A 117,275-nucleotide genomic window follows, 5' to 3' on the forward strand; every position below is an offset into this window, starting at 1 on the left:
ATCTGGGCGAGGCGTAGACCGCTTTCATCCATTGCATACTGAGCTTCTGCAATGGCCATCCCCATGCCGGTTATCATTTCACCAAAAGGGACATCACTTAGTTCACGTCCAATGCTTCTACGAGGCATAATCTGTTGCTCCTATTTTAGTTTGACATTAGGTTTCATCGGATGGATTGTCATTTTCAAGTAATGCTCGAACCCGTTCTTCAAACATTGCCGGTGCTGGAATCGGAACTAAGTTACAGCGTAATAAGCTGGCCCCTTCAGCACTGTAGTTATATTTGCTTGAGTAGGTGGCATCGACAGTGGTTGTTCCTACTTTTGTTTTGCTGCCAAATAAACGGCCAAAGAAGCTTGAGCTTCGTTTGTAGTTGTCGCGGGTGCTATTGGTTGTGGTTGTACGTTCAATTTCACGAGACATTTTTATCGCAATTTTCACTTCAATAATGTTATTAGTGAATTGGTAGAACGTAGGTGAAAAGCCTAATTCCATCATGCTGAGCTTTTGTGATTTTCCCTCTTCATCTTTACCAAAATATACCCGTGTATCTTCAGTACCAGTGATATTGCCGCTGTCATCGAGTATAGGTAATCGCCCGCCCATCATTTGGGCTACATGTACACTGGCTTGGTCCAATTCATATTGGGCGTCGGCGATAGCAAACGCCATCTCTCGGATCATCTCCCCCATGGGGACATTTAGTAGATCTCTTCCTATGTTTGACATGAGTTAACTCCTGTAAATATTGCTAATTTATTCGTTAGTATCGTTATTATTGGTTGAGGTTGGTTGCCGACTGGCGAGCCAGTTTTGAAAAGCATTAGGGGGTGGAATGGATGAAATTCTGGCTGTTATTGAGCTGCTCGCTTCAGATGAGAAACTATATTTACTACTGAAAGATGCGCTGACCGTCGCGGCAAACATAACGAAGTAGGCGGTGCCGCCAGCCATGACTGAGGTGCCAAAACTGGCTTCTCTGCTGGTTGAGGACGATAAGGAGACTTTTAGATCGATGGTTGCTTCTGTGAAGTGATAAAAAACAGGCGCAAATCCAAGGCTAATTAGCGATTGTTTTTCACCATCCCCTACATCGACTCCATGCCCTTCCGCATCACCGAGCTGCATCGCCATATTGATAGAGTTGATATCGAGCTCACGTTGCGCTGAGGCAATGGCGGTACCCAGCTGATTAAGAAGCCCTGGCAGTGGGGATTGCTCTAAACTTGCCATCACTTTGTTATGTGACATTTTAGTGCTCCAGGTTAGCCGTCGCTGTCCGTATCGCCATTGTCGGTCGGTGTGTCGTTATCCGCAGGCGTGTCAATGTTGATAGGATCTGCAGGTGTATCAACTAATGGTGCGGGATTTGGATCGGAAGCAATGCGCCCGCCGCCGTTCGCTGCATGGGTCTTTATAGCATCTAAAAATGCTTGCGGTGGTGGAACTGATCGCATAGTGGTTTTGATACGGGAGACGGCTTCCATATCAAACTCATATTTGTGGTGTAGGTCGAAAGAGATACTGCCAGCAAATGCGACAGGAAAGTTTGAGTTTTCTGGTGTTCCGGCTTCTAGTTCACCGCCAATATCTATGCCTGATTCAACCCGTACGGAAATGGTAACTTTGAACTCCATCTCCGTTTCAGTAAAGTGATAGAACTGTGGGATAAAACCAAGTTCAAGTAAGCTCCTATCTCGAGGTACGCCTTGCGCATCGTTGAAGGTTACTTGTGTCTCACTGAGTAGCGTAGCTGCACGCACTGAGGTCGCATCGAGTTCATATTGTGCGGAGGCGATTGCTTTCGCGGTGTTTTCGATAAGCTTAGGGATGGGCACATCCATGAGTGCCTGACCCGGTGTCATTCCGGCGACTTCGTTATCAAAATTCATCATACTCTCCCTTTGTTGATTAGCCTGAGCTAATCGGTTGACCTATGCACAGATCTATTGCGTTTATTACTGCACTTATGCAGTAAGAGAATTCCTTTCTACAGCAATGTATAAATTTGTATTGGCGCTCAGTTTTAAGCTAAGCCAATGGCTTTAGCGCCCTCTCGAACAAGTCGGTCAGATAGATGAAATAACCCTAAGCCTTGTTGTTCTTGAGTTAAGCGGCCAGATGAAGCGCTGCTATACCTATTTATACGGTTTAATATGGGTTGCAATGTTGCTTGTTGTTGGGCTGTACAGAGTGAAATGAGGTGTTTGTTCTGAGCGACGAGTTGATCGCGCATATCAAGTTTGACTAACAAACAGAGCTTTCTCATCTCTAGTGTGATCTGATCTTTTTTCGCTTCTGTCGATAAACTGTCTGCAGCTTCTGCATATTGTTCGAGGCTGTGTTCGCAAATATCGAGTGCTGTATTAAGCTGTCCGCATAACTCTAAGCATTCCATGCTTAACTCGGCTAAATAGCGCTGTAATATCAGTTGAATATTTTGTCGCATAGCTGCCTGACTTAGCACGTGGATAGCTTGAACTGCTGGTTCATATTGTCGCCGTTTTAGAAGGGAAGCGATCTCTTCTAAGGCGCCGCCAAAACTGATTGGTTCAGCATCCATGACTTTATTGGCCTTTTGATTCGGTTGTTGGAATTAAGCGTGTGAGCAATCCAGCTTTCTTTGCTTCGTGTGTAATCCATAATGCTTGATGGATATTAGCGGCTAAAGGGGTTGTGCTTATGCCATCTTTAGGTGTTGGTAGCAGTATTGTTCTTCCCATAATACTGTTAAGCAGGTTACTTAGAGCTTGTTGGGTGTTTGGGGTTATGTTTTTGAATTCGATATTATATTTCTCTCCCGCTACTGATATTGCACTCCCTTGGCAACCCAATTCATACATTACAGCTAGATGTTTTTGGGCATCCTCAAGTGGAATAGAGCGTTCTAATACAATGGGTAGGGAGTTGATTAGTTTCCTATGGATCTTTTCGGGTATTGAGAATTGCTCAGTTAACCAGTTTGAAAAAGAGTCGAAATCTAATTCTGAAGGTACAGTGTCAAGGGCGAGGTTAAACCTGAAATAATCATGATTCTGGATAATTACAGGAAGATGAAGTGATGTTGCTTTTTGCCATATGTCTTGTGCTGCGCTGTAACTTAAGTTGTTAGCTGACCACTGTTTACAGGTGACTTCATTAGTATTGGGTTTAAGGCCTAGGCTAATGTATTGGCTTCGGATTGATTCATTATAACTAGGCATAAATGCCATTACAGTATAAAGCGCAGTTGCCGGTGCTGAGGCAACTAACTCTATACCAGGTTTACTAAAGCGTCTGATAAGGTCTGCGGCAACCGTTTTGGATAAGCGCCCTAAAAGTATGGCGGGAACTTGGGTCAGACTTTTGATAATTTCTTCGCCGGTCTGCCCTGTAAATGCTGCAATTTCAGCAGCAAATTCGGCTGCGTGATCAAATCTTTTTATGTGAGCGGCTAGTTCGTATTGTGTCGTATCGGTATCTATAACAACATCATTGCCAACAATTTCACAAGGTAGCTTGAAGTCGCTGAGCGCAGCTTTCAATTGTGACGCTCGCTCTTGGCTGAGATTAGACTGAAGTATAGAAGGCGAGGTAAGTATTCGTTGAACACACTCTTGTTTAGAAAGCCCGAAATGTTGATGAGCTGCACTAATAGTCAATGCATTTGCGTCACCTATGCTGTTGACTTGTAACTGATATCCCTGTGACTGCACGTTATTCTCCCTGAACGCCCTGCTGCATAAAACACGCTGTGATGTGCTTTTTGGAGTAAACTATTGCACTAGAAATGATCAAAATCAAGAGGTGAAAACGTATATTTTAAACGCTTGTTTATCTGAGGATAAAATAGGGTGTTAAGGGAATTACCTGAGTACTTAATAAGTTGTTGATTCTACGAATGGTTGTTAATTTTTACGTTGCAGCGCAGCGTGATTAAAGTTCATTTAATTGAGCGATGACATGAGAAAACATATTCAAGGGGGGAGGGCGACACTTAGGCAAGTGTCGCTGCTCAATTTATCTAGCTGCCATTAAACGCTGTTTTTGTAGTGCCCAGTCTTTATCTTTATCAGCAGCACGTTTGTCATGCTGTTTTTTACCTTTGGCTAAGGCTATTTCACATTTAATGTGATTACCTTTCCAATAGAGCGAAAGTGGGACGCAGGTAAGACCTTTAGCATTGATCGCGCTAATGATTTTAACTAGCTCTCGATGATTTAAGAGTAGTTTTCTTTGACGTGTAGGGTCTGCGACCACGTGGGTGCAGGCTGTCTTTAATGGTGTGAAATGGGCGCCCACAAGCCACGCTTCTCCCTTATGAATATTCACATAAGATTCAACGAGCTGTGCGCGACCTTCGCGTAAACTTTTTACTTCCCATCCGGTCAGCACTAAGCCCGCCTCGAATTTATCCTCAATAAGGAACTCGTGACGTGCTTTTTTGTTTTGACAGATGGTGTTGCCTGATGGGGCTTTTTTCTTTTTAGCCATGGCGGGCGATTATATAGTGCAGATCAAAGCAAAGAAAGCAGTTCTAATAATATTTACCGTTGTGTGAAATGGCGTTGCCGTACTTTTTTAATGGTTGGAAAGTGATTATTTTTCGTTGTGCTTTTGAAGTATAGATGAAAGAATTTCGCTATCTGTTGATCATAAGAATAAATAGAGAGCTATCAGCTTATGCAAGACAAAACATCTATTCATGGTGCTTGGACATCGCGTTGGATCTTTATATTAGCGGCTACAGGATCAGCTGTAGGCTTAGGTAATATCTGGAAGTTTCCCTATATAACGGGTGAAAACGGGGGAGGGGCGTTTGTCTTGGTATACCTCTGCTGCATTTTACTTGTAGGGGTGCCGATCATGATGGCCGAAGTACTCATCGGGCGTCGGGGCCGTCAAAGTCCTATTAATGCGATGAAAAGTGTGGCGCTTGAAGCAGGGCGCTCTCAGTACTGGTCGCTTGTCGGTTGGACGGGCGTTCTTGCAGGGTTTATGATTTTTTCTTTCTACTCAGTTGTCGCGGGTTGGGTGTTGTTTTATATCGCGGGAATGGGGGTTGGCGACTTTATTGCTATAGGCAGTGCGGACGCAGGTGCTGTGTTTAATAACCTATTAGATGACCCGCAGACATTGATTATCTGGCACTCGATTTTTGTCATGATGGTCATGCTAGTTATTGTTGGCGGCGTTAAAAAGGGATTGGAAAATGCGGTTAAATTTCTTATGCCCGCATTGTTTCTCTTATTGCTTGTTATGTTGGGATACTCTTCGCAAACGGAAGGGTTTACGGCGGGCTGGGATTTTTTGTTTCATTATGACCCATCTGAATTAAGTTGGGATTCTGTTCTAGTGGCTTTAGGACATTCATTCTTTACTTTATCTTTGGGGATGGGAGCAATTATGGCCTATGGGTCATATATGCCGAAGAAAACGTCTATCGGTGGTGCGGTTATTTGGATCGCAATCATGGATACCTTGGTTGCCCTGATTGCTGGGTTGGTTATTTTTCCTATCGTTTTTTCTAATGGCATGGATCCAGGAGCGGGGCCTGGTTTGATGTTTGTGACTCTGCCTGTTGCGTTTGGTCAGATGCCTGGCGGACAGGTTTTTGGTTTTGTGTTCTTCTTGCTGGTGGGTATCGCCGCTTGGACTTCGGCGATATCTCTAATGGAACCAGCGGCTGCTTGGTTAGTCGAAAAGTTTAATTGGCATCGTATTCCCGCCTGTATTGTTTTGGGTTTGATTGTTTGGGGTATGGGAGTTGCCGCCTTAGGTTCGTTCAACTTTATCTCTGATGTGAAATTACTTGGATTTAATGTATTCGATTTCCTCGATTTCATGACGGCTAATATAATGTTGCCGCTGGGTGGTTTGTTTATTGCTATCTTTGCAGGCTGGATTATCACGCGGGATATGGTGGCCAATGAGTTGGCAATCTCTTCCCCTCTGCTGTTTAATGCATGGTATATTGCGTTGCGTGTTATTGCGCCTATAGGCGTGTCAGTGATTTTTGTTCTCAATTTAATTGAGAAGCTTAAGTAGGGGCATTTTTTTGGTATGGCTCAGGTAGATCGCAGTGCATTGGTGTTGCACACTGCAGAACAGATGTTTGATCTTATTAATGATGTAGAGCGTTATCCTGAGTTTTTGCCTTGGTGCTCTAAAACTGAAGTTGTTAGCCGTTCGGATCAGGAGTTGATCGCAACTCTGTATTTGTCTAAAGCAGGTCTAAAATACAGTTTTACTACACGTAATGACTTAAAACGTCCTAACCAAATGATGCTTGAATTAGTAGAGGGTCCTTTTTCCTCTTTAGCTGGTATTTGGGATTTTAAAATTCTCAGTGATGAGGCATGCAAAGTGAGCCTTAATCTTAAGTTTGAGTTTTCTGGTAAAATTGCATCCCTTGCGATGAGTAAAGTATTTAACCAAGTCGCGACGACTTTAGTTGATGCTTTCGTAAGTCGCGCTGATGAAATTTATGATTAAGAGCACGATATGATTGTCGAAGTTGCGTTTGCATTACCCACAGAACAGAAAATCATTTCATTGAATGTACCAGATGAATGTACAGCTTATGAAGCCGTGATCAAATCTGGTATCGTCGAGATCTTTCCGGAAATTGATCCAGAAACAGCACCCATGGGGATTTTTTCTAAAGCGATTAAAAACCCTAAGGAAACAGTTTTGCGTGAAGGTCAGAGAGTAGAGATCTATCGACCTTTGATCGCAGACCCTAAAGAGGTTAGAGCAAAGCGCGCAGCTAAAATGAAAGCAAAAAAAGAAGCTGAAGCTGCTGCGCGCTAACAGGTTTAATTGTCGCTTTTACCACCGCCTGGACGGAAATCGCCATTTAGGCCGGATAGCTTGCCGTCTTTAAAGTAGAGGGATATGCGCTCGCGAATATAACCTTCATCGTTTTCTGACCCGCTTTTCTTGCTATATAGATAGTCCCAGCGGCCTTCATGGAAGGTATCGGTTATTAGTGGGCTGCCCATAATGAAACGGACTTGGTTTTCCGTCATTCCTGGACGTAATTGGTCAACCATCTCTTGGTTAACTACATTGCCTTGTGGAATATCAATTTTATAAACCCCAGGAAAACCGGAACAACCAGACAGTGCTATAGTGAGTACTGCGATAATAAGTAGTTTTTGCATCTGTTTTTGCTTCCACAATTGTGCGTAAATGCGGATAATAAAGATTCGTACGCATTAAATTTTACCACGGCAAGATTGAGCACCGTGAGTAATATTATTAAGGCTCGTTAAGAGTTAAGTACGATTTGATTATATTTGTGGATTAAATTAGTTATGGATGGTAAACAAGAGTCCAAAAATAAAAAAGCCAAGCGCGGGATCGTAAACAGGCGAGACAAGATGATAGCCAAATTCATGCAATGATGAATTCTACAGTCCAATCTGTTCAGGGTGCTACTGAGAAATGCAAGAAGACTAATGCTCAGAATATATTGAAAAGTTTAGAAACCGTAAGGAAAATTCAGTCTGATATTATTGCAATGAAAGAATTAATTACCACACTGAACGGCATATTAAGTTTGACAGTTGATCGGGTGAATAGTTTAGAAAATAAACAGGCTATATGTGATGCTGCTGTACAGCTATTAGTTGGTGAGTTGGTATCCGAAAAGGCAAAAATGAATCTAATGGAAAAGAAAGTACTAGGCTATGACAAAGAAATGAAGCCTTTGGATAATCAACACCTTTTGGATGAAAATAGGCCAAATTTGTATAGTTTCATTTTTTGGGGTCTTAATAATATTAAAGCATCTAATTCCCTGAATTTATTTCGTAATGTCTTGCTGATGGATTATCTGTGAATGATTTAGGCCCGTCGGACTTTGTTGGGGTATCCTGCATGCCGAAGTTTGGTAAGATGAAAGTAAGTGATTTTCAGACGCGATTGATGATATTAAAAATATTGGTGCTTGTAGCTCGATATTTATTAGCAATGATGATTCCCCTCGTGTCCGCCAAATACGAAAAGAATTGTTGGGGATAAGGTGCCTTCTAGTTGATAGGCAAAGAATACTGTATGCCTCAAGTAGTACCCCCAATCCTTTATGTTAAACATGATAATAATGTCCTTAAAGTTGCATGGTATGAAGCAAATCGTTAATATATGTTTAAGAGCTTTAGATATTATATAGTGAGATATTTTTTTATTATAGTTGTTTTAGGTTTGTTAGGTCGTTATTTACACGAGGCTGTTGTTAAGTTCATTTGCTATAGTTATGAAAATCATGCAGAGGCTGAAGTTGAAGATGTGTTCCCAACTTCAAAACAGTGATTACGCTATTCGAGATTGGAGTCTGTTTTTTCGGGTTTGGTTTGTGTTTGAATATATCTTTTTGTGTTTGTGGAAAATAACTAAGAAGGGAGTTTATTCAAATGATGCTTATGAAAGCGCTAATTTATTTACCTTGCTGCCACTGATTACGATAAGCAAGAATGGTTAGTGCTTCTGATGATCATTGATGCTCGGCTCCTTCCTTTACTTGAAGAATTGGAACATAGGCTAACTAAGTTTGGGGAGAAGTTTAGAAATTATTTAGGGTGGCATAACGTGACGAATGATGAGTGTTTTTTTTAGAGAATCCGAAGCATTGTTCCTCAGTTGATTTAGATAATTTGTACCATTGGGAAATGATATCTTTTATCCCATGGTTGCCTTTCTTAATTGCGATTTCATTGTCTGTTACTACATTGTTTTTACATAGGTAGTAGTTTTGGCATGTAGATACAATATGGCTTATGACATTACTACAGCATTACGCCTTTCTGAAATCCTTTCTTTAATTTGAACACTAACACCAGAACGGTACTGATACAATTGATCAATAAGTAACGTGTTAGAGAAGCACTAGCAATAAAAGCACCCTCGTCGTCAACTATTAGTTTTAGGCCCAAAATAAGTTTTATTTTTATTATTATTATTAGGAAGGATGGACCAATTATCAGTGGGTCGAGGTTCAGGCTTCAAGGCCCATTACATCCACACCCCAAAAACTATGCTCCCTTTATGGTTTGGGGGGGGGGACCGACGATGGGTTCGGCCTCTTGACCCTTAGCATACATCTTCCCAGCTGTCGGACTTCTTCCCTTACTATGTCTTCCACATTAACAATAATATTATGAAATATCTCAAGCCGGTGTCTAATCCTAGCTGGACATTTTTCTACCAGATGCCACGTTGTTTCAAAAGCGGTGATCTCGTATTTTTGGCATAATGGGGATTCACCCTTCACTATTCGGGAAAGATGTTTCCCAAAATTGATGATGTTTCCCAATTCCTGTTATGACTTATGTAACCATTCTCGCTTCAAACCTTTTCAGTCGTAGAAAATGCTTAGTCAGGGTGAGGTTGAACTTCAGGATTAATTCCTTCGTTTCCTTGAACCCCACTTTTCTACCCCAATTTGGTTCCACTCTTTCATTGCTCCAACTCCTCACTGCTGCCTTCCAGCAACTCTGAGAAATTAAGATGAAAGGTTCTGGACGTTAATATCTCCGTGATGTCCCAGCCTTAGATGATTCATCTGCCATCTCATTACTCTCTATTTCAGTGTCCTGGGACCCACATCAGCGTAATTTGGTTTTCTTAGGATGCCAAGCTATTCAGGGCTTCGTAGCATTCCAATTCTCTATTTTGCCTGCTCTTTACATTCTGAAGAGCCTTTTGGTATCCTTCATAGTCAGTTCACATAAATATATCTTCTTGTACTTCCTATTTCCAACAGTCTTCCAGCTGCCCGTTCTATTCCGAATATTTCGGCCTGAAAAATTGCAGCAAATTTCGAGATGATAACAGATTACCTCCTTGTAGATATCAGGAGTATTCCGATATATTATTAATACTGTCCCCGATTTTCCATCAAACCATGAACCATCTGTACAACAGATTACTGCGTTACTTTGGTGGAGCAGCTCTATCTCCGGCTCCACTTCCTTACTGTCCTTCATGACAATTTGGAATTGCCTCTTCGAATCCAATATTGGGATAGTATTATCTTTAGGCATCTGCAGCCCCTTGCACTGAAGCAACGAGCTACAGATGCCAACATGGTCTTTACTTTTCCCATTTCGTATCTGCTGTCTTTGTGTCCTTCGACCGTTATCTGTGGTCTGACAGTACTTTTTAAACCCAAGTCTAATGGTCCATTTACATACTGCGGAAATCCGTCCGTATCTTTTCGAACGATGGCCCAGAAAACGCTACGCTTTAAGGCAAAGTTTTTAAATAAATACATCAGCATGACCTCTGAAATACTGATGAGCAATAGAGAACCAAATGACACCATTTTTCTTGGTTTTCTCATAGCCTGGGTGAAGTATCATACAAGCTGGGGTAGCCTTGAACCAACATTAAAAGATCATGAAGTTTTTGATGATCCATAGTCATGGTTTTATTCATTCAAAAACCTGCCGAGAATCCGTCCTGATTTGGCCAAATCGTTGCGGAAAGCTAGTTTTTCAAGCACGAAAACGGACCGAATTTCCACACGGATTGCTAAATCCGGACGAATTTCTGCAATGTGTAAATGCACTTAAGTCTAAAACGTAACCATTTTAGAAGGAGTAATTGAAACAGTTGTCCGTCTAAAACACCCCCGATCCTCTTAGATAAGTTTTCACGATTTTAGAAATACCTAGGGGGGGGGGGAGGATTAAAATCGTTTTCACGATTTTAAGAATTTATTATTTATTGCAAAGTGATAATTTCATAGATGAACTTACTTTTGCTTGAAACGTATCAGCATCAGTATCTCAGTATCAGCAGTCCTTTCATATTTCATTTGAGTGTCAAAAGGTACTTAAAGTTGGCTGGCATAAATTTTAAGCACCAAGGACATTGAAATAGTCAACCCCCCAAACCTATCTTAGATCTTTTTTATTCATATCGGAAAACCGGCATTTTTCTTTTGGTTGCTAGAAAATAAGAGTTATACAAATTTCCGTCAGCATTGCCACGCTGAAAATTAAAGCCGAAACTAATTGTAAGAATGTCGGTGAAAATGAAAAGCCAAAACTAATTAGTTGAATTGGAGTCAACTTCTTAAGCTGTTCAGTATTTTTTTTTTTCTTTGATGTTGTTTCTCCCAAGTTCTTTTTTTGTTTTATTACCCACTACAACTGAAAACTGCATAACTTTTTTGGAAGTATTTTTCATTAAAAGTGGAATTCCCAATTTGATATATTTGGCCGTGTAATTTTTCAATTGACCAGTTAGAACAATCAAATTCCATTTTCACTGTTACATTACGTATGTAGGTTACGTACGCACCTCGGTACGTTAACGAACAAAATAGGAATGGACCAGACTGGCAAATGCAACAGAGACCAGCACCCAAAAATATTCTCACGTATGATAAGATCTAATAAATCTGATCACCTATCAGATCGGATATAATCTGATAGATGATCATATAAAATATGATCACGTATTTATAATGATATTGGTCGGCTACGTGTGATTTTCTTAAATAAAACATTATTTTTGAAAATTGTAACTTGTATATTTGGAATCTGGCAGCAACACTGAACAACAATAGTTAGAATAACTGAGATCTAACCCCCCCCCCCTCATCCACTAATCTATTTAAATGTTTGCAAAAAATATATATATAGATATATATATAAACATAGAAAACAAGCTACATGTCTTTAAGGCATAGTCTACGAATAGTTGTCATGAACAGAGTAATACAAACATAATCAAAGCAAGTCACTTTAAAACCGAAAACTGCCAACTATCCAAAAAAGTGAAAACTGTGCCTCAAGGAAAAGGGTTTCGGCCAACCAAACTAATTATCCAACCTCTCCTAAATACAATTTTTTCAGATGCCAAGCCTTTTCCACTGACGAGCCAAATTCTTGAAACGAAATACAAAATTGTTAGAGGGTCAATCCAGGGGGGGCGGGTTCAGGGTTTTACCCCCACCCCCCCCCACCTCTTCCCCCCGAAATCATTGTCCGACTCGTGAAACGTACAAAAATGCATATACACAATTTTTTGATAGTTTTTTTTTGTAACCCCCTCCCCCAAACAAAAATCCTAGATACGCCCTTGATGAGTAACATGTTACAATCTGGTCTAATGGTGGAAAAGGCCCATAATCTTAGAAAATAAATAAAAAGTTCTTTTTGACAAAGGGTTGCAATCTTCAAGAATAAACTCAGACAGAATTAAACTGTTCTCTCGGCGTATAAAATAATTATAAAGAAAGATGGCATTCAGGATTACAATGATTGAATATTGGAACTCGGAATGAAATATAGGACTAAAAGCAATTAATGATATACCATAGAATCAACTGATAAAGCAGCAATGATTTTGGGAGTAAAATGATCGAGGGAGGGGGAGGGATCAGGAAGTTTGGACAGCCATATAATAGATATATTTATTGAGTAGGGATGTTTGTGAAGCGTTATTTCTATACAAGGGCGTATCCAGGATATGGTTCGGGGGAGGGGGGGGGTTTGGTTACGGAAAATCTTTAAGACACGTGCAATTTTTTTATTGCATTTTGTCATATTTTACGAGATGGACAAAAAAAAGTTAACTCCTCCCCCCCCTGGATACGGCCTTGTTTCTATATGATTTAAAGTTGCATTATTTTTAATTGTCGGGCTTAAGAGTCATATAGTTATGTCTTGCATTTTGTTAATTCCATTAGATTTTTTAATCAACAAATTTATGATAGTTAATAACAGAATAAGGGTCAGCAGAATGCAAAAGCGGAGAGGAAAAACGCCCAACCAGGTTGTTGCTTTTTTTTTTTTTTTTTTTTTTTTTTTTTACTAAAAGTCATCGCTAATGTTTCTATGGTAGCATTAGGAGACATAACGGTAACCAACGGTATAAATGTTTCAGCAGTAACTATTTTTACTCTCCGTTGGGTTTGAACGTACCGTAAAGAAGAAAGGCAACAACATTATTTTTGTTATAGTACTTCTGCGATTACTATTTCGCGAAATTAGTCCAAATAGTCCGAAAGTAGGGGGAGAGGGTAGTAGATTTTACCCGAACACAGTAAAATTCAAAACAACGTTCAACTTAAGCCAAGGGCGAGGTACGGTTTAGTCAGGCTTTCTGGAACCACTTCATCCCAAGAAATACATTTCATAACCTGAACAAATAAAACTGACATATTTAAAGACATTTTTTTTCAAATTTCTAAGAAGGAATAGAATTTATTTAGGTTTTAATTGCAACTATGATCGACTTGATTACTTAATCAATTAATTACCATCCAAAATTTAAAAAACATGAAATATAGTAACTGTTGCAAATTCCATTAGATAAAAATTAATATACGATTTATTAGAAAATATACTAATTACAAGAACTAAACATATTAATAAACTTACAAGGAGTAAAATCGTAGCCATTTTTACTCATGGGTAGGTAAAATATCATTAAGCTCATGTCCTCGCATAGTCAGTAGCTTCAATTCAAAGGGGGGGGGGGTGTACCATCCAAATTTGTATCCTCCAACCACTAGATTGTGAGAAATACCTTTTTAGAGGGTATCTTCATTGAGAAATGCCTGTTTTTTGGTATTTTCATCGAAAAAACTAAAAGAACAAGAAATTTGGAAACAACCCAAAGATTTAGATAAATATCTTTTGCCCCCCCCCCCCCTGAATATTCAAAAATTGACGCCACTGCACAGTTTTCCGCAGCTGAATTTCCGCTGACAAATAACAGCCAAGGTCGTAGGATATTTAACTGCTTAACGAATCATATTCAGGATATTACAATTTCCGAAATACTTAGTATATTTCCTTAGCAAGGCCGTCGCAAGGAGGTTAAGGGGTTCGGATTTTATCCTCTCACTATAATGTGAGAAATGGCACAAAAACACCTGTTTTCGAGTATGAAACGGTATTTCCGAGAAATTCTATGTTAAAGCTATTATCTATGGTTGACCCCCTCCCTATCCCCCGATCATAAACAAGTGTATCTGATCTGTAGACTCGTTTTGCAAACTTGATGTTTATAGAAGCGGAATAGGTTACAGAATTTCCGAAATACTGATATGCACTTTGAACAACCAACCTAGGCCTCCTGATAAAAACCCTTAGTGGTCATTATAACAAGGCCCATATCCAAGAGGAGGGTTACCGCCCGGATTTAACCCCCCCCCCTCCGAAATTTTTGTCCGACTTGTAAAGAAGTAACAAAAATGCTTGTAAACAAATTTTGATGCATTTTGTAAGCCCCCCCCCCCCAAAAAAAAAAAAAAATCTTGGAAACGGCCATGATTATATCCCTTTATTTTTATAAGATGATTATTATCATTACTATTGAAAAAACAAGGACACAATTTTATGTTATCAACTTATTAATAGTTAGTATGTAGTTATACATTATTTGCAGGTAATAAAAAACTGTTAACATGGATTAAACTGTGTAAGGACTGGGCATTAGAAATGTAGAAATTAACAAGCACCTAAATAAATTAAAAACAAATTGATCAAATTACCCGATTTTAAACGCTATATTGCCAGGACATTATTAATAGAATCAAAATTGTCAATAACATATACAGAGATTGTATTCTAAGATTATTCACTAGACTTGCCATCAAATGCAGAAAAGACAGGACGAGGGGAAAACGGCCCCTTTCAGCCCATACCCCCCCGTAAAGGGTTCAAATAGGGCTTATTTCAGACAAATATACATTGCATTTGTCTTAAAAATCCTAACGGGCCGGAAACCATTATAGCCAACCCCACACCCCCCGTCATGGCTCTCGATGGCCTGTATACTTAAGTGTTACATTGGGACCCCCTCCCCAAAAAAAAACACGGATATTATGACTTTTCTTTCGTTTAAAACAAAAGTAAAAGCAATTTGTTCAGTTTTCAGCTGTTCAAACAAGTATCGAGCTGGATTAAAAGGAACAGAAGAACTTCGTTGAAAGAGATGGGAAGATGATACAAGAAATAGATTGAGAAGAAATTAGACCTTCGTGGGAGGAAGCTAAGCTCTAAATAGCAGAGTGAATTAGTGCTCAGATGAGCCGATTGAAAAAAAACTTAGGATTATATACATACAGATAAAATCAATTCAGAGGAATAAATTAATTTTCAAAAATACTCATTAATTAACGGTTTGAGAAGACGACTTGTCTCCTCTGTGAAATATAATCAAATAGACCAATAAGTCCACAAATTTAATAATGATAATCGCGGCTAAAAGATGCTTTGTCATGTAGAGAACTTTTGAAAAACAAAATAGATATTTATTTTCCACATCAAGCATTGCAAGGTATCTTATTTCAAGATACCTCCAATTTGAATCTAAGTTTACTTATAAAGGGCTGTTCGCAGCTTTCGTGTTCCAGTGTAAAGCTGATGGCATAAATCATGCCCTTGTCATAGTTGTCATTTTATGTCTAAATTTTTCTACGGTGGTGAACCCTTTTGACCAATCTTGGTGGGAGGGAATTCCCTTGTGTGTAACTACGACAGCAGAGGGCGTTTTGACATTCGGTGGTCGAACTACGCCATTAAGTGATGAATCAAATAGATGACACGTTTCCGAGTTTTATTTCTGGGCGATTTTCTATTTGGAAGCTTTTTGGAACTGGTCTTGGAGTAATTAATATAAGAAAAATGGTTTTAAAAAAAAATAAGAAAATTCGATCTAGCATTATAACTGCCCCTTCTAATATAGATTTGCCCCCAATTTCTGAAACCTGACAATGTCTTGCTTTAGCAATTGCAAAATGACATAGGAGTTGTGTACGAATTCCAGGACTAAGCAAATTATGAGGGATTTTGCCGCTCTGGTTGAGTTAATCGAAGTCGTACAATTTGTTGCAGTACATTTTACAATTGTTTCAATTCCAAATCATTAAGTTTCAGAATAATTTCATTTCATTCAAATGAAATTCCATTTAAAATATTGCCAGAACCACGTTTTCCGTTTTAAGGTTTAAGTTGGCTTCTAGGAATTATTGAGTACGCACTTTCTACCGCTAGTCCATCCTTTACTGAGCCAAAAACTAGATTTGAGATTACTTGTGCAAACATATTGTCTCTATCACGTCCAAAGACCATATCTGGCACTTAAGAACTTCTAATAATAGTTTGTTATGCTGTTTCCCAAAATTAGAATAAGCAGTGTAATGTAGGTTAAATCCTCCTGATCTTCATTACCCTCCCTTTGAGAGCAGCTTAGTAAACTTTTTTTTTACAATTATCTCATGAATAAAAAAAAATATGTCAGATACAGCCTTTAGAAATGACAGTGACAGTGACTCATATCTGGCACTTAAGAACTTCTGAGATGCTTGCTAATAATAGTTTGTTATGCTGTTTCCCAAAATTAGAATAAGCAGTGTAATGTAGGTTAAATCCTCCTGATCTTCATTACCCTCCCTTTGAGAGCAGCTTAGTAAACTTTTTTTTTACAATTATCTCATGAATAAAAAAAAATATGTCAGATACAGACTTTAGAAATGACAGTGACTAAAGCTTTTGATGCTTTAACTTGTGGGTTTTAACCTTGGCGAAAAATCACAGATTCAGACACTAGTATTGCTTTAAGGGTTAGAACTGAATTTGAGAATTTTATAATCAAAAATGTCCACTGAAGAATAGACGAAACTTAGGCTTGAATGTCAAGGGGGGGGGGGGGAATTCACTTAAGAATGGAAGAGACCCAGGCAAAAAAACTCCCAACCTACTGTGAACATAGAAGATGGCGTTGGGTAACAAAAATTATCATTCTGGCTGAAAATAAGTAGGGGTAACTAACTTATTGTCATTAATGTGAATTTAGTCGCCTTTGCTTAAGGCTATATAAATTTATTGGGTTTTAAATACATTTTTAAAGTTCTATTAAAAAAGCATAAAAAAGGAGCTGCTCTTTGAGGAGCATAGTTACAAGTAGCACAATACTAACAAAAATGTCACAATATGTCAGAAGAATGTCACAAAAAAGGAACTAAAACAGGCTTAAGACTGCACTACGGAATAAATGAGAACCCTAAAATCCAACAGATGGCATGAAGAGTCACACTTAACTATTCACTTATATACATAAATTTCTGATTTCACTTGAAATTTCACCATTCACCAAAATTGTTTGACCTATTAATAAAATTTGATACATATTCTCCAACAGAAGACTGAAGTTGTGGAATTTATAAATAAATTTAAAAGAAAATGTACCTCCAAATTACCATTGTGTAATAAATCGAAAAAAACTATTAAATATTACAAATCTGGTGTTTCTTTGTTAATTTTATTCTTCAACTTTTTGTCGTTTAGCAGATGGTGCTTCTTCTGCAGTCGCGGCTGGAACGTCTGAACTTTCTTCACCTGGAATAATATTTTGAACTAAAAATATATGAAAATAAAATATTTGAACTTTAAGGAAGAGAAAAAAAACGAATGAAGTAACAGTGGTGGCATGAATAAAAGAAAAGAGGATAGTAACCAAGCACATTAAACGACACTGGTAAAAATTAGAAAAAGTACACTTTATTCGGGAAAAGCGTAGATTTAGGGAGGCAAAAAAAAAAAAAAAAAAAAAAAAAAAAAACTGTGGAAATCACATGAGATAAATTTTTCAACCGGCTGTCCATGGGTTCTCATGTCAATTTTTCAGGACGATGAAGTCAAGCAATTACTTCAACGGAGAGGGGTTTCGTGCATTTGCACTCCTAGATTCCCCCTCCACAGACTTCGAGAATAACATTATTTTTTTTTTTTTTAAGTCGAAAGAACTAAATTACCCTTCCTTCTAGATTCTAAAAAATACGTTTTGCCTGCCCCATCAACGTTTTCGTGAATTGTCACCACTGCACACCACCCTGTAATTTAAACCACCCAAGGATTTGGGATAAACAACATTGGTAAAAACAAGAAACAATCAAATTTTTTTTAGGAAAAGCGCACACTTTAGGGGGGGGGGTATAAATTCTTTAAATACCAAAAATGGGCAAATCATATGATTTGTCAAGTGTAGAGCCGGCATGCCCATAAGTCTTAACGGCACATTATCACGAAGGTAAGGCAGAGCAAATGTTTCAAATGGTACTTACTGCCAAAAACATGTTGCATTATCCTTTGTATTGCGAATTTTTACCACTTCAACAACCCAGAGATTTGGGGAGGGGGTTGTAGGGGTACAGTTTGCCCCAATCAAAAGAGCATTAGGACACAAATTATACACTTTTAATTAAGGGGGATCTTCGGACCCACTTTAAGTGGGGGCCTACTTCCGTACGCCAAACCCAGGAAGTTCAGATTTTACATTTTTCAAGATTTAAGAGTCAATGCACTTGATGGAATCGTAACCAAATTTGTTTGAAACTAAATCAACTAACTACGACTATACACATTCTCAAAGTCTAATACATCAGAAAACATTGAAACACACCATAAATGGTGTATCAAAATAAAAGCCAACAAAGCATCTTCATCAATTTTATCTGTTGTACACGCTATTTGGCTTACGAACGTCTCATTTTACCGTATTCAATACTTAGGCATATGGTGATCTGAGGGGAAAATTGGTTCATTAATACACAAGTAAAGATTGTCTTCTGTGTATGCGCCTGACGTAAGCGGATAGGCCAAAATTTTAAGAATTATTATTATGCTTATTCTTGGAAATAGGATCAACTTCAAAATAGGATCAACTTAGAATATTTTAACGACTTTTTGAAAAATCTAGGGTGTTTCAGATAATCCCCATGTACAATGGCTTGTCTTAATTGGCACATAAAAGTAATAAGAATCTTTCATTTTTGTACAATAATGCCAAGAAATGTAATGACAATAATGCTCAGTTTTTTCTGTTTTTCCTAAAATCGCAATTTTTTTACTTTTTTTCTTTCACTTATAAAATATTGTAGCTATATTGGATGGCAAAAACCGCAATCAAATTACTAATAAGACCATTTATTTGCAATAATACCAAGGAGGCATTATAAGTATACTTTAGATCCCAATGAAAACTTGCCTTTTTTGTTTTTTATTTAGTATTGCCGAAAAGGCAAATATCACTGAAGTAGAATACCGCTCAATTATTTTCTTACTCATCTAACATTGAAATAATACCTAGTAACATATTCGGCATGGATGTTGGTTTGAAGAAGCCTAAGGCCCGGTTACTTTTAATTGTCTTGAATGACGTGAATAAGGAGGAGGGCCTTTGGGTCCACCCCCTTCCAATCCCAAATTTCTAGGTCTTTCTTATTCAAATTATCAATTACTTGTTTTTACTGTCCCCCCGCCCTGATTTTTTTTTTCATGCGTAAAAGTATGTTGTCCTATGTCTACAAATAAGAAAATTACTACAGGAGACGAAGGCGTGGTCTCTTTTAATCCTCTAACAATGAGGAGAACCATTATATGACTTATATTGACCAGTTCAAGGGTTTTGCAGCACTCAGCCGTAGCCTATCATATTCTCCATACCCCGGCACTTCGTATCGACGGAGTTTGTCATAGAAACTTCGAAAAGGACTCATTCGATTGGAAATTGGAGTCGTTAGTGTCCTTTTTAATAGTCAAAAGTGATTGAAGGGCAACTAACCCCCCCCCCCCCCGCCAATCATTCCCCCAAACACATCCAATCAAAATTTTGAGATAGCCATTTTGTTCAGCGTAGTTAATTTCTAGATAGAACACATGTTTTTGAGGAGGACACTCCCCCACAACCCTCGGGGCAAGGGTTTTAAGTTACGCCCTAAGGGCATATAAGAACGATGCTGGCACTATGTATTATTTATTTTTTTTTTTTCCTTTAGAGCAGGGCACTTCGTATCGAAGAAGCTGTTGTAGAAACTTAGAAAAGGGCTGATTCAATTGGAAATTGGAGTGGCTTGTGCCATTTTTATAAGTCAAAAGTGATTAAAAGGCAACTAACACCCCTCCCACGCCCACCATTTCCCAAAACACATCCAATCAAAATTGGGAGATAGCCATTTTGTTCAGCGTAGTTTATTTCCACATAGAAATTATGTTTTTGAGGAGGACACTCCCCCACAGCCTCCAGGGCAAGGGTTGTAAGTTATGCCCTGGGTGCATATAAGATTTTTATAGAAAGCGTGGTCGTAGAAACATCAAAAAAGACTCATTCGATTGGAAATTCAAAGGGCTAGTGCCCTTTTTAATAGTCGAAAGTGATTGGAGGGCAACTAGCCCCCCCCACGCACATCAAACCCCAAACACATCCAATCAAAATTTTGAGATGACCATTTTGTTCAATATAGTTTTAAGTTCTGTTAATTAGGTCTTTGAGGAGGACACTCCCCCACAACCCTCAGGGCAAGGGTTTTAAGTTTTGCCCTGGGGACATATAAGATTTTTATTGAAATCTTTGTCGTAGAAACTTGAAAAAGGGCTCATTCGATTGGAAACTCAAAGGGCTAGTGCCGTTTTTAATAGTCAAAAGTGATTTGAGGGCAACTAACCCCCCTCTCCTGCCCACCTTTTCCCCAAACACATCCAATCAAAATTTTTAGATAGCCATTTTATTCAACGTAGCTGATTACCAGATAGAAATTATTTTTTTGAGGAGGGAACTCCCCCACAGCCCTCAGGGCAAGGGTTGTAAGTTATGCCCTGGGGGCATATAAGGTTTTTATAGAACGCGTTGTCGTAGAAACTTCAAAAAGGGCCCATTCGATTAGAAATTGAAATGGCTAGTGCCATTTTTAATAGTCAAAAGTAATTGGAAGGCATCTAACACCCCTTTTACCCCTACCATTTCCCCAAACATATTCAATCAAAATTTTGAGACAGCCATTTTGTTCCACGCAGTTTAAAGTTCAGGAAATTATACATTTGAGCAGGACACTCTCCCAGAGTCTCCAGGCAAGGGTTATAAGTTATGTCCTGGGGGCATAGAAGGTTTTTATTGAAGTCTGTGTCGTAGAAATTTGAAAAGGGGCTCATACGATAGGAAATTCAAAGGGCTAGTGCCCATTTTAATAGTTGAATGTGATTTGAGGGCAACTAACCCCCTCTCACGCACACCTTTTCCCCAACACATGGAATCAAACTTTTTAGATAGCCATTTTGTTTCACGCAGTTTAAACTTCAGGAAAATATATCTTTGAGCATGACACTCCCCCCACAGTCTTCAGGGCGAGGGTTACAAGTTATGCCCTGGGGGCACATAAATTTTTATTGAAATCTTTGTCGTAGGAACTTGAAAAAAAGATCATTCGGTTGGAAATTCTAAGGGCTAGTACCCTTTTTAGTAGTCGAAAGTGATTTGAGGGCAACTAAACCCGCTCTCACCCCAACTTTTCCCCAAACACATCCAATCAAAATTTTTAGATAGCCATTTTGTTTCACGCAGTTTAAAGTTCAGGAAATTATAGCTTTCAACGGGACACTCTCCCCAGAGTCTTCAGGGCAAGGGTTATAAGTTATGCCCTGGGGGCATATAAGGTTTTTATTGAAATCTTTGTCGTACAAATTTGAAAAAGAAATCTTTCGATTTGAAATTCAAAGGGCTAGTACCCTTTTTAATAGTCGAAAGTGATTTGAGGGCAACTAACCCCCTCTCACGCCTGATTTGTGGTAGTTTCACGCTTGGTAGATTATTTGATTTTATTTTTGCTAATTTTTGGTTTAATGGAGTTCTTTACTTTTCTTTGAAAAACTTATTTTGTGGAAAGTTTTTATAATTAATTCAAAAAAAAGATGGGGCGAAATAGAAAAACTTTTTACCTGTCTTACTAAGAGGGCTTCCATTAGCTGTGCTTCCGTTTTCTTCTGACACTGCAGGAGGATTACTTGTCTCGTCAAAACCACCAGGAGGGTTGCTGCTTTCCTCTCCTACAAAGATAAGAGGAATTGAATTGTTGCACAAAAAGGAATATAGGACCATTAGCAAAACCTAAACCTTGTAATTGACTTTGACCTTGGTAACCTTGTTATTGAAAAACATTGGTGAAAGTGGACATGTATAGCTCGGAATCAAGTAAATACTTCGAACTTCTACTATCATTTCCCAATACTCGTGGTATAGCACTTGATCTCCCCCCCCCCCCCATTTCAGTGGACTCTGTGAATTCTAAAAAGTCTTCGTTGTAGTACATATTAACATATTCATAGGTACGCATATGAATAATCCTAAAGAGGAACATATGATGATCTTCGAAATATTAAGCATTAAGGATATAAGTTTATATTGTCATTTAAGGATATAACTTATCCAAGACAGCAACGGGGAGGGGGATATAAAATGGCTGAATGTTATTTGAGCGCTAGCTTGTGCGAAAATTTAGACGATTTTTCACATATTCTCCTTGACGGTTTCAAGAAAACCATGTTCCATATAAAATCAATTAGTCAAGTAAAGTCAAAATACGAGCATAGAAAAACGACAACGCATAAAAATTAATTCTTGTATTTTTGCAAGTTGCAAAAATATCTATATTTTCTATCTACAGTGTTTGATAGAAATTTCCTTTATATTAATCTCTCCCTTAAGAGGGAGTTGGGCCCAAACTAAAGAGAAATCATTATCTTTCACACATTCAGACAAAAATATTGCTTAGTGTAGTTTTCACAAAAACAATATTATTTTCCTAATAGAGGTAAACCACACTGTCATAAATTAAAAGAAAACGAAAGTGTTTTCACTCATTGTACCAACAATATAAATGGTAAGTTTAGGCAAGCTGAAAAAAACGGTATAATACGCCGACGCTATAAGGATGGGATCAGTGACTTCAATTCATGAAAAGCTGGAGGGGGGGGGGCAAAATCTATTTTTCAAAATCTAGGAGAGTAGCTTTGTTTTTTTGTTGTTGTTTTTTTCAATGAAAAAAAAACATCTTTCAGCATACAAATAATGCACATTTTTTTCGTCCAAAAATATGGAGCCTCAAAATATATCAAACATCAGCATATCGAATCCCACAATGAATCTTTTATCATCCATTCCCGGTGAACTAACCAAAATTAACGCTCGTGTTAATTTTGCCCCAAAGAGCAAGTACTTCTCTCAAAGTGTTCATAGAAAATTGCACATACTGTGGAAATTTCCAAAAACTCATAAATATCAAAATAGAGTTTCTTCCTCCCGGATTTCATTCCTGGATACAGCCATTAGAACAAAAATAATAACAAACGTTTTAGGGAAGAAGCTGTACGTCCCTTCTTTTGTGGCAGCGAAGATATTAGCCCTAAAAAAATAAACTTGCTTGATGACTGAATGACTCCAAAGACCTGTAAAAATATAACAAGACACCAAATAAAGTCTGTCTTAAAGTGATTTTATTAGTGATTTAGTGAATATTTAGTGATTATTAGTGATTTTATTAAAGTGATTTTATAAAGTGATTTTATCCAAATTAAAAGGATGAAGAAAGAGTCAAGTTTGACTCCGACTCGAACAAGTCGAAGTCCAACCAATTCACTCGACAGCAGTGACAAAATTCCTCAGCGATGGAGGGATGCTGCAAAACCCTTCGTTGCTGAAGAGCTTATTCGAGAGGATTTCCACCTTTATTGACGACCTTGCTACATGTACTGAACTAAGCAATATAAGCGTTTCCACAAGAGCGGGTGTCTGCAAACGAGGACGCCGATGTCGAGGCACCGGACCCAAACAGCACATTCGGAGATGCGCTATGTACCATAAAACCCTAAGGAGATTTCTTTAAAGGAAGAACAACATTAATGCTCAGGTTATGTAACCCATTGCAACCCATTGGTAAGTCAACAACAGCAACCGTACAAGAAAATCGAAATATATTTTCTTGATTATTATCGCTTCTAATCAGTAGTTGTACCAAACCTATCCTGCTCAAGTCATCCTCAGGGCTATACTGTGGTGTTTATCCTTCCCATAGTATAGTGCAGATGGTTTGATATCATCTATTTTCCCTTCTTATTTTAGTTTCATATTTGTGTTTAAAGCTTTTTCCAATAGGCAATGTTCAGAAGTCCTCCAAAAAAAAACATCCCCCCAGATCCCAAATCAAATTCCATAGTGAAAGATACCCATCCTGGCTGGTCAAGCACATTATCTGAAAGTTCTAATGATAGCTCCAATTCGGAGAATAGGACAATGATAACTGTAGGTCCTAATGCAACCATAAATGATGATAATGGGTTTCAAGAGGTCCTCTCTAGAAGCTCTAAAAAAAGGAAAAAAATCTCCCCAATTAAAAGAATTTCCCCTCTCCCTGCCCAAGATTCTCCCTCCAAAAACTTAGGAATTTACCTTAAAATTACTCCCACTACCCCCTTTGAAATAAAAATGATCACTGCAATAAGAGTTGCAATTTTTAAATTGCTAAAATCAATGTTCTCTCTTAACATTAACCGTGATGGATCTCTGCTTATAGCTGTAGAAGATCAAAACTCAGCAGATACAATAATTAACCTTAAATCCCTTCTGAATATCCCAATTATTGCATCTAATTGGAACCCAAAACAATCACCAACAAAAATTGTAGTTTACAATGTTCCCCCAGAGATATCTACTCAGGAGTTAAAAGAAGGCCTCTCAGATAGGGCTGGAAACACAATCCCAGTTGAGGATGTTACCCAACTTGGAAAACCTAATTCTACTGGCCTAAAAACTAGTAGATCCTTCTTATTCACACTAAAGGATAAAATTGATATCCCAGAAAAATTAGTCCTATTTGGGCAAATCAAACCACACAAGGAATACAAACCTAAGCCTATTCAGTGTCAGAAGTGTTTCAAACTGGGAAACACGACAAACAAATGCAATGAAATTCTCCAAGAGTGTAGTAATTGTAAATCTTTCCATCCTAAAGAGCTGACAACTTGCAAAAACACCCAGCCTACATGCATCAATTGCAAAGGTCCACATGAATCTACAAATAAATCATTATGCCCTGCATACAAGAAAAGAGCTCTAACACTCCAAATATCAACAGAGAAGGCCATCCCATACCCCTTTGCAGCAATGGAAGCAAATGCTGCCCAACAATACCAAATCAAGCCTGTAATGAAACCAACCAAACCCCCCAAGTCAAATGCCCCAAATGCATCAAGCACCCCATATAAAACAACATCTTCTAAGCCCCCTAGCTCAAATCTCTATCAGAAGGAATCACCAAGCCAGCAAGCCTTGTTTTCCGGTGAGATGAGGCCAGCCTGGCCCTCCCTCCCAAGAAGAAACAAACCAGAAACACTACCTGGAATCAATCCCTTAACCAACAAACAGGATGCACTACCAAAAATGCAATCCCCAAATATATGCTTATTCATTCTAAACTCTAACGCAGTTCAGGCCATGAACTTACATCAACTACAGAAAATAAAAATTATTGCAGAATTGGCAAAAATCTACATCCCAAATGATATGCTCATTCAAGCAAAAAAAGATCTTGCTTTACTTTTAACAAAGCTGAACATTGATACACAGTCATATGAAGAATAAATCAACGACACAACATTTATCAATACTCCAATGGAACGTAAGATCACTCACAGAAAATAAGCTAAATGAACTAATATCATTTATGAATAATAATTCCATTAATATTGCTTGCCTCCAGGAAACTCATTTAACCCAAAATCAACAAATTAAGTCTCTGGGATACACTATCCTGAGAAAGGATAGATCTTCAGAGAGAAAAGGAGGTGGTGTAGCTTTATTAGTTAATAATAATATAAAATTTTGTGGCATCAATTTTCCAGATTTTGAAAATGATGTTGATGTAATTGGTATAAGTGTTTGGCTGAATAATTTAAAAACCTACATAATAAGCTTTTATAACCCTAATGGCCAAACTTCAGATGCCAAGGATTTCTTTAATTATATAAATAATTCTAATATGATAAAAAACATCATTATTTGTGGTGATTTCAATGCCCACAGCCTTTTGTGGGGGAATAAACCAGCAAATAAAGCTGGTAAATTTATTGAGCATATGATTTCAAATAATAATGAATTAGCTGTTGCTACCCCTCCAAACCTAATTACATATTTTAACCCCAAAAGTGCCAAATTCTCCACAATTGACCTACAAATTGTGTCTTTAAATTTTTTGAACAAAATTTACATAAATAAAATTGATAGTCTGTGTACAGACCACTTTGCTATAGTTTGCTCCCTAAATGAACCTGCTGAAACTTCTTCTCATACTTCCAAATATATCAACACTAAAGCAAATTGGTCTATTTTCCAAAATAAGCTAAATGATGAAATTACAAGTTTCACCCAAAGTTCATGCATTTCTAACACAACAGTTGACACACATGCTGAAGCCTTGACATCTTTACTAATAAATACAGCTAATCATGCTATCCCCAGGACAACACCTAAGAAAACATTCCCTAAACAAATTCCTAAAGCATGGTGGACAAATGAGTGCCTAAATAAATGTAAGATAAAAAAGGCAGCTAGGACAGAATTCATAAAAAAACCAACACCTACTACATATTTAAAAAAATTACAAGCAGAATCTAATCTAAAAAGGACTATAATAGATGCTAAATATAAATACAGGAATAATTTTGCAAATAATCTCTCCAGAGAAACGCATGAGCCAATTATACATAAAGTCATAAGCCACATATGTGGGAAAAAGACTTCTTCCAACCCACTCCTGTATGAGCTTTTGCATAATAATACCCATTATGACAACGATATTGAAAAGGCTAACCTATTTGCAACTCTTTTTGTTAATAAGCTAACATCAAACAATCAAAGCAATCTGTCCACAATTCCTATGAACCCTAGTTACCAACCACGCCCAGGATCCGAGTACATAACTAATCCATTTTCAATCCAGGAATTGAATAATGCAATACATCATATTAGGTCCAAAACTAGCAGCAGCTATGACAATATACACCCTACATGGATAAAGAATCTCACACCTTCATACAAACAAGAACTGCTAAATTGTTATAATCACGCTTGGGCATCCTCTAGGTTCCCCAATATATGGAAATGTTCGTCCCTCCTACCAATCCTAAAGAAAAATAAACCAAAAGATAACCCTGAGTCTTATAGGCCCATAATGATTACACCTGTGATGGGGAAAATAATGGAGAAAATGATTTATCACAGACTCCTCTGGTTTGTTGAGAAAAATAACATGATCCCACACACTCAAACTGGATTCAGGAAATACCACTCCTCAACAGATGCTTTCATTTTGCTAACAAATGCAATAAATGAATCTTTCTCAAAAAATAATATCCTAGTGGCAGCTTTCCTTGATTTTGAAGGAGCATATGACAATGTGAACAACCAAATACTTTTAAATAAACTTGCAAACCTTGGAGTACCTCCCAAGCTAGTATCCTTTATTAAATCCTTCATAGAAGTGCGAAGTTTCATTGTTTGTGTTGGTTCAGCCTCTTCACCCCAAAAGTCAATATCCAAAGGCCTACCTCAGGGAGCAGTCCTCAGTTGCCTCCTATTTGCCCTATATCTCTGGGACATGAACCTACCCCACACGAATCTACAATATGCTGATGATCTGGTGCTATGGTCATCTGGCAACACCTTTCAGATAGCACAGTCAAATCTGCAAAAGTCACTTTTCCAGTTTGAAAAATTCTCTCAACATTCAGATTTACCCATTGCACCCACCAAGTCAAAAATAATCCAATTTCACAGGAAGCGAAACCATGTTAATGCAAAACTAACTCTAAATAAAACCACTATTCCAGAAGATAATAATATTAATTACCTAGGTCTCATGCTTGACCAAAAACTTAATTTCCACCTCCACATTTCAAACACAATAAAAAAATGTTATAGAAAAGGAAATATACTAAAAAGACTTCTTTCCACACCCTGGGGTTGTAAGGAGAAAACCTTACTCCAGTTTTATAAATCACATATAAGACCCCATATTGACTATGGGCTCATTGTCTATGGTGCATGTGCAAAGACCCAGATGCAAAAAATTGAAACAACACAAAATGATATAATACGTCTCATATTTGGTCTTAGGAAACCCACAAGCACCAAGTTTCTGCTTATGGAGAGTGGATTAACAACCATAAGGGAGAGACGTAGCTTTCTCTTGACAAAACATCTTACACAAATTGAATCAAATAGCTCACACACATTACATAATTGGTTAAGAAATCCAGCCATGTATAGAGGTATTGCAGATGAGTATGCCAATATTCAAAAGAAGTTCCCTGTACCAGCAAAGTCTATTGCACCTACTTTCCCCCAATCCCCTCCATGGAATTGGTCATTTCCCATAATAAATACTGAATTTTCAAAATGGAATAAAGATTTAACCCCCATTGCTTTTGTTCAGAAAAAATTTGCAGAACTTAATACAATTACCTATAAAAATCACTTCCAAATATTTGTTGATGGGTAAAAAATGAATGAGAAGGTTGCAAGTGGTGTTTTCCTTCCTCACATGAAAATTGCAATGGGCGATAGATTATTTAATAATTTATCTATAATGTCTGCTGAGTTAAATGCCATAATCATGGCATTAGAACACCTTAAGCAAAACCAATCTTTGATTGAAAATTCGAATAATATTATCATTTATTCCGACTCTTTATCAAGCCTTGAGTTGCTGGCCTCAGCTCCTCAATATAAGTTGGACATTGACACTTATCATTGTCTCAGTATTATTGATAATCTTGCTTCAAGTGGCATAAAAACTTACTTTCAGTACATTCCTAGCCACTCTGGCATAAGTGGTAATCATCAGGTTGATGAAATAGCAAAAAATGCTATAAATATTGACCAGCCAAGTGGGAGACCAATCCCAATTAGAGATATTTACCGATGGAGGCTATCAGATATTAATTTTAATAAGATTAATCCTATCCTTTCCCCCTTTCCCAATAAGTATCTTTCTAAAATTTATCATAGAATTCGTTCTGGAACAAATGGACTAAATTTCCTTGCATTCTCATATAAGCTTTCTAATTCAAGTGGTTCAATTCCCCTGTCCCCTCTTTGCAGGCATTGTAATATGAATAATGAAACAATTGACCATTGCCTATTTGAATGTAATATGCTGACGTCTGCACAACATACCTTGCTTTCTAAACTGTTAAAATACTTCAAACACCACAAAATCCCACTATCAGCCAAGAGCCTAGCCAACTATACCTGCACACAGAGTATAGAAATCGACATCTATCATCTTATATTTGAACTCCTAGAGTCGAAAGATCTGCTGAAAGATATCTGAATATATCTAATAAATATGAGGCAATCAAGCCAGTAGCTCTGTAGCCCACAGAGTGAAGCAAAAGGAAAAGGGCTAAATAGTGTTACTGAAAAGCCCGCCTGCTGTAAAATAGAAGAAGAAGAAATTGCACTTTAGACGATGCATTGGATAAAATGGTATCTCCAGGGAAACACTACTCTTTTCGAAGATACATTTAATTTGATACATTGCCTAAATTTACTAATGCAAAATAGGTTTTCTTTTCCTATAAATATACTCAATATGTATTAATCTGGCAGTATATGCAATTTCATTCAATAAGATACAATTTATATAATTCCAATGCATGCATTTATTTTAATTAGAGCCACTAAAGCCAATAAGTCAGAAATCACTTCGATACATCGAACTTTGATGCATCAAAATCCTCGACGATTCCAAGTTTTGGTTTGATTTATCAAGAGTTTCACTATTTGTCGATTTAAAGTCTAAATAGATACAAGTAGACCGCTTCGCGGTAAATAGATATATATAAATAGATACAAGTAAGCGCCTCGCGCGTGATATGTTGACGTGACGCGTTGCGCTTAACGCGAAATTTGAATAATTAAAATGAAAATTGAAATAAATAAAACACGCAATTATATTGAAATGAAATAAATACACGTCAATTTTAATGAAAAAAAAACAAAAAAAATGAAAAAAAAAACATTTTTTGCGTTTTGGCGCCACCTTTTTGACTAAGCATCAGAATATCCTTTGGGTTGCACCATTAGACAGACCTTTAAACTGCATTAGGAAGAAACCTTAAATAAAATTGACTAAAATGAAACATGCACAAGGTGTCCATAAAGTACAACGATGTGAACCTTTTATGGACTGACCTGACTGCAACAGGTTCAAGTGGTAAAAAATAGGGACTCAGTGACCTCTTTTTAGTCGAAAAAGAGACCTCTCTATGGACCATTCTGGATGCTAAATGGACCTCAAAACTCAGTTTTTAGAAAGATTTTGAAAGAAAAGAGCAGTGACACAACACCAAATGACACTTGACTACGAAAACAAAATGGGAATCATCATATGCAGACATCTCTCCATGATCAGAGGCCAAGTGATAATAAAGAAACAGACCACCTGAAATTCATCACGTCATGGGACGAGCTTTTTTCTTCTTTTTCTGAACGCTTTATTTTTTAATACAAAAAAATCGGATTCAAAATTATGATAAGAGATAAGGGTACATTAACTAGAACCACAGTTCATATAATTACCCAGTATGATCATTCCCTATCTCACCCATTATAAAAACCCGGATCGGGGTGCGAGTGCTCCAGAGAAAGTAGAAACATAAGCGGCATCAGATCTTTTCACGGGTAGACAAGTCAGACGCGAAACAATCGGAAACATGTGGAAACCCGCTATTACAAATAATGCACTTTGCGCGAAACAATCGGAAACAAGTGGAAACCCGCTATTAATAACTGCACGAAGAAGTGGGAGGAGCTTTTTGTTCGCACTGAGAACGAAGACCAGAAATGATCTGCGATAAGCTTACTGGATAATTATATGAACTGTGACTAGAACACACAACCTATTTGTTTCCCTTTTTCTGCACTGCCTTCTGCTGGAACAGAGATGTGATCAGCAACTGTTTCTTTGACTAACTGCTGCCGGGCGGTTTCAAAAGTAGCAGCTACCTTTTTTTGTTCATTACGCATCGACAGAATCCTATCTATCATGACCTGCGCTAGCAATATCTTGACCATATCCTTCTTTTCAATGACTTTTTCAGCCAGTTATGAGCTTCTTTCAGCAACTCGTCTATGGCCTATTCCTTGGAATCAAACGCTTCTTTTCTCTTTTTTTGAAAGATTTTTCGAGAGTCTCTATTGTCTGTATCTTCAAATAAGATTCAGCGAGCTGCAGCTCTCTCAGCTGTTCTCTTGCCTCCAAATCCTTTCACTCTTTCTCAGTTTTTTCTTTCTTTCAAGGCTTTTTCCTGCAATAGGTACAAATCATAGCTCTTTCTAGCGGATAGTTGGATAGTTTTATCAAGGCTTCTGTGATAGCAACATTAAACAGAAGACTTGATAAAACTATCCAAATTCATTACTAGCCTGTTTGCTCTATCCAGTCAGTAATGCTGTAGGCTATTTAACAACAAGTTTTGTCTTTCTTAGACAAGCCAAAATAAGTTCCAATAATCTGAATCGAAACAAAAATACTGAAAACCGTATACTCACAGGTATTAATAGCCTTCAGGATACGGAACTTTAAACCAAAGCAAGAAAAGGAACTTTAGGGACCTTTGTCAATTTAAGGGACCAATAGGGCCAATCAACCAATTTTATGGACTTTATGGCAGCCCTGTGACTGTATATGTTTTAATATTTAGTATTACTTACCAGCAATAGCAGGGTTGCTAGACTCGTCCTGGACTTCACTGTCAACGCTGTCCTTAGTGCTGCTATCTTGTGTTGGATTGGAGTCCTGTGAAAAGAAAGACCAATTAGGGTAAAACCAGATCTCAAAGGACTTTTTCAAAGACCAAATTCCTATTCACTTTTAGCTTAGATTTTTAGCTTAGGTTTTTTTAGTGCTCTCAAAAGAGCTATCTATTCTAATTAACGCCCTTTGCGATTCAGGGATTTGTGATTCGAACAAAATTCGAAATTTAGCGTAAAGAGCGAGGTATTGACTAGGGGGTGAACCACCTCATATACGTAATAGTTTCTGTTCATTCTGAGTTTTAATGTTGCTCCTTACTTTCAATTGAAAAAACTTGTTTTTTATTTAATTCTTAAAGGGGGGATCGGCAAGGCAATTTCAGATCAGTATGATTAAAGTATGACTATGCATTGTCCTGCTGGTCCTCCCTTTGAGTACAGCTTAGGAAACCTTTTTGGCAATATCACAGATGTATGAAGGTGTCAAATACGACCTTTAGGCGTAAAAACAACACTACTGTGTCTTATTTTCCAATGATATTCAAAACTAAATATTTTCTGACAAACAAAAAGCTAGGAACCTTTAAAATAGCAAGAGATACAGCTGCCGATTTCTTTTTCAATTTTTTCGTTTTTTGGCAAATATCTCAAAAGTGTGCAAATGTCGGATACGACCTATAGATATAATAGCGACAACACTGTGTTTTATTTTCTAACGATGTTCAGAACTAAGCATTTTCTGACTAAGAAAAAGCTGGGAACACCTAAAATAGCAAGAGACACAGTTGCCAAATTTTTTTAATCTTTTTTTGTCTAGGACAGATAAAAAGCTTTAAATCTAGCCTGTCTTTCAAGAAATGTCAACTTATCATAATATCATGTCTTGCAAAAAAGCATGAATTTTCTCCTTTTTCAGGGTAGCATATAATTATCAACCACAAAATATTCTTACAATAAAAAAGTGTCTAGGCACCAGACATTTAGGATGAAAAGATATCTTAGAGGCAAAAAAAAATATGCTATAAATTCTGCACTTTTTCGACAGGTGAAAATAATGGGTCCGTATCATTTTATTCCTGTGACAATTTTTAAGAGACAGGCACTTAAATAGTAATTTGTTTCGAAGGGAGGAAAGGGGTAGTCAGAGAAGCGGGAAATGTGAATGATCCTAAGATGTGCTAATATACAACGAACGTTGTGAACGTTTGGATGAAAGTAACTGTCCTGGTGTTCCTCGAAAACTTCTCTTAAAAATTGAATTCTTAGAACAAACCATATGGAGGAGAAGGAGGAGTCACCGTGTTTGATCCTCCCCCCCCCCCCCCACCAAAAAAAAAATGTCCCAACTCGTAAAACAGTAGCATAATGCATATAAACTAATTTTTAGTGCGTTTTGTAGATTCTTTTGTAAACCACCCCCCCCCCCCCAGCAAAAATCCTGGATATAACCTTGCCTTAGAACATTTATCTAAAAAGCGAATGAACAAACAATAATGCATTTTTTATTACTAAAAAGGAAGCTGTTATTAGTTCCAAACAAAATTTCGGTGGCCAGAGAAATCAACTACTTTGATCCAAGATAGAAACATAACGACAATTCTTCTGAGTGAAGAAAATTAAAGTCTAACTTTGCAAATACTACTTTTTGGACGTAGTTTAAGCACCTTGTTACCTATTCCTCAGAAATGTATCTACAGCTTCCTCGGAAAATTTAGAATCAATGTAACAACTCAGTAAAAACTGTCAGCTGACTGAACTAAAAACAATTATATTAAGGTCTTTTTTATAAAGTTCAATAATAATAATATAGCTTTTAATCATGTTTTTATAGTCCAAGAATTATATTCAATTAAATATTTGCGTTTATATTCATTGTATACACAATTTAAAAAAGTAGCACAGCCCAACTTAAAAATATATTATTGTCATTCAAAACACATCAGTGCACTCTAAACCAACGGCTACATTTGAATTTAGGAGTCTAGGGTGGGGGGGGGGGGGGTGAGGAGTACTGCCCGGCAACGTGAAATTATAATCTATTGTTTATTCTGATAAAATGTTGCCTCTACGAGACTTTTCCTGATTTCATGCCTTTTTTAAATAGTCGATAATTCATTTTATAAACTTGGCATCCCCGCCCAAACTATACATTTTAAAGGAAGCGATATGAGTAAAGAGTGGTGACATAGCATCTGGCCGCCGAGATGAAATCTGAGTCTGAAAAATCCTTGAAAAAAAATGGAAGGATGATAGACTTATCAATCAACAAATGAAACGGCTCAAATTGTCTGCGGTTAGAAGACAAGCAACAATGAGAATCAATATATAGAAGGCTGCCGCGGGCCGAGTGCCGGGGCCCGGCACCCCGATACTATATACATCATTTTTATACAATCCTACAGGGCTTATCCCAGATTTGCCTCTCAATTACTCGGACTATCTGTCTTGGCTTTTTTCTACAAGTAGTCATGTCTTGATGCCTACTTAAAATACTTGATTTTATTTCAAATCAACAGACTGTGTCTCTGAATTACCCTTGCTTAAAAAAAACATAATTTTCCATCTACTTCAATAGTATAGGATACTATATAGTATTTCTACTTTAATAGTATATTCAAACTGCAATTTTGAGTTGTAAATCAAACATCTTTTTCAAAGACAACGACGTAACGGTACAGTTGACGATTGTTCCTGCATTGATTCAAATCCCTGGTGTCAAGATCGTACCTGGGGTGAGTTGTTCTGGGTTTAATTATATACCATTAGTAATTAGATTTTCTTTGTCTAGTCGGTAAAATTGCTTTAGTCCCTTGTTAACATTTACATTTTTTTTTTTTCATTTAATTTTTTTAAGGCCATTGGCATTTTCATGCCACGCTTAATTGTTACTTGTCTGATAAAGCATCGTCTTAATTGGTGTGATTTTTTGTCTTATTTGGCAAACTAAAGCAACAGGGATCAATCATTCTTTGTCAATGACACGAATAAGACGAATAGCACTAATAATGCTAAAATAGAACACTGTTCTACATTGTTCGTCTTAGTACTAATGTAATACCCGGCAAGAGGTTCGGAATGGCTATTGGTTAAGAAGGAGAGAAAGGCGTGGCTTTCTCTCATATACCACCTAATAAGCAGACAAAATAAGAGAAGAGGGCAGCGTGTCTTCCAATCGTCTTGAACATGAGTGAGACAACACAAAATCCGGTTTCCACAATTTGTGTGCAGGCTTCTTTAAGTGCAAAATCCCTTTGACCCTGAAGTAATCCCTTGAAGTTATTACATCAATTAAAATGGAGTTTAAAATGGAAGTAAGCAGTTTTCTAATATCGAAATGACATCTGGAAGCCCAGGAGAAACTTGACTCGCTGTCAGAACCTAGCTAATATGTCTCAAAAACAAATTACTACCTTATCAACTTTTTCCAAATTAAAAATTTTAAAGATTTTTTTTACTGTTTTTTAAATACAAAAAATATATTTACAAAAGGGCGAGTGGCGACATTACATGCTTTCGATTTTTAGATTTTTTTCGACTACTTGTGAATGAAGATATAAAAAAAAAAATATTTTTCAAAATCTGGAGAGGGGCACCAGGACAACATGAGAAGAGAGTGACAACTTAACCTCTTTCAACCAATGCAAAACTAGACTCGCTGTCAAAACCTTGCTATAATTTCTAAAAGACAAAACAAACTCACTTCATCGATTCCGTTATCTGTACCATTGCCATTAGTAATTAAATTTTCTTTGTCTGGCAGGTCATTGAGAAGTTCAGCGTTGGACTTTCTGAGAATAAAATATGCCCATATAGCCATTTCAACTTTGTGGGGATTCCATTTTTTAGCCTTCTCGTCTTCATCAGTAACTAAAAAAGCAGAGTTAAATGGCAATGCTTAAGCGTTGTTGGATTTTGATTTAAATGTTATAGTGTATCAAATTTTACAACATCGTAATCAGGCGTGCAAATCATAGCTAATCATAGCATCGTAATCATAGCTAAGTAGCATGCTACTTGGCAAGTTCTAAAATTTGTTGGCATATTTTGTTTGAAAATACCATTTTAACATACAAAAATACTTTTTGCTGAAAGAAAAGCTGTCATAACACAAGTTCTGCTGGTGAAGTGTCAGCAGCTATTAGAATTTTGTCAAGTTCTGCTACTCGCAGGTCTGGAACATTTTGCATACCTGATCGTAATTTACGGTGGACGCAAATAACATATCAAGACGAACATGTTTGTCGCAGTAAAAGGCGATTATAAAAAATGTTCGACAGTCTATGTGCCAGCAATGGCTCTGGAGAAAAAAAAAATTTAGTCTCGCAATTTATGGCGAACATAAACAACAAACCAAGATGAACTCGTTTTGTCTTTCGTGATGGGTTTTTCGCCAAAGGACGATTTTTTTATTTTTTTTGCCCATTAAAAATTTTCTTTGAATTTGATGAAAAGCAAATCTGATCGCTGTTTTTCGGGTCTTGCCAGTAATTTCTTAAATTCATCCCAGTAACCTTTCAAATTCATCATCTTCATCAGTAAGCAAGAAAAGTAAGACACAGTTAAAGCCTCGTTCTAAACTATTAAAAACTGGTTATTTTTTTTTATAACTGCATAATCAGGTACATTTCACAATTTTAACGTTCATATTTAACAATGTAGACTATGAATTTAGATTTAACAATTTAATTAAACAATAAAATTTAACAATAATTTAAATTTAACACAAAATTTAACAATGTACACAATATGAATTTAGATTTAACAATTTAATTAAACAATAAAATTTAATAATAATTTAAATTTAACACAAAATTTAACAATGTACACAATATAAACTAATATTCGTAGTATGTAAAATGAAGCCATGAAATGTGAAAGACACCAAAACAAAGTGTCTTCAATGTCTTTGTAGAGAATAGGTTCCAATGTTTTAAAATTAGAATCCCGGCCCAAAAGGAATAGCTCCTATTTTGTTCAAATCTGGGAAATATTTGGGCATGTTCACAATAAATGTGAGCAATATAACTATTTCTAACGTTAGATGTTTACACTGACGTCAAGTCTAAACTGACAAATAGAGACATCAAATTGACAATTATCTAACGATCACTTAACGTTAGTATTTACAGTTTGTAAGAATTGACGGTCCTGTCGTTTATTTCATTGTCTGCCAAGCTAAGGAAGAAGTATATTTTCAAAAAGCTCAATATCAAAAAGGCCAAAAACATCAATTTTTTAGCTATTTTCAATGTCAAATACATTGAAGGGCAAGGAAGTAGCTGAATAAAAATCTCTTCAATGCAATTTTTACAGGAATTTATTTCTTTTAGATACCATCAAAAAGGCTTATCTCCTTATATTGACATTTACAATGAAGAGTTCATAAAACTTTCCCATCTTCTCATTCGTATGCTTTTCACATCCTAGATTTTCTTAATTTGTCTCTCCTTTGTGACTCACCTTAGGGGGGGGGGGGTTAATCCCCTGACTCATCATAGGCAGGTACAAATCCCCATTTGCAGGTATGAATGTGCACTGTTTGAGCTCTAGCGCCAAGAAACGCTCTTTATTGTTGGAATTTTTTTTGTGTTTTTTTTTTTTGTAAGCTTCGTAATAATCTTCGATTTTCAAGCTTCATGGCAGTCCATTTTGGATTTTTTTTTTCTTCTTCAGATAGTTAGATCAGAACCTTAGTACGAAAGCAATGTTGCGAATTACACTAATTTTACCGTATTACGAAACTGAAAAATGCAACAAATAGATGGCGTAGGTGATTTTTTTTTTTTTTTTGGAATATAATTGTGGATTTTCTTGTCCAACCAAGCGAACAACAACTGTAACATGCACTGCTAGGACAACATACTTATATGATTATATCATTGGATTTAATAGTTTCAGATTGAACAATTCAACGAGCCAGAATTATGACATAGCTTAGACATTTTCTTTCTTTAGATAATGTTCTCAACTGGATAAAAGAAAGGAAGAATTTACTGTTTTTTGCATATTTAGACCGTATTTTTAAATTGTCAGAGAAATAAGACAAAATCTCGGCTATTGAAGGATAGAAAAAAGTAGAAAGTCGTAGTTTCAACGTAGAGTCGTCTTTACGTTGAAACATTAAAACTATAGAAACTACACCTCTTTATCTTGCACAAAGAACATGAACCTTAAGTGTTGTACAAAGGCAGCTTTTTTTTCAATCGAAAACTGGCCATATTTATTCAACATGGACGTATTTTACATCCGGTTTTGAGCTAGAGTTTATTGTTAGATAAACGCTCATTTTGAGCGGTTTTTTTTCCATCTTACTTAGTAAGAAGGGTTCAACTCAATAAAAATGAATATTTTCAATGTAGGATTTGTAAAATTGAAGTTTGAATTCATCAAGTCTCGCTTAATATGCTGCTTGGTCGCTTGACCAAGCAAATTTCTTCTTTCAGCACCCATGTTTAACAAGTTTAAAATAATAGCCAAAAAAACAACTGATTTTACTGTGACAAAGCCGACTTGTCGTTCACAGGTGTTGGCTCTTCAAAACCTATTCAAAAACGTGACGTTTTTTCAACCTTTTGGATAAATATTTAAAATGCTAAATTTGAGAGAAAATTGTTTTAAGGAATAGATGACTCCGGTGTACATTGTGACTGGAACTCCCATAAAAACTGAAGCTGATCTTAACTAGTTAAGTTTTAAGAATTAATTAACATAAGATTATTAGTTGGAATTTAAGCTGTAGTCTACAGCTCGATAACAGCAACTCAAAAAGAAGCTATGCTATTTTCTAAAATATATTTTAGAACTAACATAACGTGATTAACGCCAAAAGGCGTTAAACTCATTATCAGGACAGCTGAAAGAAAAGATGACTGGACCTTCGCACAAACTTGTGGGATGTAAGAGCTAGTTATGCCTTTTGGGGATTCTGACCTAAGAGGGGTTAGGATGGGGAAAATATAAGTAACCCCTCTGTTTCAGAGGGGTTACTTATATTTTGTCGAAGGACATCTATAACGGTTCATCTTAACTAAAATGTCTGAAACACGAGTAATTGTCCTATCTGTGTCTTTTGGGGACATGTTTCCATTCTGACCTTTGTGTTGAGAGGGGGTTCCCAAATTGTTAAATTGTAGCTGTAAGTTACAAGCATTGAGTGAAATGAGTGTAGTTTAGTTTCAATTTAGGCTTTAGTCCGCAGGTCGAGAACACCAGATCCAAAGACGTTATATAACACGGAAAAACTGAAAGACACCTTTCAGGTTAATTCTAGCTTTAAAGTAATTATAATTAATTAATTAATGCTTTAGTTCTAGCTAGGAACCAGTTGGATATGCAATAAAGTTTATCCAAGATTTAACAAACAAAATAATGTTAGAAGGTACCGAACATTTCGAAAATACCGAAACTTCAACAACATCTCAAGAACAAAATAAAATAGGAGAAAAGCAAATTGGACTGATCAGGAATTTTTGGCAATTGGAGGGGGTTCGCTCAAAATTAATATTGAGAAAACAATGTCACTTAACGCCTTTTGAATTGCTTCGGCTCAGGACACACAATCACTTGGAAATTTCCCCCTTAATCCTGGTAGTTAAGTTCTGAGCCAAAGAAGCATCCACTGTCCACCAACTGGTGGACATCTCAGAAAACCACTTGTGCCCCACAGTTATGCCACGCTTAGCAAATTTCGGCCACGCTTGATACTTGCCATAAGGTGTACGTAATTTTTGAAAGTAGGCGTTCCATCATTCTGAGCTTGGGATTTTATGAAAGCATATACACCAAACATGACCAGGAACAGTATACTAAGCATGTGTATTATAATAACTCAATATCTAGGGATTATTTTTCAATCCTTTTTTTTGTAAGTGAACCTAGGGATATTGCTAAACCAGTGTCGCAAATTCATGAAGATGTAGAGGGGGGGGGGGATGTGTTTTAAAATCTAAGGGGGGGGGGGTATTTTCTTTTTAATACATATACCAAAAAGAGGCCGTTGTCAGTGAAAAAAAAAACAAAAAACTTATTTTTTAAATTCTAGGAGGAATATGCCCCCCTCCAATTGATGCCACTGTGTTAATTCCTAGAAGCCACCTTTGCCAAACTTGCTAGCGTTAAGGTTATTGGAATAGGCCCATACTGACTAAAATATAACAAAGGGAAAACACTAATTAAGCTTAAGCTGGTTTTAGAATTTTCTAGTTCTGCTCAGAGGTGGTTTTAGGGGGGGGGGGCTTGCCCCGGGCGCAGAAATTTTAGGGGAGCAAAATTTTAAATATATAATCTAACGGTTATAATCATTGTGTAGTATTTAAAATTTTGTTTTATTGAAAGTAAAGGGCGCAGTTAATAAATAAAAATAATTAATAAATTGTTAATTAAATAATACAATAAATTAAAATAATTAAATATACAGATAAACAGTAATAACTGAAATGACTAATAATCATTAAATATTTTAAATAATAAATCAAAAAAATAAATTATTCATTATTCAATAAAATGATAAATGATAACTATAAACTGATAATTAACAATAAATGCTAATAAATAAAATTTGTTAAAAATCGGCATGAAAACTTTGTCAGAAAGTGGGGGGGGGGGGCACTAATCAAGAGTTTATCCCGGGTGCAAGAGATGCCAGAACCGCCACTGGTTCTACTGGTAACAAAGTGTCATCAGCGTCGTAAGCAATTTTGAATTCGTACCACACTAACGTTAAAACGCTAAAAAAATTTTTGTTCTGTTAGCTATCTATACTTAGCAAGAGTTAGAGATGAGTTAGAAATGAGAAACCAGAAACCAGACAAATTGTTAAAATGAGAAACCAGAAACCAGAATGAAACAGAAAGAGAAATATTCCACAATTGGATTTGTCTTTACGATCACATTTGCAGAGGTGTATTGAATCCATACGCATGAAACGATTGTCAAAATGGCAAAATCTTTGGCACAATTGACGCCAAAGCTAAAACATTACCAAGCATAGTTTCACGCACTATAGGGCTACAGCATATCTTAAAATTTTACATTTCTATGGCAAAATATAAGTCAGACTTTATGACTGCACACAGGAACTTTCTGATTTACATTCTCGAAACAAAGAACTGCCCCTAGTTTAGAAATCTTTTCCCTCTTTCCCGTATAAAAAGAAAAGCCGCGTTTTCAGGCTGAGCGGGTTCGAACACGGGTTGTTCTCGTCTAGTTTCAAGTTGCTAGTCTTTCGTCTAGTTTCAGCGGGTTCGAAGTTTCAACCCTGTGTTTGATGCACTAGACGAGAACAACCCGTTTTCGAACCCGCTGAGCCGCGAACAACCCGTTTTCGAACACGGGTTGTTCTCATCTAGTGCATCAAGTGTTGTGCATCAGTGCATCAAACACGGGGTTGAATCTTCGAACCCGCTGAAACTGGACGAAAAACTAGAAACTAGACGAGAACGACCCGTGTTCGAACCCGCTGAGCCGTGAACAACCCGTTTTCGAACACGGGTTGTTCTCATCTAGTGCATCAAGTGTTGTGCATCAGTGCATCAAACACGGGGTTGAATCTTCGAACCCGCTGAAACTAGACGAAAAACTAGAAACTTGAAACTAGACGAGAACAACCCGTGTTCGAACCCGCTGAGCCGTGAACAACCCGTATTCGAACACGGGTTGTTCTCATCTAGTGCAACAAGTGTTGTGCATCAGTGCAACAAACACGGGGTTGAATCTTCGAACCCGCTGAAACTGGACGAAAAACTAGAAACTAGACGAGAACAACCCGTGTTCGAACCCGCTGAGCCTGAAAACGCGGCTAAAAGTAACGACAAGTCTTGGCTAAACTTCTGTGAAGAAACTAATATCCTTTCATTTTGATTAGTTTCTTTTTCACGGTGTTTTCTTTTTACCATGTAATGGTTTTAACTCAAAAAAATACGATCTTATCCATTATTAATAAAATGTCTTGCCAAAACAATTTCTTCACCTGAAATTAAGGAGCGACGTAAAGATTTAAAACGAGAAGAAATAATTGATCAAGCAGCTAAAATATTCGTTGAGGTATTATTTTAATCACTGTCCTCCCAAAAAAAACCCATTTCGTAGTGTCAGCAGAACTTTTGCGAAATAATGGGAATAGGGTTCGCTAATTTCAGATTTTAGTTTGCCTTTTATTGAGGAGCTTTTGCTCCTGAGTTCGAGTTTTTATTAGTGTTAATATTTTAGTGTTTCTTCTATTTCACTGAGGACGGCTGTTGATCATGCAGCCAAATTAATCGCTGAGAACGAGCATTGGTCACATAGCCAAAATATTCGAAACGTTAAGACAAATATGAAAATGTGAGTTACGCCCTTCAGTTCAAGCCACAAAATTCAGATTTTCTTAAATGAAATTTTCGGAAAATTCGATTCCTTGGTGAAAAAAATATGGAAACTTATTTACAAACCAAATATTAGTTCGCGCTGGTGCAAGTGTCCTAACCTTTTCATCTGGGGTAGGGGGGGGGCATATTTCTAATTTAGTTGATATTTTTCTAACGAATTAAATTGAACTGAAAAAAAAATACAATCTTACCCGTTATACCTATACCATTATTTAAAAGTTTATTTTTTAGCTGTTTATAGGTATTAAGTCGAAACATAGGTGAAGTATGGGAGAAAAAACGGGAAGTATATAATTTGGGATATATATTTGCATACTAGGAGGGGGTTAGGGGGTAGTAGCGCACTTTTAGAAACCTAACCCCTAACCCCCTAATCCTAGAATCCTAGATGCACTAACCCTGTTTCTAAAAGTAGTGCACTTTTAGAAACGATACAAGTGAGTATTCTAGGATTTTTAGGATTACTTATGTCATTCCTAAATGCACTTCGTTTTACTTTACACCCAACCCCCTCCCAATTGTGCAAATTTATATCTTACTTTATATATTTCCCATGCATTTTGCCATGTGTCACTTATGTTTCAACTGAATACCCGTAAACTGAAGTAACTTAATCCATGAGTAAATAGCAGTATAGGTATAACTGAAAAGATGCCAAAAAATATATTCCAGTTTACATAATATATTACTTTGGTAATATATTATGCTAATATATTATATTTGGTAATATATAAGCAAATTTTTACCTTCTCCGTTAAGTCTTTCGGCAACTGCTTTCATATGGTCGACAAACTTCAAATATTCATTTGTTGTATAGTCAATTGATTCGATTTCAGGTATTGCCATCAAACATTCATCAGCCATAAATGGCGCTAGTTCGGGGGCCCCGGCAGCTAGAACCGCTGTAAAAAAAATAGACTTAGAAACAATACTGAGAATAAAGAATAGTTCACAGTAAAAATTTATTTGCATTAATCAATAGAATCTGCAATCGGTAAAATCATTGCTGTTAATTGATATTTTCGAAATATTTAAGAGGTTAGTTAGAAATTTGTGCCATGTAATTTGTCAGTTTTTAAGTGCTAGTACGAGCGCCATTGGGTTGGAATTTATTCTTTACTAGGACAGTTTATATACGAGTAAATACGAATCTTATTATCGTAAGATTTGTTTTACGTATAATATTTCGTAAGCGTATATATTACATAAACTATATATATGTATATTATATATTTTGTATATTTATAATTGTAACTTTATTTACAACCCAAAACAAAAGATTGTGATTTAAAGCCTGTTAAACAAGTTCTTTTAATTGAGCAGCAAGTTCAAAGCAAACTGAAGCACCTCAAAGGCATGGTAACACACGGATCTGATCCTTGCGGGAGAATATGCAATAAAAAAAGAAAGTTTTGTTTCTTTCCATTTTTCAAGAGATAATGGCTCTTTGAGCCATAGACATTGGGAAACGGGGCCAAAGCCAACCCGCAAGCTCCCTAACGGCGGAGAAGGCTGAAGCCTTGTACCAAAACCTTGTAAGCTTTCAACAAAATCCGTAAATATTCAATTGTTGGCAATGTTTCAAATTCTGCAGTTATTGCTTGAGATTCAGTTTTTTGCTCTTGACTACGGCCGAAAAGACCTTTGCAGTTCTGTACGGATTCTGGGATGGTCTTTTAGTTTTATTAGAAAAAAAATGGAAACACAGCTTAAAACCTGCTAGAAAACACTTGATGTTTAGCCGCAGAGTCCCCCAAAAGAATTAAACTTTGTGTCCAAGTATCCAAACTTGGGGGTAATATTGGAGCATGGAACTCCCCCCCCCCGATGTATTCATTGCGCTTCAAGGCCACTGTTAGGGCATAAATTACTTTTTAGTCGATGGAGCCATGGCGTAGGCTATTATCGGACGTAAAATCCATGAATAGATCGATTTTCCAAAACGCATATCATGTTCTTTAGCTCCAGAACTGACGATTACAGGCACTTCTATTCGTATAAACTTAGTGGGGAGGGGCGTGTTCTATAGCCTGAAACCGTCCCATTTATTAATGAAACAGTCCCTTTTAAAGGCTTCTTGTTATTTCAGGAGATTAGGGGAGGACCATGATCCACTGGTCCTCCCCCAAAATGCAATCCTCTGCTGTGCACTAGAAGCACAGAAGTCAAGATCAGAATCATAGATACAAACGTCAGATGGTACGTAAAATTGATATTGTTTTTATAGCATGGCGGTTGCTTAATTTATTGTACTATTTGAAATCAAAGCCTTAATTGTATCAGAGGCTATTGTATCAACGCTATATCAGAGAACTTAATTGTATCAACGCTATTGCGTTGTCTATAGTAAATTATTATAATTCTTTTTTTTTTCAGAGGTAGGCTACTTCATATGGAACGGCACGTCGTATAAACTTCAAAGGGGGCTCATTCGATTGGAAATCGAAAGTTCTAGTGCCCTTTTTAAGAGTCAAAAGTGATCAGAGGGCAACTATCCCCCCGCCCTTTTCCCCCAAATACATCCGATAAAATTTTGAGGTAGCCATTTTATTAAAAATAGTTCAAAGATCATTTAACAAAAACTCCGGGGTCGACATAAGCCCCCAGGGCCTGGAAGCAGGCGTTGCAAGTTATGCCCTGGGGCAAATATGGTTCTTATAGAAGAGATGCTCGTAAAAACTTCAGAGAGCTCATTTGATTGGAAATTGAAAGTTCTAGTTCACTTTTTAGAGTCAAAAGAGATCGGAGGGCAACTCGCCCCTCCCCCCTCACACCCTTTTTTCCCCAATTACACCAAATACAAATTTTGAGATAGACATTTTGTTAAAAATAGTTCAAAGGTCAGATAACAAAACTTCGATGTCGACACAGCCCCCCAGGGCCCGAGGGCAGGCGTTGTAAGTTATCCCCTGGGGGCATATAGGGTTCTTATGGAAGAAATGCTCGTATAAACTTCAAAGAAGGCTCACTTGATTGGAAATTGAAAGTTCTAGTTCACTTTTTATAAGTCAAAAGTGATCGAACTGGGCTAGCCCCCCTCCCCCCACCCTGCCCTTTTTTCTCCAAATGCATCAGATAAAAATTTTGAGATAGAGATTTTGTTAAAAATAGTTCAAAGTTCATAGAACAAAAACTCCAGTGTCGACAAAGCCCCCAGGGCCCGGGGGCAGACGTTGTAAGTTATGCCCTGGGGATATGTATGGTTCTTATGGAAGGGATGCTCGTATAAACTTCAGAGAGGGCTCATTTGATTGGAATTTGAAAGTTTTAGTTAATTTTTTAAGAATCAAAATGATCGGAGGGCAACTAGCCCCCCTTCTTCACGCACTTTTTACCCAAATGCATCAAATAAAACTTTGAGATAGCCATTTTGTTAAGATAGTTGAAAGGTTTGATTACAAAACTCTGGTGTCGACACAACCCCCCAGGAACCGAGACAGGTGTTGTAAGTTTTGCCCTGGAGGCATATATGGTTCTAGTGGAAGGGATGCGCGTATAAACTTCAGAGAGGGCTCATTTGATTGGAAATCGAAAGTTGTAGTAGTTCACTTTTCCAGAGTCAGGTGATCGGAGGGCAGCTAGGCTACCCCCCCCCCCACGCCCCTTTTCCCCAAATGCATCAGATAAAAATTTTGAAATAACCATTTTGTTAAAAATAGTTCATGGCTCAGATAACAAAAAATTTTCTGTGTCGACAAAACCCCCCAGGGCTCAGGGGCAGGCGTTCTAAGTTATGCCCTGGGGGTCTATATGGTTCTTATGGAAGGGATCCTCGTATAAACTTCAGAGAGGTCTCATTTGTTTGGGAAGTGAAAGTTCTAGTTCACTTTGTAATGGTAAAAAGAGATCGGACGGCAACTAGCGCCCCCCCCTCCCCACCCCGTGTTCCCCAAATGCATCAAATAAAAATTTTGAGATAGCAAGTTGGTTAAAAATAGTTAAAAGATTAGATAATCAAAACTCTTGTGTCAACACGACCACCCCAGGGCTCGGGGGAAGGCATTGTAATATGCCCTGGGGGCATATATGGTTCTTAGGGAAGGGATGTTCGTATCAGAGACAACGCTATAGTGTTGTCTATAGTAAAGGTCATATGGCTTCAATGTTTTATTATTGATTTATTTATTATTTTTTCCCAGAGGCACTTCATATGGAAGGGGTCGTTGTATAAACTTCAGAGGCCTCATTTGTTTGGAAAGTGAAAGTTCTAGTTCACTCTTTAAGAGTCAAAAGAGATCAGAGGGCAACAAGCCCCCCTCCCTTCACACGCTCTTTTTGCCCAAATATATCCAATCAAAATTTTGAGATAGCCATTTTGTTCAAAATCGTCCAAATATCAAATAGCTGTGGTTATGGGTTTGACCCCCCCCCCCCCTGGGGGAAAGGACAGTAAGTTATACTAGCATCCCATCTTTAACATATAAAGCTTCTACGGAAGGTGTGGTCGTATAAACTTTGGAAGTTAATTCAATTGGAAATCGAAATTTATTGTGCCCTTTTTAATAATCGAAAATGATCAAAAAATAAACCCCCCCCCCCCCTGTGCCTTTTCCCCCAAAATGCATCTCATACAAATTTTGAAACAGCCATTTTGTTCAAAGTAGTCCTAAATTCAAAATTGCTATAACTTAGGGGTTGAGAATCCTCCATAGCCCCCAGGGAAATGATTGTATCTTATTTAAGTTGCCCATTATTAGAATATAACTTTTTTGTGGAAGGAGTGGTCGTATTAACTTTGGAGGGGGCTTATTTGATCGGAAATTGAAACTTTTAATTCTTTTTTAAGAGTCAAAAGTGATCAATGGGCAATTAACCCACGCCCCACTTTCCCAAAGGGCATCCGGTTAAAATTTTTAGACAGCCATTTTGTTCAAAATAGTTCAAAGGCCAAATAAATATATTTTCGAGTTTCCCCCCCCCAACCCCCGAAGAAATGGTTCTGAATTTCTGAACTTGCTTATTGTTACTTTGATGCTTTGTTTACCTTGATACAATGTTTACTTAGATGCTTTCTTTACTTTGATACTTCGGTACTTTGATACTAGTTTTGATACTTTGATGAAAGTTTGATGTCGAAGAAAAATTGATTTTGAAATGCGGTATTTTCTAAAAATTTGAAACTTTTTGCAATCAAAAACGAACAAAAATTAATTTAAAAAAACTTTCCGAAAAAGAAGTTTTTCAAAAAAAAAGTAAATGCCATATTAAACTTCAAATCATCATATACAAATACCTGTTAAAATTCAAACTAGAAAAGAAAAGAAATTACTCTTAAAGAATAAATAAAACCCAAAACACACAGAAAATAAATAAACAATCATAGCAAAAGATTTTATATTACAAATATTCGTAATTTAATTCGTTTTCAGTGAAGGGTAAATAACGCAGTAGCTTTTAGACTTATACAATTAGGGAAGGGGGCAGTATTCAAACTCTTGTTTGTAGTAAACCTATATTTGTCTTGAACAGTCTTGGAAAGAACTAGTAAAATTAAACTTAATATTTGATATATAATGCTATTGATTAATGAAAGCTCATCACTCCAAAATTTAATTCGATTTTTTATATTTATTTTGAACATTGTAATAAGAACAAAAGAAAATATTTGTAATTTAACTTGTTTTCAGTAAAGCGCCAATGACGCAGTAGGTTTTAGACTTTTACAGTGAGAGAAGGAGGCAAAACCCAAACTTTTGTCTGCAGTGATTTTTGTTCGTTTCAAGCTTGATTTGCAAATTCAATTTTAGTTTCACTCTTTTTAAGATGTATTTATTCATTTATAGTAGTACCTATTGTATGTTTGTTTGCAATTATTGTTTATTTAATTTCTGTTCGTTCTGGGTTTCACTGATTCTTTAATAGTAATTTCTTGTAATTCATTAATTTATATTAGTACTTTGTTGTAACGTTGTATGTTGTTTATTTTTGATATGACTGTTTATTTACTTTCTGTTAGTTAGGGGTTTCATTTATTTTTTAATAGTAATTTCTTGTCGTTTCTAGTTTGAATTTTAAGATGTATTTGTATCTGCTGATCTGAAGTTCAAATTTTCTGAAAGTTTTAAAATTAATTCCAGAAAATACTGGGTTTATCTCCTTCTTTTCCCCTTTTTACCCTTTCATCTCTTGGATCTCTACAAGCCAAATAATGTACAGCTTCACGATTATGTAAAACTTTATACTTGTGACGTTATTTATCTCTTACTGTTAATTCGTTAGTCAATTTCAGTTTGATTAATTTCAATTTGGTTAAGGCTGACCGTTCTAGTGCCTGTTTGTTAATATTACCCTATTACTATTACCCTATTAATATTATTTTAAAATTACAATACAAGAAAGGGCGTCAGTTTGGGTGGGGAGATTTGAACCTCTTAGATGTTTTGGCCCCTTCTCCTAGATTTTGAAAAAGTCCTTCTTTTGGGCGTAATTTCATGGAAACAGCTTTTTTTGTATTTTCACAAAAAATGTTGAAAAGTTAAACCCCCCCCTCCCCCTTAGATTTCAATTAGTACGTTAATTGACCTGAACAGGAAGGGGATTATGGCTCCCCTCAACCCGCGAATCATAACGTTTGAAGCACCTTCTAGCACTTTCATGAAAATAACACCAAATCGACGATTTTGTTGAGAAGATGAAATTGTTTCTGCCAAATAGGCAACTGCTCGAGTGGATGGTTGAGAGGAGAAACGACCCGCTTCCGGTGCAGGGTAATTCAAAGTGCTCGTTTCGATTTTCAGTATCGTTTCTTATCTGCATTAGAAAAGATTATTTTTTTTTTTCTCGTTTTAATTTCTCAGGCACCTGTATTATTTTTTTCTCAACAATGAGACGAATGACCATATTTATGAGATGAACCCTTTACTTCCAACAGTGAATTGTGATTTAAGCTTTACTGAAAACGGGTGGTAATCTCAAAAGGATAAATTTTTGATTTAGTTTTAATGTTGGCAAATCCAATACCAAATGCTTTGCAGTAAAATTTAAAAAAAACGGTACTGTGCTAAAATCGAGGACACGAAAGAAAGACCGCGTCGGGATCTCAAAGCCACCATTGATAAAACAGGTTTCCGCTGCATAGTGAGATATTGCTCACTCCGTGACAAAGATTCAGTTTTTTTGGGGTTTAGGGGTATTAAAAGGTAGCTAGATTAGGTTATGTATTTAATATATGCTATGCTTTACCCCGAACCCCCCCCCCCACCCCCTAATGTGCAAATATATAGACCAAATTTGTTCATAAACTATCATATTTTTATCCCATTTTGTTTTATTTCATTAGCATTAACCAAACTTCACTTCTCGCATGTGTCCTGGATTTTAGAAAATTTTAGAACAGTACCAAAAAAATCCATTGTGACGCTAAGATTCGCCACACTTAGCACGCACCGCCTGGTGAACATGATTTCCGAGTGAGGAGCCCCTCGTTTTGAACCGAGTGTCGCTGTTCAGTTTACCTAATCATGTAGAAATCCCAAGCGCAACCTCGTAGTTGCGAAGTAAAAGAAAACAGAAAAATAAGAAAGGAACTACTACCCACACTGAGATTTGAAGCCAATCCTCGCAAAATACAGCATTGGTAGATTGCAAGCATAGGTTTCCTGAGGATATAGAAAACTCCATGCAATGCGCGAGCCGGTAAATAGCCACTACGTATCTAACAAGAATGGTAGTAACAATCGTAATAATTTGTTATTTTAGATAATCAGGCGTAAATATAGTGTTTGCCAGCAGTGGCATCAATGAGGGGGAGGTGGGTATATGCCCCCACCCATATTCTGAATGGCGCTTATGGTATTTCCATTGAAAAAAAAACATAAAATTGTCCATTGAAAAAAACATTTCATTACCCCCTTGAATTTTCAAAAATACATATTTTTTTTCCACCTACATTTCCGTGAATTAACGCCACTGGCTGTCTGCTGGCGGCACGGAAGAGAGCACAATAGGGTAGTGACTGCGCACTCTGTCTGTAAACAGTTATGTAAAAATACGCGTATGATTGCAACATACAAATTACTCCGAAGGTTAGTTTCTACATCTAAATGAACACTAAAATAGTGTTTAGCATTAAGTTTCTGAGTTGTGAAACAGCCTAAAGTCCAATATTTGTCAAAGTCACCGTGAACGGGCTTTATGCAAAATCTAAAAAAAAGGTTATTCTTTTTTACGAAAGTACCTTTCTCCTCCAAAAAAAAATAAAATAATATACTTTTCCTTTCTCAGGAAAAGTGAATTTTGAGCCAAAATGGAATCAAACAGTTCGTGGTAACGAACTGTAAGTAAGGAGCGACCCGGCTCAATAGTAACCGAAACTCTAAAACCGGAATTTTGACACCCATAGATACATCAATAGAATCAGATTTTTATGCTGATTTCAAATATATAAGTTCCATTAAGTTTCGTTTTACCCATCAAAAGTTACGCGCCTTAGAAAATCTGCCTTATTTTCGAAAAAAAGGGGAAACACCCCCAATAAGTTTTAGAACTTTAATGAAAATCATACCATCGGATTCCGCGTATCAGAAAATCTTACTGCGGATGTTTCAAGCTCCTATCTGCAAAAATGTGGAATTTTGTATTTTTTGTCAGAAGAAAGATCACGGATGCGTGTTTATTTGTTGTTGTTTTTTTTATTTCCCCAGGGGTGATCGTATCGATCCAGTAGTCCTAGAATATGGTATGAGGGCTCATTTGAACGGAAATTAAAAGTTCTAGTGTCCTTTTTAAGTGACCAAAAAAATTAGAGGGCAACTTGGCCCCCTCCCACGCTAATTTTTTTCCAAAAGTCACCCAATCAAAATTTTGAGATAGCCATTTTGTTCAGCATAGTCGAAAATCTAATAAATATGTCTTTGAGGATTACTTAATCCCACGCAGTTCCCGGGGGAAGGGCTGGAAGTTATGAACTTTACCCATTGTTTACATATAGTATTGGTTAATGGGAAGTATAAAGACGTTTCAGGAGGAATTTTTTCTGATGGGGGTGTCGGAGAAGGGGGTTACGGGGGAGGATCCTTCCATGGAGGATGTTGTCTTGGGGGAAGGGACATTTCTATGAAGGGGCGTCGGATTTCCTAGCATTATTTAAAAAACGATCAGAAATTAAACAAAAAAAATAGTTTTTCCAACTGAAAGTAAAGAGCAACATTAAAACTTAAAACAAACAGAAATTATTACGTATACGAGGGGGTTCGCCCCCTAGTCAATACCTCGCCCTTTTCGCTAAAGTTTTTTTTAGTAGTTTCAAAAGAGCTATCTGTTTTAATTAACTGGCCTTTGTGATTCAGGGATTTGTGATTCAAAGATAGCTCCAACTTTAGCGTAAAGAGCAAGGTACCGATAGGGGGCAAACTCCCTAATATACGTAATAAAAATTACGAATATAGAAGTTCGTTACGTAAGTTAATTCGTAAGTTACGTCAGAAAAAAATTTTTGAGAAAGCCATTTAGCCTAAAAAAGTAAAATTAATATGCAAATTTCGTTTTAATTATTCATGCACGGTGAGCCAATATCAAAGCTGCATTAATTCAAAAACGTTCAGAAATTAAATAAAGTTTTTTTTAACTGAAAGTAAGGAGCGACATTAAAACATAAAACGAAGAGAAATTATTCCGTATATGAAAGGGGCTGTCCCCTCCTCAATACCTCGCTCTTTACGCTAAATTTTGAATCTGTCACACAACTTTTATTTTTTAAAACAGTAAAAACTTTAGGGTAAAGAGCGAGGTATTGAGGAGGGGACAGTCCCTTTCATACACGGAATAATTTCTGTTCGTTTTAAGTTTTAATGTCGGCACCTGTATTTTTATTACACCTTACCTATAATTCTTTAACTTTATAGAAGTCAAAGGAGTAGATAAAATAAAGAAATGATTTACTGCTTAGTAGGTTTGTTGCTCCCTATGTCCAGCCTTCTCCCCGGAAAACCCTTCCGAGTAAATATGTTCTAAGACAATGCTCGCTGAACATGGCTGGCTATATCTATAACCTTTTACTGATAGATGATTAGAAAATTTGATTATACTGACAGTCTTTAAATACTCGGAAGGATGGTAGAGAAAAAACGAAAAAAACGACAAAAATTAAGAAAAAAGAATAAGGGTGGATTTCAGCCAATGGAAAAGAAGTGAACGACAAAAGAAGCAAAGCTGATATTTTGACAAGGACCTCCGCCGACCCGTCCTTAGCAATCAACACAAAAAGAGGGGGGAAGAAAAAAGCTCCATATAAAACAAGAAAAACACTAAACTATGGAAGTAAAATAAATCATGAATTGGATTTATGAAAATATCCCCAGTTTCTCCTTTACAACGAGCTCTTTATGTATGCACTTTTCTTTTATTTTAATTGCTTCTCTAGAAAATTGTGGTAAATCCTTTACTGTGGAAACTAAAGTTGCCTCGTCAAAAAGAGCTAAATAGTCAGGGTAGTCAAAAGCGTAACCAGAGCATTTAGACCCACACCCAACTTACGATCATTTAATAAAAAGAAAACTAAATAACATTCTTTCTCACTTTAAGCCACGATGAAATGACTGTACTAATACAAATTAGGTCAGTCGACAGTCAGCTTTAATAGCTAGGGACAAAATTATTTCCCATCTAATCTTTGAATAGTCTCATTTGTTTTGGCTTGGTTTTCTTTCAGACTCTGTTCTCTTTCGCGACAGTTTGCTTCAAAAGCTCGGTTTTTTTCTCATTTTATAGATGGATATATATTTATTGCAACAAAAGCCGCTTTGGACCATGGCAAAAAAACGTTCTCGCTTCATATTTATTTTTTTTCCCCTCTGTGTTTGTGTTAAGTGCTGAGGACGGCATTGCGGAGGTCCTTACCAAACTCTTTGCTTTGTCTTTTTGTTCGCTTCTTTTCAAAGGTCTGAACATCAACATCACTCTTTTGGTTTCTTAATTATTTTTAGTTTTTTTGTCAAATATCCTTTCGAGTATTTAAAAAGAGCATATTTCACCATATTTCTGAATCACCTGTCGGTGAAAAATGGACAAATAAAACTTGGTCATAACCTTACTTGTAAAATAGAGATGATTGTGGGAAATGATACCAAGTTAGTGTGACTGCTACAATTCCTGGCGGAAATATAGTTGGTGAGCCTTTAAACACATGTCTAGTCTCATGGAGGAACCATAGCCCTAATAAATCCTTTTAAGAACATTCGTCGATATTTTTCCAAGAAAGGGGAGGGACTCATAAGCTAAAAAATTTTAGAGGAGAGAGCGGAGACCTGAATAAAAGGATTTTTGGGCCCGTAAACTGGAGTTTAACCAAACGGAACTTTTCAGCTTTTGCATAATTTTTGTCTTAAAGGGGAATGAGGTTTAAGCCCCTCTTCTCCCCTAAAGGCGTCCTTGGATCTCCAGTTTGTTCGAATCTAAAATCGTATGTGCTGTTTGAAACTAATATACTTTCCGTCACATTTTGAAAACCAAGCAACCCCATCCCCACCCCCAATACCATATAACAAACGTTTTTTTTTCCATCTAAGTGCATCCTCGGGTCACAAACCGTCAATTTCAGCCCTTCAAGAGCTTGCAATTCTCCTTTGCGAAGAAAAAAGGTAGAAGTCCTCGAAAAAAGTGACATACTTCTCTATTGATTATCGATCTTAGTTCCGTTTCTAACAAACAGATCTCTCAACAGGGTTGAGACGAAGGGAAAATTGTTTCCTTCATAGTATGCCAGCTGATATTCGTATGTCACACAACAGACGTAAGGAGATAAGCCGGAAAAGCGGACAGACAAAAGAATGAACTCTTTTATGGCAATTTCGTTACGATAAAAATAAATACCCGGTAATGGCGTCACAGCTTAAGACCTGACTAAATAATAAAAGAAAACAACAGATTTTGTCGAGAAATTATTGAAATCAGCTCAGTTCTCATCTCGCAATCACAGCATAGCCGATTTTGACTTTAAACTTTTGAAGGTAATACGCCAATACTGAATCCTTAATTTTAAATCCAAAACATGGCTCCTATTTTTCAATATTAGCGCGCTATGCTAACGCCACTAATAACAAATTACCACTGCACCAATCCACCTGAGATCGGAAAACAGCTGCGCACACTTCTCCGCCCCAATCTACTCAGAGCTTCAAACTCCCTTTAAAACCTGTCTCATAGCCTCTTTCCTAGACCCATTTCATTCATCCCAGGTCACACCTTTCTTTTCGTCTGGCCCTAGATGGATGGCCAAGAAAGCATTATATCTGCTCATATATCACTCTTAATCCGTAAAACGTGGCCTGGCCACTTTAAACTTTTCCTATTTACTACAAAGCGTACTGAGTTCTGCTCCCACCTTCATAGCCTCATTCTCTAGCGACACCGATTCCTTTTGCAGTAAGTATTTGCCAAATCCGAAATCTAGGTATTCTGAGTAAGAAATGTAAATTTTTTTTTAATGATGTGTGAGAAAACTATGGAATCCCTTGCATCAATTTTATATTGTAAATTTGAACCAAACATAAGGGTTTGCAAATTGTGCGTCGTACGTTGAAAACACATACGTATTAGGAAAACATGCCAAAATACATAAACATATGACATTATCACCTGAAGAATATTTTCTTTTTTTAGCATCCGCTCCTCTAAGTAAGATCTTTCACATTTCTTTAGTTGCAGCGACATCAATAACAACGATATGCTGCTGATGTTGCTAGTTATTATAGTAGCAATTAAGAACTCCTTATAAGGAATTTGAAGATGTTCTTCTGTGGAGCACTGCTGCAAATAAGTTATTACACGTGTCGATCCATCGTTAGAACAACAGATCTCCTCCAGGTTTCCAGACCAACTGAACAGATGCAACAAGGTTACGACGAGTCACCTTAAAGTCTTTTCCCTAACTCTGTCAAGGATTACCTTGGAGACTTCTCAATCTTCATGAAGGAATCTAGTCTTCTGTGGAATACTTCTACTTGATGTATTCCACGCGTCGATCAAACGTCAGAAGCAATATTCTTCCCTACGATTTTCTGGTGAAGGGAATAAACACAAACAAGGTTACGACAACTTCAGTCCGTTGCCTTAAATACAAGGGCCACATTTGAAATTTCCTCAGAAGAATGGTAAGGCTTTACTCGTAGAATATCAAAATGGCTGCTATTTCAGAACTCTGTTGGCACGATAAATGGGGTTTTACTGCACCATCGCCAGAAGCTTACGTTGGAAAGTATTGAATCGAGCAATATGGGTCTTTTATTAATCAGAAAAAGAGAACATCATCATTTGACATAAGCCAAGTCATCCCATCAGTGTATATACCTTGAGGACATCACCTGAGGATGATGTCAGAGGAGGGAGGGGATCACATCCTGTCTTAGCTTTCAAGAAGCGGGAAAAAAGTCCCGTCAAATCTTTAAATACGAAATAAGACTGTTTCAGATCCCCATTTATAGCAAACGCCTTGACCGTCCCCGATGAACTTGTGCCCCAGATTTTAACTTTTTTTGAAACTATTTCCGAGGGCAATATTTTATGGTATTCTCCAACAAGTACTAAAGAAATATCTCAGAAATCCGCTGTTTAGTAACAACCGCTGTTTAGCCCGAGAAATCCGCTGTTTAGTAACAACAAGGATTACTAAATCAAAAGGTAGTCAGTGGCAATAAACAATAGCTGCTAAATATTTTACCTTTTTTGCAGGATGCGATTTAGTGCAAACATAATGGGATTTAGATTGTAGAGACGTACGCTCCATTCGGAAATTACTTCAACGATGGACCCCATTTCCAGTGGCTCAGGATACAATCACCCCGAATACCGCTTGAAACGGGCCAGCTCCAAAAAAGAAGCTTGAAAAGGTGAATTAGTTGTTTTTTTTGGGGGGGGGGGGATGAGTGGGTTATAGGGCTTGAGGTAGGATCAGGTTGAGGGGGTGGGGGTAGATGAAGTTGTGTTTGGATGGTGGTTGTTACCCTGGGTGTTGGGAAAAGGAGATTTTTTATTTTTATTATTTTAATTAGTCTAGATGCTTCTACGAATATTTATGTAGGTCTCTCTCTCTCTCTCTCTGTTTATTATTATTATAATTAGTCTAAGATGTTTCAAGGAATATTTACATAGTTTTCTTTCGTTTTTATTATTATTCTTAATTTAGCATACCTTTAAGAATGTTTATGTAGTTAATCGCTACGCGTTAGGAAAATTTAAGTTTTTCCCTAAAGCGTAGCGATTTATATCTGTAATAGTTTATATTTTTGTTTATTATGTTAATAATAGCCAGTTAATGTTAATAAAAGTCAATTCATAAATGCTCTTTCTGCAGATCTGCATCTAGTTAAATTTAGAATGTTGAGCCAAAACCTGCCACGTACACAACGTTGACATTCGTTCTAGGTACGTATATATGATATCCCGGGGGGGGGGGGGAATAAAAAACACTTCTTAGATAATTCAAATAAGGAGCCCCGAAATTCAGGAGAATCTCCGGTTCTATAACGTAAATCAGAGGGAGTTGAGCCAATTTTCGACATAAAATCCTCCATCCTCAATCTACGGAATTTCCTATAAACTGGCCATACCTGTTAAAGCGAGACTTGTTTTCAGTCTACAATAAAAAAAAGGTACTTTCCATTTATATGGGCCTTTCTAAAAAGTCAAGTTTGGTTAATGCTAATGAAATAAAATAGGATGAATATATAATAGTTTAGAAACAAATTTGGGCTATATATTTGCACATTAGGGGGTGGGGGGTAAAGCATAGAATATATTTAATACGAAACCTAACCTAACCTGGGTACCTCCCCCCCCCCCTAAACCTAAAAAAAACACAGTTTAATATCGTATACGCAATGAAAACGACGCTATCATTGCCTACTCTATAGCAGTTAACACGTCAAAAACGAGTTTTATCATTGCCTACTCTACAGCGGTTACCCCTAGAGGCCCATATAATGGGAAAGTACCAAAAAAGTTTCTCAACCCAATAGTAAACACTCCCCTAGAGTCATATACACGTCAGATACATCATTGGCTTTTCTGAACCAATTCCCTCAAGTGATCCAATTCCCCAGTTTCAAGCCTAATCGATTGAGTTAAACCTAAAGGTATATCGACTAGCTTTTACAGTTACTGTTAAGGGCCTGTGCAGAACCGGTTCCCCTTTGCAAGAAGAATCCTATCAAAATCTAACCATATTGTCAGAACAATAGTGCTTTCATTAATCATGGTTTCGAATATCCAGAGAGGTATACCCGCTGTATCATGGTCGACTACCCAAGCCTGGAGTTATCTCTACAACCCGTTGTGGTGGATAAAAAAAAAAAGCCGAGGTGCAATGATAGAGCGCTTTTGGCTCCACGAAATGAATTCATGGCTGTTAATCATAAAAAAACAATGGGTCAGACAGAGGGCGAATATTTCCACTTTTAACAATGAATGATAACCAGAGTTTGAACCATCATGAATAATAGGATACATTAATATAAACATATCTTCTTTGACCCTTTCGATAAAACAGAGATAAATGAACGGCTTTTCAATCTGACAAAATCAAATTAAGCTAAAAAAAATCTCCGAACTACTTGTTTTCCACTCTTATTTTCAACATTCGCCGATCAACAGCTTTTCATTCTCTAGAAAAACTGTGGCCAAAAATACACTGTATTTGTTGTCGAACCCTCTCTAACCAAGAAGTGTCCTTCCCCTAACCCCTTAAGGCCAGTTGTACCTATAATTAGTATGACCTATAATTGTATTAGTATGACCAGTTGTACCTATAATTAATACGACGGAACTATTTAAGTTCGTTTTGTAGTTGCCTAATATTACCTCAACAATGAGTTTGCCTAAAAAATGAACCAAGGAGACAAAATTAGCATGGACAAATTCCCACCATAATTTGTTGGGTAAAAGGCAAATATTGATAGTGGGAAAAGAATAATAAAATCCCGAACGTCTGAGGAGGGTTGGGGGTAAAGGCTACCCCCTATAAGTGCCTAGTTGGTGCAAAATATAAAAAAAATAAATCTTAAGTCTTAGAATATCCGCAAATTTTAAAAATAATTATTGGCGAATCTTGGAGGCCATAATGGGTACCAGAAGCTCCCCCCCCCCTTCCACAAACACACACACAAAATCATGTAATCCTAATGTTGGGAGAAAAGTGTAATTTTTCAGGCACAAATCCTTTTTCAGAGTCCAGAAGAGAACTTGTTGGTTTCAGATAGGCTAGCTTTAAACGGCAACACCTGGGTTTTTGCGATAGCAACACTGTAACACGGCCCTCCAAAGGTAAAAGTACGTATCTACACTTTTCATTATTTCGATAAATCACGGCTCAAAGTTTGAGTACTTTTGAGAGCTTCAAATACGGTTTACGGTGAAACTGGACACTGGCTAATTCTGGAAATTAGTTAAATAGGTAAACAAATATGGGGATTTCATATTTTTAAGTAAAATTTTCTATTATTACTGCCCCGAAGCCTGAAACAGTAGATACGTACTTTTACCATTGGACCGTTACTCATATAAAGAGGCGCTCTCAAAAGGTAAAAGTGCGTATATGACATATACGTACTTTTACCTTTGACTCGAGACTCGAATTCGAATGAAGTCCCAAAGGTAAAAGTCTGTATAAAACATAAAACGCACTTTTACTCTGCCCAAAACCCCGTATCTATGACGTATACCGAAGGTAAAACCACGTATGAAGCATGTACAACAAGTCATTTTTTTATTCAAATAATTAGAAGTTAAAAAATAAAAAAAATAAAAAGAAATCACTGAAATACTGCAGGCAGCTAAGAAACACAGCCGTGCTTCAGCAAATCGACAGAAGCTGTTGATGAAGGCAGAGTGCGCCAAAATGTACGGCGATTCTCATTCATAAAAGGTCCAAGTTTTTCTCAGATTGCCTTTTTCTTTTCTGGCTTTACACCCCTTGCGCCAAGACTCGGATCTGGCAAAGGATACTTTGCCTCTTTGATTGTACTAACCAGCTTTTTTGGCACAAAACTTACTCTTTTCTTCACCCTCAGGGCTAGTTTTATAGAACAGTTCTGTTTTTCCCTTCTTAAAACAGACCTCACTGAACTCATCAATGGTCACGCCCAAGTTCTTCATGACGATGCCAGGAGCTTTTAAGCTTTTCCACTGGCAAAAGTCTTCTATGTCCATTTTCACGACTTTCGTGAATTTTCTACTTTTTTCTATGGTGTCGCACAAATCCTCAAAGTCAAGAACATCCCTTTTTCGAATTCGAGACTCAATCGATCCGTGTATGGAGTCAGCCCCCATGTGCGTATGGCCTTTCACTAGATACTTGATACGAATCGTTTCAGGTCCTCCTTCACTGTTGACTATCAGTACAAATTCACTAAAAATTGTCCAATTTTTTTTCTGGGCACAGCAATTGTCAGTATAAAAAATGAAGTGCAAGATATCCCTATTCATCTTTAAGACCTTGTGGAAGGCACTACCTATATCAGGTGCATCACGTCCTTGTCGAGATTCGTTCCAAACAACGCAAAGGTTCTGGTTTTGCTGGGTGGCCTTAACGGGGGCAAACGTCTCATTAAAACACACGAGTCTTGATAGAAAAAAGGCCTCCTTTCTGCTGTGCATGATGGGAAGCAATAACACTTTTTGTAGGTCCACGGTGAACAACATGGTAGTTGAATCTTTTTCGTATTTCTGCTTATCTTCAGAAAATGCTTTTGAAACCTGTTCAACAAGATCTATGTGCTTTCTGTACAGTTCAGTCTCTTTCTCGGTTGCCTCACCATTTGTACCAGGAGTTCTCGCAGCCCCTACTTTCTCTTTTAATAGTGTGCAAATGTCACAGCTGTCACTTTGGGGCATGCACAATGATACTTTCATACCATTAAGAATCTTCCTATATGTCTCATCACAGATTTTATTTGCTGGATATTTTTCATTAAAGTCTTCTGCCATAAATTTGTAGCTCAAATCACGAGAAAGGTACCGAACATTTGGAGCGTGAGCTCGACGATAGTGTGGAATTGCTGGCTGAAAGCTTTCAATGTGCTGCATCACAAGGCTTCGATCAACTTTGTTTGGTGGCCCTGCCACTTTATGGCCCCTTCCGTCCTTGAGCTCATTCCCAAGAGCATCCCTTTCAATTTTTGACTTGATTGTAAAAATCACTCTGTCATTATTGCCTAATCCTAGACAACCAAGGAATGTAGACTTGCAAACTGGCAAGTTTTCAACTTTTGGGGTAAGTGTGGGGTCGTCATTCGAATTTCTGGGAAGGCTGTACCTAACTGTAGTTTTTTTCTACACGCAGCTTCTGGGGCAATAGTCCTTCTTTTAACTGGTAGGAATGTCAGCAAAGAAGCGAGCCACATTTGTCTTGATTTATATTCTTTGCTCCAACATGTGTCATAAATTTTCCTGAATTCTACACTGGAAAACTTCAAACATGAGTTTGTACATTTGTTAGATTTACAGCCAGGTTCGTCAGGAAATGGATACTTCTTAACATCTCTTTCAAATTTATCTTTTTCTGAGCGAACTCGTTTTGGAGTAAGGTCAACAATAGACCTTCCTTCTCCTCCACCATTTTCTTCACGTCTATTTTCTCTATCTTGTCCCACAGACCTTGCTGCTACAGCGTCAATTACACACATGACCTGGTCTGAGGAATCAGGTTCACAAACAGCATTGTTGCTTTCATTAGATGGTTGATTGTCCATATTTAGCTGGTCATCTTGGGTCTCATAAGCTGCTGCATCCGAAGCCGAATCTTCCAAGGGCAGGAAAGGATCGGTAGGAAAATGGATCAGATTGTACTCTGGATGATCTGATGTAAGATCATTACTGACCGAAAGAGGAACTAAATCTGTAAAGAGCTTTCTCCTCTTCTTCAAAGTTGTCTGCCTTTCATCATCAGAAGACCCAAATGTCCCTTCAACGTCCTCCCAGTCAATATCAGACTCATCACTATCACCTCTACTTAAATCTTCTTTTTCGAATTCTTCATCAGCAAAGTGTTTTAACTGTGCCTTAGTTTTAGCTTCTCCATCAGTGGTGTCCCTTGATCGAGAATGTCCAGAAAAATTGGGTGATATGTCTGTTGTTTGATTTATCTGGATGATTTCTGGGGGAACAGGAACTAGCTCCTCGTTGCTCTTCACTGGAAGATGGCAAGTCGGTATTTGAAGTTGATGCCTCATTTGTACTTGCTTGACATGCCAATGTCCTGAAAAATTGGAATTCTAAGAACTTGTTATCAACCTTGATTATCTCAGATGAAAGAGGGGGTTCTAGGGCTATTTTGATACATTTTTTTTTGTTTCTAAGGTAAGCAATATTTAGAGGCCCTCAATTTTTTCTCAATGTTGTAATAGTTGACCAAACTAATCACTGATTATCTCAGATGACAGAGAAGGTTCTAGGGGTTATTTTGATGCATCCCTTGTTTTTTATTTTATTTCAAAGGTAAGTCATGTTTGTAGGCAATACTAAAAAAATGGCTTTAGGTGGTTGGTTGGTAATTTGGTATGACGCTGCTCTCCTGTACTAATTCGACAGCTACATAGCTAGCTGTGTAAACTGGTTGTAGCGGGTCTGTTGTACCTACCTGGTAGTACAGATGGGGTTTTACCAGAGGGTTTAGGCCTACTTGGAGAAAAGGTTCCAAAATAGCATGAAGCAAAATTTTCTTACCTTAAATCTCTTTCCTTTTGTATAACCAACGCTCTCTGTAAATTTAGAAAGCCTCTTGACATTCTATGCCAGTACTCTTTAATAGCTCAGAGTTGCTGGTTGTTCAGCTCTGCTCTGGTAAACAAACAATGATGATTGTGCTGAATCATGACATATACGTACTTTGACCTTTGGTTTCCTTTCTCATTTTAATGTGCCGGCCAAAGGCAAAAGTACGTACCAAGAGTGAAAGTACGTATCTACACAGATACGTACTTTTACCTTTGGATGCGCCCAGAAATTTGTCAGATACGTACTTTATCCATATCCTAGTTCCGTTAATATTTGGACTAGAGCCGTCTTACATATACCATTCGATTCAGCACATTTTTTTTAGTATGGTGGTGGCATTAAGTCGAGAAGTGAAAAATTGTGCATATACGTACTTTTACCTTTGGAGGGCCGAACAGCTAAAGGTGACATTTGAAAAGGTACTTCTGAGAAAATCAAGTAAGCAGCTGTTTTTCATTAATTCTATGGGAGATTAAAGATGTTTGTGAAAAAATAAAATAAATAAAATGAATGTAAAAAAAATTACGGTAAAAGAGAAAAATTTTAATCCGATTCTGGTAACAACAAAAACAAGTCAATTGACTTAATATAACCGACATTTTAAAAAATTTAAGTTTCTAGTTAAACTTAACAGTGAGCATCAAGATCACTCAATTTTGCTATCGCTATAAACCTAAAATATTATATTTTTTTTTTTTTTTTGAAAAACCATGAATTTTGCAGAATTTAACAGGAGCCTCGGTGGGTGGGGGGGGAGTTAAAATAGTGGATCAGTTTACGTGCAAGTTATTATGAATAAATTTTATCTATTCTTACAACCATGAATTGTCTTAAATAATACATTTCGTTGTAGGAGAATCTAACGGTCAAATCTAATTTTATTTTTCCTTTTCAACTTTACGGGAGATTGAAGATAAAGTGTTTTTTTTGTTTACCGCACGAGACAATTTTCTGTTCGACGACACAAACGGGAAGAAATAGGCTCTTAAACAAACAAAAATGAACGAAAATTAGAACGTTTTATACTTTATTGCTAATTGCATGACAAAACTAATCCAAGCATTTTATTTTTAAGAGTTTAGTTTTTAATACAAGTTTAAAATAGGCTGAATAATTTAAGAATAACCTTGTTATCTTGCATGGAATTTGTTCAAACGCAGGCCAGTAAGCGAAAATAGATTTGAAAGGATAGATAAAACGGGAAACAAGAAAGTTATACAAACAATATAAGAGATTACAAAAAAATCATAAAAATCTAGACTTTCCGGGGAGAGGGTGATATTCCCCTTTATAAGCCTTTGTTAATATCGCATCAGTACACCTACCGAGGGGCCGCCAACCTTCAAACTCAGGTACACCACCTGGCGCGTGTCAAGCGTGGGAGAAAGTGTGCCACGCGCGATGGAACTGTGCCAAGCGCCGAAGGGATTATGCCACGCGTGGCAGAACTGTACGAAACACGTGGCACTCCGAGATGTACACCAGATGGCGGATACTGGGCGAACCCTCGGCACCTAACCTAAGCCCATCTGGAAGAGTAAAACTGAGTAGGCGGGGGCGTGTAGTTGCACCAGCAAACTGCTTATTTTGAACTTGACTAACTATTATTATTAATTGATCAAATTCTTTAATTAAAGTACAAAAATAATTCATTTACAAACAATTTAGATTTTTTGCTTCTCTCTAACTTGGTAAATTGCAGGTAATTCTGGCATTTATTTACCTTCAACAGCAACATATATGAATATATAAAAATTATCTCTAAAGCTTAACACAAATATAATAGTATCAAAAAACCAGTTATTATTTTTATGCTGACTAATTTAGCAACAAATGAGTTATAAAATACGATCTGGTTGTCTTAAATCTGCAAAAATTATTTATTAGCAAATAAGCGCGTGGCCCATGGCACTTCATTTTTACAGAGGTGATGCTTATGGGAGATATTTTCGCAACAACAGCCGCGTTGTACCACTGCGTTTACGGTTTATAATTTTACAGTTTTTATATTTGCATATAAGAGCAATATTCTATATGAATAAGGAACCATTTTTTGCGTTCTCCGGACAAACAAAAATTGATATATGCCAAACCCTGCCTTGTCGACTAATGAACGTACATCCGGAATTTGTGACACTGGATTTTTTGTATGCATATAATTAACTTTAATTTAATGTCATATACAAGCACATGTGTGAAGCCAGCCTGTCTAAGTTTACTTTTTAAATTCTTTGAAACTTTACCATCAAAGCAATCGACTATTTTGGTAAAAGCAAGTTTATGTCAAAGTATAATCACCTACGGAACAAGTACTGACAAAACCTATCCTCTCCACACAAAAAAGTGACCCTTTGTATACCTATGCGAACCTGGCAACTAAAAACCGTAGTTACACAATTCATCCCGGTCACTCATCGCCTGAATCACGCTCTAGCATAATTATTGGCCGGAGCAAAGTACTTTGACTCGGAGCGATTAAGTAGTATAACATTTTGCGTCTAGAGGCGCTGAGGTACGCGGGGTCACTTTTGGAGTTTTGTCAGTACTTGTTCCGTAGGTGATTATACTTTGGTTTATGTCTTGTTCAGAACTGAACCCTAAAATATCGTCATTTTTACTACCCACCCACCTCCCTGAAGCCTGGATATAGCCCTAGGCTATATACAAAAGTTAGCTATTTTTCATTATTATTAATTAAACTATGAACCAGTTCCTCATGAGAAATTATTAACCAACAAAACCAGTAAACTCTTGTGCTTATTCTAGGGCTACATATATATAATAGGAGAGGGGGGGGGGGGGGTATGGGAACCAGTTCAACTAGAAACTCTGAAACCCCAATAAAAAGACATTCTTTAATCCAATGAGATAGAAACTTTTTTATCAGAAGCGTTTAGTTCAGAACATAGACTTTTCTGTTACCTCCTCAACTATTTAGTAACAAGAATATTCCCGGAAAATAAGGATCAATGCCTAAAAATGGCAAAGCACTAGTCACAAAGCATGTGAAAGAAAATTCTTGGAAGGGAATTTGACTAAGGTTATTCAAAGTCCGCTTGACAACATTCTCCGTTCTCAAACAAAAAAAAAAGATACAAAACAATTATGGACCTTTATGCCATTGGATTATTATTAGATTAGAATCAAAACTGAGGACGAATCTTCTTTTTTAATTTTCAATATTGGCTGTTTAATGACTTATCACAAATAATGGCTGTTTATCACAATTGGCTATAAATATGTATCACAATTGGCTATAAATAATTATCACAATTGGCTGTTTAATGACTTATCACAAATCCTGGCATAGTCTTTATTCGGGTTATATGTTATTAAAAAAATTAAAAGCAAATTTGTGGGGTTATAAATTTTTAGCGCGAATCAATTCAATTGCATTGATTATTGACGTAAAACTAGAAAAGGCGGGGTTTAATAAGTTACAGAAGTCTCTTGGGCATAAAAATCAAATCGAAAAAGCACTATGGAACGCTGGGTAAGTACTGGTTAATAACCCTTGCCACAGAACGCACCTGAGGCCATAGTGGTTCCAACTCCTTTGAGATTATTCAATGCCACTGTGGCAGCTTCCAAGTTGGGCAATTTTTTTAAGGCCTTCTTCGTCTCCGTTATAACGGCTTTGGGTGTATTTATTTTGATCAGGTTGGACAAATGTGGGTAGAATTTCCCTCTCTGATTAAAAAGAAAAGAAACTAAGCAATGGAAAATAAAAAAGCATAAAAGATAAGAAACAAATACTACGGTGACAAAAGCAGGGTTGCCCAATGGATTGACGCAAATGAATGCTGTATCAAAAGAAGGGACGTCGAAATTACGGACTAAATGGTGGCAAATATTATTATACCATCAGACTTAGAAAGCAAGGACAAAAATTTCGTCCTTTCTTCTGAAAACAGTCATTTTGCATTAATTGCTCCATTTTGACAACTACACAAACATCCTTCCATCTCCAAGTTTCACCACAAGGCTGAAAATTTTTATACTGAAAATTTTTCCATACACATTGACGTTCTTAGACATTAAATGCATCTCACAGACTAAACTATCTTAGATATTCGATGGAGTAGAAGATGAAACTGTTAGCTTTCTTGGCCAGAACCTTTTCTCCCAAACTGACAATTTTGTCGCCAACACCATCTAGTATCCCGGGGAAACAGATTGTTACCTTAGCAAAATGGAGATCTTGTCTCATAAAAAAAAAGACAAAGACTGGGTTTAGACTCCAGAAGCAAAAAATTTTGGTTTATTATAATAAGCCAAACCGGGAGAGGGGAATTTTCATTTGCAATTTTTTCGGAATGCTGTGCATATGCCATCGAAATTAATTACTAATCGGAAATAGTCTACCTAATTTAGCCAAGTCCGACCGAATGGACAACATGTATATTGCTGGCATTTGGACGCCACATGCAGCGTTGCCAACAAAGTACAACTGTACCGTTTTTCGTAAAAGTTTAAAGGTCCTAGTACAACACGGCACATTTGGGCATTTTATGGCATAATGCCAAATTTATGGTATATTTTAGTCTCATTTGCCTGGTTTACTTTTTGAAATTTTCGAAACTCCTCTGGTCACTTCTTAGAATGTCAGCAAAAGAAAAGGGATCCCTGGGCACAAAAGGAAATCTCCACGAACTTCTAAGAAACGTCCCAAATTAGTTTCAGGGATGATTAAAACATGAGAGAACTGGTATTTTTGTCTCTGATAAGGATATGGACATAATCGTACTACAAAGAATCTTTTGTCGTAAAATTTTAGTCGCGAAACCTGCAAAATTTGAATCAAAGTGTTGGCAACACTGGTACCTTGGTAAACTGAGAAAGAGAAAGGGACAAATGAACAAGCCAGGCTACATGGAGACAGTAATCTTCCGCTTGGCATCATCTGAGAACCCTCTTCTATATAAAACTTTTGTGGGAACACACAGTTATGTAGAAAACCCAAGTTATTGGAAGTACCAAGGACAGTGAAAATAAAAATTGATTGTTTGAATTGGTTATGTGGAAATTCACACAACTATACATTTATCTCAAGAAATTAGAAAAAAAAATCGGAAATTAAAATTTTAATGAACAAGATCTTCGTAAACAGTTATGCAATTTTGATAGCAAACAAAAAATAAAAAAATTAAATAAAAGAAATACAACATACAGCTTGAGAAGGTTAGCTTTCCTTCGATGGTCTACTTATCTTTGGAAATAAAAAAAAATGGTTAGTATTTGAGTTTTTACAGACAAAAAGCATTGTCAAATTTAAATAATTCCTTTCGCTTATTTATTTTCACGGTTCACGAAGCAATACTGACCGAAATGAGGTACTAACCTAAAAACTTCATAATTTTGAAACAGACCAAAGAAAATCTCGGAAAATCTCAGCAAACAATTTCATTATTTTAATGTCCTTGGTGCTGATGGCTTACAAGTTCTTTTTTGTCTCTGAACAGTCTGAAAATTATAGCCAATAGTTGTTGGGTCAAGAAAAACCTAATTTGAAAAATGCCCCACCCCCAAAAAAAAACATAATAATATTCAGCCCTTTATAGCCAAAATCGACGAATTGAAGAGCTCGTTCAAATTTGATTCAAGTTCGTTCAAGGCCATGTTATAAGGCCATTAAATAAAATACCAAACAGTCAGATTATAATCTTATTTCCAGGAGAAAACACATTTCGCTACAAAGTAAGCATACGTTGATGACGCTTGAAATTTTAAGGGCTTAGAGAAGAGTAATGCAAAAAAAAAAACCGTTTCTTGGACCAATTATTCGAATTCACTGTTTTGTAATTTTTTGTTTTTTGCATTTCAGTTCCCGGGTAGACTTTAATATTCTTACCTATCTCTGGCCAATGTGATTGCACGGGAGTACGTTTAAAGAAAAATAATCCTTTAGCTTCTTCATTTACCTAAAAAGCCTGTTTTCAAATCTATACCACCAAATATTTTTATGCCATATCAAGTTTAAAATTTGATCCATTTTCACCTTAGACAGGAAACTTGGAGAAGGAGTGTCAATACTGAAAGCATAATCTACAACTAAATAAAAATAATGAGAAAACTGATTTCTGATGCAACTTTAGTTAAAGAAAAACTGTTAATAAACGATACTAAATAGAAAGTTAAAGAATGAACAGAGTAGAATCAGAAATCAATACATACAAACGAGAAAAACTTGGACTTGTCAAAAAATAAAATTATAAATACCCTACCTACCTCATGGGTGAAGAGGGCATTGATATGGCGTTCCCGGGGACCCAGATGACAAAATACCATTTATGACTCTTTTATCTTGGGGGGGGGGTGGGGGTGCGAGAGGTGAGAAGAGGGAAACTGAAAAGGCTGTTTTGACCCTAATTGTAAGAAACAGGTTTTCTCTTTTTGGCACGTTTCAATAATTTCGGTGGCAAGGGGGCATATCCATCCTTCTGGGAAACGTCCGAAAATATTACAGACATAGATTTCCTCTTTAATTGTTAGATTTACGTCCCTTCGAAATGGATCTTAGGGTGCATTCTCGCCAAAGTTCTATTGGAGCCTGCCATGTATTGGCTTTCACTGGCAAGCTTCCAAGAGTTAGGATAAAAATATTGTTTCTGCAAACTAAAATGTTTTGCATTTGATTAACATGCATAAACTTTAAATCTCATATGAGCTTACAGTGTAAACCATTATTTTTGTCTAAATAATTCTAAAAATGTATTACATGTATACTAAAAGGTACTAATTCATTATATCTCCTCAGTACATCTTTGTGTGTTACCTACCAGACAAATGAAAGGACGAGTTAGAATAGAGGGTTTTCACAATAAGACTTTTTTTTATGTTGTTAATAAAAATGCAAAAAAAAAGTATTCAAAAATTTAGGTGAGAATCTTTTCGATTTTCTTTTAGTTGAAAATTAATCCCCCCCCCAACTTGTACCCACATAAATGTAATAAAAAAAATTGTAATTTAACCCAGCCTTTTACAAACATGCCAAATTCAATTGGTCTGAATGGACAAGAACAATCCCGCTGATGCTCTCGGAAGATTGTTGACCACAAATTGGTTGAGCAGGACAAACTATTGAACACGGGTTTGCAGAATAAAAAACTCAATTGGCATTGAAGATAATGTTTAGGAAGAAAAATAAACACGCTTTTTTTGGCGAAACCAGATAAGGTCTGCCAAAACTTTGTCAAAATACATTACACTATAAAACTTCCTTTATTCATCATCTCAGGGGGGGGATGATTAGTAATACTTTACTCCTTTAGATTTAGCATCCTTAGGTGGCATAACCAGACTCAGCTGACGAGGTCATTCGGCCCTCCTAGCGAATTTTCTACTATCAAGCACCAATTTAAGCCAATCAGAATTTTTCCACCAATCAAAAAATTCTATTAAAAATTTGATTTGTTCAAATATCGCTAGCTAAATTCCAGTATTCGTAAAACCTCATTGTGAATAGGACCTAAGTATATCTTATTTTGTGTCACGGTTAGGGTATCAAGTCAAGATATTCTTTCAAGATATTCTTCAGAAGACGGGGGCAGGTGAGGGGATTTCTAATTGTATTTTGGGGGGATAGGGCGCAAACCATTTTTTTTATTCTCCCAAATCAGTATGCAAAATGGGCAATGGCGAAGCGAGGGGGCAAGAGGGACAGCTGTCGTTTTCTTTTACTTATATTGTGGTAGTGATAGGGGGGGGGGAGGAGGTTGGAATCTGACATTGTCCCCGGGCACAGAAAACCGTAGCTACAACTCTGAATGTTTTTATGCCTGTCTTTCGACATGCTGTTCGGCTAGTTCCGGATAAATGTATTACGCCAATAGCACAAATAACTGATATTTGTTTCCTTAAATCTAAAAGATTTGTGTCAATGGTATCATTTTGGGGTCTCAAAACACGTTATCTTATCCAATCCAGAACACATCTTGACAACAAAATGTGGCCTTAATTGTTAAATTTACTAGTAGTCTACAAGCTTTTATTTCAATTCACAATTTCGCCGTTCACGGGAAATCTAAGCTGTGTAATAAAATAAATTAAAATATTGATTTATCAGGAATTATATCTGATATGAACACAGGAAGAATGTAGGAGGGGAGGGAGCGAGAAAATATACCAAATTTTTAAGGAAAGAAATATTAACAAGTCCAAGTTATTCTTTAAAAATAAAAGGGGAGGTCTACTTCCCGTAACACGTCTAACTACTACCCCCTACGAACCTGAAGCGAATCCTGGACCAACCCCTTTGAGGGTACACAGACTCTGAAGAGCTGGGGTTAATTCTTTCTTGTTGATGATACGTTTCAGAGCTTGTTGAGTTGTTAATTTGACTAAACGAGGCGTATTCATTTGCACAAGTTGCAGTAATCTTGGCTGAAATTTTCCTCGCTAACGAGGTTAAATAGTAATTATTATCAATAAAACTATTTGAAATTGAAATTACACTTGACTAAAAACTTCCACACTATCAATACAAAAATAATTATAGCGCAATTATGTAATAATTATATATATAAATAATTATTCTGCATATATAACAATTATATATATAATAATTATAATGCAATTTTTTTGCCCCCATCTCGGGCCTCTTCTTTACGCACCCTTTTTTTCAGATTTTTGTTCACGATCTTGTGCACATAGTTTTAACGTTCGAACGAAACCAGATCAAAAATCAGGGTTGCCACCTGTAGCACGAAAGTGCTATTTTAGCATTATCACCGTCAATTTTTTGTCTGTAACATGTGAAATTGCTGTGTAGCACGCAAATTTGGGTATTTGTAGCACTTTAGTCACTTACCGTGGTGGTAACCCTGTCAAAAATATTCATGATTACACCAAATTTCGTCAGAGTAATTGAGCTAAGTGAACGAAAAATGAAATGAAATTCATTTCTATAAGAATGAATAATAAGAATTGAAGTATTATAAGAACAAACTAGAACCAAAAATATATTTGGGTTGGGTAAATATGATAAATTTTGCTTCTACTCACAATCCTGGCCTTTCATCAGCCACGAGAGTTTTTTTTATAAAATGATACATAATCCTGATTTATTCGGAGTTCAATTTATTGTGAACATAGAAAGAAAATTACAAAAAAATGTAAAGCCCCCTCCCCCCGAAAAAATCCTTTTGTAATCCACCGCGAAAAAAATCGGCGCTGTATATAATCTTGATTTATTCGGAATTTGATCTATTGTGAAAGAAGGAAGAAAATCATAAAAATTTGTTTTCATTTATTATGTAAAAGTCAGTGGAGGCAAGGAGGAAAGAAAAAAAAAATTAAGGGAAAAAAAACAAGTCCAAGTTACTCATTAAAGATAAAAAGGGAGGTTCACTTCCCATAACACGTCTAACTACTACCCCCTACGAACCTGAAGCGAATCCTGGACCAATCCCTTTGAGGGTACATAGACTCTGAAGAGCTGGGGTTAATTCTTTCTTGTTGATGATACGTTTCAGAGCTTGTTGAGTTGTTATTTTGACTAATCGAGGTGTATTCATTTGCACAAGTTGTAGTAATCTCGGCCGAAATTTGCCTCGCTAATGAGGTTAAACAGTAATTATTACCAATATAACAGTTTTAAAAAGAAATAACACTTGACTAATAACTTTCCACACTATCTAAATATTTGCAGTGCTTATATCGTGGCTTTGGTACTCCTGTACTAAACGGACTCTTTTATATAGTGCTAGTTTGGTTAATACTAATGAATAAAGTAGGATGATTATATAATAGTTTATAAACAAATTTGGGCTCTATATTTGCAAATTTGGGGGGTGGGGGTCAAGAATACATATATTATTACGAAACCTAACCTAACCTAGGTACCTTTCGCCCCCCCCCCTAAACCCCAAACAACAAGTTTAAATATCGTATGAGCAATGAAAACCACGCTATACATTGCATTACCCTATAGCGGTGTCTTGAATTAACCCGTCAAAAACAGGTTTTTCGTGACTGGTTTCCATTGCAGTATATAAGAGTCCGTTTAGCACAGGAGTACCGGGGTTTTTTTCGTTGTCATTTTTGGCCTCTTCTTTACGCGTCATTGTTACCAAACTCCTATTCACTATTCACCATCTTGCGCATATATGCTTAAACAAAACAAATTTAAATACCCATGATCTGACCGGATTTCATCAGAGTGAACGAAACGTGAAACTGCATCACAAAAAAAAAATGCAGTGGCAAGACCTACTAGAGAAGCTGATCGCGTGTTATCAACCAACTAGAACCAAAATACATCGGCACTGAGTGGATGGCAGTTTACTAAATTGGAATTCGTCAAAAAAATTTATGCAGAAAATAATCATAAATGAAGTACTACCGCTAACATACCCTGCACATTTGATATGAAATGACCAACCAGCAGCAGCAATAAAAAAAACCTAATTTCAAATTTCTGAGTATTTTCTTTAGCTTCAAAATTTAATTTTTTTAGGTGGCTCTCGAGCAGGTGCATCCCCAGGAATGGCGACCTAATGTCTGTTCAAATGTAAAAGGTAAAGAATTTGGCATTAGATTTTACAACCCCTAATGGCTGTGCTGATCTGTTTCATGCTCTTCAGCCAGGATGTCCAATAGGGGTGGGGGCCACCCATTCTGTACTTTCGCACACTCAGCCTGTTTACCTTCCTCAGATTTCTCCGGGTACCCAATTAGAGACGGGTCGACTCTGGTTGAGCTTACAGTCACGCCACTGATTCATGTTCGAACCAAATAACCAGCGGCACCAGGGAGGTGCCCCCCCTGTCAGCCTGTTTCAGTGTTTCTTTCTACCCCCCCCCCCCATCCCGCCAAAGGTACCGTCGTACATGCCTCTTCGAGTCAGGCCCGTCATTCAGAGGAGGGTATTTCCCTCCTGATTTTAAAGATGTTTTCTATTTTGAATTCTTCATCATAATATAATTCTTGGGTCACTTTTTCTGTCTAATAGATTAGTGAAAAAGCGGGTGAACACTGTACCCATACCAAGATTGGCAACTGTCTCCGGGGTCTGGAAAACAAAATTACACCCTAAGTTTGGCTTTTAAAATAAAAAAATAAAAAAAAACTAGACATTCCATATGATTCACCTATTGTTTCTTTTTAATCAAAGTTGTCTAACCCCCCCCCCCAATAAAAGGTTCTTGTACATTTATTTGATCGATCAAGTACACTCCCTAAATCTAAAAAAAAAGAGAATCGATTTCCTGATATATCCTTTAGTGCTTTTTGTATTACCATCCCACTACCATTCCAATTGTGAGCTATCTAGTATTCAATTGTGAGTGAAAGCGACTAGAATGCAGTTAAACTGGAAGCGACTCTGAAAACTCAATAAATGTAATTTTTTGAATGTAATGAGGTAAAAAAAAATTTTTACTATAGTATTTATTTCAATAATAGAGGAGAAACTGAATGAGATTAATGCCCAAAGATTAGAAACTGTAATGTCCATTGCCAGTTTTACTACACTCAAGCCCCCCCCCTAATGCCTGAATATAGCCCTATGCCAAAGTTTGTTGATTGTGTTGTTGGGCAAGAGCGGATCCAGGATTTTTGTTCGGGGGGGGGGGCGGGGTTAATAATTTTCGACTCGGTTTTCGACTAATTTTTACTAAGGTTTTACTAATTTTCGACTCCGTCAAATTTTTTTTTTTTTTGGGGGGGGGTTCAAACCGGGTAGCCCCCCCTGGATACGGCCTTGTTGTTGGGCATTATTTTTTGCATTTGATTCCACAACAGTGCACTTCATCCTCTTTTATGAACAAAATTCAATAAAATTCTTATTTCATTAAAACAAATTTCCATAGTAAAATTAAAGAATCGCTTCCAGTTTAATTTTGGCTAGACTCCCTCCACTCCCCGGTGCCTGAATATGACCCTAGTCTAAATATGAAAGTGAACCGAATTGATGGTTAGTATTATTTTTTGTACTTACTTCTCATCAGTAGCTGGATAATTATGCCAGTTAAAAAAAAAATCAGCAAGCTCTTGTATTCCCTAGGGCTAGATCCATGCATTAGGGGGAATGATTGGTATATATTAAATGTGGAAGCAACTCATAAAATACAATTAACATAAATTTCTTGAATGTAAGGAAGTACGAATTTTATTGATTGTACTTCAGTTGAAATGATCCAAGATCAGTCTGCGAAAAAAAATCGGTCATCTGTCATCCTTTCTTCTCACTCCTGCGGCAGACTGATAGGGTCTCGAAACATGGAGAACAAGAACTTGTCAAACTCTTCAAGAAAGGAGAAGAAAATGAATGCGGCAACTTCAGAGCCATCAATCTTTTCTCGATCCCGAACAAGCTCTTCTCGACTATAATACTTCAAAGGCTGAAACTACACTTGACGCCGACTTGCGATAGGAACAAAATGGATTTCGGCCAAAATGGTTCTGTCTCGACTTTATCTTCATTCTACGCATGATGCTGGGGGATGGAAGAAAAAACGGTCATATATAAACCTCGTGAACTTCAAGAAACGGTCTGACTCAGTAAATTGACAAACCCTGTGGAGAGTCCTGCGGTTCTACAGCATTCCTGAAAAGCTAGTCCGTCAAGTTATTGCGGTGTACATTAGAACCTCTAACGACAATATACACTACTTCAAAGTAATAACTGGCGTCAAGTCTGTGACCATTCGCTTTTTTCTCTTCGTCCCAGTTATAGATCACATCTTCAGACAAATAATACTACTACTACTAACAGCTCACCGCAGCACCAAGCCGCTTGAGGCCGGCATAGCTACGCACGCTCCTCCTCCATCCAATGATTTAGACAAATAAATAGATATTAAATCCCAATTTTAGGAAGGGTTCCAGTTTAGGCGAATTCCGAACAGGAATCCAAATTTTCTGTTTTCAGGAAAGCAATTTTCATACTTCATTCTAGCGACAATCTGACAACCCTGCCTTAAAACAAAAATTTAATGAATAGTACTATCTAAAAGAACTCTAGTCCAATTCAACAGCCCCATTCCGGAAAACTCCAATTAGTCCCCTTTCCCACCAGCGGTATTTGTACTTCAAAATAAAAAAAAGAAGAGCAGAGCTCTCAGAAAATCATGAGGGCGGACATTAAGTTGTCCCTCTTTTGATAAGTCGTCTTTGTTCAATTTAACTTTACATAAAGTTTGCTTGCTATTAAGTTGTGTAACTTCACATGATGTCAATGGAGGTTGAAATATTAAGAAACCCCAACACCAGAGCGCAATGAAAGCAGGGTATGATGGAGACGACTAAGCTTTAATATTCCCCCGAATAGGAAATAATCACCGTTATTGAGAAAAATATCCTTATTAAATATGGGCAATTATTAATGACAGTGAAAATAACAATTAGTTGCGCCGTCAAATTAAAAGGTAATAACTGACACAAGGAAAAAAGTTATTGTTAGGTTTTGAAAGCTACCAAAACCTGTTAAAAATTTCTTTTTTTTAACAAATCTTGACAAAAAATATTGGATTCGTTAAAAGAAATTAGTTATAAACGGGGAGGTTCTGGAGAAACTAAAACTCCTGGGCTTCTCAAAATACAATTTGTTATTTCCTAATTAATTTATCAAAACATTTTCTATAATTTCGCTTCAAAATCCCATGCGCTAGTTGATTCAAAGAACTTCGTCTGGTATCTTTCAAAATGCGTGTTCTATTTCAAAAATAAACTTAAACTTTTAAAAGTTTTAAGTTGAAAATAAAATAGATTATTACTGTACCAGGGATGTGGCTCAGGAAACAAATTGGAGACCTGAAATTTTACCCTGGGTAGTAAAACTGCCCGTATTTCCATGGCAAAAACTGCTTTGATTGCATTGGCTTATTTTTATTATTTAAACCACTGCCATTTCGTAATCCAATCACATATTATCCCTTAACCGCGTGTCAGAAAGGGAAACGGAACCAAATCCCCGGCCCCGTTTACCCGTTGTTACAACGTCAAATTTTGAGCAAGTAAAAAGAACGCGAAAGCTGATTGGCTCTTTTGAATGAATTTTTAAGCCAGTAAAATGAGCAAAGTGTTTTTCAAAAAAAAATCAGCAAGTAAACTGTTTTCTGTTGTTAGTTCAGTGTTCGTTTTGGTTTATGTTCATTCTATGTTTCTTTTTTTCATTCATAGTAATTGTATCTATTTTTATGTTTGATATTGTATATAAGTAAATTTCTAGATGCTTTCAGTTTTAATTTCGCTCCTCACTACCATGGAGAAACTTTTACTATTGATATTTGTCAACAGTAATTGTTGACACTTCTGTATGCGTACGTGTACAGAAGTGGGAGGGTAGATCCCTCCCACTTTTTGGGACGGGAGTTTGGGTAGGGATGATTTGGTATTACTAAACAGGATTCGACCTAATGATCTAAACTATCGTATCATTTCTTTTTTCTTCTGGTCGTTTCCATCCCTCCCCTGAATGGAATATTAGCATAATTTTTAATACAAGTCACCGGTATTGGGGATAGTACGTGATTTGAAAAACTAGTCCTAATGTCGTATGTTCGGGTTAACCCCCCTCAAACAATTCAAATAGCTCAATTGCTTAACTTGCGTCCGAGGCAGGCCGGCCAATTAAAGGGGCAATCACCCTCCCCCCTCCCCCTGCTAGAATTTGAAAATTTTCTTTTTAGGTATTTTCACTGAAAATATGCTTTTTGGTATTTTCGTTGATAAAACTGACGAAGACAAAATTGCTTCCCTAAATTTTGAAAAATACACTTGGCTGTTTTCCGTCCCCCTAAATTTCCGTAAATTGACGGTCCAATTCCGAAGCTTACCGAGCTCCTGACCAGAGATGCAGAGAGCCTAGACACAAATTCGCAGGGGTCCTTGTAGAAACTGTTCTCAACCACTGAAATGTCCAGTATTAAGCAGAAGCTTCTTTTAGTCTCCTCAGTGTGTAAATTCGGTCTATCATCTAGTTAAATAGAGCTACCTCGTTTCTTTCCGTGGAACTTTCTCTTAATGTTTCCCATCGTCCGACCAACAAGACTGTCAAGAAGGCACACGGCTCAGTCAAATTATGTTAAGACTGACATGCCGAGAACAGAGTACTTGAAGAACGGGTTCGTTTGACGTTGTACTTCGACACGCCAAAGAGCCTTTGGGGTAATAGTAAAATGTAATATTGTATGGGTATTCATGATGAATAGATCTTATCTTCCTGGGCACATTTTCCCTAAAAGTTTCTTTGCTGACTCCTTCTGAAGAAACTCAACAGGCATTTAACCACCGAATTATCTAAGAGTTGACATGCCGAGAACAGAGAATTGAGGAATAGCTTCGTTTGACGTTGCATTTTGATTTGGAACGATCTTCCGTTAGGGATATATTCCCTGACATTTTCTCTGCTGACTCCTTCAAAAGAATACTCAGCATACATTTAACCACCGAATTATCTTAGAGTTGACATGCAGAAAACAGAGAACTTGAGGAATAGCTTCGTTCGATGTTGCATTTGTCTAGGAACGATCTTCTGGGGGACATTTCCCCTAAAAGTTTCACTGCTGACTCCTTCAAAAGAAGACTCAACAGTCACTTAACCACCGAATTATCTTAAGGTTAACATGCCGAGAACAGAGAACTTGAGGAACAGCCTCGTTCGGCGTTGCACTTCAATTTTGGACAATCATCCAGGGGACATTTTCCCACAAAGTTTATCTGCTGACTGTTTCAAAAGAAGACTCAAAAGTCATTTAACCACCGAATTATCTTAAGGTTGACCTGCCGAGAACAGAGGACTTGAAGAACAGCCCGGTTCGGCGTTGCACATCGATTTAGAATAATCCTCCTGCAGCCATTTTCCCTAAAAAAAATTTGCTGCTGGCTCCTTAAAATGAAGATTCAAGTGTCAGTTAATCATCTCGCGATGGAGCGATGTAAGGACTAGTGGTAGGGCATACCAGATACCTAAAAGTACGTGGAACCTGAATAAATAAAGGGACCTCCTTGACATCAGTAGATCCAATTTTATTTTGTTGCTTTCCAAACGCTTTCAAAAATATTTGGATAGGTCCTAGCCTAGCCGCCAAAGTACTCCGTACGCAAAAGGTCATATCCTTCCTTAATGTTTCCACCCTTAGATGGTGGAGATATCCACTGATGGGGAGGTAAGTGTGTCTCTATGTATATAAAAAAAAACTGGCAAATTCTTTAATACCTTTGTAATTCATGGAGGTCTTTAAGAGCAATCCTTATTCACTATTATTTAAAATTTGAAAATAATATTAGACTACCTCTATAATGCGACTACTATTCTTCAAAATAACTAAATTTTTCAATAACATTCAATCAAAAGCCTGTATCGGTTCAGCTCAGTTTCACCGCCATTTATGATGATTCTTTTTTAAAGCAATGATTAACTATAGAATTTGTTGAAAAGCCTATTCCTGTAGCCGTTCAACCTGAGCTGTATTTACAAACATCTTTTTAACATCACGAAACAAACTTAGATGGCGTAAAATACAACTGTTCCCATAGTGTATTCATTTGGCGACTTAACACTTAGTATTAAAAAAGTAGAACGGTAGTAGCAGGGATTATTTTTATTTAATTTTTTGGGAATATTACAAGTAGTAACGGGATAATACCAAAAAATTTTCCGATTCTGATACAAATTCCAACTTGATATCTCAATTCTCGTCTGATTGCAAGAATAATTATCTTTTAATATTTTACGATATCAATCCGGGTCTTTTTTCCTATAATGTGACAGCCTATTATGTTTACATTATTATGTGAAAGGCTGTATCTTGGAAGTCCGATTTTTATATTTTAAAAATCAATTTAACGTCAGAATGAGATTAATCTCTTTGGCACCCCTTCTCTGGAATTGGCATAATATATTCCATACTATTAATTGGCATGTAGTAGTGAGAGGTTTGAAAGGCCTCAATTATCAAGATCTTAGCGAAAAAGCTTTGTTTCCCCTCACCTAAAAACTCTCACATATACGCTAAATTTATTTCATCATTTATCACCATTATATCCTATTTGTCATTTAACTTGCAAACAGGAGAGAGACACTTCTTTAAGAAAATACATGAAAATGAAGGGAATTAATGGGGTATAAATGATTTGTAACATCACGCCCCCTTACTAATACTATTGCTACTAACAAGTCACCACAGCACCAAGCTGCATAAGGCTAACACAGCTACGCACGCTCCGCCTTTATCGTAATCTATTAAAAGCCTTCCTCTTTACACCCTCCCAGGAAGTTCCCATTTCCCTTAAATCTTTTTTTTTTACGACATCCACCCACCCCAACCGCGGACGACCTGCTTTCAGTTTAGCACTAGATGGTTGGCCGAAAAGAACAATCTTCGACAATCTATCATCCTTCGTTTGCAGAACGTTCCCTAGCCATCAAGGCCGTACCCGGGGAAGGGGGGGGGGGGGTGAGCCCCCCTACAGAAATGTTTGTCTGACTAGTAAAAACATAACAAAAATGGATATAAACAATTTTTTTGCGTGTTTGAAACCCCCCTCCCCGACAAAATACTGGGTATGGCGTTACTAGCCAACTCAACCTTTCTCTCACTATAGCCCTAGAAAGCAGGATTTAACCACAATTTTCGTACGGCCTACTGTTTGGAATACGGTCAGGCAGCCGGGTACCCAAAACAAATAAAAATATTATTATAACAGATGTTTTAATTATCAAATTTATAATTTCAAATACATTTCAGCACATTTTTTAATCTCAAAGTTACTAAAAGTCAAAATAGAGACATCTTTGAGGTTAGAAAGGGTGATAAGCTCCATTGACAAGTTTTTACAAAAAAGGAAAATACTCTGAAGATAAACTAATAATAGGGGTGTTCCCATTTGAGCGCTTTCCCATTTGAGCGCCACGGAATTTTGTTCCATTTGAGCGCCACGGAATTTTGTTCCCATTTGAGCGCCACGGAGTACCATTTGAGCGCCAAACCCAAAATTGTGATTTTGCGGTGGATGAAGCGTGGTTTGCTGCCACATTGACCTGTAGAAATATTTATTGCCACGAAGACAACGAACAAAACTGAGGATTTTATTGGGTCAATGGTTGTGAAATAACTCTGTACTGAGAGTTAAGAAGCTAAACGTTTGTTTAAGCTTCTACGTTTAAGCTAAACGTTTTAAAGTTTCTGATTACTGCTTGGCAAAAGTGGAAGTAACACCCACGGTGCTTGGCGGCCGGAAAAACTTGCTTCACGGATGTCAGCAGACCGGTCTCAAAATCAGAGACGACGGTCGTCGGGCGAAGTGTCACTCCTTTCATCGCAGCCTGTAGGATCAGCTCGCTGAAGACGTCGTTGTAAAGCTGCGCAGACTTGCTCTCCATGAGCACGAAGACAGCGGGAAGTTGCTTGTCGCCGAAGAAAACGTGAACGGTGAACAACTGGCCGAATGGGGAAGGAGCTGAGTCGAAGGTGCCGTCCATATACCATTCCGGGCTTCGTTCAAGCAGACTTAACGACTCGTCGGTTGCAAAGCAAATCGCAGCGTTATTTTGAAGCTGAAAGAGGAGGAATCTCTGGTTTGCAGACGTCTCACTGAAAGCCTGGGGCAAGGGCGTCGGTACGGATATAGTATCAGCGGGCAGTGGTGGTATCAGCTTGTTTCGTGATCTGTACATGGACGACTTCACGTGCTTATAGGGTAACTGAGGCAAAGCACTCAGCCCACTGGCAGCAGCACTTGCGACCTGGCCGTCGTAGATAGCGGGAATCGGACGAGTAGTACGGGCTGACTCGCTTCGAAGGTCTGACCGGAATTTGTACTGCTGGGTCTGCAGAGGATCAGCGCTGTGGTCGTGCGTACCAACTGAAACTGGTGAGCCGTCGCTGGAATCAGTGTGTAACCGCCCGAGACATCCCTTCTTCATGCATCTCCAGCTCTTCTTTCTTCCTCCAGAAATCGGCTTATCGAATCTGTAGACGAAACCGTCGTGTTCTAGCAGTTGTTTATTCTTGGAGCTCTTCATTGTCAAACTGACTTATTAATACTAACCAGAAATATTGTTCCTGGCATCATTAAATACTTGTTATAAGAGGGTAAAAAAATATGCTCCCACACTAAATCCTATTGCATTTTGTGGGTAAACGGTTGTGCAATCGCTTACGCAATTAGGTCACCTGACCTTGCATCGTAAATTAGGATTAATGGGCGCTCGAAGTAAATGTTATAAGAGGGTGCAAAATTGTTAGCTCAGTTCAGTTCAATTTCGGACTTGGATAAGAGAAGAGCGATTTTCAACATGAAGAGGAAACGCAAAATATTATCTGGCGCTCAAATGGGACACAACTGAACTAATTAAAATACGGCGCGCAAATAGGAAATTCCCATTTGCGCGCCATGGCGCTCAAATGGGAAAGCGCTCAAATGGGATACACCCTAATAATATTCTCTGTAGCATTACCCATTCCTTAAAAAGCCTCGTCCCTTACCCCTCCCCCCAACATAAAACACCTCTTACTCAGATCAAAAGTTCATTTGCACCAAAGAAGTTAATTTAATTAACTTAATTAATTTAATTACTCGTGCCTCTAGGCTGAATTCATTTGTGATACCCAAAAACGTTTCGCTTTTGGTGAGCACCCAATTGTAGGCCAATAAAATTAATTAGGTCTAATTAATTTAATTAATTAATTAATAGTAATTACGATTAATTAATGGGCTAAGTATGAAGACATCAGACCCACTTTTTTTTTTATAAAATGTCGTAAGTCAATAATAGGTTAAATTTGTATATAAGTCACCGTTTTATGGTCCAGATCTATTTCAACTAGCCTCAAAATATAAACGATTTAAAAGTAACCATTTTGAGACCCCGGATGTCAAGTTAATTTTAAAAGCTTCACTTCCTTAACACTAAACGGATTTAGCAGGTATGATGTATAATTTAAAGCATAAATGTCAACATTAGCTTATAACTTAGATATGCAGCAACTTAATGAAATACATGGACTTGATACTATTGCTATTATACAGGTACTTAAATAATTACTGCTAATTTCCATTTCATCATTTGAACAAGTTCTTCGTGACTTAGATGCATATCTTTGCCTCTTGTTTTGATTAATTTTGGAAGGTCATTTTGGTACCTAGAAAAAAGAAGTCAATATAATCAACTTTAAGCTAAATAAATAAGCGTATAATCAATCAACTAATAAGCTTTGTAAAGCCTACCGCATTTGGCATTAAATAAATAAATAAAAATAGGTTAGATTTGGCTTCTTTTGCAACCCGAGGATTTTGTAGTAGGAGAGGAGCAGCGTTGCCAATACTTTGAAGTTAACTGTATCGTTTTTTCGACAAAAATCGGACCGCCAGAGAATAATTTGTACCATCTGAACAGCAATTACCATAACAAGAATTTCTTTTTGATAAACTTGAAGGGATATCCGAGCAAGAAAGGAGCAAGTAAAACTAAAATGTACCGAGAAATTTCCAAATGTATTTTGAAATTTCCAATTGTTGGAAATACAAATTTCCAAATGTTGTATTTCCAATTCCAAATGTGGCGCTTTGCACCAGGATCTCAAAATTCTACCAAAAACATTACAATTGTATCGCCATATTGACATTACCACACACATGCAATGAGAATTGTCGGCTCTATTTGTCCAATGAAAATCGGTGCTATTTTTACAGTACAAATGACTGATAAAAAAAAAAGCTTAAACCTCAAGAAGATTTGAAGTGAAGTTTAATCTGCCGTCCTGTTGGCTTTCTGGGGTGCCATTCTTTTGGTACACATGTGGACCATTTTATGGATTATAAACAAGCAAATTCAGCCCATAACAAGTTGTCAAGCTTTCAAATTATAGTGGTATGTCATTACAAATACCATACCCACAAACAAGGAGGGGATGGAGGGGGGTACCCCCCCTAGATAGGTTCAAATTTATTTTCCGGACCGAGAGTCTATGGGAGTTCAATCTGCCCTTGACCCTCAGTTTATGGGTGCCGTTATGTTGTACAATTGTGGACCTTTAGGTACATAATAAACGGTACTTTCCCATGGGGTGGGCCTTTCGGGTTAACCGCAATAGAGTAGGCAATGATAAAACCTTTTTTTGACGTGTTAACCGCTATAGAGTAGGCAATGATAGCGCAGTTTTCATTGCGTATACGATATTAAACTGTGTTTTTTGGGGTTTAGGGGGGAATGTACCTAGGTTAGGTTACGTATTTAATATATGCTACGCTTTACCCCACCCACTAATGTGCAAATATATAGCCCAAATCTGTTTCTAAACTATTATATATTCATCCTATTTTATTTCATTAGCATTAACCGAACTTGACTTTTTAGAAAGGCCCTCCTAATTGGAAAGTACCTAATAAACAAAGCGAACCCACAACAGGTGGTTAGACTATCAAGTCACAGGGGTATGCTATTACAAATGTGATACACAAGAAGAGGTAGGGGGAATATGTCTACAGACCGTCCCTAGAAAAATCGTAGTCTGAAATGGAACTTTCTTTGTATTTTCACTTTTGAGTCTGAAATGGAACTTTCTTTATATTTTCACTTTTAAGAGATATTAGGTCATAAAAGCCATACATTATTTGCTACTGCCAGCCTGGTCCAGTGACCAAAAGAGTAAGAGCAACCTGGTGACAGTGCATCTAGTATTTATTCTCTTCTTTTTTTTATGTGAGGCATTCTATTGATTGATCTGCTGTTTCTTAGCATATTTTACCCTTTCTCAAATTTCTGAACGTGCCATTACTTATAAATTGTGAATTTACGAGCAAATACACATCTTAGTTTATAATTTGTTAGTTTTCCACCACAAAGTGAGAAAGCTATTAGTCACGGAGAAAATTCGAAAGGTAATAGTGTTAACTTGGCTCTCTAATAAAGAACTACTCCTAAATCTTTCAGCAGTATATTTTCTTTAGTCGGCTTTAATTGTTAAGAAGTACTGTTGTGCTCTTCGTGAAGTGTCATACTATCTGCAAAGTAGTGATTTAAAATGCATCAGATTCATCATCTATGTAATCAAGTTTAACACTATGGATGTTATTTCTGTTAGAATTTAAAAAATTTTAGATTTCAGAACAGTGAGCTGAAATGACCAAAAAAATGAATTTGAATTTTTAAATACTTTAAAAAGCTCTTGCCCAAACAAACTCAAAATAATAGACAGTCATGACTCAAAAGTCTCTTTTTTACTGATTAAATAAATAAAAAACAAGTTTGTTCAACTGAAATTAAGGAAACGAACAGAATTCATTCCGTATATGTGGGGCTGCCTCTGCCTCAATCCTCGCTTTAAGCTAAAGTCTTCAAGTTCCTTCAAATTCAACGGACCTTATGTTGGAGTATTTCTTAAATAATCGTGACAAAAAATCAAACTTTAGCGTAAAGAGCGAGGGTTGAAGAAGGGGCAGATTTTCTCATATACGGAATAATTCCTGTAATTTTTAAGTTTTAATGTTACTGCTTACTTTCAGTTTTAAAAAAATATATTTTTTTTTTATTTAGTTTCTGAAGGTCATTCAAATTATGCCAGGAACCCCCCCACCCCTCGTGTAAGATTTCCCACGGAAAATTGTTCCCGGGGAAAATACCCCCCCCCCCCCCAAAAAAAATTATGTATATTTCTCCATAACAAATACTATATGTGAACAATGGGCAAATAGAATAACTTACAGCCCATTCCCAGGGAGTATGGGGGTCACGTCGCCCCAGGAGCGTGCCTTTCATCAATGTTGAATTAAATGGCTATCTCAAAATTTTTATGGGATGTCTACAAGTATCCGCGATCTTTCTTCTGGTAAAACTCAACATTTTTTATATAGGAGCTTAAAAACTTGATATGCTGAATCTGAAGATGTGATTATCATCAAGATCGCTTGACTTTTTGGGAGTGTTTCTCCTTTTACTAGAAAATTAGACAATTTTTCCGAGGCTCGTAACTTCGAATGGGCAACATAAAATTTAACGTATGTTTTATAGTTGGAATCAGCATAGAAATTCAATTATTTTGATGTATGTATTTTTATCAAAATTTTGTTTTTAGACTTTCGCTTACTATTGAGCCGAGTCGCTCCTTACATTTCGTTCTCACGAACTGTTTGATTATTTTAACTAATTTGTGGTTTTTGTTAAACTGGCAGTTATATAAAGGTTGCTGAACAAAGCACAGTCATGCAATCTTCAATAAATATCTGGTAAGTATTAATGTAGCCACCATCTTAGGAACAAATAGCTACAAAAAACGTAGAATCTGCAATATTCATTTGAAAAACCTGGTGGGAAAAAACGTTTATGTCTATATACATCCTCTTGGAATTTTTTTATCATTTTCGTAGACATGATAGATGATTAAGGGGTTTAAGCCCCACACAAAAAAAAAACGTTTATCTGACTCGTAAAACGCAACAAAATGCACGTAAAATTTGGGTACTATCCCATTACTCGGGCCTCTCGGGTTAATCACTATAGACAAGGCATTGATAAAACCCGTTTTGACGTCTTAACTGTTATAGAGCAGGCAATAATAGCAAGGTTTTCATTGTGTAAACGATATTAAACTGCGGTTATTTGGGGTTTAGGGGGGGGGGGGGGGGAGGTACCGAGGTTAAGTAAGGTTACGTATTTAATAAATACAATGCTTTATCCCCCACCCCCCTAATGTGCAAATATTTAGCCCAAATTTGTCTCTAAACTATTATATATTCATCCTATTTTATTTCATTTCATTAGCATTAACCAAACCTTACTTTTTAGAGAGGCCCGCATAATGGGATAGTACCAAAATTTGTTATGCGTTTTTCTAAGTTTTTGTTTGTAACCCCCCTCCCAACAGAGATCCCGAATGCGACCTTGCCTGTCCCTCTCTGAAACAATATCTTCTTGAAAACTCAGAAGTGTTTTGAGGCGAATAAAAAATTCGGAAACTGATCAGCAGCCAAATTGGGGCAAGGGTAGATGTTTATTGTCCTGTTTTGTCCCTCATTTTCCTAGCCAGATAAATGCAAGAAAAAACTTCTGCTCAAAAACAGCATATCAATATTGATTTTTTTTTCAATGAAATAAGCGAATAAAGGCACTTTCTAACTAAGTAATGCCAACAATTTAAAAACCGACTTACTACATTTTTCTTTTAAAACAGGTTGCCACTGTAAGAACCACCAGAGGTAATACCTTTCCCAACTGGATTTGTACGAATTAATTGCTTTTCTACTCACCTGTTTCTACCCTACCTCCTCTTGGAGGCAGAGTAGAACTTTACCCTTTTTTTATCACCAGTTTACCGGTAACCTATAACCATTTACCACATGTAATTAAAATCATATTTTTGTCTGCCCCTTGCAGGTCAATAATGTCGAGCAAGTCAAAAGTCAACAATAGAATGACAAAAAAAACTTTAGTGGCTGGTAAAACCTTGCCGTGGTTAATAACAGTAAAAAGGGTTGCAATTCAGAAATACATATGTAAGAGGGGGAGATTTCTTCCTAAAACTTTTATAATGAAGATGCAAAAAAATAAATCCAGAACTTTGGACACCGATAACTTTTATTTTTTCAACAGAATTAAAAAAAAATGTGTTTAAAAAAACTCTAGGGGGATTTGCTTTGCCCACCCCTCCAATCGGAGTCCCTAGTAGTTACCAGAAAATTTGGGTCAGTCACCGATGCAACGGTGACTGACTATTTCCCAGCAGCGTTAAAAAGAGAGGTAGGCTACTTTCCAAAACTCAATTACTATTAATAATATTTAACTATCTGCTGTTATTGTTGCTTCAAGACAGTGGATAGCACAGAATTATAAGCAATTCAAGTTACTATCATAGGCAGCGCAATAGCGCTGCCTAAGTAAAGAACGATGTTGGCACAATGTATTATTTATTATTTGGTTTCTTGGTCGTAGACCAGGGCACTTCGTATCAAAAGTGTTGTCGTAGAAACTTCGAAAAGGGCTCATTCGATTGGAAATTGGAGTGGCTTGTGCCCTTTTTAATACTCGAAAGTGATTGGAAGGCAACTAATACCCCTTCCACGCCCACCATTTCCCCAAACACATCCAATCAAAATTTTGAGATAGCCATTTTGTTCAGCGTAGTTGATTTCCAGATAGAAATTATGTTTTTGAGGAGGACACTCCCCCACAGCCCTCAGGGCAAGGGTTGTAAGTTATGCCCTGGGGAAATATAAGGTTTTTTGGTACAATCCCTTCATATGGGCCTTTCTAAAAAGCCAAGTTTATGTTCAGCGTAGTTGATTTCCAGATAGAAAATATCTTTTTGAGCAGGACACTCCCCCACAACCCTCGGGGCAAGGGTTTTAAGTTATGCCCAGAGGGCATATAGGAACGATGCTGGCACAATGTATCATTTATTATTATTTTTTTCGTTTAGAGCAGGGCACTTCATATGGCACGGGTCGTCGTAGAAACTTCAAAAGGGGCCCACTCGATTGGAAATCGAGAGTTCTAGTGCTCTTTTAAATAGTCGAAAGTGATTGAAGGGCAACTAGCCCCCCCACGCCCATCATTCCCCCAAACACATCCAATCAAAATTTTGAGATAGCTATTTTGTTCAGCATAGTTGACTTCCCGATAGAAAATATGTTTTTGAGGACACTCCCCCACGACCCTCAGGGCAAGAGTTTTAAGTTACGCCCTGGGGGCATATAAGGTATTTTTATAGAAGGAGTTGTCGTAGAAACTTCAAAACAGGCTCATTCGATTGGAAATTCAAAGGGCTAGTGCCCCTTTTAATAGTCAAAAGTGATTGGAGGGCAACTAGCCCCCCCCCCCACGCCCATCATTCCCCCAAACACTCCAATCAAAATTTTGAGAGCCATTTTGTTCAGCATAGTTGATTTCCAGACAGCAAATAGGTTTTTGAGGAGGACACTCCCCCAAAGCCCTGAGGGCAAGGGTTTTAAGCTATGCCCTCTGGGTATATAAGGTATTTATAGAAGGCATTGTCATAGAAACTTCAAAAAAGGCTCATTCGATTGGAAATTCAAAGGGCTAGTGGCCTTTTTAATAGTTGAAGTGATTGGAGGGCACCTAGCCCTCCCCCCCCCCCCATCATTCCACCAAACACATCCAATCAAAATTTTCAGATCACCATTTTTTTCAGCGTAGGCTAGTTGATTTCCAGATAGAAAAAATGGTTTTGAGGAGGACACTCCCCCAAAACCCTCAGAGCAAGGGTTTTAAGTTATGCCCTGGTGGCACATAAGGTTTTTATTGAAGGCGTTGTCGTAGAAACTTCAAAAAAGACTCATTCGATTGGAAATTCAAAGGGCTAGTGCCCCTTTTAATAGTCCCCCCAAAACCCTCAGGGCAAGGGTTTTAGGTTATGCCCTGGGGGCACATAAGGTATTTATAGAAGGCGTTGTCGTAGAAACTTCAAAACAGGCTCATTCGATTGGAAATTCAAAGGGCTAGTGGCCTTTTTAATAGTCGAAAGTGATTGGAGGGCACCTAGCCTTCCCCCCCCCCGCCCATCATTCCACCAAACACATCCAATCAAAATTTTGAGATAGCCATTTTGTTCAGCGTAGACTAGTTGATTTCCAGATGGAAAATATGTTTTTGAGGAGGACACTCCCCCACAATCCTCAGGGCAAGGGTTTTAAGTTATGCCCTGGGGGCATGTAAGGTTTTTATAGAAGGCATTGTTGTAGAAACTTCAAAAAAGACTCATTCGATTGGAAATTCAAAGGGCTAGCGCCCCTTTTAATAGTCAAAAGTGATTGGATGGTAACTAGCCCCCCCCCACGGCCATCATTCCCTCAAACACTCCAATCAAAATTTTGACAAAATCAAAATTTTGAGATAGCCATTTTGTTCAGCGTAGACTAGTTGATTTCCAGATGGAAAATATATTTTTGAGGAGGACACTTCCCTACAATCCTCAGAGCAAGGGTTTTAAGTTATGCCCTAGGGGCATATAAGGTTTTTATAGAAGGCATTGTTGTAGAAACTTAAAAAAAGACTCATTCGATTGGAAATTCAAAGGGCTAGTGCCCCTTTTAATAGTCAAAAGTGATTGGAGGGCAACTAGCCCCCCCACGCCCATCATTCCCCCAAACACTCCAATCAAAATTTTGAGAGAGCCATTTTGTTCAGTGTAGTTTATTTCCAGATAGAAAATGTTTTTGAGGAGGACATTCCCCCACAACCCTCAGGGCAAGGGTTTTAGATTATGCCCTGGGGGCACATAAGGTATTTATAGAAGGCGTTGTCGTAGAAACTTCAAAACAGGCTCATTCTATTGGAAATTCAAAGGGATTGTGCCCTTTTTCATAGTCGAAAGTGATTGGAGGGCACCTAGCCCCCCCACCCATCATTCCCCCAAACACATCCAATCTAAATTTTGAGATAGTCATTTTGTTCAGCGTAGGCTAGTTGATTTCCAGATAGAAAAAATGTTTTTGAGGAGGACACTCCCCCACAATCCTCAGGGCAAGGGTTTTAAGTTATGCCCTGGGGGCATATAAGGTTTTTATAGAAGGCGTTGTCGTAAAAACTTCAAAAAAGGCTCATTCGATTAGAAATTCAAAGGGCTAGTGCCCTTTTTAACAGTCAAAAGTGATTGGAGGGCAACTCGCCCCCCCCCCCCACGGCCATCATTCCCCCAAACACTCCAATCAAAATTTTGAGAGCCAATTTGTTCAGCGTAGTTGATTTCCAGATAGAAAATATGTTTTTGAGGAGGACACTCCCCCACAACCCTCAGGGCAAGGGTTTTAGGTTATGCCCAGGGGGCACATAAGGTTTTTTATAGAAGGCGTTGTCGTAGAAACTTCAAAACAGGCTCATTCGATTAGAAATTCAAAGGGCTAGCGACCTTTTTAAAAGTCGAAAGTGATTGGAGGGCACCTACCCCCCCCCGCCCATCATTCCACCAAACACATCCAATCAAAATTTTGAGATAGTCATTTTGTTCAGCGTAGACTAGTTGATTTCCAGATGGAAAATATGTTTTTGAAGAGGACACTCCTTACAATCCTCAGAGCAAGGGTTTTAAGTTATGCCCTGGGGCCATATAAGGTTTTTATAGAAGGCATTGTTGTAGAAACTTCAAAAAAGACTCATTTGATTGGAAATTCAAAGGGCTAGTCCCCTTTTTAATAGTCGAAAGTGATTGGAGGGCAACTAGCCCCCCCCCACGCCCATCATTCCCCCAAACACTCCAATCAAAATTTTGAGAGAGCCATTTTGTTCAGCGTAGTTTATTTCCAGATAGAAAATGTTTTTGAGGAGGACATTCCCCCACAACCCTCAGGGCAAGGGTTTTAGGTTATGCCCTGGGGGCACATAAGGTTTTTATAGAAGGCGTTGTCGTATAAACTTCAAAACAGGCTCATTAGATTGGAAATTCAAAGAGCTAGTGGCCTTTTTAATAGGCGAAAGTGATTAGAGGGCACCTAGACCACCCCCACGCCCATCATTCCCCCAAACACATCCAATCACTATTGTGACATAGCCAATTTGTTCAGCGTAGACTAGTTGATTTCCAGATGGAAAATATATTTTTGAGGAGGACACTCCCCCACAATCCTCAGGGCAAGGGTTTTAAGTTATGCCCTGGGGGCATATAAGGTTTTTATAGAAGGCATTGTTGTTGAAACTTCAAAAAAGACTCATTCGATCGGAAATTCAAAGGGCTAGTGCCCTTTTTAATAGTCAAAAGTGATTGGAGGGCAAATAGCCACCCCATGCCCATCATTCCCCCAAACACTTCCAATCAAAATTTTGAGATAGTCATTTTGTTCAGCGTAGTTGATTTCCAGATAGAAAATTTATTTTTGAGGAGGATACTCCCCACAGCCCTCACGGCAAGGGTTTTAAGTTAGGTCAATATATACCAAATCATATTATTGAGTTAGGACTAAAGTGAATACACAATTCGATGCCTTTTTTTATGGTGATTAAGAATATAATAAGCTTTTCTATGGGAAATTATTTTCAGCCCCCCCCCCCCCTATATAGGCCAATTTAGGGTTAGGTTAGGTTAGGTTAGGTTAGGTTAGGTTAGGTTTGGCTAAAATTCATTTGCGACAAAAATGATTATTATATTCGTAATCAGCATACAAAAATGCATCAAAAGATATATTCACTTTTGTTGTTACTCAATAATATGTTTTGGTAAAAATTTACCAAGGTAGGTAGGCTACTTCAAAATACCCTCCTGTGGAATACTTTAGCCTGTAGACCCATCCATGAAAGTTTCATTTTCCTAACCTAACCCTTTCCCTAGATAGCCAAAAGTAGTTTAAGTAGAATTTTACCGGCTACCTTGCTAGGAGTTGTTCTAAGCTGCCAAGCATTGAATCCAGATCACGTAACTCAACTAGCTACTTTCCAAGGTAGAATAGCCTAGCAAGAAGTCCCTAAACTAGGAGTTTACTGAAAATATTAACACACTTCTACGAATTTCGCTTATATCTAACACAAATAAGTAGACTGACTCACCAGTTATCTAGTTTAATAAGTTCTTCTGGCTTTTTATTTTTCTCCTGAGCTTTAAGTTTCAAAGCTTCTTGATATAAGTTAAACACATGTTCATACTGACTAGCTGTTCCTCTTAGAAAGAATGCAGATGTATCCCTGACAACTGCCATTTTTCTAAGTTAAATAAAATAAATAAACTTTTAACTATATCAGAGAATTCAAATAACTTCCTAAAACTTATGAATCAGAAACAAGACTAATGATATTGATCGTCGCCACTAGTTGGCAGCATGTACCGGAGGTTCTGTTCATTTTAGAAAATTACTAAATTGCGTTCTGATCTTATGGATTGAAACATTTATGAATATGAAGAGGGCCATAAAAATAATGTGGATAAGAAAGGTATTTGGGGATAGGGTTGTTATAAAAAAAATTGGTTTAATCTGAAGCCCTTACTGTAAAAACACAATTATTTGAAGCTTTTATTGTATCTTTTTAACACTGCGTGACAAACATTCGTTAGGTCAGAGCAATCCAAATACAAGTGGTGAAAAGAATCTGCCAAGTTGAAGAATCATTTGGTAGGCCTGTTTTGAAAACATTACTTCTTGATAAGTAAATCAAATAATTGCTAGATTGATTCATGAGGCAGGATCTATCAAGGACGATAATTCCCGCTACTTGTGCATTTTGTCTCACCCACCGTTATACACGAAAGAAGTCAAATTTGGTTAATGCTAATGAAATGAAATAAAATAGGATGAAAATATAATAGTTTAGAAACAAAACTGGGCTATATATTTGCACATTAGGGTTGGGGGGGGGGATAAAACATAGCATATATTAAATACATAACCAAATCTAGGTGCCCCCCCCCCCCCAAAAAAAAAAAACAGTTTAAATATTGTAACCACAAAAACAAATCACGCTTTGCGATCTATTTATCTAGCAAATACCCGTTTGTCTCGTTTCCTGTAGTATTTCCTTGTACAGTATATAGCGGTGGGCATGGGCGCCCATATGGGGGGGCGGCGGGGGGGGCTCTTGCCCCCCCCCCCTGGCTGAATGATGCTGCATTATTTTTATGTTTTTGTTCTGAGATTTCTATTATATAGCATTAAAAGTAGCAATTAGACGAAATTTGCCCCCCCCCCCCTGGAATTCAGCTTATGGGCGCCCATGGCGGTGGGTGAGATATAATGCACAAATACCTAATTCCCAACCCCTACCAGCTTTGAACCTCGAGAAGAGAGTCTAAACTTGGAGGTTTAAATTTACAATACACCATTTTTAGCATAGACCTATGCCATGACAAGGTAACGAAAAATGCAATATCTGATTCATTTATTACCAAAGATTGGAATTGAAAATGGGCCATCAACATTAAACGTGGTCAAATTCAAACAAATATAATGGTTCAGCCACGCTCTACAACGCCAGTAGAGTAGTACCTACCATATTGCTTGCCTGTATAGGAATTACCATGTTATTTGCTTGCCTTACGTTCCTTGGCACCTTTTGGCACCGTTGATTGTGTACTGTATAATACACAAGTGATGTTTGGACAGTGTTGTCAGTTTAAAATAGTTTAACGTTATAATATACGAAGAAGTTGATACTAAGAGGGGTGTAGATGACAAGAAAAGAATTGTAATAACGGATAGCTTTACTTCTTCGATGTGTTCCATATAATACATAAGTGGTGGGGTGATGGGGGCGGGGTGTCTTAGAGTACTTATAGTGTGATAGTGGAGGGGGGAGTTGCTAGCGGAAAACCCACGTGGATGAGTTGAAATAAAATTTTTAACGAGAAATGTCTGAAAATTGCTTTTGGGGGGATGGGGCGATGACAGATTGGATGTCTCGGACTAGTGATAGTGCTGTACTGTGGTACGATTTGCTTGTGAAAAACCCAAATAAATGACTTGAAATAAAATTTTTAACAAGAAATGTCTGAAAAGTATTTTTTGGGGGATGGGGCGATGACAGAGTGGATGTCTTAGACTAGTTATAGCGCTGTACTCTGGCATGAATTGCTGTCGAAAACCCGTATGAATTAGTTGAAAATAAGGTTTTAACAACAAATGTCTGAAAAGTATTTTTGGGGGGGATGGGGCTATGACCAAGTGGATGTCTTAACAGAGCTATAGTGCTGGAATCTGGCGAAAAGTGCTTGCGAAAAACCAAAATGAATACCTAGAAAAGGATTTTTAAACCAAAACTATATGACAAGCGTTTTTGTGGAGCTGAAGTAATAAGTATATGGATGTCTTAGACTTGTTATAGTGCTGTACTCTGGCCTGAATTGATTTCGAAAAACCAGATGAATTAGTTGAAAATAAATTTTTAACAAGAAATATCTGAAAAGTATTTTTGGGGGGATGGGGCGATGACAGAGTGGATGTCTTAGACTATTTATAGTGCTGTACGGTGGTACGAATTGCTTGTGAAAAACCCAAATGAATGTCTTGAAATAAAATTTTTAACAAGAAATGTCTGAAATGTATTTTTTTGGGGATGGGGCGATGACAGAGTGGATGTCTTAGACTAGTTATAGTGCTGTACTCTGGCATGAATTACTTTCGAAAACCCGGATGAATTAGTTGAAAATAAAGTTTTAACACGAAATGTCTGAAAAGTATTTTTTGGGGGATGGGGCGATGACAGAGTGGATGTCTTAGACTAGTTATAGTGCTGTACTCTGGCATAAATTGCTTTCGAAACCCCGGATGAATTAGTTGAAAATAAAGTTTTAACAAGAAATGTCTGAAAAGTATTTTTTGGAGGGGATGGGGCGATGATAGAGTGGATGTCTTAGACTAGTTATAGTGCTTTACTCTGGCATTAATTTCTTTCAAAAACCCTGATGAATTAATTGAAAATAAAGTTTTAACAAGAAATGTCTGAAAATTATTTTTTTCTTTAGTTGATTGTCATTCAAAAAGCGAGGATTTTTATTAAATAAATAATTCTTTTACCTTTTAAAATAGCTTTATGGGGTGTGAGAGACTCTGTTGTTTTCTTCTGTTTGATTTTATCTTTAATTGATGGTCATTCAAAAAGCGAGAATTTTTGTTAAATAAATAATTCTTATACCTTTTAAAATAGCTTTACGGGGTTTGAGAGACTCTATTGTGTTATTCTGTGTTATTTTTTCTTTTGTTGATGGTCATTCAAAAAGAGAAGATTTTTTTTAAATAAATAATTCTTATAACTTTTAAAATAGCTTTACGGGGTTTGAGAGACTCTGTTGTTTTATTCTGTGTGATTTTTTCTTTACTTGATGGTCATTCAAAAAGCGAGGATTTTTGTTAAATTGTACTGTGAGTAAAACGCGATGTATTTAAAATACCAAAATAAAGTTCCTTCTTTCTAAAGATAATTCCGACTCCCTATAATTAAGTTAAATCAAGTTTCAAAAATGAAAAGTCCTTAATTAGCAAAGAAAAAAACTGTAGTTAGCCTCAGATAAATAACGGCGCTATCCAAGCTTCGGATTTCGCTAAGACAGTGAGCAACAAAAAAGTTGCTACGCACAATTTTTCTAAGGAAGTTTAAATGATAAGAACCGTGTGAACGTTTGAATCATCAGAAATATTTAAAACAATTTATTGGACGAAGGGTTCGCATCCTTGGGCCACTTGAGCCAATGGCGGGCCAGTCCTTACAACGCAGGACAAAAGAACTACGTTTGATAGTGGGGTAAAAGTGCTTTTTGGATTATTCATAAATTAGAGTTAGGATCGTTTAGACAGAATTATTTTGAAGTTCAAGCTTGGCAATTCTCTCATTGTTGTATCTCAGTCACCGTTGTGTTTTTTGAAGTGACCTACCGCTGTTCACCTAAAGATGTAAGTCTTAATAAACCCATTGCTTTTTACCTTTTTTTATTTCATTTTATATATCAGTATCTAGCCTAATGATAGCTAATTAGTTCGCATGTCTCCAAAGACACGTTCCCAGGGAATCTGATCTCCAGATCACTCGAAGAGAAAAGGTCACATTATGGTGCTAAACATGTTATTTTCCCTCAATAATTGAGCGTGGCACTGTTATAAATTTACTTCACTTCCCATTATTGTAGCGCAGGGCTCGATGGCACAATCCTTAGCGCTATAGGCGGCACCATAGGAGAACTTATAAGATGTAAGTTCACAGTTTTAAAGTACGATATTAGATTTGACGCGGTCAATATTTATTACCACAATTAAGCCCAGTCCTTTTCTTTTACAGCCACATTTATATAGGCGCACAAATAAATTTCATCACTACAAATGGCGCGAGTCGGAAATTGGAGGAAAACTTGCGAACTAATTAGGCTATAAAATTTTGTAATTTAAATTTAATTATTGGAGAGATACAGACATATAAGTAAAGTGATTAGGCGTATTGCCGCTAAGCTACTACAGGGAAACCCTTTGAATATCTCATAGGAGATAATAGCCTCCCCCAAAATAGCTTAAGTGAAAAAATATATATATTTTAAATTGACTCAAAAAAAAAAATGGCGGAAGAACTTAATGACTTATTAATGGTGCAGAATTTAGTCGCGATAAATTTAGAAATAGCAAAATCTATCCCAGAGTACAATGGCCAATCAGATATTGACGAATTCAATATCCAATTGGCCCAGTTTGTACAACTAACAAAAACAGAGCTAGAAGCGTTAGTCGACATGCTCCTACTACGATTAAAAGGCCAGGCCTTAACCTTTCTAAAACAGATTGACTATACCATAGGCAATAACGCCAACTTGCCAATAAATACGGTTGATAAATTGTTTAAAGTATTTAAAGATAGATTTATCGAAACCAGTTCCATAAATAAATTAAAACACGGAACGGTGAGCTTTGACTATTCACAAAATATAAGAGAATATCTTGATAATATACACATTTCAGTAGAGGCAAAATATGGAAGAGGTTCAGGAGAACTGTATGAAAAAGTCATACTAAATACCTTTTTGCAAGGGCTACCCCCAAAACTATATAGAATAGTAATATCCAAAAATATTCAGACGTTGGATCTTGCAGTTCAGGAGGTAGAGCGATTGATCGAAGTTGATACGATGGTTGCAAATCACAGTAAAGCAAAAATAAATAGCCTAGGCGATTCAAACGCGAACCTAATCTTCAAGGGCGATCAGGCATCTCCCAATTTCTTATCAAGGGATAACTCCCAAGTGCAACAAAGAAATAAAACGCAAGAACCCGCTAGGCAGAAAACAGTACGTTTTCAGCCTGTCAAACAATCTAATTATGGAAATAACCCTACAATAATAAGGTGCTATATTTGTAATCGTGTTGGACATATCGCGAGAGAGTGCCGTTATGTCCCCAATCGCACACCAAGAATTGCTGTCGGTAGTACGCAAAATTATGGCAACCATTTGTTCGGAAGAACAAACTTTAGCGCCACTGGTGCGCTAGGCTATAGCCAGGGAAGATTGCGCCAATCAGTACCTTACAACGCGTACAAACCAAATTTTCATACCCCTCTCCCCAATAGACAAATTAATTACCAATTTGAAAACGCAAATAATCGACAAAGCCAATATAATGCGAGAATGCTATATAGAAATCACGAAAACTTGCCGACGGGACATGAAAATTTTGCAAGCCAACGGCATTGGCAGTCAGCGCCAGTAAGCGGCACTGACGCAAGACACCCAAGTTACCATAATAATATATTGCGAAGGCAGACAGGTGTAAATCAATTAAATATGCCTACGGAATCTCATATGTTTGAATATCTATTACAAGCACCGACACATGAAAAAAATCCTCAGGGAAACGTTTCAGGCCCCTCAGAAATATAAATTGGACCCATAGGATTCCCGAAATATTTAATTGGTCCAATATAATGGTAGTGCCGTCTTATAGTGATAATAATAATAGGTTGTCTATATTTAGTGATTTTTGTGTAGAAAAAGTTTGCTTTAAAATCTTAGTTGACAGTGGAGCTACAGTCAATATTATAAGCTCTTGCGTATTTAATATGTTGCCTCTGCATATTAGGCGACAGAGGAACCCTAATAATCCCAATTTATCTAGTGCGACAGGGCATAATCTGGATGCAAGGGGTTCAATTTGCCTAAACGTAAAAAGAGACAATAGGATCTTCCAGACAAATTTTATAATATGCGATAACTTTCCGTACGAAGCAATTATAGGCGCAAATTTGTTAAGGTCCAATAGAGTACTATTAGACGTAGCATACGAGAGGCTCGTCTACCCGGCTAAGGTAGGGGAAGAAATTTCTACCTTAAGAAATCGTAACAGAGGTTACGAAGACAACGTAACAGTAAACAAAATTTCTGACGGTATAATGTCGTAATCTTTTGAACCTCACGTCTCGCAAGGAGGAACAGGAATAATCAGAAACTTGTCCAATTATTCTGAAAGACATTGCAGAGAGGAAATAAATTTAAATAATAAAAGTATTGAATCCGCAAAAACAAAAATAGGAGATAGGCGACAGTACAGGTCGAACGAAATCAAGAAAATAGCGGAATTATGGAAAAAACATATTAAAACCCAACGTGACGCCACAAGATGCCGCAATGGCGTGGCATAGCGCCAGTATGGATCTAATAAACAATGAAAATAAAGACAAATATTACGGATTCGCGATAAGGAAAACAAAAGTCCCTCCCAAAACGATGCAAAAAAATCAAAAATCACAGATGATTGAGCCAGTGGTTAGCAAATCCGAAATATGGTTTGTGACCCCATCTGAAATTCCCGAAAATCTGCTATGCGAGGAACAGTTTACATCCTATGACAAAGAAGAATGTTTTATTTTGGTAACTAATAACCATGAAAATGATACAATTACAATAAAGAAGTGGACGTGTTTAGTTCAAATCCAGATTTTATCGGTGTAGGATTTAAATAGATGGGAAAATTCTAAAAGAAACCTAGTTAACGGCATTAAAACCTCAAATAACAAATATCCTTTAACTAAATCGCAATTTTTAAGCAAATTTAATATGGATCATATTACGGACTTGGAACTTAAGAAAAAATTATTCGAATTATTATGGAATTTTAAAGATGTCTTTTCTGCATCTGAAGATGACATCGGGCTTATACAATTTTTTGAACATTCAATTTTAACGACTGGTAATCCCGTAGCAAAACAGCCATATCGTGTGTCATATAAGCACAAAGAATGGTTAAAAAAAATCCATGAATTAGAAAAAAATTAAATTATACACCCAAGTATAAGTCCGTATAGTGCACCGGTGATCTTAGTACCAAAAAAGAATGGTGATCTTAGACTTGTAGTAGATTATAGAGCCCTCAACAAACAAGTAGTTAGCGATAAATTTCCTCTACCAAGAATAGATGAAATTCTTGACTCAATTTCAAGCAAAAACTAAATTTTTACTTCTTTGGACCTTACCCAAGGCTACCACCAAGTGAAAATAGCCGAAAAAGAAGTCCATAAAACTGCATTTTCAGCATCTGAATGTGGTTCATATGAATACTTAAGAGTACCTTTTGGACTTAAAACAAGTTCAAGCGCACGATATATATCTTTATTACACCTGTTAATAGGATTAAATAATATAATTCATTTTTTTGATGATGTCATAAGAGTGGGAGAAAACGCTGAACAACACTTAGCAACATTAGCTAAGGTCTTCGAGAAGTTCAGACAGGGCAATTTAAAATGTCGGCCTGAGAAAGTAAATTTATTTCAACCTACAATTAAATTTTTAGGAGTAGTAGTGACACAAGGAGAAATATCCCCAGACCCTGATAAAATAAAATGTGTTGAAAACCTCAAACCCCCTAGAACTATGAAAGAATTAAGAAGAATTTTAGGTCTCACTGGCTAATTTATAAAGCTCGTACGCAATTGCGCCCAAATTGAAAAATCCCTCATAGAATTAACTAAAGAGATCTCTCTAAATGTTACATGGTCCCGGGAAACTCAAACTTCCCTAGACTTTCTCAAAAAGTCGCTCACTTGTGAACCAATTTTATCACTTCCTCACTTCGAAAAAGCAAAATTTGTGGTCACAACCGATGCTGGTTCAAATGGTATTGGGGCTATTCTTTCGCAAATAATTCCCATGGGAAACCCTGATCCTTTACAAGGACCTTATAATAAAAAAAAATAGAAAAGTTATATGCTATTCGAGTAGAACCTTATCAAAGGGCGAAAGTAGTTATTCCGCCACAAACTTAGAATTATTATCTATAATCCATCACTTGGACAAATTTAGACAATATTTAATTGGTAGAAAATTTATACTACGATCAGACCATAAAAGCTTGCAGTACCTGCGCACATTTGAAAACCTCACGGGCATTCTAGCTAGATGGATTTTGAAAATCCAAGACCTAGATTACGAATTTGAACATTTAAAAGGTAAACAAAATACAGCTTGTGACTTTTTGAGTAGATACCCAGAAAATATTCCGTCGGAAGCTGATGAAAATGAATCTAACGCTATCAATGCTAAGAGCAAAAATAAAAATAAAAAAACAAAGTCAAGTACACGGTAGCAGAAAATGGGACTAACTATTGTCCCTAATCTTTAGAAAATATAAAAAGAAAGCAAAAAAAGGGCGAATTATGTTCGGTACTTATTAATTATTTTGTGAGTGACGATACGTTACCGGATAAATTCAAAACTCTTAGAAAAGAGATAGATAATTTTTACTATGATCTTGATGAAGAAATACTGTGTAGAATCGTGACTGCTGAGACAAAAGGAAATCAATCTTCAATAATACCTGTATTACCACAAAACTTAATAGCACCTGCATTTGAATATTTTCATTCAGAAATAGGTGGACATTTAGGAGTAATAAAAACTTTCCATAAATTAAAACAATATTTTTACGTGCCGTCGGCAATGATAAAACTTAAAGAATTTGTAAGTACATGCGAAGTGTGTAACTTAAGAAAAATTCCCCCAGCTTATCCTAATCCTCCAATGGGAAGGGTCCCGGTAGCAAAGTACTCCTTCGATCTTATCTCATTTGCCTTATACGGAACAAGTGAAGCCTTTCCTGTTTCCAGCAGAGGCCATACTTGTATTCTTTTGGTTATAGCTCACTTTTCCGGATTTACTTTTCCAAAAGCATTAAAAAATCAAAGTGCTTACGCCACCAGTAAGGTGTTGGCGAAATTATTTTTAAAATTTGGCGTTCCAAATGAAATTTTGAGTGATAACGGAGGTAATTTTGTTTCAAAAGTAACAAAAGATTTAATGAGTTTTATTAATATAGAGAAAATGGTGACAGCTCCGTACCACCCAAAAGCTATTTTTAAAATAGAAAATAGGCATAAAATATTCTCTAATTTATTATTTATTTATACAAACGACAATCGAAACGACTGGGATAAATTCTTACCTTATTTAACTAACGTAATCAACACTGCTTATTCAGAAACAATTAAAGACAATCCATTTTATTTACTTTTTGGTCGTGATTTTAGAATCCCCTATAATGAGATTATTGAATCTCGGCAGTATTATAATAGCTCGGGAGATTACAAACAAGAATTCATAAATAGGATATGGAAAACTTATAAAATAGTTAGGCAAGAGTTGGAAAAATGTAAAATAAACCAAGAGCTAAGAAACCAACCCAAAGTCAAGAGGAGTACTGATTTCAAAGTAGAAGACGGAGTCTACCTGGACGAGGTAAAAACGGAAGGAAAAAAAACTTTCCAACAAATATTATGGACCGTACAGAATAGTCAAAAAGTACGATAATAATTATACTTTTAAAATGGAAAACCCCGATAGTGGAAGAACTTACAAGGCGCATGTTAGCCGAATAAAAAGAGCCAAATTTCCAGAGAGATGGGTATCACATCCCTCCTCTACAGATTCGTCAGAACAGAAAATGAGCCCCCTAGATCAAGATTGGCAGAGCTAAAACCCTTAAATTTTAAACAAGATTATTTTGGAAGATGACAGTGATGAGGAAAACTTTGAAGAATTTTTAGCAATGAAAAATCTAGTTGTTCCTAAGAAAAAATCCCTGATACCAGGATTTTTCCCTGAAATAAAAACGCCAAAAGATCCAGAAAGTTATTCATCGGCGAGCGCAGAAGAACTAGATTATACAATATCTCCAAAAACCCAATTTTTTCCCGATAGAATTTCGACCCCTTGTCCCCCCCCAAGATTTTCAGACGATATGGATTCCTCTGCAACACCGATAGAAAGGCCCCTGTCTTTACAGGAGGAATTAAACAGAGCTGTAGAAACCCCCGGTATTACCGTAAAGAAAACTCCTCCCAAAGATTCAACTAAAACAAACCTACGAGAAGCTATGGATTTAATAAATTTTCCCATAAAAACGAGTCAAAGTACATTGCCCGAGAATAAAACTCCCAAGGATGACCAGCAAGGTCAATATCATTATATAACTGTGTCCAAGGTCAAGCCTAAACAATGGACTTCATGGAGGGAAACCCTAGTGCAAAAAATGCCCCATCCCCCTGACGACATGGCATTCAAAAAGTGGAAGAATCCCGTGAAAACTCTTGATTCTCCCAAAGCTCTCAAGAATCTTTCAAATCTTCCGAGTTGAAAACTCAAGACGAGAACTTAGGGAATAAACCTTCTACTTCCAGGGGAGTAGAAATTTACGAAGGAAGGGCAGGTGATACCCCTAAAATTTCTAATCTGGATTCGTTTGAAACCAGTTTCAAATAGTCTGACGGCCAATCAGATAATATAGTAGTTAGAGAAATAGTGAAATCAGGACCGACTTCAGCTGCCGGACACGCGAAACAAACGACATTAAAAGGGCAAGAATTTTTGAAAAAACAATACAAAAAGCTCGACTTTATTTCGCTAGAAAAACCGAAAAAGAAAAAACCGCAAGAAACAGAGGAGAAAATAACGACACAGTCAGGCAGAACGGTTAAAAAACCTGACAGATGGAAATATCCCTAATTAATGTAAAGACAAATTTCAAATCCCTTATAAAAATCAACTTGTGATCCACCATAATAAATTTAACAGTGTGCAAGTAAAGTTAACCAAGTCAATATTAATGAAAAAAATAATAATAATAATAATACGAGTGATGTCAAAACATTGGTGATCAAAGAGAAAGGCCCAAAGTAGGAAGCTCGTGGTCGACTGAGAACGACAAGTGATGTTGGACCACGTTTTGTGGGAAGCCTGGGGAGGAACTCAAAGCCCATGCAGCTTTTAATTTGTTGTGGGCGTGCTCGCACTCGGATTTTCTATGAAAAATCCACCCATGTCCTAACCAAGATGGATATTATCCAAAACAAGAAATTACCAGTACAGAAGCGTCTAATTATATGAAATATTTTGTCTTAGTGCAGATTGTAATTATTTTAGGCCTACACATAAAATAGGATATCAGTGTAATTACGTGCTGCACGCTTGCTTATTCATGTGTTTCTTACTCGAGAAATATAATGTAAAATTGAATCGTATAGCGATTATTAGCTACGCTTTAAAGTTATATCTCAACCAGTCATAGAGGTATATCACGACCAGAATAAAGCTCGGAAGTCCTAACTTCACTTTCCTAACCTATCTAATCCTAAAATATTTATTCTGTTTTACGCCTACAAATCAGTTTTCTTTGGCCAATGCCACAAAATGATTATATAATAAAAAATAACCTAAGTTAAAAAAAAAATTAAAGTGCCTTTGAAAAAAAAAAAATAATAACAAAGCAGTAAAAAAAACGAATTTTGCGACAAACTGGTAAAATTAATGATAAATTAATTCTAGAAACAAAAAATAAGATGAGGCTTAAGAATAGTATCATAATCCTCGTTGTTCACGCAGTGGCCCAAGATATTGTAAAACATGGAGTAATATTAAAGCATGAAAATTCATTGCTAGTTAGCCATGACGCATGGAAGATCTTTATGAAATTGGACCCCAAACCCTTCGAGGCCTTGTTTCAACAAGTAACAAGACTAGAAAGAAACACGAATGAACTCAAAGAATCGACCAATTTCTGGTGGAACATACTATTGGCCGTATGTTTCTTATTCGCGACTTCCCTGACCATAAGAACCCTATTGACTTGTAATTACGGAAAAATTCTGAGACTAAGAAGGCGAAAACCAAGAGAAGAACACGGAGAAACAGCTGAAATGCAGAGGTTAAACCCGGAACCCCATGAGAACGTCTAAGCCAAGAAAAAGGGAAGACATTAGAAAACGAGTGGATATAGAGGTCTCCACTCGTCCTTGCTATGTCTTGTTCCCTCATTGTAAGGTTGTTTACAAGAAAACCGTGTGGCTATGGAGCTGCAACATGCGTTTCTTAAACAGCACGGACGTGCGTGAACAATGCAGGCATGAAATATGTTGTAAAATTAGACCTCAAAATTAACCATGTAGCATAAACTCTGTTTAAATGAATATTTTAAATCTAATATAAAATTAGCTAAGTGTTGAAAGAAGTTAAAATAAAGTGTATGTAGTAGTGTATATTAGAAAGTATAATAAGAGACCACACTTAAAGTTAAAAAATTAGTCTTTTATAACATCGTTAGGCTACAACCACTTAGAAGAAACTTCTATGTATTGATTTTCCCAATGGGAATTATATCGTTTTATTATAACAAACACGGTAAAAATTTCGTTTTGTGTACTAATATTAGTGTATTTATTTAACTATGTCTCGTAGCGAAAAATTCATGTACCCAATCGATACGTGACTTATTTGTACTATGAGCATTTACTTTAAAGAACGTGTGATTCTGCCTTGTTATTTTTATTACAGGAAGTGGATTGACATATTGGATATCGAGCATTACAACGAGTTGCCCAGTGCAGATACAACCTAGTAGCATATATTTTCATCATACCTCAACCAACGAAGAGTACTCACCATACACTCCAGGCAATTTTCATCCCAGCTACGTCTACGAAAACAACAGTTACCTATGATTGTTGTTCCCTCGACCATGAACCATATTACGTATCAGGTAACATTATATTTGAATCTCAGTATCCAGTGCACTATCGAACTATATAATCACATAAATTCTGAGAACCCCATCGATCAGTACAAGAGATAAGTACATAAATATCGCCTTTGATAATCATTATGGACCCATATACCATATGACCGTATAGTTATGATATTTGATGACCCCAAAAACTATTTACGTGCCACAGACTTACGCGTCGAATCCCTTTCGATCATCTCTCGAAATCCATCCTATCCCCTCTGTGTGGAAAGTTCATATCTCTGTTACCCCATAAATGTTACGAGATAATTTCTGAAAAATGGACCTTGAAACCAAAATTAACCCCAGTGACCAACCCCTCAGTGACAATACGCCCCTCCCACAAGTTAAAGACAATATGTTGAAGGAGTCACTATATTTTGATGTCGACCTGTTCCAAACCCAAACTTCAATTCTCCCATTATTAACCTAGGAATTACCGTAAAGGTTAATAGACGCAAGCCATGAGCTAACATTTTATAAGAGGCACAAATGAACAATTTTGTGCGAGAATACATTCTCTATGTGCCTCAAAATATCCCAAAAATGATATGCTGAGAAGAAAATAAACGCACTCCCAGTGTTCGACCCCTTAATGATAAGGCACCCTATGAACTATCAAAAAGCAGGTGAGAATGAACCCTGATAACATATCCCACACCTGTAGTAAGAAGCATCATTTCCCAGTTGACAATTAGAGAAAGTTCATCGTGTGAACACAATTGTGCTTGAACTGTCCCATGAAGAAATCATAATGTAAGTGCTTTAAAAATTTTTGCCAAGACGAAAAGAGTGAAGGACAATAATCTACAACAGAAGGATTGAGTACACTAAAGACTCGAATGGTGAAGAAATATATGTGAATTTACATATGTTACTTCTTAATAACTTTGATAACTCAAAAATCCCTATATCCTATCATTAAAGTTGCGTAGCAAAAATCCCCAGTGAAAGTGTTTTAATTTTACCAGTGAACATGGTAAACCCATTATTGTTTGTTATAAATAGTTCTTGTTTGTAATGTTAGATGTCAATATATATCTATCTTTAGCGTTGTCGAGCTATTCATTTAATGTAGCATATATAGAAAGTAGTGTGCCATATAAACAGCAAAATAAAAAAAAAACCTTGTAAAAAGTGAATTCAAAAAAAAAATGTGAAGGTAGAATAGCCCCAACCTGGTTGGAAATGTAAAAGTAATCAGTGTTAGATGTAGAAGAAAAAAAATCTTTAGTATAGTAGCTAGCCTAGAACCATGAATAATCTTAGTCCGGTAGATGAATTTTAGATAGGGACGTAGAATAAAATAAGAAAAGTAATAGAGAAAATTTTTAGCAATCCTGATTAAGCCATAACATAAATATAAAATAATTATGTAGAAAAAATAGTTAATAAATTGCGAACATTTTAAAAGTCCAAAGGCAAGCAAGTACTAATGACGGGACGTCATTAATTGATGGGAAGGGTAATATGTACCGTGAGTAAAACGCGATGTATTTAAAATACCAAAATAAAATTCCTTCTTTCTAAAGATAATTCTGACTCCCTATAATTAAGTTAAACCTAGTTTCAAAAATAAAAAGTTCTTAATCAGCAAAGAAAAAACTGCAGTTAGCCTCAGACAAAGAACGGCGCTATCCAAGCTTTGGATTTCGCTAAGACAGTGAGCAATAAAAAAGGTGCTACGCACAATATTTCTAAGGAAGTTTAAATGATAAGAACCGTGTGAACGTTTGAATCATCAGAAATATTTAAAACAATTTATTGGACGAAGGGTTCGCATCCTTGGGCCACTTGAGCCAATGGCGGGCCAGTCCTTACAACGCAGGACAAAAGAACTACGTTTGATAGTGGGGTAAAAGTGCTTTTTGAAAATATTCGTAAATCAGAGTCAGGATCATTTAGACAGAATTATTTTGAAGTTCAAGCTTGGCAATTCTCTCATTGTTGTATCTCAGTCACCGTTGTGTTATTTGAAGTGACCTACTGCTGTTCACCTAAATATGTAAGTCTCAATAAACCCATTGCTTTTTACCTTTGTTTATTTCATTTTATATATCCATATCTAGCTTAGTGATAGCTAATTAGTTCGCATGTCTCCAAAGGCACGTTCCCAAGGAATCTGATCCCCAGATCGCTCGAAGAGAAGAGGTCACATTTATATGGCTACAAATGTTATTTTCTCTCAATAATTGAGGGTGGCGCGGTTATAAATTTACTTCACTCCCCATTGTTGTGGCGCAGGGCTCGATGAAACAATCTTTGGTGCTATAAGCGGCGCTATCGGAGAACTTATAAGATGTAGGTTCGCAGTTTTAAAGTACGATATTAGATTTGACACGGTCAGTATTTATTACCGCAATCAAGCCCAGTCTTTTCTTTTACAGCCACATTTATATAGCACACAAATAAATTTCATCGCTACAAAATAAATAATTCTTAAAACTTACATAATAGCTTAACGGGGTCTGAGAGTATCTGGTGTTTTTTTCTGTCTTGGCTTTTCTTTACTTGATGGTTATTCAAAAATCTAGGATTCTTGTTATTCAATTCATTATTGTACATTTTTAAGTATATTTACGGGGTTTAAGAAAATCTTCTGTTTTTTTATGTGTGATTTTTTTTTAATTGGTGCTCATTCAAAAAGCGAGGATTTTTTTTAAATAAATAATTCTTTTTCCTTTTAAAATAGCTTTATGGGGTTTAAGAGACTCTGTTGTTTTATTCTGTGTGATTTTTTGTTTACTTGTTGGTCATTCAAAAAGAGAAGAATTTTTTTAAATAAATAATTCTTATACCTTTTAAAATAGCTTTACGGGGTTTGAGAGACTCGATATTTTTGCATGAAAACAACTTCAACCGTGGCCCGCAATCGGAAATTAAATTATAAAAAAGTTTCTTCAACTGAAAGTAAGGACCAACATCAAAACTTAAAAGGGTGGGCTGTGTGTGTCTCTTTGGGATATGCGTGACTCTTATGGCTGTTTAAATCTTTTTTGTCAGTTAGTGTCTGTATGGGCGTTTCTTGTCTCTTGTTGCTGTGTGTGTCTCTTTTGAGGGTTCCTGTATATTAGACCTTTGTACGACTCTTTAGGCTGTTTGTGTGTCTTTAGGATGTGTGTGTCTCTTTGGGATGTGTGTCTCTTTGAGCAGTTTGAATCTTTTTGGTCTGTGTGTGTCTCTTTTGGATGTTTGTGTCGTTTTTGGCTTTGTGTGTCTCTGTTGGATGTGTGCTTCTCTTTGGGCCGTTTGCGTCTCTTTGGGCTGTATGTTTCTCTTTGGGCTGTGGATGTCTCTTTGTGATGTGTGTGTCTCTTTAGGTTGTGTGTGTCTCTTTGAACTGTTTGTCTTTTTGGGGTGTTTGAGTCTTTTTGGTCTGTCTGTGTCTCTTTGGGCTATATATGTCTCTATGGGCTGTTTGAGTCTTTTTGGACTGTGTATGTCTCTTTCGGCTGTTTGTGTCTCTTTGGACTTTGGGTGTCTCTTTGGGCTGTGGGTTGATTGGCAGAAGGATATATTAGTGAAATCATAGTGGAGGGTGAGTTGCCTGACAAAAATCAAGCTAAGGAGGGTTTTTGACTGCAAACTCTAATTTTTTGCTAGTTTGTAGCTAACACACTAATATCGGTATCAGTATTGATTCTATATGAGATTTCTCCAAGTGGATCAAGTTGCTCTCTAAACAGTTCATGATAAAAAAATAGTTTAGGACAAGAAAAAAAACCTAAAATAATGTCGTCAAGTCATTATCAACACTCAGAGCTGGTGGGCGTTGAGATTGAATCATAGAGAAACAACTACTTTATTTTTTTTTTAATGTGGATCAAAGACATTTCATTCTATTCACTGGCATGAAATTGCATACAAAAGAACCAATCAGGTGTTACAATCCTTTTGTTTGCTCAAAATTGGACAAAGCAACGACGATTAGGCTAGTTTATTTTGCATGATATTTCTAAAGCCAATTAAGATGAAGAAATGTCTTCAAAGTCAAGGCTATAAGAAAAAAAAGTCCTGGATATTTTTGTCAGTTTGTAGTTTACGCACTAATATCGATATCAGTAACGATTCTATTTGAACTTTCTCCAGGTTGATCAAATTGGTCGCTAAACAGTTCATGATAAAAAAAATAGTTTGGGAGAAGAAAAAAAAACCTAAGATAATGTCCTGAAATTATTTTTAACACGCAGAGCAGGGGGGGTGCTGGGATTGAATCATAAAGAAACAACAAATTTACGCTTTTTTAAAATGTGACTCATAGACATTTCGTTCTTTTTACTGGCATGAAATTGCATACAAACGAGCCAATCAGATGTTCCAATCCTTATGTTTGCTCGAAATTCAACAAATCAACGACGGATAGGCTACTTAGTTTTGCATGTTATTTCTAAAACCAATTAACATGAAGAAATGTCTTGAAAGTCAAGGCTATAAGAAAAAAAGTTCTGGATATTTTTGTCAGTTTGTAGTTTACGCACTAATATGGATATCAGTAACGATACTATTTGAACTTTCTCCAAGTTGATCAAACGTGTCTCTAAACGGTTTATGATAAAAAAATAGTTTGGGACAAGAAAAAAAAACCTAAGATAATGTCGTCAAATCATTTTCAACAAGCAGAGCAGGGGGGTGTTGGGATTGAATCATAGACAAACAACGAATTTACTTTTTTTTTAAATGTGACTCAAAGACGTTTCGTTCTTTTCACTGGCTTGAAATTGCATACAAACGTGCCAATCAGGTGTTACAATCCTTTTGTTTGCTCAAAATTCAACAAAGCAACGACGGTTAGGCTAGTTTCTTTTGCATGATATTTCTAAAGCCAATTAAGATGAAGAAATGTCTTCAAAGTCAATGCTATAAGAAAAAAAAGTTCTAGATATTTTTGTCAATTTGTAGTTTACGCACTAATATCAATATCAGTAACGATTCTATTTGAACTTTCTCCAAGTTTATCAAATTGTTCTCTAAACGGTTCATGATAAAAAAATAGTTTGGGACAAGAAAAAAAAACCCTGAAATAATGTCGTGAAATAATTTTCAACACTCAGAGCAGGGGAGCGCTGGGATTGAATCATAGAGAAACAACGAATTTATATTAAAAGAAAATGTGACTAAAAGACGTTTAGTTCTGTTCATTAGTTTGAAATTACATACAAAAAAGCCATTCAGGTGTTACAATCCTTTCGTTTGCTTAAAATTTGAAAAAGCAATAACAGCTAGTCTGAAGTTCTGAATATTTATATCGCATTGTAGTTTATGCACTAATATTAATATCAGAAACGATTCTATTTTTGTTTTTTTGTATTTGTTTTTTATTTTTGTTTGTTCGACTTGATAGAAATTCTGATAACAGTTGGTAGTTGAATTCACCTCTTGAAGACACAATACAGAAATTTAACTCAGGAAATTATATAAAAAAAAATTAAACAAATTCTTTTTTAACATTTATTATCGATTGAAGTCGTTTCCTATGAGGTGTCTCCATGTCTCCATGAGGTGAATTCAACTACCAACTGGTTTCATAATTTCTATCAAGTCGAACAAACAAAAATAAAAAACAACTACACCAAAAAAAAAAAAATAGAATCGTTACTGATATTGATATTAGTGCGTAAACTACAAAATGACATAAATATCCAGAACTTTAGCCTAACCCTCGTTGCTTTGTTGAATTTTTATCAAACAAAAGGATTATAACATCTGATTGGCTCTTTTTTATGCAATTTCAACTCAGTGAAAAGAACAAAACGTATTTGAGTCACATTAAAAAAAAAATTCGTTGTTTCTCTATGATTCAATCCCAACACTCCCCTGCTCTGAGTGTTGAAAATGATTTCACGACATTCTTTTAGGTTTTTTTTTCTTGTCCCAAACTATTTTTTTATCATGAACCGTTAAGAGAACAATTTGATCAACTTGGAGAAAGTTCAAATAGAATCGTTACTGATATTGATATTAGTGCGTAAACTACAAATTGACAAAAATATCTAGAACTTTTTTTTTCTTATAGCATTGACTTTTAAGACATTTTCTTCATCTTAACTGGCTTTAGAAATATCATGCAAAATAAACTAGCCTAACCGTCGTTGCTTTGTCAAATTTTGAGCAAACAAAAGGATTGTAACACCTGATTGGCACGTTTGTATGCAATTTCAAGCCAGTAAAAAGAACGAAACGTCTTTGAGTCACATTTTTTTTTTAAAGTAAATTCGTTTTTTCTCTATGATTCAATCCCAACACCCCCCTGCTCTGAGTTTTGAAAATGATTTCACGACATTATTTTAGGTTTTTTTTCTTGTCCCAAACTTTTTTTTGATTGTGAACCATATACAGACAAATTTGCTCAACCTGGGGAAATTTCAAAAATAATAATTACTGATATCAATATTATTACGTAAACTACAAGATGACAAATATATCCACAACTTTTTTTTCTCTTAGCCTTGACTTTTAAGACATTTCTTAATCTTAATTGGCTTTAGAAATAACATGCAAAATAAAGTAGCCTAACCGTCGTGGCTTTGTCGAATTTTGAGCAAACATAAGGACTGGAACATCTCATTGCCTCGTTTGTATGCAATTTCAAGCCTGTAAAAACAACGAAACGTCTTTGAGGCACATTTTTAAAAAAAGTAAATTCGTTGTTTCTCTACGATTTAATCCCAACACCCCCCTGCTCTGAGTGTTGAAAATGATTTCACGACATTATTTTAGGGTTTTTTTTCCTTGTCCCAAACTATTTTTTTATCATGAACCGTTTAGAGACAAATTTGATCAACTTGGAAAAAGTTCAAATAGAATCATTGCTGATATCGATATTAGTGCGTAAACTACAAACTGACAAAAAACTAGAGTTTGCGGTCAAAAACCCTTATTAGCTTGATTTTTCGCTAGCAACTCGCCCTCCACTATGACTTCGCTAATACATCCTTCTGCCAATCAACCCACAGCCCAAAGAGACACCCACAGTCCAAAGAGACACAAACAGCCGAAAGAGACATACACAGTCCAAAAAGACTCAAACAGCCCAAAGAGACACACCTAGCCCAAAGAGACACATACAGACCAAAAAGACTCAAACACCCCAAAAAGACACACAGTTCAAAGAGACACACACAACCTAAAGATACACACACATCACAAAGAGACATCCACAGCCCAAAGAGAAACATACAGCTCAAAGAGACGCACAAAGTCAAAAGAAACGAGTACAACCAACAGAGACATGAAACGCCATAAACCACACAAACATCCAAAAGAGAAACACACATACTAAAAAGATTCAAACAGCCCAAAGAAACACAAAACCCAAAGAGACACACACAGCCCAAATAGAAAGACACAGGAGAAAGAGACACACAAAGCCCTAATATACACACACAGCCAAATTAAACAAACACAGACAAAAGAGACAAAAAACGCCCATACAGACACATACAGACCAAAAAGATTCAAACAGCCCAAAGAGACACACATAGCCCAAAGAGACACACACGGCCTATGAGACAGAAACAGCCAAAAGAAACACACACTGACCAAAATGACTCAAACAGTCCAAAGAGACACACATAGACCAAAGAAACACAAACAGCCCAATGAGACACAAACAGCCCAAAGAGAAAAACACAGACCAAAAAGACTCAAACAGCCAAAAGAGACAAAAACAGACCAAAGAGACTCAAACAGCCCAAAGAGACACACAAAGCCCAAAGAAACGCACACAGCCCACCCGTTTAAGTTTTGATGTTGGTCCTTACTTTCAGTTGAAGAAACTTTTTTATAATTTAATTTCTGATTGCGGGCCACGGTTGAAGTTGTTTTCATGTAAAAATATCGAGTCTCTCAAACCCCGTAAAGCTATTTTAAAAGGTATAAAAATTATTTATTTAACAAAAATCCTCGTTTTTTGAGTGACAAACAAGTGAAGAAAAAATCACACAGAATAAAACAACAGAGTCTGTCAAACCCCGTAAAGCTATTTTAAAAGGTATAATAATTATTTATTTAACAGAAATCCTCGCTTTTTGAATGAGCACCAAGTAAAAAAAAATCACACAGAATAAAACAACAGAGTCTCTCAAACCCCGTAAAGCTATTTTAAAAGGTACAAGAATTATTTATTTAACGCAAATCCTATCTTTTCGAATGAGCAACAAGTAAAAAAAACATCACAACGAATAAGAAAACAGGGTCTCTCAGACCCCGTAAAGCTATTTTAAAAGTTATATGAATTATTTATTTATCAAAAATCCTCGATTTTTGACTGACCATCAAGTAAATAAAAAATCACACACAATAAAACAACAGTCTCTCAAACCCCGTAAAGCTATTTTAAAAGGTATAAGAATTATTTATTTAACAAAAAATCCTCGCTTTTTGAATGACCACCAATTAAAGGAAAAATCACACGGAATAAGACACCAGCGTCTCTCAAACCCTGTAAAGCTATTTTGAAAGGTATAAGAATTATTTATTTAACAAAAATTCTCGCTTTTTGAATAACCACCAAGTAAAGATAAAATCACACAGAATAAAACTACAGAGTCTCTCAAACCCCATAAAGCTATTTTAAAAGGTAGAAGAATTACTTATTTAACAAAAATCCTCGCTTTTTGAATGACGATCAAGTAAAGAAAAAAATACTTTTCAGACATTTCTTGTTAAAACTTTATTTTCAACTAATTCATCCGGGTTTTCGAAAGCAATTAATGCCAGAGTACAGCACTATAACTAGTCTAAGACATCCACTCTATCATCGCCCCGTCCCCCCAAAAAAAATACTTTTCATACATTTCTCGTTAAAACTTTATTTTCAACTAATTCATCCGGGGTTTCGAAAGCAATTTATGCCAGAGTACAGCACTATAACTAGTCTAAGACATCCACTCTGTCATCGCCCCATCCCCCCAAAAATACTTTTCAGACATTTCTTGTTAAAACTTTATTTTCAACTAATTCATCCTGGTTTTCGAAAGCAATTAATGCCAGAGTACAGCACTATAACTAGTCTAAGAAATCTACTCTGTCATCGCCCCATCCCCCAAAAAATACTTTTCAGACATTTCTTGTTAAAACTTTATTTTCAACTAATTCATCCAGATTTTCGAAAGCAATTCATGCCAGAGTACAGCACTATAACTAGTCTAAGACATCCACTCTGTCATCGCCCCATCCCCCAAAAAATACTTTTCAGACAATTCTTGTTAAAAATTTTATTTCAAGTCACTCATTTGGGTTTTCTCACAAGCAATTCGTACCACAGTACAGCACTATCACTAGTCTGAGACATCCAATCTGTCATCGCTCCATCCCCATGGATGGAGCGAGGGACAATCAAGTCACTCATCAAGAGGATGAATGACAATCAAGTAAAGAAAAAAATACTTTTCAGACATTTCTTGTTAAAACTTTATTTTCAACTAATTCATCCGGGTTTTCGAAAGCAATTAATGCCAGAGTACAGCACTATAACTAGTCTAAGACATCCACTCTATCATCGCCCCGTCCCCCCAAAAAAAAATACTTTTCAGACATATCTCGTTAAAACTTTATTTTCAACTAATTCATCTGGGGTTTCGAAAGCAATTAATGCCAGAGTACAGCACTATAACTAGTCTAAGACATCCACTCTGTCATCGCCCCATCCCCCAAAAAATACTTTTCAGACAATTCTTGTTAAAAATTTTATTTCAAGTCACTCATTTGGGTTTTTCACAAGCAATTCGTACCACAGTACAGCACTATCACTAGTCTGAGACATCCAATCTGTCATCGCTCCATCCCCAAAAAAATACTTTTCAGACATTTCTTGTTAAAAATTTATTTTCAACTAATTCATCCCGGTTTTCGAAAGCAATTCATGCAAGAGCAAAGTCCTGTAACTCGACTGAGATATCCACTCTGTAGTCGCCTGATCCCCCCAACAAAATGTTCAGACAATTCTTGTTAAAACTTTTTTTTAAACTAATTCCTCCGGGTGTTCGAAATCAATTCGTGCCCGAGTGAATCATTCTAACTAGTCTGAGACATCCACTCTGGCATCGCCCCATCCCCCAAAAAATACTTTTCGGATATTTCTTGTTAAAAATTTTATTTCCAGTCATTCATTTGGGTTTTTCACAAGCAATTCGTACAACAGTACAACACTATCACTAGTCTAAGACATCCACTCTGTCATTGCCCCATCCCCCAAAAAATACTTTTCAGATATTTCTTGTTAAAACTTTATTTTCAACTAATTCATCCGGGTTTTCGAAAGCAATTCATGCCAGAGTACAGCACTATAACTAGTCTAAGACTTTCACTCTGTCATCGCCCCATCCCCCAAAAAATACTTTTCAGACATTTCTTGTTAAAATTTTTATTTCAAGTCATTCATTTGGGTTTTTCACCTGCAATTCGTACCACAGTACAGCACTATCACTAGTCTGAGACATCCAATCTGTCATCGCCCCATCCCCCAAAAAAATACTTTTCAGACATTTCCTGTTAAAACTTTATTTTCAACTAATTCATCCTGGTTTTCGAAAGCAATTCCTTCCAGAGTACAGAACTATCACTAATCTTAGACATCCACTCTGTCTTTACCCCATCCCCAAAAAAATACTTTTCAGATATTTCTTGTTAAAAATTTTATTTCAAGTCATTCATTTGGGTTTTTCGTAAGCAATTTTAGCCACAGTACAGCACTATAAATAGTCTTAGATATCCAATCTGTCATCTCGCCATCCCCCCAAAAAATACTTTTCAGACATTTATTGTAAAAACTTTATTTTCAACTAATTCATCCGGGTTTTCGAAAGCAATTCATGCCAGAATACAGCACTCTCACTAGTCTAAGACATCCACTCTGTCATCGCCCCATCCCCCAAAAAATACTTTTCAGACATTTCTTGTTAAAAAATTTTATTTCAAGTCATTCATTTGGGTTTTTCACAAGCAATTCGTACCACAGTACAGCACCATCACTAGTCTGAGACATCCAATGTCATCGCCCCATCCCCCCAAAAACAATTTTCAGACATTTCTCGTTAAAAATTTTATTTCAACTCATCCACATGGGTTTTTCGCTAGCAACTCCCCCCTCCACTATCACACTATAAGTACTCTAAGACACCTCGCTCCCATCCCTCCAAAAATATTTTATTCAGAGATTTCATGTTAAAAAAATATCCAATCACTAATTACTCCTTTTTTGCAAATATCAATCAATGAATTCCGATTGTAAAAGCGTGTTTAATCACCTTGCTTTGGAAAGGTATCCATGAGTACATGCTCTGAAAAGGTGCCAAGCAACTTAATCTCCCCAATTGTTTCATAACACTAATATCGATCAAACTCCCAAAACATGTTTGACCACATTATATCTTGCCAACTTTAAAAAAATGTGCACGTGAAGCTGAAGTGTAATTCCATGTGCAATTGACAACAATAGCAATAACCAGTCTGGTAATCTGCCTTTGAAAGGTGCTAAGGATCGTAAAGGCCCCAAATAGCACAGGAAGGAACATAGTCTGCTAGAATCCATAGGTACATACTCTGGAAAGGTGCCAAGGAACGTAAGGCAAGCAAATAACATGGTAACTCCTATACAGGCAAGTAATATGGTAAGTACTACTCTACTAACGCCCACGCGAGATGTCAAGGCCTGTACAGTCAGCCACCACAACCAAATAACAATCACCAATTTTTTACAGCGTACCTGTGTTTGAAATACCTCCTGCTACCAGTGCTTTCGTCGTGGAAACGAGCAAGAGGATAAAAGATAACTTGGCTATAAACCATGATATTTGACCTGGAGCCACGCCGATAAGGGAAGATAGCCCCCTATCCCCTCCCCTATAGGTAATAACATACAATATTTTATAAATCATATTTTGGGGTCACTTCCGTTTCAATCTTCAATTCCCCAACCTTGTACATAGCCTATAGCTAAATTTTGTCTCAGTAGATTTTTTTTTGGGGGGGGGGGGAAAAAAAATTCTTAGATTCACCTGTCGCAATAATCTGTTGGCTATCAATTTCAAAATCCAACTGAACCTGTATAGTGTATGCGTTCCGTTCAACTTAAAAATAAAATTCTTGACTAGGAATGATGTAAGAATATTATAAGTAGTAACCTATTAAACACTTTCAAGCGTACATTCAAGCGTATATTCACTATCTATTAGGCACTTTCAAGCATACATTCTAATCGTACATTCACGCCTACAAGAATATGGTCAAAAGTGTATACAATATGAACGGTACATTATAATTGCGCAAGAAAAACCCATGGTTTTGTCATTAAACTCACGCGTGAATATTTTAAAAGTTGGCACACTATAATGCATGTTATGAAACTAAAGTCGAGGTTTTTTAAACTTGGCAAGGTATAATGTGGTCATACATGTTTTGAGAGTATGGTCGTAATAGTATAATGTGGTCAAACAGGTTTTTTTCTGTTATTGTTGTCAATTCCACAATGAATGTACGTCATGAGTTCACGTGTACATTCTTAAAAAACTGGTATGTTATAAAATAGTCAAACATGTTTTGGGGGCATGCACAAAATTATCTAACTCAACCATAGTGGTTTTTCAATGTAACATCCGTTTTTTTTCGTCCTTGAAGTATCGTATAAAATGGTCATGCATTAGAATTTAATTTTCATTATGTTTTAGCATATCGAGCATAGTACACTGGATTTTATTAACTCTGAAACAATGGATATTTCTATTTTCAATGTGAGTACACTTTCATTCTTTATTTCCAAAAAAAAACAACAATAGTTTTACCAGTAAATTCAAATTTCAAGGGGACTTAGCCCCCCTCCCCTCCAACAATACAAACTTTAAAATATGATCAGTATATTCGCTAGAAAACGCTAAGTATGCTTTTTTCTATTATGTAAATAAAATCTCTCCTCCACAGCTATGTTTACAAGTTTTAATTGTTTTGAAAGTTCTTTTTCGTTCAAAAATGTCCTTTTCACATCGTCTATCTAAAATATGCTTTCTTTTTCCGGTTTGAATGAAAAGCTTCGGTGTTAAAAAGAGAGTGACAGTTTTGGGACTCAAATTTCAGACGCTATTGCTATCATAAATTAATGGCATATGCTTAATGAATTAGCAACAAGGATGTTCCTTGACAAAGAGATAAAATTGTATTCTAGTCTAATTAAAGGAAATATATTTTATTTTCAATTGTATTCCATGATTAAGAAGGTTTTACGATGTG

At 36.8% G+C, this 117,275-nt stretch overlaps 1 protein-coding gene across 3 annotated transcripts; it reads right to left on the minus strand.

Annotated features, from left to right (window-relative positions):
- Positions 1-12,769: 12,769 nt before the first annotated feature.
- On the minus strand, positions 12,770-91,309 carry Amun (protein amun). Of its 3 annotated transcripts, none has more exons than XM_089103521.1 (8): positions 91,090-91,309; positions 81,646-81,742; positions 65,186-65,345; positions 42,698-42,853; positions 35,288-35,454; positions 31,546-31,630; positions 21,714-21,821; positions 12,770-17,342 (listed from the first exon to the last, which is right to left on the minus strand). In XM_089103521.1, exons 1-8 carry the CDS (start codon positions 91,236-91,238, stop codon positions 17,266-17,268), a joined length of 999 nt encoding a protein of 332 aa, XP_088959647.1. In that variant the 5' UTR covers positions 91,239-91,309; the 3' UTR covers positions 12,770-17,265. The 3 variants fall into 3 exon arrangements, with proteins under 3 accessions (XP_088959647.1, XP_088959645.1, XP_088959646.1); XM_089103519.1 differs by lacking the exon at positions 65,186-65,345 and adding an exon at positions 69,884-70,052; XM_089103520.1 differs by lacking the exon at positions 65,186-65,345 and adding an exon at positions 71,041-71,209.
- Positions 91,310-117,275: the final 25,966 nt, after the last annotated feature.

This window comes from Artemia sp. Qi Xiang Cuo, chromosome 17 (genome assembly GCF_049724085.1).
Source record: "Artemia sp. Qi Xiang Cuo chromosome 17, ASM4972408v1, whole genome shotgun sequence".
In the NCBI taxonomy this organism is placed as follows: Eukaryota; Metazoa; Arthropoda; class Branchiopoda; order Anostraca; family Artemiidae; genus Artemia; species Artemia sp. Qi Xiang Cuo.

Bases quoted from the DNA above. Each gene is read 5' to 3' on its own strand.
- Amun (XM_089103519.1), bottom strand. From the start codon at position 91,238: ATGGCAGTTGTCAGGGATACATCTGCATTCTTTCTAAGAGGAACAGCT. The intron at 81,743-91,089 runs GTGAGTCAGTCT...TCTTTTTTCTAG, and splicing joins CTTATTAAACTAGATAACTG to GTACCAAAATGACCTTCCAA. The intron at 31,631-35,287 runs GTGAGTTTGTTT...TTCTTTTCACAG, and splicing joins CAGATAACGGAATCGATGAA to GACTCCAATCCAACACAAGA.